Source organism: Pseudophryne corroboree, chromosome 3, assembly GCF_028390025.1.
Source record: "Pseudophryne corroboree isolate aPseCor3 chromosome 3, aPseCor3.hap2, whole genome shotgun sequence".
Classification (NCBI taxonomy): Eukaryota; Metazoa; Chordata; class Amphibia; order Anura; family Myobatrachidae; genus Pseudophryne; species Pseudophryne corroboree.
The window spans coordinates 773,305,944-773,445,686 of NC_086446.1; the positions used below are offsets into that span (position 1 = coordinate 773,305,944).

Genomic DNA, 139,743 nt, shown 5'->3' on the forward strand with positions numbered 1-139,743 from the left:
GAGCAGCAACCAAATACTATCCTTGCAGCTGCTGCAGCCAGTCATGATGACAATACTAGTCCGTCAACGTCATCTAAAGCCAATGCTCAAGGGCATAGAGGGTTTAAGTTAGGGCATCTGAATAGAAAAAAAAAAATATATATATATATATATATACAGGAATCAAACAAACGGCGGCACTCAGGAGACGAAGAGATGGTGAAATAAAACGGTGCTTTATCTACGTTTCGGGGTACATAGCCCCGTCATCATGACACACACAGTGAAACATCAAACAGTGTAAACTTAAATACCTTACCTGGCGCTTGTTCTAGCCGTCCATGCCACGCCTCTGCTCCGCTTCCGGGATCTATGCTTCCGTTCACAGGGATGGTCACCTGACCGGATGCCTGCTCACCGGGCTATCAATCAGAGGCGGGGAGGATTATTGCTAGGCAACGCCTGAAAACAATAACAACACACATATGAGAACATCGTGAATGAATAAAACTAAGACAGGCTATTACTCAATAGTGCCTGAATAACAGTGAAAACAACAATTCTGGTATAAAAGTGCTTACATTGTTACGTGCTAAAAAATCATGTGAAATTAAAAAGCAGTATAAAATTAAAAAGCCGTAAGCATCAATGGCACAGTGTGATGATAACTTAACCCAGATTGGGGGATATTGGTTATCTAAATATACTATACATATTAACAGCCTGACAAATATTAGATGGAGCTGTACTGTAACAAACTACTAAACTAATATGGCATCCTAAATTAATCGATCATTGCTGTGCCCTGGGCTACTCAACCAAATTACCTAAATCAAAATCAACAGAGATAGCCAGACAGAGTGACTTTAGATGAAATTACTCATACCCAGGGATTCATTCAATCCCTTGGGGCTGAGTGTATTAAGAGTTAGAATCCACCTAGTCTCAAGCTGTAATAGGCGTCTAGCCCTGTCTCCACCCCTTAATGAAAATGGAACCTGGTCTATAATGCGATAGCGTAGAGTGGCCAGGCTATGTTTAGCTAGAACAAAATGCCTGGCTACCGGTTGATCGCTGGAGCCTGTATTCAGAGCAGCTCTAATGGCTGATCTGTGTTGCGTCATTCTCACTTTGAAGCTGCATTCTGTTTTCCCTACATAGTGTTGTCCGCAGGGACACTTCAGTAGGTACACCACAAATTTTGAATTGCAATTAACCGCTACTCGGATGTTAATTTTTTTACCGGTATATGGATGCTGGAATGCATCTCCCGGTATAAGAAAATTGCAAGTGGTGCATCCACATTTATAGCAGCCCATCTTTTGTTTCAAAAAGTGTGTACTGGCATTAACTGTTTTTGATATATCTGTTTTTACTACAAGACTCCTAATATTCCTACTCCTGGTGTAACTGGGCATTAATCTGCTCTTATGTAACATCCACAGCTCAGGATCTGTTTGGATGATGGGCCAAAGTTCTTTAGCTTTTTTACTAGTATATGTACTCTGTGTGTTGTATTGGTTGACCCATGGAAAGATATTGCCACCTTGTTTATTCTCTTTAGTCTCCAGGAGTTGTCGACGGGGTTTACTCAAGGCTTTAGTACGAGCCTGTGATAACAATTCCATGGGATACCATCTTTCTCTAAATTTAAGAGTCATCTCGTCAAGTTGTTTATCACGCATCAGTGGATCACTATTAATTCTAAAACCCTTAGCATCTGCGAGTAAGGTAGACCATATATGGTGGATTTTGGGTGAAAGCTATCAAACCTGAGTATGGTATTGCGGTCAGTCTCCTTTTTGTACAAGGAAGTGCTGATCGTCCCATTACTTATAGAAATCTGTACATCAAGAAAATTAGTTTGATGGTTATCCATAACCATCGTGAGTTTGACTGGGCTAGATGACCTGTTCTGTGTAGCAATCAAGTCCTCAAGAATTTCTCTTGGACCAGACCACAAAATCAGAAGGTCGTCTATATATCTAGTATACAGAATCAGATGCTGTGAAATACTTGCTTGTGTGAGAAAGAGATCTTTATCTAACTCCCACATATTTCACCATCTCTTCGTCTCCTGAGTGCCGCCGTTTTTTTGATTCCTGTATGTGCACGGACCGCAGCGTCCGCGAGGAGGGCACCGGAGCAAATACACAGGTGACTGTTATCAGTGGGAGTGCCGGACATCAGTACATATATATATATATATATATATATATATATATTTTTTTTTTTTTTTCAGTGGTAAAGACAAAAACACCTCTATTAAAGGGAAAGTTTTGTGCATTAAAACAAAATTGGCAACATGCCATTCCCCACACACAGTGTCACACAGTGGGAAGGACAGGCTCAGTCCTTGACCTTGATTTATGAGTGGTGGTTCTGAAACTGTCAGTGAGGTGTCTTCTTCTGCCTCTCATGATGATGAATGACCTTTTGACTAGGTGTCAAAAAGACGAAAACCACTAAGGCAGTAGTGAGGAGAGTCTAGTGTTGTCCACATAAGCTATGTGCGAGTCTGACATTTCTTAGAGAAGCCTCTTTTACCTCCTTCCACCATTTCTGCACTATCTGCACATACTGTATGGGGAGCAGTACAAGTAAAGATGGTGATGAGGACATAATAGATATTGAGGATACTTGTGTGGAGGTGGAACGGGATGAGAGGGATATGTTAGTACTACTACTATCTGACACTGAGGATGAGGATGTTGTTGATATTTGTGCTACAGTTCTTGCCCGTGATAAAAGGAAACCCATTGTGATTCCTGGGCATAAGACTATAAAAGCCACCTCTTGGGTGTGGAATTATTTTTACACAAATCCTGACAATGTTTGTGAAGGCATCTGCTCCATTTGTGAGGCCAAAGTTAGTAGAGGTAAGCATATTAGCCATCTAGGCACCTACTCCATGTAACGACATTTGTGGCAAGTTCATCATCGTCAACCTCCTCATTAGTGATTGGAGGCAGTCCTTCCAAAAAATTGTTTTGTGGGGGCCCAAAAAAACCAAGTACTTCAGCCACAAAAGTGTCAGTTCCTGTCGCTGAAGTGTTTAGTTTGTTATGCTGTGCATGTCCTTTTTAATATCCAACATAAAGGTGGGTGGGAGAGCCCAAGTGACGCCACTAGGACTCGAGCAGCGAGAGCTGCAAAGACAACAATAGTGCGCCCAGTGGAAGCTCCAACACAAACTTTGCCTGGAACCTTGCTTAGTCCAACCCAGAACACCATCATCATTGGGGGAGAACTAATGTCTCTGGAACCCTTAAGGTAGGGTGAGATAGGGTTGTCTTACTATTTCCTGGAGCAATCTATCACACCAAAGACTGAGTACTCACACAACAAACTCTCCCCAAAGGAGCTGTAAACATTAAAGTTACAGTATTGTTTTTTTTTTTTATTTGATTTTTCATTACAGGTGCCACTAATAAACACACTTTATACTAGCACTCAAATATTATATTATTTATAATTATTTAGATTTTGAGCTGCTTTTACGTCTTCTCCTAAGTATGGAACTACTTTTGTGTTTCTAAACTGGAGGAAAACAATACTGTGTGCTGAGTTTGTCAAAATTGACTGGAAATTAATGTTATTGGGGCTAATAATACTGTAGGAACAAAAAAAGGCCCAAATTATCTGAATTTAGCTTTTTGTCATTTAAAAAAACAAAACCACAGCGTTTAGGCAAAACCAAAACCGGGTGATGAATTAGAACCAAAACCAGCAAAAATGGTCCAGTGCACATCTCTAATTGAAATGTAGAATTAGCTAGTTCAAAAGTAGCTGCGGAGAGTGGACTGCCAGCTCCTCGGACGGCTCCAGAGTAGTGCTTGGTGGCCTGGATAGGATCAATAGGTTGACCACTAAAGGTCGACATGCATTAGGCCGACATGATCAAACGGTCAACATGACTATGGTCAACACAGCATATGGTCGACATGAGTTTTTTTTGTATATTTTTATTTTAATTTTTCAACTTTTTCATGCTTTGCCATCCACGTGGACTACGATTGGGAATAGCAACCTCTGCTGAGTGCAGCAGTAGTGGAGCCAGGCACCTTGCCCTCAGCAAGACGAGGGGATGCGGTGCACTAATCAGGGTTCCCAGTCATTTTACGAAGTAAATCACCCCCCCCAAAAAAAAAACTCATGTCGACCTCTCCTATGTCAACCTTTTTCATGCCGACCTTTTATCCACGTCGACCTTTCCCACGTGTCAACCTTTTGGGGTTGACATAGACACTGTTGATCTTTTCAAGGTCGACCCAATGATCCACACTCGGCCTGGATGCCACCACAGAGAGCCTTGGTGTAGTTGGTGGTGGAGCTGAAGCTGAAGAAGCCCCTAAACAGAAATTTTCATACATTTAATACCTAAACAACATTTTACATTATTATTTTGAAAAACATTGCAACAATAATTACCAGCTGCCTCATCATCCTCCCCATGGCAGGAGGAGAAGTCCGAAGAGGAGTAGAAGGTAGGCAGTGATGGGGCCAGAGCAGGACCAGGCACAACATTATGCTCCGCCCCCTCACAAAAAAGTGCTGCAATTTGCATATGGGGCAGGGCTAAAATGACGCTATTGCAAATTTGCAATAGAATTGCATCATTAGGCTCCGCCCACTCTCCTGGGTATTTGAGTTATTTTTCTCCCTCATTCTGCCCACTCCAGTAGGAAGTGGGCAGGATGCGGGAGGAATGCCTACTCTTCCGGGGGTGCAGGGGACTACCCGAGAAAACAGGTGTCTCCGGCAGGTACCGGGGAGGGTAGGCAAGTACGGTTAAAAACACAAGGCCTAGTTCAGGACTTGACAACCTGTGGATCTTTAGGTGTTGTGGAACAAAATATACCAGCATGGCCTGATAGAGTTTTAGCATTCCGTAACAGCAATACTGTGACAGGGCATAGCAGGGTTTGTTGTTTCATATCTAAATTAGTGATGAGCGGGTTCGGTTCGTCGGAATCCGAACCCGCCCGAACTTCACCTTTTTTTGCACGGGTCAGAGCAACTCGGATCCTCCCGCCTTGCTCGGTTAACCTGAGAGCGCCCAAACGTCATCATCCCGCTGTCGGATTCTCGAAAGATTCGTATTCTATATAAGGAGCCGCGCGTCGCCGCCATTTTTCACTTGTGCATTGGAGATGATCGTGAGAGGACGTGGCTGGCGTCCTCTGAGTTTCTATGTTCAGGGGGCTGCAAATATCTGTGCTCAGTGTGCTGCAAATATCTGTGCTCAGTGTGCTGCAAATATCTACGTTCTCTGCCTGAAAAATGCTCCATATCTGTACTCAGTGTGCTGCAAATATCTGTGCTCACACTGCTTTATTGTGGGGACTGGGGACCACCAGTATTATATAGGAGGAGAACAGTGCAGAGTTTTGCTGACCAGTGACCAGTAACCACCAGTATTATACGTTCTCTGCCTGAAAAACGCTCCATATCTGTGCTCAGTGTGCTGCATATATCTGTGCTCACACTGCTTTATTGTGGGGACTGGGGACCACCAGTATTATATAGGAGTACAGTGCAGAGTTTTGCTGACCAGTGACCACTATTATATGTTCTCTGCCTGAAAAACGCTCCATATCTGTGCTGCATTGTAGTATATATAGTAGGAGTACAGTGCATAATTTTGCTGACCACCAGTATCTAATATATAGCAGTACGGTACAGTAGGCCACTGCTCTACCTACCTCTGTGTCGTCAAGTATACTATCCATTCATACCTGTGGTGCATTTCAGTTTTGCACAGTTTGCTGACCACCAGTATATAATATATAGCAGTACAGTACAGTAGGCCACTGCTCTACCTACCTCTGTGTCGTCAAGTGTACTATCCATCCATACCTGTGGTGAATTTCAGTTTTGCACCGTTTGCTGACCACCAGTATATAATATATAGCAGTACGGTACAGAAGGCCACTGCTCTACCTACCTCTGTGTCGTCAAGTATACTATCCATCCATACCTGTGGTGCATTTCAGTTTTGCACAGTTTGCTGACCACCAGTATATAATATATAGCAGTACGGTACAGTAGGCCACTGCTCTACCTACCTCTGTGTCGTCAAGTATACTATCCAGTATCCATCCATACCTGTGGTGCATTTAAGTTGTGCGCAGTATATATATAGTAGTAGGACAGTGCATAATTTTGCTGACCACCAGTATATAATATATAGCAGGACGGTACAGTAGGCCACTGCTCTACCTACCTGTGTCGTCAAGTATACTATCAATCCATACCTGTGGTGCATTTAAGTTTTTGTGCGCAGTATATATTAGTGATGAGCGGGTTCGGTTTCCGAGAAACCGAACCCACCCGAGCTTTACATTTTTTTTACACGGGTCCGAGCAGACTCGGATCCTCCCGCCTTGCTCGGCTAACCCGAACGCGCCCGAACGTCTTCATCCCGCTGTCGGATTCTCGCGAGATTCGGATTCTATATAAGCAGCCGCGTGTCGCCGCCATTTTCACACGTGCATTGAGATTGATAGGGAGAGGACGTGGCTGGCGTCCTCTCCGTTTATATAGTTAATTATTAATAGTATACTACACAGTTGATCTGATTGCTTAGCTTATTGTGGGGAGGATTGGGGACTGGGGAGCAGCTGTTAGGAGGAGTACAGTGCAGAGTTTTGCTAGTTTTTATCCGTTCTCTGCCTGAAAAAAACGCTCCATACCATATCTGTGCTCAGTGTGCTGCATGATATATATCTGTGCTGAGTGCTCACACTGCCTAATTGTGGGGACTGGGGAGCAGTTATAGCAGGAGTACAGTGCACAGTTTTGCTGACAGTGACCACCAGTATACGTTTGTCTGCCTGAAAAACACTCCTGTGGTGGCTTTTTTTTATACTAGTTTAGCAGTCTGCTGACAGTGTCCACCAGGTCCATTATACTGTATATAGCAGTACGGTAGGCCACTGCTGTACCTACCTCTGTGTCGTAACTCGTCGTCCATAAGTATACTATAGTATCCATCCATCTACATTGTATACCTGTGGTGTCTTTTTTTTAATACTATAAACGCAGTCTGCTGACAGTGTCCACCAGGTCCATTATACTGTATATAGCAGTACGGTAGGCCACTGCTGTACCTACCTCTGTGTCATCACTCGTCGTCCATAAGTATACTATAGTATCCATCCATCTACATTGTATACCTGTGGTGTCTTTTTTTTATACTATAAACGCAGTCTGCTGACAGTGTCCACCAGGTCCATTATACTGTATATAGCAGTACGGTAGGCCACTGCTGTACCTACCTCTGTGTCGTCACTCGTCGTCCATAAGTATACTATAGTATCCATCCATCTACATTGTATACCTGTGGTGTCTTTTTTTTTTATACTATAAACGCAGTCTGCTGACAGTGTCCACCAGGTCCATTATACTGTATATAGCAGTACGGTAGGCCACTGCTGTACCTACCTCTGTGTCGTCACTCGTCGTCCATAAGTATACTATAGTATCCATCCATCTACATTGTATACCTGTGGTGCCTTTTAGTTGTGCGCATTAAAATATGGAGAACAAAAATGTGGAGGTTAAAAAAATAGGGAAAGATCAAGATCCACTTCCACCTCGTGCTGAAGCTGCTGCCACTAGTCATGGCCGAGACGATGAAATGCCATCAACGTCGTCTGCCAAGGCCGATGCCCAATGTCATAGTACAGAACATGTAAAATCCAAAACACAAAAGATCAGTAAAATGACCCAAAAATCAAAATTAAAAGCGTCTGAGGAGAAGCGTAAACTTGCCAATATGCCATTTACGACACGGAGTGGCAAGGAATGGCTGAGGCCCTGGCCTATGTTCATGGCTAGTGGTTCAGCTTCACATGAGGATGGAAGCACTCATCCTCTCGCTAGAAAAAAGAAAAGACTTAAGCTGGCAAAAGCACAGCAAAGAACTGTGCGTTCTTCGAAATCACAAATCCCCAAGGAGAGTCCAATTGTGTCGGTTGCGATGCCTGACCTTCCCAACACTGGACGGGAAGAGCTTGCGCCTTCCACCATTTGCACGCCCCCTGCAAGTGCTGGAAGGAGCACCCGCAGTCCAGTTCCTGATAGTCAAATTGAAGATGTCAGTGTTGAAGTACACCAGGATGAGGATATGGGTGTTGCTGGCGCTGGGGAGGAAATTGACAAGGAGGATTCTGATGGTGAGGTGGTTTGTTTAAGTCAAGCACCCGGGGAGACACCTGTTGTCCGTGGGAGGAATATGGCCATTGACATGCCTGGTCAAAATACAAAAAAAATCAGCTCTTCGGTGTGGAATTATTTCAACACAAATGCGGACAACAGGTGTCAAGCCGTGTGTTGCCTTTGTCAAGCTGTAATAAGTAGGGGTAAGGACGTTAACCACCTCGGAACATCCTCCCTTATACGTCACCTGCAGCGCATTCATCATAAGTCAGTGACAAGTTCAAAAACTTTGGGCGACAGCGGAAGCAGTCCACTGACCAGTAAATCCCTTCCTCTTGTAACCAAGCTCCCGCAAACCACACCACCAACTCCCTTAGTGTAAATTTCCTCCTTACCCAGTAATGCCAATAGTCCAGCAGGCCATGTCACTGGCAAGTCTGACGAGTCCTCTCCTGCCTGGGATTCCTCCGATGCATCCTTGAGTGTAACGCCTACTGCTGCTGGCGCTGCTGTTGTTGCTGCTGGGAGTCGATCGTCATCCCAGAGGGGAAGTCGGAAGACCACTTGTACTACTTCCAGTAAGCAATTGACTGTCCAACAGTCCTTTGCGAGGAAGATGAAATATCACAGCAGTCATCCTGCTGCAAAGCGGATAACTGAGGCCTTGGCAGCCTGGGCGGTGAGAAACGTGGTTCCGGTATCCATCGTTACTTCAGAGCCAACTAGAGACTTGATTGAGGTACTGTGTCCCGGTACCAAATACCATCCAGGTTCCATTTCTCTAGGCAGGCGATACCGAAAATGTACACAGACCTCAGAAACAGAGTCACCAGTGTCCTAAAAAATGCAGTTGTACCCAATGTCCACTTAACCACGGACATGTGGACAAGTGGAGCAGGGCAGACTCAGGACTACATGACTGTGACAGCCCACTGGGTAGATGTATTGCCTCCCGCTGCAAGAACAGCAGCGGCGGCACCAGTAGCAGCATCTCGCAAACGCCAACTCGCTCCTAGGCAGGCTACGCTTTGTATCACCGCTTTCCAGAATACGCACACAGCTGAAAACCTCTTACGGCAACTGAGGAAGATCATCGCAGAATGGCTTACCCCAATTGGACTCTCCTGGGGATTTGTGGCATCGGACAACGCCAGCAATATTGTGCGTGCATTACATCTGGGCAAATTTCAGCACGTCCCATGTTTTGCACACACCTTGAATTTGGTGGTGCAGAATTATTTAAAAAACGACAGGGGCGTGCAAGAGATGCTGTCGGTGGCCAGAAGAATTGCGGGCCACTTTCGGCGTACAGGCACCGCGTACAAAAGACTGGAGCACCACCAAAAACACCTGAACCTGCCCTGCCATCATCTGAAGCAAGAGGTGGTAACGAGGTGGAATTCAACCCTCTATATGCTTCAGAGGATGGAGGAGCAGCAAAAGGCCATTCAAGCCTATACATCTGGCCACGATATAGGCAAAGGAGGTGGAATGCACCTGACTCAAGCGCAGTGGAGAGTGATTTCAACGATGTGCAAGGCTCTGCAACCTTTTGAACTTGCCACACGTGAAGTCAGTTCAGACACTGCCAGCCTGAGTCAGGTCATTCCCCTCATCAGGCTTTTGCAGAAGAAGCTGGAGACATTGAAGGAGGAGCTAAAACAGAGCGATTCCGCTAGGCATGTGGGACTTGTGGATGGAGCCCTTCATTCGCTTAACCAGGATTCACGGGTGGTCAATCTGTTGAAATCAGAGCACTACATTTTGGCCACCGTGCTCGATCCTAGATTTAAAACCTACGGTGTATCTCTCTTTCCGGCAGACACAAGTCTGCAGAGGTTCAAAGTAGAGATGAGCGGGTTCGGTTTCTCTGAATCCGAACCCGCCAGAACTTCATGTTTTTTTTCACGGGTCCGAGCGACTCGGATCTTCCCGCCTTGCTCGGTTAACCCGAGCGCGCCCGAACGTCATCATGACGCTGTCGGATTCTCGCGAGGCTCGGATTCTATCGCGAGACTCGGATTCTATATAAGGAGCCGCGCGTCGCCGCCATTTTCACACGTGCATTGAGATTGATAGGGAGAGGACGTGGCTGGCGTCCTCTCCGTTTAGAATTAGAATAGATTAGAGAGACACTTGATTTACTAATTTTGGGGAGCATTAGGAGTACTCAGTAGTGTACAGTGCAGAGTTTTGCTGATAGTGACCAGTGACCACCACTTTTATTTATAATCCGTTCTCTGCCTGAAAAAAGCGATACACAGCACACAGTGACTCAGTCACATACCATATCTGTGTGCACTGCTCAGGCTCAGGCCAGTGTGCTGCATCATCTATTATCTATATATAATATTATATATATATCTGTCTGACTGCTCAGCTCACACAGCTTATAATTGTGGGGGAGACTGGGGAGCACTACTGCAGTGCCAGTTATAGGTTATAGCAGGAGCCAGGAGTACATAATATAATCCGTTCTCTGCCTGAAAAAAGCGATACACAGCACACAGTGACTCAGTCACATACCATATCTGTGTGCACTGCTCAGGCTCAGGCCAGTGTGCTGCATCATCTATTATCTATATATAATATTATATATATCTGTCTGACTGCTCAGCTCACACAGCTTATAATTGTGGGGGAGACTGGGGAGCACTACTGCAGTGCCAGTTATAGGTTATAGCAGGAGCCAGGAGTACATAATATATTATATAGTGAGTGACCACCAGACACACAGTGCAGTTTATTTAATATATCCGTTCTCTGCCTGAAAAAAGCGATACACACAGTGACTCAGTCAGTCACATACCATATCTGTGTGCACTGCTCAGGCTCAGGCCAGTGTGCTGCATCATCTATATATATTATATATCTGTCTGACTGCTCAGCTCACACAGCTTATAATTGTGGGGGAGACTGGGGAGCACTACTGCAGTGCCAGTTATAGGTTATAGCAGGAGCCAGGAGTACATAATATTATATTAAAATTAAACAGTGCACACTTTTGCTGCAGGAGTGCCACTGCCAGTGTGACTAGTGACCAGTGACCTGACCACCAGTATATAATATTAGTAGTATACTATCTCTTTATCAACCAGTCTATATTAGCAGCAGACACAGTACAGTGCGGTAGTTCACGGCTGTGGCTACCTCTGTGTCGGCACTCGGCAGCCCGTCCATAATTGTATATACCAGTGACCTAACCGTGGTTTTTTTTTCTTTCTTTATACATACATACTAGTTACGAGTATACTATCTCTTTATCAACCAGTCTATATATTAGCAGCAGACACAGTACAGTGCGGTAGTTCACGGCTGTGGCTACCTCTGTGTCGGCACTCGGCAGCCCGTCCATAATTGTATATACCACCTAACCGTGGTTTTTTTTTCTTTCTTTATACATACATACTAGTTACGAGTATACTATCTCTTTATCAACCAGTCTATATATTAGCAGCAGACACAGTACAGTGCGGTAGTTCACGGCTGTGGCTACCTCTGTGTCGGCACTCGGCAGCCCGTCCATAATTGTATATACCACCTAACCGTGGTTTTTTTTTCTTTCTTTATACATACATACTAGTTACGAGTATACTATCTCTTTATCAACCAGTCTATATATTAGCAGCAGACACAGTACAGTGCGGTAGTTCACGGCTGTGGCTACCTCTGTGTCGGCACTCGGCAGCCCGTCCATAATTGTATATACCACCTAACCGTGGTTTTTTTTTCTTTCTTTATACATACATACTAGTTACGAGTATACTATCTCTTTATCAACCAGTCTATATATTAGCAGCAGACACAGTACAGTGCGGTAGTTCACGGCTGTGGCTACCTCTGTGTCGGCACTCGGCAGCCCGTCCATAATTGTATATACCACCTAACCGTGGTTTTTTTTTCTTTCTTTATACATACATACTAGTTACGAGTATACTATCTCTTTATCAACCAGTCTATATATTAGCAGCAGACACAGTACAGTGCGGTAGTTCACGGCTGTGGCTACCTCTGTGTCGGCACTCGGCAGCCCGTCCATAATTGTATATACCACCTAACCGTGGTTTTTTTTTCTTTCTTTATACATACATACTAGTTACGAGTATACTATCTCTTTATCAACCAGTCTATATATTAGCAGCAGACACAGTACAGTGCGGTAGTTCACGGCTGTGGCTACCTCTGTGTCGGCACTCGGCAGCCCGTCCATAATTGTATATACCACCTAACCGTGGTTTTTTTTTCTTTCTTTATACATACATACTAGTTACGAGTATACTATCTCTTTATCAACCAGTCTATATATTAGCAGCAGACACAGTACAGTGCGGTAGTTCACGGCTGTGGCTACCTCTGTGTCGGCACTCGGCAGCCCGTCCATAATTGTATATACCACCTAACCGTGGTTTTTTTTTCTTTCTTTATACATACATACTAGTTACGAGTATACTATCTCTTTATCAACCAGTCTATATATTAGCAGCAGACACAGTACAGTGCGGTAGTTCACGGCTGTGGCTACCTCTGTGTCGGCACTCGGCAGCCCGTCCATAATTGTATACTAGTATCCAATCCATCCATCTCCATTGTTTACCTGAGGTGCCTTTTAGTTGTGCCTATTAAAATATGGAGAACAAAAATGTTGAGTTTCCAAAATTAGGGAAAGATCAAGATCCACTTCCACCTCGTGCTGAAGCTGCTGCCACTAGTCATGGCCGAGACGATGAAATGCCAGCAACGTCGTCTGCCAAGGCCGATGCCCAATGGCATAGTACAGAGCATGTCAAAACCAAAACACCAAATATCAGTAAAAAAAGGACTCCAAAACCTAAAATAAAATTGTCGGAGGAGAAGCGTAAACTTGCCAATATGCCATTTACCACACGGAGTGGCAAGGAACGGCTGAGGCCCTGGCCTATGTTCATGGCTAGTGGTTCAGCTTCACATGAGGATGGAAGCACTCAGCCTCTCGCTAGAAAACTGAAAAGACTCAAGCTGGCAAAAGCACCGCAAAGAACTGTGCGTTCTTTGAAATCCCAAATCCACAAGGAGAGTCCAATTGTGTCGGTTGCGATGCCTGACCTTCCCAACACTGGACGTGAAGAGCATGCGCCTTCCACCATTTGCACGCCCCCTGCAAGTGCTGGAAGGAGCACCCGCAGTCCAGTTCCTGATAGTCAGATTGAAGATGTCAGTGTTGAAGTACACCAGGATGAGGAGGATATGGGTGTTGCTGGCGCTGGGGAGGAAATTGACCAGGAGGATTCTGATGGTGAGGTGGTTTGTTTAAGTCAGGCACCCGGGGAGACACCTGTTGTCCGTGGGAGGAATATGGCCGTTGACATGCCAGGTGAAAATACCAAAAAAATCAGCTCTTCGGTGTGGAGGTATTTCACCAGAAATGCGGACAACAGGTGTCAAGCCGTGTGTTCCCTTTGTCAAGCTGTAATAAGTAGGGGTAAGGACGTTAACCACCTCGGAACATCCTCCCTTATACGTCACCTGCAGCGCATTCATAATAAGTCAGTGACAAGTTCAAAAACTTTGGGTGACAGCGGAAGCAGTCCACTGACCAGTAAATCCCTTCCTCTTGTAACCAAGCTCACGCAAACCACCCCACCAACTCCCTCAGTGTCAATTTCCTCCTTCCCCAGGAATGCCAATAGTCCTGCAGGCCATGTCACTGGCAATTCTGACGAGTCCTCTCCTGCCTGGGATTCCTCCGATGCATCCTTGCGTGTAACGCCTACTGCTGCTGGCGCTGCTGTTGTTGCCGCTGGGAGTCGATGGTCATCCCAGAGGGGAAGTCGTAAGCCCACTTGTACTACTTCCAGTAAGCAATTGACTGTTCAACAGTCCTTTGCGAGGAAGATGAAATATCACAGCAGTCATCCTACTGCAAAGCGGATAACTGAGTCCTTGACAACTATGTTGGTGTTAGACGTGCGTCCGGTATCCGCCGTTAGTTCACAGGGAACTAGACAATTTATTGAGGCAGTGTGCCCCCGTTACCAAATACCATCTAGGTTCCACTTCTCTAGGCAGGCGATACCGAGAATGTACACGGACGTCAGAAAAAGACTCACCAGTGTCCTAAAAAATGCAGTTGTACCCAATGTCCACTTAACCACGGACATGTGGACAAGTGGAGCAGGGCAGGGTCAGGACTATATGACTGTGACAGCCCACTGGGTAGATGTATGGACTCCCGCCGCAAGAACAGCAGCGGCGGCACCAGTAGCAGCATCTCGCAAACGCCAACTCTTTCCTAGGCAGGCTACGCTTTGTATCACCGCTTTCCAGAATACGCACACAGCTGAAAACCTCTTACGGCAACTGAGGAAGATCATCGCGGAATGGCTTACCCCAATTGGACTCTCCTGTGGATTTGTGGCATCGGACAACGCCAGCAATATTGTGTGTGCATTAAATATGGGCAAATTCCAGCACGTCCCATGTTTTGCACATACCTTGAATTTGGTGGTGCAGAATTTTTAAAAAAACGACAGGGGCGTGCAAGAGATGCTGTCGGTGGCCAGAAAAATTGCGGGACACTTTCGGCGTACAGGCACCACGTACAGAAGACTGGAGCACCACCAAAAACTACTGAACCTGCCCTGCCATCATCTGAAGCAAGAAGTGGTAACGAGGTGGAATTCAACCCTCTATATGCTTCAGAGGTTGGAGGAGCAGCAAAAGGCCATTCAAGCCTATACAATTGAGCACGATATAGTAGGTGGAATGCACCTGTCTCAAGTGCAGTGGAGAATGATTTCAACGTTGTGCAAGGTTCTGATGCCCTTTGAACTTGCCACACGTGAAGTCAGTTCAGACACTGCCAGCCTGAGTCAGGTCATTCCCCTCATCAGGCTTTTGCAGAAGAAGCTGGAGGCATTGAAGAAGGAGCTAAAAGGGAGCGATTCCGCTAGGCATGTGGGACTTGTGGATGCAGCCCTTAATTCGCTTAACAAGGATTCACGGGTGGTCAATCTGTTGAAATCAGAGCACTACATTTTGGCCACCGTGCTCGATCCTAGATTTAAAGCCTACCTTGGATCTCTCTTTCCGGCAGACACAGGTCTGCTGGGGTTGAAAGACCTGCTGGTGACAAAATTGTCAAGTCAAGCGGAACGCGACCTGTCAACATCTCCTCCTTCACATTCTCCCGCAACTGGGGGTGCGAGGAAAAGGCTCAGAATTCCGAGCCCACCCGCTGGCGGTGATGCAGGGCAGTCTGGAGCGACTGCTGATGCTGACATCTGGTCCGGACTGAAGGACCTGACAACGATTACGGACATGTCGTCTACTGTCACTGCATATGATTCTCTCAACATTGATAGAATGGTGGAGGATTATATGAGTGACCGCATCTAAGTAGGCACGTCACACAGTCCGTACTTATACTGGCAGGAAAAAGAGGCAATTTGGAGGCCCTTGCACAAACTGGCTTTATTCTACCTAAGTTGCCCTCCCACAAGTGTGTACTCCGAAAGAGTGTTTAGTGCCGCCGCTCACCTTGTCAGCAATCGGCGTACGAGGTTACATCCAGAAAATGTGGAGAAGATGATGTTCATTAAAATGAATTATAATCAATTCCTCCGCGGAGACATTGACCAGCAGCAATTGCCTCCACAAAGTACACAGGGAGCTGAGATGGTGGATTCCAGTGGGGACGAATTGATAATCTGTGAGGAGGGGGATGTACACGGTGATATATCGGAGGGTGAAGATGAGGTGGACATCTTGCCTCTGTAGAGCCAGTTTGTGCAAGGAGAGATTAATTGCTTCTTTTTTGGGGGGGGTCCAAACCAACCCGTCATATCAGTCACAGTCGTGTGGCAGACCCTGTCACTGAAATGATGGGTTGGTTAAAGTGTGCATGTCCTGTTTTGTTTATACAACATAAGGGTGGGTGGGAGGGCCCAAGGACAATTCCATCTTGCACCTCTTTTTTCTTTTCTTTTTCTTTGCATCATGTGCTGATTGGGGAGGGTTTTTTGGAAGGGACATCCTGCGTGACACTGCAGTGCCACTCCTAGATGGGCCCGGTGTTTGTGTCGGCCACTAGGGTCGCTAATCTTACTCACACAGTCAGCTACCTCATTGCGCCTCTTTTTTTCTTTGCGTCATGTGCTGTTTGGGGAGGGTTTTTTGGAAGGGACATCCTGCGTGACACTGCAGTGCCACTCCTAGATGGGCCCGGTGTTTGTGTCGGCCACTAGGGTCGCTAATCTTACTCACACAGTCAGCTACCTCATTGCGCCTCTTTTTTTCTTTGCGTCATGTGCTGTTTGGGGAGGGTTTTTTGGAAGGGACATCCTGCGTGACACTGCAGTGCCACTCCTAGATGGGCCCGGTGTTTGTGTCGGCCACTAGGGTCGCTAATCTTACTCACACAGTCAGCTACCTCATTGCGCCTCTTTTTTTCTTTGCGTCATGTGCTGTTTGGGGAGGGTTTTTTGGAAGGGACATCCTGCGTGACACTGCAGTGCCACTCCTAGATGTGCCCGGTGTTTGTGTCGGCCACTAGGGTCGCTAATCTTACTCACACAGCTACCTCATTGCGCCTCTTTTTTTCTTTGCGTCATGTGCTGTTTGGGGAGGGTTTTTTGGAAGGGCCATCCTGCGTGACACTGCAGTGCCACTCCTAGATGGGCCCGGTGTTTGTGTCGGCCACTAGGGTCGCTAATCTTACTCACACAGCTACCTCATTGCGCCTCTTTTTTCTTTGCGTCATGTGCTGTTTGGGGAGGGTTTTTTGGAAGGGACATCCTGCGTGACACTGCAGTGCCACTCCTAGATGGGCCCGGTGTTTGTGTCGGCCACTAGGGTCGCTAATCTTACTCACACAGTCAGCTACCTCATTGCGCCTCTTTTTTTCTTTGCGTCATGTGCTGTTTGGGGAGGGTTTTTTGGAAGGGCCATCCTGCGTGACACTGCAGTGCCACTCCTAGATGGGCCCGGTGTTTGTGTCGGCCACTAGGGTCGCTAATCTTACTCACACAGCTACCTCATTGCACCTCTTTTTTTCTTTGCGTCATGTGCTGTTTGGGGAGGGTTTTTTGGAAGGGCCATCCTGCGTGACACTGCAGTGCCACTCCTAGATGGGCCCGGTGTTTGTGTCGGCCACTAGGGTCGCTAATCTTACTCACACAGCTACCTCATTGCGCCTCTTTTTTTCTTTGCGTCATGTGCTGTTTGGGGAGGGTTTTTTGGAAGTGACATCCTGCGTGACACTGCAGTGCCACTCCTAGATGGGCCCGGTGTTTGTGTCGGCCACTAGGGTCGCTTATCTTACTCACACAGCGACCTCGGTGCAAATTTTAGGACTAAAAATAATATTGTGAGGTGTGAGGTATTCAGAATAGACTGAAAATGAGTGTAAATTATGGTTTTTGAGGTTAATAATACTTTGGGATCAAAATGACCCCCAAATTCTATGATTTAAGCTGTTTTTTAGTGTTTTTGGAAAAAAACACCCGAATCCAAAACACACCCGAATCCGACAAAAAAAATTCGGTGAGGTTTTGCCAAAACGCGTTCGAACCCAAAACACGGCCGCGGAACCGAACCCAAAACCAAAACACAAAACCCGAAAAATTTCAGGCGCTCATCTCTAGTTCAAAGACCTGCTGGTGAGAAAATTGTCAAGTCAAGCGGAACGTGACCCGTCAACATCTCCTCCTTCACATTCTCCCGCAACTGGGGGTGCGAGGAAAAGGCTACGAATTCCGAGCCCACCCGCTGGCGGTGATGCAGGGCAGTCTGGAGCGAGTGCTGACATCTGGTCCGGACTGAAGGACCTGCCAACGATTACTGACATGTCGTCTACTATCACTGCATATGATTCTCTCACCATTGAAAGAATGGTGGAGGATTATATGAGTGACCGCATCCAAGTAGGCACGTCAGACTATACTGTACGTATACTGGCAGGAAAAAGAGGCAATTTGGAGGCCCTTGCAGAAACTGGCTTTATTCTACCTAAGTTGCCCTCCCTCCAGTGTGTACTCCGAAAGAGTGTTTAGTGCCGCCGCTCACCTTGTCAGCAATCGGCGTACGAGGTTACTTCCAGAAAATGTGGAGAAGATGATGTTCATTAAAATGAATTATAATCAATTCCTCCGTGGAGACATTCACCAGCAGCAATTGCCTCCAGAAAGTACACGGGGACCTGAGATGGTGGATTCCAGTGGGGACGAATTAATAATCTGTGAGGAGGGGGATGTACACAGTGAAAGGGGTGATGAATCGGACGATGATGATGAGGTGGACATCTTGCCTCTGTAGAGCCAGTTTGTGCAAGGAGAGATTGATTGCTTCTTTTTTGGTGGGGGCCCAAACCAACCAGTCATTTCAGTCACTGTCGTGTGGCAGACCCTGTCGCTGAAATGATGGGTTCGTTAAAGTGTGCATGTCCTGTTTATACAACATAAGGGTGGGTGGGAGGGCCCAAGGACAATTCCATCTTGCACCTCTTTTTTCTTTCATTTTTCTTTGCGTCATGTGCTGTTTGGGGAGTATTTTTTTGAAGGGCCATCCTGCGTGACACTGCAGTGCCACTCCTAGATGGGCCAGGTGTTTGTGTCGGCCACTTGGGTCGCTTATCTTAGTCACACAGCTACCTCATTGCACCTCTTTTTTTCTTTGCATCATGTGCTGTTTGGGGACTATTTTTTTGAAGTGCCATCCTGTCTGACACTGCAGTGCCACTCCTAGATGGGCCAGATGTTTGTGTTGGCCACTTTGGTTGCTTAGCTTAGCCATCCAGCGACCTTGGTGCACCTCTTTTTTTCTTTGCATCATGTGCTGTTTGGGGACTATTTTTTGAAGTGCCATCCTGTCTGACACTGCAGTGCCACTCCTAGATGGGCCAGGTGTTTGTGTCGGCCACTTGGGTCGCTTAGCTTAGCCATCCAGCGTCCTTGGTGCACCTCTTTTTTTCTTTGCATCATGTGCTGTTTGGGGACTATTTTTTAAATCTGCCATCCTGTCTGACACTGCAGTGCCACTCCTAGATGGGCCAGGTGTTTGTGTCGGCCACTTGGGTCGCTTAGCTTGGTCACACAGCTACCTCATTGCACCTCTTTTTTTCTTTGCATCATGTGCTGTTTGGGGACTATTTTTTTGAAGTGCCATCCTGTCTGACACTGCAGTGCCACTCCTAGATGGGCCAGGTGTTTGTGTCGGCCACTTGGGTCGCTTAGCTTAGCCATCCAGCGACCTTGGTGTACCTCTTTTTTTCTTTGCATCATGTGCTGTTTGGGGACTATTTTTTGAAGTGCCATCCTGTCTGACACTGCAGTGCCACTCCTAGATGGGCCAGGTGTTTGTGTCGGCCACTAGGGTCGCTTAGCTTAGTCACACAGCGACCTCGGTGCAAATTTTAGGACTAAAAATAATATTGTGAGGTGTGAGGTGTTCAGAATAGACTGTAAATGAGTGGAAATTATGGTTATTGAGGTTAATACTACTATGGGATCAAAATGACCCCCAAATTCTATGATTTAAGCGGTTTTTGAGGGGTTTTTGTAAAAAAACACCCGAATCCAAAACACACCCGAATCCGACAAAAAATTTTCAGGGAGGTTTTGCCAAAACGCGTCCGAATCCAAAACACGGCCGCGGAACCGACTCCAAAACCAAAACACAAAAGCCGAAAAATGTCCGGTGCACATCACTAATCTAAATCACATCTAAAGACCCACAGGTTGTCACGGCCTGGGCAAAAACATTTGTTAAGTAATTTTCCAGCATCTCACCTGTAATAAGTACCAAAATAAATGTTTTTTTTTTACATTTACTTTTCCAAAAACATGTTTTCAAAAATTTAAATGTGGTATTGTTAAGGCCACCAAAATAACATCAGTATGTAAGGAAGTCCGAGTTGGCTGGAGGTGCGGATTCCCGGCTGAACTCGCACTTTTTTTTAAAGCGGCAATCATTTACAAGACATGGTTTTGCAGAGCACATGACCGATGCTTTAAATAAAACATCCGAATTCGGCTGGGACCTCGCACCTCCGGCCACCTTGGACTTCATTACACCCAGCCCCAGAAGTGTACTTTGAAGAACATTTTTGCAATGTGCACACACTTTGAGGCTGCATACCTGTTGTTGTGTCACAATAGTGTGATTTAATGATATATTCATATTGTGTCCCCCATATTCTACACACTCATCAGTCACTTTACAAATGTTAATTATATTGTTATAACCTTATGCATCAGGGTATGGGTCATTGGGCAGACTGCACTTACGTCGACAGTCATTAGGTCAACCACTATTGGACGACATGCAGTAGGTCGACAGGGTTGCTAGGTCGACATATGGTAGGTCGACGTGAAAAATGTCGACATGAGGTTTTTTTGTGGGGGGGGGGGTTTGTGTCGTTTTCTTTGTAGAGTGACCGGAAACCCCAGTTAGTGCACCCTGTCCCCTGCGCTCGGCACAGGTTACCGTTCCCAATTGTAGTCAACGTGGATCGTAAAAGTATGAAAAAGTTGAAAAAATTTATTTTTCATGTCGACCTATCACATGTCAACCTACTGCATGTCGACCAATAGTGGTCGGCCCAATGACTGTCAACCTAACGACCGTATCCCATGCATTATTATCAATACAAGGCCAATGCAAACTACAAACATACCTTTGTGTCAGGTGAGTTCTTTTCACTCCAAATCATGTTTTTTATTTATACAGAATTTTGGTCTTAATTACAAACACACAATTTTTCTCCACAGTACAGAAGAATAGACCTGTGGACACTGGACACACAGCGGAATGGGGAGGGTGATGAGGCTGCTGGTAATTGTCTTTACAATGTTAACAAAATAATACTCAAACATGTTGTTTAAGTATTAAATGTATGAATATTAGTTGTAGGGTCTTCTTCACCATCACTGCCACCAACACCCAGGCTCTCTGTAGTGGCATCCAGACCACCAAGCGCTATCCTGGAGCCGTCCAAGGAGATGACAGCCCACTCTCCGCAGCTACTTGGTGAGTAAAATGTTGATAAATACAAAACACACTTTTTAACATTGCACCACACACACTTGCACATAAAAGTAAGCACCGTAGTGAATGGTTTCGCACAAACTTTGTCCAATAATACATGGTCACACTTTATATAACCCAATTTAAAACATGCAAATGTGCATACATGTGCAAAACATGTTTGAGCACATTGGATTTTAGAGCCTGCTGGCCCAAATTGTAACAAACACAACAACAATGTGTAAATACAAAGTATTTTTAAAAACATTTAGTGAAGTACTTCTTAACAAACAAACAAAAAAATACACACCAAATAAAATGGTCGCCGACAATTTTGACATTTAAATGAGAATGTGTGCGTGTTACGGAGTACAGTATAGCAGCACTTGTTAAAGGCATACACAAAACAACAAGTGTACTTTAATCAAGATGCAGCTTACTTAAAATTGAAAAACAACACAAAATATGCTTCTCAAGGCCCATACACAATAGAAAATATTGTGAACTATGGGGGTAATTCAGACCTGATTGCTAGGCTGCGTTTTCAGACAGCGGGCGATCAGGTCTAAACTGCGCATGCATATGCACCGCAATGCGCAGGAGCGTCGCACGGGTACAAAGGGGATTGCTGCTCAGCGATGGCTTTGTGCAAAGAATGCATTCGCACGGGCGATCGCAAGGAGATTGACAAGAAGAGGGCGTTTGTGGGTGGAAACTGACTGTTTTCTGGGAGTGGTTGGAAAAACACAGGTGTGTCCAAGCGTTTGCAGGGAGGGTTCCTGACGTCAGTTCCGGTCCCGGACAGGCTGAAGTGATCGCAGCGGCTGAGTAAGTCCTGGGCTGCGCAGACACTGCACAAGATCAGTGTGTACAGCTCTGCTACACATGCGTTCGCCCACTTGCACAGCTAAAATACACTCCCCCTGTAGGCGGCGACTATCTGATCGTAGCCGTGCAAAAATCGCTGCCCAGCGATCAGGTCTGAATTAGGCCCTATATCGCTCATTTTGGGCTTTATGAGTGATATTGTTCACAATATAGTCCATTGTGCATGCAACGAACGTTGTACGATGTGTGCCCCCACCAATCGTCAGCTGGGGTTTTTTATCTTCTGAACGTGCAGCTCAATTTTGCCTGTATGTAAAAGTGTATATCGTTCAGTGTGTACGCAGTGAACGATGAACGATGGACGATATGAACGATATTCATCATAACAGCCACTCTGTAATCTCAGCCCATTATTTCAATTAGCCACCATTAGTGTCCCAGACGATGCTAGCAATATCGGTCATATCGTTTAAAAAATTATTCAGTGTGTATGTACAATATCTTTCATCAAGTATGCCTGTAAGCTCAAGGGAAATCGTTCACCAATATCGTTCATCTTTCATATCGTTTAGTGTAAATGGGGCTTTATGCTCAGTCTCAGAGGAGGGCACCCCGACGGAGCAGCAGCCAACCCAAGTGGAGGCTTCTTGATTAGAAGAGGAGACATTTACCCTTAATTTGATACCTATCACTCAACCAGCCCAAACACCAGCACAACTCAGCACAAAATACTGAACAAATTATTCTGGTCAACCTGGTCCCAACATCAGTCCCAGTAGTTGGATTGTCACAAGTACAAGTTAGACCAGTGGTTCCCAAACTCGGTCCTCAGGGACACCCAACAGTTCGCATTTTCCAGGTCACCTCACAGAATCACAAGTGAAATAATGAGCTCCACCTCTGGATCTTTTAAAATGAGTCAGTGAGTAATGAATACACCTGTGTACCTACTAGGTGACCTGGAACACATGAAGTGTTGGTGGTCCTTGAGGAACAAGTTTAGAAACCACTGAATTAGACAATTAGCTGCACGAACCTGAAACATACAACATATTAACTGCAATGTGAGCCATTTGACAGCTAAAGTGACCAGAGTGGTAAATACATTGGAGTAAATGAGGAGCGACAACATTAGTTTCCATGGGCAATATTTACTAATATTCGTGTTTGAGTCGGTTTGTGTAGTGTTTAAACCCGTTTTGTATCGGGTGCATTTTCATGCAACTTTTTGAATCCATATACGCACAGTTACGAAGCCGTCGACTTTATGGTTGTCGTATTTTCCGATGTCGATGCCAGTCGGGTTTTTTTTGCACATTTACGGCCGTCATTGTCGTTTGCGTACGTGTTTTTGTAGTATTTGTTGGTTTTTTTCCTAAGTTAAACGCGGCAGGGTTTTTCTTTTCCCGCGGCCGCATTTTCACTTTCAGTTTCGATTTTCTTCCCCGTCCGTGATTGGTTGTGTTTCAGATGGTAGGAGTGTCTGTGCGCAACCATATAAATACGCCCCAAACCGTCCGCACCTCGTGGGTTTAGTTAGTGGTGAGGAGGAGGGAGGTTGTGCTATGGAGGTAGGTGAATTTGTGGTTTGGTGAGGAGTGTTGGTAGCGATTTCTGAGTGTGGTATTGTGTTTGGAAGTCGTCTTGTCATTCTTGTTGTCTTGTATTTTGTGGTTTTGTCTCATTTTTAGTCCAAGTTATTTTTCTTTATAGTCCCTTGTCAGTGTTTGTGTGTGTGTGTGTGGGTGTGTGTGTGAGTTGTGTAGTGGTAGTGGAGGAGTGTGTTGTTTGTCTATTGTTTTTTCTGTGTTAACTGTTTAGACACACAATTATGTGTGACTCAGAGGTGGGTGAGGTGGAGGGTGTGAGTGAGGGGGAGGAGGTTGGTCAGGTGGAGGAGGTGAGTGTTAGTGAGGTGGAGGAGGTGGGTGAGGTTGCTGCAGCAGCCTCAAGTGATAGTGACAGTCAGAGTGCTCCGCAGCCACGCACCACTACTAAGACTGGGCGGAATGTAAAGTTTAGTTTTGCTGAAAATGTGGCATTGGTGCGTGAGCTGATGAAGTATCAGAGGCAGCTATTTGGCCCTGAGTCCGCCAAGGTGCCAACACGGAGGAAGACGGTGTTGTGGGCGAAAGTTGTTGCTGCTGTCAATAGTGAGGGGGTGGTCAAGCGGACGGAGGACACGTGCCGCAAACGGTACTATGACATAAATGGCCAAGGAGGCCAAGTCTGCTCGGAAAACCGGTGGTGGCCAGCCCTATATTGCAAGTTATCTGGAGTATGAGGAGCCCATGCGGAGTGTAATCCCTCCAGAAGTTGTCTCTGCAACCCATGTCCGGGATTCAGATAGGCCCAGGAAGAATGGTGAGCATGTGTATTTGCAATTACATTCTATGTTTTTTTTTTTTTTTTTTAAATGTGTGTCATGTGACGTGGCATATTACTCCCATCTTCAAGTGCGTGTCAGCAAATACATTGTTTTGGTTAATGTTTTATACAAAAGCCAATGTAACATCTTACTTTATTGTATGTCATGTGTTTTTCAGACAGATATTTTGCATGTGTAGTTTGGACTTGGTGTGTCTCTGAATTGTCCTGCAATAATGTTTTCCTTTTGTGCGTTTTTTGAAAAAAAATTGTGACTATGTTTTATATTTAAGTGATCCATGTGCAATGTTTTAAAAACAGTGGTTGCCATGTTAGAGGCTGGAGTACTGGAAAGTGGTTTGGAAACCACTTACATGTGTAATGTCATCTTTAGATAATGTTAATTATTTATTTTAAAAAACTATACACTGCAGTGTAATTTTTTAAAAAAATTGCTGCATTTTGTTTTTGCTCATATAGTGGTAATGTGTCTTTGGAGTGCAACATCACAGAGCAATTTATATATTGCATCTGTAATATTTTTCCTTTCAATACAAAATGAAGTTTTGTGTTGTTGTTTTTCTTGAACTTGTGGCCTATGTCAGTGTCTTGTACATGTTTTCCTGTGTTGATGTTGCCATAGTGCATATGTGTTTTTGTCAATTTTTTATTTTTTTTATTTTTTTATTTCTGGTCCTTATGTTTGTTTAAAATAAAAACCAAGCATTTCAAAAAGAATAAATGTTTATAAGCATAATGGGTGGATGTATACACAATAGCATGAATTTTTTTTAACATTTATTTTATACAGTGTTTGAAAAAAGCAGTACTGCTCGTCGGCCAGTAACTCCTATCACATCTGATGATGATGACGCTGTGGAAGCAGGTAAAGTGTCCATTGTAGTATAGGGTATGCTTGTAAAGGAATGGCCATAACAAAATTGCACTTTCATTAAAAGGTCCATCAAAAGAAGTATGGAGCAGCAGAAGTGGCACTTCTGTAAGACATCACCACAAAAAACCTGTGTCCGAAAAGAAAGCAAGGTCGTATGTCCCGGCACAAACACAGCAGGCTACCCCGCCACGAAGATTATCGTCTGTATGTTCTGTACCCCCACTCCAAATTTTGGACACACCTCCAAGATGTCATACACACTCCCCTCATCTTGATTGTGGGTATCACACTGAAAAAAAAATGTGTAAAATGTCAGAACATAAACAAAATCATTCATAACCGCATTAAGTCAAAACACATCAAAAATTAAAATACTTACCGCAGTAAGTAAAAGCTGAAATGGAATCTAAGCTAAATGGCCTTGTCCACATCCAGTAAATATATGTATGTCCACTTGATCCATACAGTATGACATTGTGTGTAAGATGCTTCAACAAAAAAGCATGTTGGTTTGTTTGCAAAAAGTAAGGTTGTTTTTCCATATTTCACATGTGTGCTTGAGGTAACATTGCAAAATACATATAAATACATTACTATGTTTGTTTGAACAAAGCTATAAGGTAACACATTATGTATTCCAATGTTTTTTTTATGGTGGAGTATGTGTGAGCTACAATAAAACTAAAGTGTTTGCTTTCACAATTAAGTAACCAGACACATTTGCCACAAACAGGCATATGTATGTATTTAAGCTATGAGTGATGATGTTGCTAGGCAGAATAGTTGAAAGCAACAGTGAATGACATGTGGTCCATGTGTAGTGATTTGTTTACATTTCTCAAACATATGGATAGCTAACGGAGATTTGTTTAACATTTCAGCTTCGAGTCCTAGGAACAGCATCCCTCCGCAACAACACCAACACAGTGACATGGAGGAGACAAACATCTTAGAAATTCAGCCATTAATGCAAGGAATGAGCCCCCCAGCACCTGTGAGTACACCACCACAGCAAAGCACACCACCACCACAACACAGCCCCAAAACACCAGGAACACAAGGCTCTGATCAGGTGTTTTGGACTATTTGGGCTAGACAGCAGGCCACTAATGAAGATTGCCTGCGTAAGCAGACACAAATGTTTGCAAGCCTACCATCTCACCTCAGAAGAATATCAAGAAATCTGAGTAGACAAAATGAACAAACAACCAGAATAGGCAATACCATGGAACTCATGCGTACAGACATTACACAGGTCATGGGCAACTTACAGCGCATAATGGAAGAACAGCACAGACAACAGCAAAGTTATATGAGCATTTTTCAAAACAATCAAAAGATTAATGAAAGTTTATTCCGAATAGTAGACAATCAAAATGCTGCTACACGTGAACTCAATGCAACCCTCACTAACCTGAATGAAACACTCAGATGCATGCACCAGCAGCAAACAAGCAGCAGTTCTGGTGTGACTACTCCAAATATCACGCCAGTCTCATCACCACCAAGACGATCCACCAGAGCATGACAACTAGAGATGAGCGGGTTCGGTTTCTTTGAATCCGAACCCGCACGAACTTCACTTTTTTTTTCACGGGTCCGAGCGACTCGGATCTTCCCGCCTTGCTCGGTTAACCCGAGCGCGCCCGAACGTCATCATGACGCTGTCGGATTCTCGCGAGACTCGGATTCTATATAAGGAGCCGCGCGTCGCCGCCATTTTCACACGTGCATTGAGATTGATAGGGAGAGGACGTGGCTGGCGTCCTCTCCATTAGAATAGATTAGAAGAGAGAGAGAGAGAGAGAGATTGTGCAGACAGAGTTTACCACAGTGACCAGTGCAGTTGTTGTTAAGTTAACTTTTATTTAATATATCCGTTCTCTGCTATATCCGTTCTCTGCCTGAAAAAAACGATACACAGCAGTCACACAGTGTGACTCAGTCTGTGTGCACTCAGCTCAGCCCAGTGTGCTGCACATCAATGTATAAAAGCTTATAATAATTGTGGGGGAGACTGGGGAGCACTGCAGGTTGTTATAGCAGGAGCCAGGAGTACATAATATTATATTAATTTAAAATTAAACAGTGCACACTTTTGCTGCAGGAGTGCCACTGCCAGTGTGACTAGTGGTGACCAGTGCCTGACCACCAGTATAGTAGTATATTGTTGTATACTATCTCTTTATCAACCAGTCTATATTAGCAGCAGACACAGTACAGTGCGGTAGTTCACGGCTGTGGCTACCTCTGTGTCGGCAGTCGGCACTCGGCAGGCAGTCCGTCCATCCATAATTGTATAATTATATACCACCTAACCGTGGTATTTTTTTTTCTTTCTTTATACCGTCGTCATAGTCATACTAGTTGTTACGAGTATACTACTATCTCTTTATCAACCAGTGTACAGTGCGGTAGTTCACGGCTGTGGCTACCTCTGTGTCGGCAGTCGTCAGGCAGTCCGTCCATCCATAATTGTATTATTATAATATATACCACCTAACCGTGGTTTTTTTTTCATTCTTTATACCGTCATAGTGTCATACTAGTTGTTACGAGTATACTACTATCTCTTTATCAACCAGTGTACAGTGCGGTAGTTCACGGCTGTGGCTACCTCTGTGTCGGCAGTCGGCAGGCAGTCCGTCCATCCATAATTGTATTATAATATATACCACCTAACCGTGGTTTTTTTTTCATTCTTTATACCGTCATAGTGTCATACTAGTTGTTACGAGTATACTACTATCTCTTTATCAACCAGTGTACAGTGCGGTAGTTCACGGCTGTGGCTACCTCTGTGTCGGCAGTCGGCAGGCAGTCCGTCCATCCATAATTGTATTATAATATATACCACCTAACCGTGGTTTTTTTTTCATTCTTTATACCGTCATAGTCAGTCATACTAGTTGTTACGAGTATACTACTATCTCTTTATCAACCAGTGTACAGTGCGGTAGTTCACGGCTGTGGCTACCTCTGTGTCGGCACTCGGCAGGCAGTCCGTCCATCCATAATTGTATTATAATATATACCACCTAACCGTGGTTTTTTTTTCATTCTTTATACCGTCATAGTCAGTCATACTAGTTGTTACGAGTATACTACTATCTCTTTATCAACCAGTGTACAGTGCGGTAGTTCACGGCTGTGGCTACCTCTGTGTCGGCACTCGGCAGCCCGTCCATAATTGTATATACCAGTGACCTAACCGTGGTTTTTTTTTCTTTCTTTATACATACATACTAGTTACGAGTATACTATCTCTTTATCAACCAGTCTATATATTAGCAGCAGACACAGTACAGTGCGGTAGTTCACGGCTGTGGCTACCTCTGTGTCGGCACTCGGCAGCCCGTCCATAATTGTATATACCACCTAACCGTGGTTTTTTTTTCTTTCTTTATACATACATACTAGTTACGAGTATACTATCTCTTTATCAACCAGTCTATATATTAGCAGCAGACACAGTACAGTGCGGTAGTTCACGGCTGTGGCTACCTCTGTGTCGGCACTCGGCAGCCCGTCCATAATTGTATACTAGTATCCAATCCATCCATCTCCATTGTTTACCTGAGGTGCCTTTTAGTTGTGCCTATTAAAATATGGAGAACAAAAATGCCACTCCTAGATGGGCCCGGTGTTTGTGTCGGCCACTAGGGTCGCTAATCTTACTCACACAGCTACCTCATTGCGCCTCTTTTTTTCTTTGCGTCATGTGCTGTTTGGGGAGGGTTTTTTGGAAGGGACATCCTGCGTGACACTGCAGTGCCACTCCTAGATGGGCCCGGTGTTTGTGTCGGCCACTAGGGTCGCTTATCTTACTCACACAGCGACCTCGGTGCAAATTTTAGGACTAAAAATAATATTGTGAGGTGTGAGGTATTCAGAATAGACTGAAAATGAGTGTAAATTATGGTTTTTGAGGTTAATAATACTTTGGGATCAAAATGACCCCCAAATTCTATGATTTAAGCTGTTTTTTAGTGTTTTTGGAAAAAAACACCCGAATCCAAAACACACCCGAATCCGACAAAAATAATTCGGTGAGGTTTTGCCAAAACGCGTTCGAACCCAAAACACGGCCGCGGAACCGAACCCAAAACCAAAACACAAAACCCGAAAAATTTCAGGCGCTCATCTCTAATGACAACATGACAGTGCTAAAGGCAAAGGGCAGGACAAGCAGCCACCCAAAAAAATGTGAAAAAAAAGCAAGTTAGACATTTGTGATAAGTAACTCAAAATAGTTAGTAAGTGTTTTTTTTTCAAAAAAAAAATATAACACTTAACTCCTTGACACTTTTTTCAACATCATTAATTAAAAGTGGTACAAACAAAAACATACATTTTGTACACACATTTATTCATTACCATTTTTTTTGTATTGGAGGAGGGAAATGTTGAAGGAGCCACACATACATGTTAGCAGGAAGTAAACTGACCACTTGATTTTTTTCTAATCATTACTCTTTCTAGATTCCAATCATTCTCTTTCCCTGCAGATACAATAATTGCCAGCCAGGCAGAATGTCTTTAGCAGGAAGTAAACTGACCACTTGATTTTTTTTCTAATCATTACTCTTTCTAGATTCCAATCATTCTCTTTTCCTGCAGACAATCCAAATTAAAATGTTATTGATACATATCTTAGCTTTCTTATCTATACAACATTACAAGAAGAACACAATTGAGTTGTGTAAAAAGCTTGTAATATGTTGGCTTTGTTTTGTTTGAAAAACATTGTCCAAATGAATGTCAGTATTGTTGGGACATGTTTGTGTGTGTTAAAAATTAGTAAGAATGTTTTTACACATGATGCTGAAACAAACAAATATGTACTTTTACACAAAAAAAACAAACAAAAAAAGTGAATAATAATGTATATGTGTGGCAAACTGTGTATTTACTTACACATCATCAAGTTTACAGCATCAAACATTAGGAAATAAATTATTCCTGATTACAGTAACTTTGTGTGTCTTAAATATGATGGTGCATCACACATAGGGACACATGTATTCCTCAAGGCTAACATATTATATGTTGAGGAGTGTTTTTTGGGAACACAGGTTCTCAAACTCGGCCCTCAGGAACCCACACAGTGCATGTTTTGAAGGTCTCCTCACAGAATCACAAGTGACATAATTAGCTCCACCTGTGAACCTTTTAACATATGTCTGTGAGTAATTCATACACCTGTGCTTCTACTGGGTTACGTGAAAAATATGCACTGTGTGTGGTCCTGAGGGCCGAGTTTGTGAACCTGTGCATTAGGACGTTACACACAATGATAAAGTGAAATACTAAATGGATGATGTGGGCTTGTAAGAAATTAGCACTGCAAGTTTACGATCACTTATCCAGACTTAATGCATGCCACTCATAATCTGTTGTTTTGTGAATATAAATACACACAATACACATGCGACATTTGTTTTTCATACAGCGAGGGTATGTTTGTATGTGTTAAGGAGACAGACACATTCTGAGTAATGGTTTTTTGAAAATAAGTCAAAACATCTATTTATGATTACACAACAAATGAAATAAGCAAACCAAGCTTACCTTAGAAATAGCGATTGATGATCTCTTGCCTAACCTGCCTCCCTACATCAGTTCTCCAAGTATCACCAGATGTCTCTAATTCCTCTGCTTGCTGGCTGCTTTCTTCCTCCTCCTCCTCCTCCTCAACATGTGGCAGATGTTGTTGCAAACACATGTTATGAAGAAAGCAGCAGCAGAACACAATTTGAGTAACCTTGGAGGGACTATACAACAAAAGGCCACCAGACTTATCCAGACACCGAAACCTAGATTTCAGCACACCAAAACATCTTTCTATCACATTCCACGTGGACTTATGTGCATGATTGTAATTGTGTTCAGCAGGGGTATCAGGTCGGGACAATGGAGTTAGAAGCCAAGAGAAACAGCCATATCCTCCATCACCTAAAAGACTGATATAGTAACGTGATTCATGTTAAGATACAGCAAAACATAAGTAACACACTGTGGGGCAGATGTATTAACCTGAAGAAGGCATAACGAAGTGAAAAACCAGTGGTATGTGCAAGGTAATAGAGGCAGCAGATGTTCATTTACATATTGGAGCTGATTGGCTGGTGCCTTTATCACCTTGCACAGATCACTGGTTTCTCACTTCCTTATGCCTTCTACAGGTTAATACATCTGCCCCTGTATTTGGACAAAGTATACGCAGGCCTACACATATCAAATTACATACCCAGCAGCCATCCATCTGGCATTTGTCCATCCTCAAACTTATCAAAGAGGGATGACTGACTGAGGATGAAGGAGTCATGGCAGCCCCCAGGGTAACCAGCAACAACACTCATTATTTTGAGATTTGCATCACAAACCACCTGCACATTTGTGGAGTGTTCGAAATCGCAGTTTGTATATATGTGCTGCCTGCCCCTAGGTGGTCTCAGCTGAATGTGTGTGCAATCTATGGCTCCAAGCACATTGGGCATGCCAGCCAGCTCATAGAAATCTACCCTGACGGCATGCCACTGAGACTCCTGGGTAGGGAAGCAGATTGAGGCCTCGATGTGGGGCTGCAAAACAGCCAACACCTGTGTGTATATTTTAAAGAACAATAAACATGAGATTTTAGGACAGAAGTGGCCACCGAGAAATTAAAGCAAACACAAAACAGAAGAGGTCGTTAGGTATACATCACCTGTGTTAAGATTCTGGAAAATGTGGGCTGTGAGATTCCTATGACATCCCCAGACACAGCCTGAAAGCTGCCAGTAGCCATAAAGTGCAACACAGCCAGGAGTTTGTGCAGGCCTGAGATAGGGCGAGAGCGTGCTGTCTCAGGGTCTAGGCCCAGTTTGACAAGGTCATACAGACGGAAAATGTTGTTACGATTTAGATGGAACATCTGTATGACCTTATCATCGGACAATGCGTTCAAGTTTAAACGCCCCCTAAAAAAACGAGGCCTGCGCAGCCTCCGCGGAACCTGTACAACCTGCTGACCATGTTCAGTTTCTTGGCCCTGGGTACTTACAGGCTGATGTCTGAGTCTGAGGAATCCCACAGCACACAAAAGATCACTGGCCCACAGTCCTGCTGCCATTTCTGAGTGTAGGTGTATTGAAATGGGCCTAACATCCTTTTATAGGCATCCTAATTCAGGTGTGAGTGATTTTTTTATTTGCAACACATGTAAACACGACTGAAAAAAGCAGGTCTATTTTTTTGCCGCTTTTTTTTACGCAAAAAAATACGACCGCATTTGAGCACTCAGAGACTAACACCCAAATACGAATGAATAGTGAATTCCCGTATTCTATGAAATAACAGCCGCGTTTGACCGATGGTCTATTCATTTGTATTTCGGAAACGTTGTCATTCAAACCATTACGAATAGACCAGACACTGCCGAGATTGGTGCTTAGTGAATTCCCGGATTGGGACTTAGAAAAAAAAACACAAATCGGCCAAACTCGGATTTTTAGTAAATACTGGCCCATGACTCTCTATGATTAATGGAGGACATCCAAAGATTCCACCAAGACTATATCCACCTACTGGAATCTAGCACACTTCATCAGCAGACTGTAGTTAGGCTGATGGAGTCACAGATCATTTCTACCCAGGGCTTAAACTCCACCATTGCCAACTTAGGGTCACAAATTATTGGACGGTTACCAGAGGCAGCTTCCAGCATTTCAGGGAGTACCATCCCACATACCACACCCATACAATTCCCAGAAAGGCATACATTATGCATTCGGGAACCAAGTGGATCACAATCCAAGGGGTCACCAGGCAGGGCTGTCTTTTTGTGTGGGCTCAAAGGCAATTGCTTAAGGGCCACTGGAGTATAAGGGCCATAGGCTTATAGCTGAGGGTCCCCTTTTTCCACAGGTACCAGCTTTTTGAAAATCGGCCCTGGGGAACCAGAGATATCCAACTTTAAAGCAGTGGTCCCTATACAAGCCTGTTAATTGCTATTCCCAGCCAGATATCTGACTTAGAGTTTTTCTGAGGGTATACTCCAAAAGCGGGGACTCTCCCCTTTCTGTGGACACTGGCAGCTTGTCTCTACTATGCCCAGAACCAGAGATATCAGTCTTCCATCAGCTGGTCCCTGCTCCAGCTCCACACTCCTGATATGCAGTTTTATATTTCCATCGGTGTATTGCTCTGGCTCCTGACCTCTGATCCCCAAGTCCCCAGCACCTCCTGAAAGGTGGGACTTTCTAGTGTTTTATCCCATTCAAAGCTAAGAGATCTATTTCCAGGAACTGGAGATATCTGCAGTCAACAAGCTGCCCTCCCACAGGAAAATTATGAATATTAAGCCGACTCCACTATCCATCCCTCCCCTGCATATTAAAACACCCCCTAGCACCCTGGAAGTCATGTACCAGGCCCCCTTCATTCAGCCTAATGCATACTTGCCTACTCTCCCGGAAGCTGTGGGAGGCTCCCGTTTTTTGGGGTAGCCCCCCGCACCCCCCGGAAGAGTAGGCAGGTCTCCCGCATTCTGCTCACACCCTAGTGATGCAGGCAGGATGAAGAGATACTCTCCCGTATTTGAGAGTCCGTGGGGGTGGGGAAGGGATTAAATTGACGCAAATAGCATCATATTAGCCCCGCCCCCTTCCCGCAGACCCGCGAATCGCTGCATTTTCCTGATGTGGGGGCGGGGCTTAATGATGTCACAGCCCGCCCCCCAAAGTCTCATGCAGTGTCTCCTCTCCGAGCTTCTCCCGGAGAGGAGATATTTGAAGTAGGCAAGTATGGCCTAATGCCCCCTTCTACAGTTTAGGGTTCTCTCTCCCACCCCATCTCCCACCATCTTTGCGGTAAAGGAGTAATTATCAGAAATTACTACTCCAGGTCCTACATGCTGAGCAGAAGATAGAACACCCCCTACCGCCTGCAGGACATCAAAGCTGCTGATGATACTGTAGCACCCCCAACCCTACCTCGGGAATATGCGCAGGGGCCTCGAGCCTACACTTCTGTTAAGACGGCCCTGTCACCAGGGTAGATTAGAATAAGGAGTCCTTTTTCATTTTACAAAAATGTTAAAATAAATTCAGCTAAGCTTTTTTTTTGTGTGTGTTATTTATGTAAAGTGTGTGATGGGAAAAATGTTTAGCAGCTATGTTATTTATGACCTATACATACACAGTGTTAAGTAATTTAAACACACTTTAAGGCACATAGACAGGAGGATACAGTATGTATGCATTTGTAGAAGGGTAAACTGATACTTGTATTTATGTTTTTTTTCCAGTAACACACACATGGAACTTATGGGGTCATTTATCAATGTGTGATAAATTTCACTGTGAGTGATAAATTGCACAAGCCAATCAGCTCCTAACTTTTATTTTTCAAACACAGCGTGTAACATTGCAGTTAGGAGCTAATTGGCTGGTGCAATTTATCACTCTCAGTGAAATGTATCACTCATTGATAAATGAGCCCATAAGTTCAGCAAACACAAATGAAAAAGGGTAAAATTTGCTTGCAAATTTTTTTAATGGTCTATAAAAACACGACACGATCCACATTTAACTTTACACATTGTACCGATGTAAATTTTTTTGAAGGTTAGCCTACATTTATTTTAATAGAACAAAAATGATGTTTAAGTTGATACACATGACAAACACTCTGGGGAAAGGTGCTGAATTGAAACTTCTGGGCTGAGTATAAGTAATATATACTCCCGTGTTAGGCCCTTGTTTGGAAATACGATTTTAGGTAAATTCCCGTGTTTGACTGTTTTCTATGGAAAGTGCTTTCACGTTTGGCTGATGGTGTATTTGTAGGTATTAGCATGTGCACCCGTGGTTTGAACTTCTATTTGAGCCAAGACTCCCATGTTTTGCCTTTGGTATATTCCCGTGTTTGTAAAAATGGCCAAACACTCCTGTGTTTGCAAACTCGGATAAACACCGAGCCTAGAAAATCTACCCCTTGATGTCTCCTCTTCATGTTTTAGATAAGACACCACATTGAAGATGTTCTCCCAAGGTCTGTGTTACTGTGTTGGCGGCTTTGGATGGATGGAGGAAGAAGTCAGTACAGACTTACTGCAACAAAAAAGGTATAATCTTTTCATCTTCTAACATTTATGATGTAGGGTCAACATTTTTTTTTCTTTTATCCATTATAATAGCATAAGAGTTCATACATGCAAGTGTTTATGTTTTTCTACAACATTGACGTTCCGTCTATCTATCTATCTATCTATCTATCTATCTATCTATCTATCTATCTATCTATCTATCTATCTATCTATCTATGTAATATTTTTTTTAATTCAATACTTATAAACCTACGGGGAACCCTCTGGTCTCCTAAAAGAGCAGTATTTATATAATATTTTTTAAAAACAAGAACTCAGTGCCCTGTAATCTTACTTTTAGATCACAGTTATAGCAGTTTTACTATATTTCCATCAGTCGTTTTAGATGCAAGCAACCAATCAGACAGCCTACGAGGCTAATTCAGGTTGGATCGCAAATTGCCATCCAACCGGATTTTTGTGATCACCCAGCGGGCGCCTACGCAGGGCCCATCCTGGGGATGCGCCCGCATTTAATGCGAGTGACCTGCAATAATTCTGAACGCCTATGCTTGATTGACAGGCAGAGGCATTCGCAGGGTGGCAACCAGGGGCGTCTTAAGAGAGGAGGGGGCCCATGTGCACACTCCGGGTGGGCCCCCTCCTCTCCACGGCGCCGTAGGCTCTGGCAATATGCTGGAGTCTACTGCGCATGCGCAGGTCTCCCGAAACATGGCGCCCACCATGTTTTGGAGACAAAAAGTTAACTGCACATGTGCGGCGGCCATTGTTGATGTGTTCTTTGGCCGCTACAGCTGCCGCTGCAGCGCCCGACGGTGGACTTTGGACAGGTGAGTATGAAATATGGGTGCAATGTGTGCGGTGTGGGCCCCCCCCTGGACTCAGGGGCCCGTGTGCACCGCACACATTGCATCCATGATAGAAACGCCCGTGGCGGCAACACTCCTTTTCCAAGGCAGAGACGAAGTGTTGCGGGGGCGGCGGCTTCCGAATGGGGGCATGGCGGCGATGATGTCGAGGCAGCTGCTTGATGTCACATGCAGCCGCTCCGATCAAAAAGATGGCACCCGCAGGAGGCTACCCTAATTTTTGTGAGCGTGCACCAATTGCACCGTGCGTGGTTGCAGGGGGGTGGGGGAGGCGGTAGATGGCAGTTAGCATGCTGGGTGGCCTTGCCCTGCAATGGGCAGCCCCCAGCATGCGAGTCAAAGGATTGCAAATTCAGATTTTTAGCAGAATTTGCAATCCTTACTGAATAGGGTCCTTCGTCTGTAATAATCATCAGCTTGTACCTTTCACGAGGGTTTGAATACCCACAAGTCATGTCCATCCAAACAGGCACACCTAAGCTTTATTTCCATCCACTCCCTTACTGTACTTTGGTTCCCATCCCAGCTCTCTTGGCATACAGGGCCATAAGTGCAAATGGTCCGGGGAGAAAAAGCTGCAGAAAGTTGCCCATGCATGCTTAAAAAAGAGCAAGTTGTGCCCAGTAAAATCCACAAATTGCATTTATGTCCGACTCTGAATGAATTATGGAATGAGACATTAGAAAATGCTCTGATGCTTTTGTTGTTGCCTGAGTTTCGCTTTGACTTGCAGATTAAAATACAGTAGTACTTGTGTGACAAGAACTAGTATCAATGGCCCTCATTCCGAGTTGTTCTCTCGCTAGCTGCTTTTAGCAGAATTGCACACGCTAGGCCACCGCCCTCTGGGAGTGTATCTTAGCTTAGCAGAATAGCGAATGAAAGATTAGCAGAACTGCTACTAAATAATTTCCTGCAGTTTCTGAGTAGCTCCAGACCTACTCCTACACTGCGATCACCTCAGTCCGTTTAGTTCCTGGTTTGACGCCACAAACACGCCCTGCGTTCGGCCAGCCACTCCCCCGTTTCTCCAGACACTCCCGCGTTTTTACCTGGCACGCCTGCGTTTTTTAGCACACTCCCTGAAAATGGCCAGTCTCCGCCCAGAAACACCCACTTCCTGTCAATCACACTACAATCACTCAAACGATGAAAAACCGTAGTTCGACCGTGAGTAAATCTACTAAGTTTTGTGCTAAAATACTTAGCGCATGCGCGATGCGTACCATGCGCATTTTAGCACTAATCGCTCCATTGCGAAAATCGGCGACGAGCGAACAACTCAGAATGACCACCAATGACCCTTATGCCTGTTGTAAGTACTAGGCCTTTTTCCTGTATCTCCTTCCACATAGTGCTTGATGTGGGGAAATGCTCAAAAAAGGCTCCGTATTTTTTTAATATTTTCTTTACACGTGGAGTAAAAAGCCCTTGCTACTGTACTGTCACATCTTGAATGCACATAAAGATCTTTAATCCCTGTGGAAAACCTTCTTGTCTGCAACAGGGAAAATGTGGTACAATCAGTGGCAAACGCAGAGGATTTTTAGAGGGGGGTTTCCAAATGTCAGTCCACAATCTCCCACTCTACAGAATGTTGAGCAAGTGCGGGAATCTGGGGAGCGGCAGAAGAACCTAGTACTGACCCTGGACATTAATGTGAACAGTGGTCTTTTTATACACTGGATACTATATGGAATACATTATTATTTATCACTATAGATGGTCTCTAGTATAGACTGTATCAAACAAAGTGGTCAGGAAAAGGTTAAACATATCATAATAAATTAATGAGTTAATACACAAACATAATAGAACCAGTACTGCAATTTCTAAGCACACATTCTCCCACCTCGTGGTAAGGCTCCTGTCTCTTCTTCCTGGTAGCTACTCTCTGGTCCAGAGCACTGATGGAGGACTCAGATCCACACACACAGAAAACTTGGTAGAAGAAGCTACTACCACTGGGCACGTGCAGTGGTAAACGGGTGATGTGGCGCTAGCTCTAGTAATCATATTATATACCATTGCTATTGTTGCCATAATGTGAGCCACTTGCCAAGAGGAGGGGGGTTTCCGTGCAACCGGAAGCCCCCCCTGCGTTTGCCTATGGGTACAATCGATCTGTGCTGGAGATCTCTCGGCGGTACTGAATTGGTTTTGCAAAATGATCATTTCAAAAGTTGTCTCCAGCAGATCTAAAGGGGCATGTTTTTGGATTTCAGGATCCAGGAGATGCCCATCCTCAAGGCAGCCAAAGAAAACGATGTGGATCTGCTGAGGGAGATCTTTGCATCAGAAAAATGCGATCCTTTCCAGAGAGGCAAGTACAAAAGCTTAGTGAGGAGGACTCATGGTATGTTGCAGAAGGTAACTGGAAAAAAGAATAAAAAAGAAAAATATTGTTACCGATTTCAACCAGTCAGATTCTAGTTTCATGGTTCTATTACAGCAGAGCCGGCCCTAACCAATATGATGCCCTAGGCAAGATTTTGGCTGGTGCCCCCTAGCACCACCGCTAGTTCTGCAGGAGATGCCTGGCATGAGTCAGCTGGCAGCTCTGCTAACGTCGGTCGCCTTTTGTTTATGAAAATGCATCATAATATTTGCATTACTATGTGGCTAGGATGCACAAGCAGCTTCTGCTGATTAAAATGATATGCAGCATGCCTATATTCTGTGTGCGACTGCGGCTGTATCTGCATACGAAATGCTACATTACAGTGATTTACAGGACTACACTGCAACGTAGCATTTCGTATGCAGATACAGCTGCAGTCACACACAGAATATAGGCATGCCTCATATCATTTTAATCAGCAGAAGCTGCTGGTGTCCCTAGGCATTTGCCTAGTTTGCATATGCCTAAGGCCGGCTCTGTATTACAGAATAAAATGTTGATTGCCGACATGTAGTCCAAGTTGATATTCCACTTGCCCAAATATGGTCCCTATATTCTGTTTATCTATGTTGTCAATGCCGACATACAGATGGAGCCCTGCTCATCTATCCTTTTAGTAGGATTACAGAGCAGTCTGATGTAATGATTTAATCCCCTGCTGCATTGTTCTCTCTGTATTGTATTGCAGCTGAGAACAATAGATGAAAGGGTTATGCTAATAAGCCTTGGTGCACCCAGACGCAACACAGAAGGCAAGATGAGAGAGGCTCCATCTGTAATATGCCACACCCCAGGGTTAGCTGCCTTCAGCTGCCAGAAGCAGGGAGAAAGAGATAACGTACAAGGATAAATTGTGAATGTGGGTCTTGTTCCTGTTGGCATTGGCTCATGGGTCCAGGCTAGGGATGAAGGAAGAAGTGAGGTAGAAACAATGAAATGAAGGGAGCGAGAAGAGAGGATTATAGAGAAAGCAAAATGAAATGGTCTCGTTTATGGTTGCACGCAGCTCGTTATTGTCAATGGATTTAGACATTTTTAGCAATGTGCATACTCTGTGATTGAGCGTATGCAACTACTGTACATGCAATTCCGAGCCCTGAAATACTGTACCTACAATCAAAATAGTGACGGTCAAGATCCCGACAACTATTGACCGACATTTAAAATACCGACAAGGTCAAAATACCGAAATTTAAAATGTCGATAAGTCAAAAAGTCGACACAAGTTTTTCATTGTTTTTGTGTGTGTATGTTGACATATGTCAACATGGACACCATATAAGTGTACCACGTCCCCTCGCATCGCTCGCTGCGCTCGCCATGCTTCGGGCATGGTGCCTCACTGCGCTCGACACACTACTATATTCCCCCTCCAGGTCCACTGGGATGGTAAAGCATGAACAAGTCGGTTTCAACGGAAAAAATCATGAAAAACTCTTGTCAACTTTTTGACCTGTCAACATTTTAAATGTTGGTATTTTGACCTTGTCTGTGTTTTAAATGTCGGTATTTTGACCTTGTCGGGATTTTGACCATCGGGAATTTGATTGTAGGTAAATTGACCGCATCCCCCTACACAACTGAACTGCATCTGCATTTGGTGCTTGGTAACAGGGTGTTTGCACAGGTTAGGTGTTCTGAGGGCATATGATGGCCATGTAGGAGTAATTGTGGGCTATGGTGAGATTGTAGAGTGGCAGTACATCCAGATAGTGCAGGAGAGTGCAGTTTGCAGCTTCTGCAACTTGTACACATGGTCCAGGGCTCTGACAGTGTCAGCGGGTCCAGCAGCAGAACAGAGATGATTCTCACTAGTGCTTAAAGTGGGCCTAGAGAGGTGGTGGAACTACCCCCCCTTCCCCCAGCGCCCATGCAAAAGGTTTCAAAAAGAAAGGGGCGTGGTCACACAATAGTAATAATGCCCACAGTAGTAGTACACATAATACACATAATGCCCACAGTAGTAGCACCCCATAATACACATGGGGGGTCATTCCGAGTTGTTCGCTCGCAAGCTGCTTTTAGCAGCTTTGCACACACTAAGCCGCCGCCTACTGGGAGTGAATCTTAGCTTATCAAAATTGCGAACGAAAGATTAGCAGAATTGCGAATAGACACTTCTTAGCAGTTTCTGAGTAGCTCCAGACTTACTCGGCATCTGCGATCAGTTCAGTCAGTGTGGTTCCTGGTTTGACGTCACAAACACACCCAGCGTTCGCCCAGACACTCCTCCGTTTCTCCAGCCACTCCCGCGTTTTTCCCAGAAACGGTAGCGTTTTTTCACACACACCCATAAAATGGCCAGTTTCCGCCCAGAAAAAACCCACTTCCTGTCAATCACATTACGATCACCAGAACGAAGAAAAAACCTTGTAATGCAGTGAGTAAAATACCTAACTGCACAGCAAATTTACTTGGCGCAGTCGCACTGTGGACATTGCGCATGCGCATTAGCGACTAATCGCTCCATTGCGAGAAAAATATAACGAGCGACCAACTCGGAATGACCCCCATAATGCCCACAGCAGTAGCGCCCCTTATACAATGCCCAAAGTAGTAGTGCTCCTTATCCAATGTCCACTGTACTGGTAGTGCCCCTTATATAGAGCCCATTGTAGTGGTGCCCCTTATGCAATGCCCCCAGCAGTAGTGCCCCTTATGTCCCCAGGAGTGATGCCCCTTATGAAGTGCCCCCTTTACAATGCCCTCATTAGTAGAGCCCCCATTAGTAATGCCCTTAATGGTAATGCCCCTGTGTAGTATTTCCCCCAGTAGTAATGCTCCCAGTAGTTTAGCCCCCAGTGGTAATACCCCTGCAGTTATGACCCCAGTAGTTAACCCCCCTTTAGTTTAGCCTCCCAGTGGTAATGCCCTCAGTAGTTTAGACCCTGTAGTTTTGCCCCCCCCCCCTGTAGTTTAGCCCCCAGTGGTAATGCCCCCTGTAGTTTAGCCCATGCAGTTATGCACCGCAGTAGTTTAGCCCCCATGTAGTTTGCCCCCAGTAGTTAGCCCCCATTAGTAATGCCCCCAGTAGTTTAGCGCCCCTGTAGTAATGCCCCCAGTAGTTTAGCCCCCTTGTAGTTTAGCACCTGTAGTTATGCCCCCAGTTTAGCCCCTGTAGTTATGCCCCCAGTAGTAATGCCCCCTGTAGTTTGTCCCCTTGTAGTTTGCACCTTGTAGTTAAGCCCCCAAGTAGTAATGCCCCAGTAGTTTAGCCCCTAGTAGTTTACCCCCCCTGTAGTTTGCCCCCTTGTAGTTTAGCACCCTTGTAGTTTAGCCCCAAGTAGTAATGCCCCTGTAGTTATGCCCGCAGTAGTAATGCCCCCCTGTTGTTTGCCCACAGTAGTTTGTCCCCTTGTAGTTTGTCCCCAGTAGTTTGCCCTCTTCTACTGTAGTTTGCCCCAGTAGTTTGCCCCCTTGTAGTTTGCCCCCAGTAGTTTGCCCTCGTGTAGTTTGCCCCCAGTAGCGTGGCCCCTTGTAGTTAGCCACCAGTAGAAGCACGGCTAATACACTCACACATATGTAAAAAAAAACAAAAAACATAATCACCAAGCCCCGCTCCCGTGTCCGACCGCTGCAGTCCTCCTGGCGTCCGCTCCTCGGCACTATGGGAGAGACGTCATGATGTCTCTCCCATAGCGCACACAGACAGAGCCGGAAGCTGGAGCTCAGTAGTGAGCTCCTGCCGCCGGCTTCCGCTGTGGAGAGGGAGCCGGGCGCCCACTGGTAACACAATCTCAGCGGGCGCCCGGCATCTCCCTGCGGCGCCGGGCACAAATCGGGTTAGCGGGTTAGGTGAGCCGGAGGAGGCGGAACTGTGTTCCGTCTCCAAGTGGAGCTGACGGAACACCAGTTTCGCCCCATTCCGGCTCACTTTAACCCGATTTCCACAAAGGACACACAATGGAGGATAGATGAGCATGACCACATCTGTATTTTGATGAAACCTCTCTGTGCTACGGTGTCATTTACAATAAATACTATAGATTGTTCACTGCAGAATAAGACTCAATTGTTTATCTAAGTCATTCATTGACACTGGAGTTATGGAATTAAGAGGACACCTATATTAAGGTCTCTCTGGTGATATTCTGTATAATGTAGTCTTGTCTCCCTGATAATAGGTTGAGAACAGGACTACTGGCCAACTGACAAAGTCCCGACAGATGGGACACACTAAACTAACCCTCCCCTTAACCCTCCCTCTTCGCAGCCTAATCCTAACCCTCACCCCAAACAGCCTAACCCTAACCCTCCCCTCCAGCAGTCTAACACTGCCCCCCACAGCCTAACTCTAACCTTCCTTTCCTACAGCCTAACCCTCCCCTCCACCACGGTCTAACACTGCCCCCACAGCCTAACCCTCCTTTCCTACAGCCTAACTCTAACCCTCCCCCCGCAGTCTAACACTGCCCCCGCCCCACAGCCTAACCCTAACCCTGCTTTCCTACAGCCTAACCCTAACCCTCCTCTCCAGCAGTCTAACACTGCCCCCCCCCCACAGCCTAACTCTAACCTTCCTTTCCTACAGCCTAACCCTCCCCTCCACCACAGTCTAACACTGCCCCCACAGCCTAACCCTCCTTTCCTACAGCCTAACTCTAACCCTCCCCCCGCAGTCTAACACTGCCCCCGCCCCACAGCCTAACCCTAACCCTGCTTTCCTACAGCCTAACCCTAACCCTCCCCTCCAGCAGTCTAACACTGCCCCCCCCCACAGCCTAACTCTAACCTTCCTTTCCTACAGCCTAACCCTCCCCTCCACCACAGTCTAACACTGCCCCCACAGCCTAACCCTCCTTTTCTACAACCTAACTCTAACCCTCCCCCCGCAGTCTAACACTGCCCCCGCCCCACAGCCTAACCCTAACCCTGCTTTCCTACAGCCTAACCCTAACCCTCCCCCCGCAGTCTAACACTGCCCTGCCACCACAGTCTAACCCTAACCCTGCTTTCCTACAGACTAACCCTAACCCTCCCCCCCACAGTCTAACACTGCCCCCACAGCCTAACCATCCTTTCCTACAGCCTAACCCTAACCCTCCCCTCGCAGTCTAACACTGCCCCCGCCCCACAGCCTAACCCTAACCCTGCTTTCCTACAGCCTAACCCTAACCCTCCCCCCGCAGTCTAACACTGCCCCCGCCCCACAGCCTAACCCTAACCCTGCTTTCCTACAGCCTAACACTAACCCTCCCTCCCCGTGGTCTAACCCCCCCCCCCCCCTTCCGCAACCTTACCCCGACCCTCCCTGGCATACTTACATTCGGGATTCCGGCTTTTGTGATTCTGGCGTCATCATTCTGACAGGTGTTAGGATTCTGACCACCAGGACCCCTTCCGCCGGGATACCCACTACATCCCCTGATTTTATATCTATGTTTCTTTTTCTTCCACCAGGAGTATTAGGGGAAACAGCCCTTCATTTGGCAGCCATGTATGACAACCTGGAGGCGGCAGACATCCTGTTAACAGAAGCTCCGTTCCTGCTCAACCTCCCCATGACCTCTGATATCTACCAAGGTTAATTTAATCAATGAATTTCTAAAAACTTCATTAGTCTGCTAGGCCGTCATAGATGTTTAGGTTAAAGAGACATTGATATATACAGTATAGATGAGCGGGTTCGGTTTCTCTGAATCCGAACCCGCCAGAACTTCATGTTTTTTTTCACGGGTCCGAGCGACTCGGATCTTCCCGCCTTGCTCGGTTAACCCGAGCGCGCCCGAACGTCATCATGACGCTGTCGGATTCTCGCGAGGCTCGGATTCTATCGCGAGACTCGGATTCTATATAAGGAGCCGCGCGTCGCCGCCATTTTCACACGTGCATTGAGATTGATAGGGAGAGGACGTGGCTGGCGTCCTCTCCGTTTAGAATTAGAATAGATTAGAGAGACACTTGATTTACTAATTTTGGGGAGCATTAGGAGTACTCAGTAGTGTACAGTGCAGAGTTTTGCTGATAGTGACCAGTGACCACCACTTTTATTTATAATCCGTTCTCTGCCTGAAAAAAGCGATACACAGCACACAGTGACTCAGTCACATACCATATCTGTGTGCACTGCTCAGGCTCAGGCCAGTGTGCTGCATCATCTATTATCTATATATAATATTATATATATCTGTCTGACTGCTCAGCTCACACAGCTTATAATTGTGGGGGAGACTGGGGAGCACTACTGCAGTGCCAGTTATAGGTTATAGCAGGAGCCAGGAGTACATAATATAATCCGTTCTCTGCCTGAAAAAAGCGATACACAGCACACAGTGACTCAGTCACATACCATATCTGTGTGCACTGCTCAGGCTCAGGCCAGTGTGCTGCATCATCTATTATCTATATATAATATTATATATATCTGTCTGACTGCTCAGCTCACACAGCTTATAATTGTGGGGGAGACTGGGGAGCACTACTGCAGTGCCAGTTATAGGTTATAGCAGGAGCCAGGAGTACATAATATATTATATAGTGAGTGACCACCAGACACACAGTGCAGTTTATTTAATATATCCGTTCTCTGCCTGAAAAAAGCGATACACACAGTGACTCAGTCAGTCACATACCATATCTGTGTGCACTGCTCAGGCTCAGGCCAGTGTGCTGCATCATCTATATATATTATATATCTGTCTGACTGCTCAGCTCACACAGCTTATAATTGTGGGGGAGACTGGGGAGCACTACTGCAGTGCCAGTTATAGGTTATAGCAGGAGCCAGGAGTACATAATATTATATTAAAATTAAACAGTGCACACTTTTGCTGCAGGAGTGCCACTGCCAGTGTGACTAGTGACCAGTGACCTGACCACCAGTATATAATATTAGTAGTATACTATCTCTTTATCAACCAGTCTATATTAGCAGCAGACACAGTACAGTGCGGTAGTTCACGGCTGTGGCTACCTCTGTGTCGGCACTCGGCAGCCCGTCCATAATTGTATAAACCAGTGACCTAACCGTGGTTTTTTTTTCTTTCTTTATACATACATACTAGTTACGAGTATACTATCTCTTTATCAACCAGTCTATATATTAGCAGCAGACACAGTACAGTGCGGTAGTTCACGGCTGTGGCTACCTCTGTGTCGGCACTCGGCAGCCCGTCCATAATTGTATATACCACCTAACCGTGGTTTTTTTTTCTTTCTTTATACATACATACTAGTTACGAGTATACTATCTCTTTATCAACCAGTCTATATATTAGCAGCAGACACAGTACAGTGCGGTAGTTCACGGCTGTGGCTACCTCTGTGTCGGCACTCGGCAGCCCGTCCATAATTGTATATACCACCTAACCGTGGTTTTTTTTTCTTTCTTTATACATACATACTAGTTACGAGTATACTATCTCTTTATCAACCAGTCTATATATTAGCAGCAGACACAGTACAGTGCGGTAGTTCACGGCTGTGGCTACCTCTGTGTCGGCACTCGGCAGCCCGTCCATAATTGTATATACCACCTAACCGTGGTTTTTTTTTCTTTCTTTATACATACATACTAGTTACGAGTATACTATCTCTTTATCAACCAGTCTATATATTAGCAGCAGACACAGTACAGTGCGGTAGTTTACGGCTGTGGCTACCTCTGTGTCGGCACTCGGCAGCCCGTCCATAATTGTATATACCACCTAACCGTGGTTTTTTTTTCTTTCTTTATACATACATACTAGTTACGAGTATACTATCTCTTTATCAACCAGTCTATATATTAGCAGCAGACACAGTACAGTGCGGTAGTTCACGGCTGTGGCTACCTCTGTGTCGGCACTCGGCAGCCCGTCCATAATTGTATATACCACCTAACCGTGGTTTTTTTTTCTTTCTTTATACATACATACTAGTTACGAGTATACTATCTCTTTATCAACCAGTCTATATATTAGCAGCAGACACAGTACAGTGCGGTAGTTCACGGCTGTGGCTACCTCTGTGTCGGCACTCGGCAGCCCGTCCATAATTGTATATACCACCTAACCGTGGTTTTTTTTTCTTTCTTTATACATACATACTAGTTACGAGTATACTATCTCTTTATCAACCAGTCTATATATTAGCAGCAGACACAGTACAGTAGTTCACGGCTGTGGCTACCTCTGTGTCGGCACTCGGCAGCCCGTCCATAATTGTATATACCACCTAACCGTGGTTTTTTTTTCTTTCTTTATACATACATACTAGTTACGAGTATACTATCTCTTTATCAACCAGTCTATATATTAGCAGCAGACACAGTACAGTAGTTCACGGCTGTGGCTACCTCTGTGTCGGCACTCGGCAGCCCGTCCATAATTGTATATACCACCTAACCGTGGTTTTTTTTTCTTTCTTTATACATACATACTAGTTACGAGTATACTATCTCTTTATCAACCAGTCTATATATTAGCAGCAGACACAGTACAGTGCGGTAGTTCACGGCTGTGGCTACCTCTGTGTCGGCACTCGGCAGCCCGTCCATAATTGTATATACCACCTAACCGTGGTTTTTTTTTCTTTCTTTATACATACATACTAGTTACGAGTATACTATCTCTTTATCAACCAGTCTATATATTAGCAGCAGACACAGTACAGTGCGGTAGTTCACGGCTGTGGCTACCTCTGTGTCGGCACTCGGCAGCCCGTCCATAATTGTATATACCACCTAACCGTGGTTTTTTTTTCTTTCTTTATACATACATACTAGTTACGAGTATACTATCTCTTTATCAACCAGTCTATATATTAGCAGCAGACACAGTACAGTGCGGTAGTTCACGGCTGTGGCTACCTCTGTGTCGGCACTCGGCAGCCCGTCCATAATTGTATATACCACCTAACCGTGGTTTTTTTTTCTTTCTTTATACATACATACTAGTTACGAGTATACTATCTCTTTATCAACCAGTCTATATATTAGCAGCAGACACAGTACAGTGCGGTAGTTCACGGCTGTGGCTACCTCTGTGTCGGCACTCGGCAGCCCGTCCATAATTGTATATACCACCTAACCGTGGTTTTTTTTTCTTTCTTTATACATACATACTAGTTACGAGTATACTATCTCTTTATCAACCAGTCTATATATTAGCAGCAGACACAGTACAGTAGTTCACGGCTGTGGCTACGTCTGTGTCGGCACTCGGCAGCCCGTCCATAATTGTATATACCACCTAACCGTGGTTTTTTTTTCTTTCTTTATACATACATACTAGTTACGAGTATACTATCTCTTTATCAACCAGTCTATATATTAGCAGCAGACACAGTACAGTAGTTCACGGCTGTGGCTACCTCTGTGTCGGCACTCGGCAGCCCGTCCATAATTGTATATACCACCTAACCGTGGTTTTTTTTTCTTTCTTTATACATACATACTAGTTACGAGTATACTATCTCTTTATCAACCAGTCTATATATTAGCAGCAGACACAGTACAGTGCGGTAGTTCACGGCTGTGGCCTCCTCTGTGTCGGCACTCGGCAGCCCGTCCATAATTGTATATACCACCTAACCGTGGTTTTTTTTTTCTTTCTTTATACATACATACTAGTTACGAGTATACTATCTCTTTATCAACCAGTCTATATATTAGCAGCAGACACAGTACAGTGCGGTAGTTCACGGCTGTGGCTACCTCTGTGTCAGCACTCGGCAGCCCGTCCATAATTGTATATACCACCTAACCGTGGTTTTTTTTTCTTTCTTTATACATACATACTAGTTACGAGTATACTATCTCTTTATCAACCAGTCTATATATTAGCAGCAGACACAGTACAGTGCGGTAGTTCACTGCTGTGGCTACCTCTGTGTCGGCACTCGGCAGCCCGTCCATAATTGTATATACCACCTAACCGTGGTTTTTTTTTCTTTCTTTATACATACATACTAGTTACGAGTATACTATCTCTTTATCAACCAGTCTATATATTAGCAGCAGACACAGTACAGTGCGGTAGTTCACGGCTGTGGCTACCTCTGTGTCGGCACTCGGCAGCCCGTCCATAATTGTATACTAGTATCCAATCCATCCATCTCCATTGTTTACCTGAGGTGCCTTTTAGTTGTGCCTATTAAAATATGGAGAACAAAAATGTTGAGGTTCCAAAATTAGGGAAAGATCAAGATCCACTTCCACCTCGTGCTGAAGCTGCTGCCACTAGTCATGGCCGAGACGATGAAATGCCAGCAACGTCGTCTGCCAAGGCCGATGCCCAATGGCATAGTACAGAGCATGTCAAAACCAAAACACCAAATATCAGTAAAAAAAGGACTCCAAAACCTAAAATAAAATTGTCGGAGGAGAAGCGTAAACTTGCCAATATGCCATTTACCACACGGAGTGGCAAGGAACGGCTGAGGCCCTGGCCTATGTTCATGGCTAGTGGTTCAGCTTCACATGAGGATGGAAGCACTCAGCCTCTCGCTAGAAAACTGAAAAGACTCAAGCTGGCAAAAGCACCGCAAAGAACTGTGCGTTCTTTGAAATCCCAAATCCACAAGGAGAGTCCAATTGTGTCGGTTGCGATGCCTGACCTTCCCAACACTGGACGTGAAGAGCATGCGCCTTCCACCATTTGCACGCCCCCTGCAAGTGCTGGAAGGAGCCCCCGCAGTCCAGTTCCTGATAGTCAGATTGAAGATGTCAGTGTTGAAGTACACCAGGATGAGGAGGATATGGGTGTTGCTGGCGCTGGGGAGGAAATTGACCAGGAGGATTCTGATGGTGAGGTGGTTTGTTTAAGTCAGGCACCCGGGGAGGAGACACCTGTTGTCCGTGGGAGGAATATGGCCGTTGATATGCCAGGTGAAAATACCAAAAAAATCAGCTCTTCGGTGTGGAGGTATTTCACCAGAAATGCGGACAACAGGTGTCAAGCCGTGTGTTCCCTTTGTCAAGCTGTAATAAGTAGGGGTAAGGACGTTAACCACCTCGGAACATCCTCCCTTATACGTCACCTGCAGCGCATTCATAATAAGTCAGTGACAAGTTCAAAAACTTTGGGTGACAGCGGAAGCAGTCCACTGACCAGTAAATCCCTTCCTCTTGTAACCAAGCTCACGCAAACCACCCCACCAACTCCCTCAGTGTCAATTTCCTCCTTCCCCAGGAATGCCAATAGTCCTGCAGGCCATGTCACTGGCAATTCTGACGAGTCCTCTCCTGCCTGGGATTCCTCCGATGCATCCTTGCGTGTAACGCCTACTGCTGCTGGCGCTGCTGTTGTTGCCGCTGGGAGTCGATGGTCATCCCAGAGGGGAAGTCGTAAGCCCACTTGTACTACTTCCAGTAAGCAATTGACTGTTCAACAGTCCTTTGCGAGGAAGATGAAATATCACAGCAGTCATCCTACTGCAAAGCGGATAACTGAGTCCTTGACAACTATGTTGGTGTTAGACGTGCGTCCGGTATCCGCCGTTAGTTCACAGGGAACTAGACAATTTATTGAGGCAGTGTGCCCCCGTTACCAAATACCATCTAGGTTCCACTTCTCTAGGCAGGCGATACCGAGAATGTACACGGACGTCAGAAAAAGACTCACCAGTGTCCTAAAAAATGCAGTTGTACCCAATGTCCACTTAACCACGGACATGTGGACAAGTGGAGCAGGGCAGGGTCAGGACTATATGACTGTGACAGCCCACTGGGTAGATGTATGGACTCCCGCCGCAAGAACAGCAGCGGCGGCACCAGTAGCAGCATCTCGCAAACGCCAACTCTTTCCTAGGCAGGCTACGCTTTGTATCACCGCTTTCCAGAATACGCACACAGCTGAAAACCTCTTACGGCAACTGAGGAAGATCATCGCGGAATGGCTTACCCCAATTGGACTCTCCTGTGGATTTGTGGCATCGGACAACGCCAGCAATATTGTGTGTGCATTAAATATGGGCAAATTCCAGCACGTCCCATGTTTTGCACATACCTTGAATTTGGTGGTGCAGAATTTTTTAAAAAACGACAGGGGCGTGCAAGAGATGCTGTCGGTGGCCAGAAAAATTGCGGGACACTTTCGGCGTACAGGCACCACGTACAGAAGACTGGAGCACCACCAAAAACTACTGAACCTGCCCTGCCATCATCTGAAGCAAGAAGTGGTAACGAGGTGGAATTCAACCCTCTATATGCTTCAGAGGTTGGAGGAGCAGCAAAAGGCCATTCAAGCCTATACAATTGAGCACGATATAGTAGGTGGAATGCACCTGTCTCAAGTGCAGTGGAGAATGATTTCAACGTTGTGCAAGGTTCTGATGCCCTTTGAACTTGCCACACGTGAAGTCAGTTCAGACACTGCCAGCCTGAGTCAGGTCATTCCCCTCATCAGGCTTTTGCAGAAGAAGCTGGAGGCATTGAAGAAGGAGCTAAAAGGGAGCGATTCCGCTAGGCATGTGGGACTTGTGGATGCAGCCCTTAATTCGCTTAACAAGGATTCATGGGTGGTCAATCTGTTGAAATCAGAGCACTACATTTTGGCCACCGTGCTCGATCCTAGATTTAAAGCCTACCTTGGATCTCTCTTTCCGGCAGACACAGGTCTGCTGGGGTTGAAAGACCTGCTGGTGACAAAATTGTCAAGTCAAGCGGAACGCGACCTGTCAACATCTCCTCCTTCACATTCTCCCGCAACTGGGGGTGCGAGGAAAAGGCTCAGAATTCCGAGCCCACCCGCTGGCGGTGATGCAGGGCAGTCTGGAGCGACTGCTGATGCTGACATCTGGTCCGGACTGAAGGACCTGACAACGATTACGGACATGTCGTCTACTGTCACTGCATATGATTCTCTCAACATTGATAGAATGGTGGAGGATTATATGAGTGACCGCATCCAAGTAGGCACGTCACACAGTCCGTACTTATACTGGCAGGAAAAAGAGGCAATTTGGAGGCCCTTGCACAAACTGGCTTTATTCTACCTAAGTTGCCCTCCCACAAGTGTGTACTCCGAAAGAGTGTTTAGTGCCGCCGCTCACCTTGTCAGCAATCGGCGTACGAGGTTACATCCAGAAAATGTGGAGAAGATGATGTTCATTAAAATGAATTATAATCAATTCCTCCGCGGAGACATTGACCAGCAGCAATTGCCTCCACAAAGTACACAGGGAGCTGAGATGGTGGATTCCAGTGGGGACGAATTGATAATCTGTGAGGAGGGGGATGTACACGGTGATATATCGGAGGGTGAAGATGAGGTGGACATCTTGCCTCTGTAGAGCCAGTTTGTGCAAGGAGAGATTAATTGCTTCTTTTTTGGGGGGGGTCCAAACCAACCCGTCATATCAGTCACAGTCGTGTGGCAGACCCTGTCACTGAAATGATGGGTTGGTTAAAGTGTGCATGTCCTGTTTTGTTTATACAACATAAGGGTGGGTGGGAGGGCCCAAGGACAATTCCATCTTGCACCTCTTTTTTCTTTTCTTTTTCTTTGCATCATGTGCTGATTGGGGAGGGTTTTTTGGAAGGGACATCCTGCGTGACACTGCAGTGCCACTCCTAGATGGGCCCGGTGTTTGTGTCGGCCACTAGGGTCGCTAATCTTACTCACACAGTCAGCTACCTCATTGCGCCTCTTTTTTTCTTTGCGTCATGTGCTGTTTGGGGAGGGTTTTTTGGAAGGGACATCCTGCGTGACACTGCAGTGCCACTCCTAGATGGGCCCGGTGTTTGTGTCGGCCACTAGGGTCGCTAATCTTACTCACACAGTCAGCTACCTCATTGCGCCTCTTTTTTTCTTTGCGTCATGTGCTGTTTGGGGAGGGTTTTTTGGAAGGGACATCCTGCGTGACACTGCAGTGCCACTCCTAGATGGGCCCGGTGTTTGTGTCGGCCACTAGGGTCGCTAATCTTACTCACACAGTCAGCTACCTCATTGCGCCTCTTTTTTTCTTTGCGTCATGTGCTGTTTGGGGAGGGTTTTTTGGAAGGGACATCCTGCGTGACACTGCAGTGCCACTCCTAGATGTGCCCGGTGTTTGTGTCGGCCACTAGGGTCGCTAATCTTACTCACACAGCTACCTCATTGCGCCTCTTTTTTTCTTTGCGTCATGTGCTGTTTGGGGAGGGTTTTTTGGAAGGGCCATCCTGCGTGACACTGCAGTGCCACTCCTAGATGGGCCCGGTGTTTGTGTCGGCCACTAGGGTCGCTAATCTTACTCACACAGCTACCTCATTGCGCCTCTTTTTTTCTTTGCGTCATGTGCTGTTTGGGGAGGGTTTTTTGAAAGGGACATCCTGCGTGACACTGCAGTGCCACTCCTAGATGGGCCCGGTGTTTGTGTCGGCCACTAGGGTCGCTAATCTTACTCACACAGTCAGCTACCTCATTGCGCCTCTTTTTTTCTTTGCGTCATGTGCTGTTTGGGGAGGGTTTTTTGGAAGGGCCATCCTGCGTGACACTGCAGTGCCACTCCTAGATGGGCCCGGTGTTTGTGTCGGCCACTAGGGTCGCTAATCTTACTCACACAGCTACCTCATTGCGCCTCTTTTTTTCTTTGCGTCATGTGCTGTTTGGGGAGGGTTTTTTGGAAGGGCCATCCTGCGTGACACTGCAGTGCCACTCCTAGATGGGCCCGGTGTTTGTGTCGGCCACTAGGGTCGCTAATCTTACTCACACAGCTACCTCATTGCGCCTCTTTTTTTCTTTGCGTCATGTGCTGTTTGGGGAGGGTTTTTTGGAAGGGACATCCTGCGTGACACTGCAGTGCCACTCCTAGATGGGCCCGGTGTTTGTGTCGGCCACTAGGGTCGCTTATCTTACTCACACAGCGACCTCGGTGCAAATTTTAGGACTAAAAATAATATTGTGAGGTGTGAGGTATTCAGAATAGACTGAAAATGAGTGTAAATTATGGTTTTTGAGGTTAATAATACTTTGGGATCAAAATGACCCCCAAATTCTATGATTTAAGCTGTTTTTTAGTGTTTTTGGAAAAAAACACCCGAATCCAAAACACACCCGAATCCGACAAAAAAAATTCGGTGAGGTTTTGCCAAAACGCGTTCGAACCCAAAACACGGCCGCGGAACCAAAACCAAAACACAAAACCCGAAAAATTTCAGGCGCTCATCTCTAATATACAGTGCATCCAGAAAGTATTCACAGCGCTTCACTTTTTCCACATTTTGTTATGTTACAGCCTTATTCCAAAATGGAATAAATTAATTTTTCCCCACAAAATTCTACACACAATATCCCATAATGACACAGTGAAAAAAGTTTTTTTGTGATTTTTGCAAATTTATAAAAAATTAAAAACTAAGAAATCACATGTGCATAAGTATTCACAGCCTTTGCCATGAAGCTCAAAATTGAGCTCAGGTGCATCCTGTTTCCACTGATCATCCTTGAGATGTTCCTGCAGCTTAATTGGAGTCCACCTGTGGTAAATTCAGTTGATTGGACATGATTTGGAAAGGCACACACCTGTCTATAAGGTCCCATGCTTAACAGTGCATGTCTGAGCACAAACCAAGCATGAATTGTCTGTAGAACTCTGAGACAGGATTGTCTCGAAGCACAAATCTGGGGAAGGGTACAAAAAAATATATGCTGCTTTGAAGGTCCCAATGAGCACAGTGGCCTCTATCATCCGTAAATGGTAGAAGTTCGGAACCACCAGGACTCTTCCTAGAGCTGGCCGTCAGTCTAAACTGAGTGACCAGGGGAGAAGGGTCCTAGTCAGGGAGGGGACCAAGAACCCGATGGTCACTCTGTCAGAGCTACAGCATTCCTCTGTGGAGAGAGGAGAACTTTCCAGAAGGACAACCATCTTTGCAGCAAACCACCAATCAGGCCTGTATGGTAGAGTGGCCAGATGGAAGCCACTCCTTAGTAAAAAGCACATGGCAGCCTGCCTGGAGTTTGCCAAAATGCACCTGAATGACTCTCAGACCATGAGAAACAAAAATCTCTATAGTCTGATGAGACAAAGATTGAACTCTTTGGCGTGAATGTCAGACATCATGTTTGGAGGAAGCCAGGCACCGCTCATCACCAGGCCAATACCATCCCTACAGTGAAGCATGGTGGTGGCAGCAACATGCTGTGGGGATATTTTTCAGCGGCAGGAACTGGGAGGCTAGTCAGGATAGAGGGAAAGATGAATGTAGCAATGTACAGAGACATCCTGGATGAAAACCTGCTCCAGCGCGCTCTTGACCTCAGACTGGAGTGACGGTTCATCTTTCAGCAGGACAACGACCTTAAACACACAGTCAAGATATCAAAGGAGTGGCTTCAGGACAACTCTGTGAATGTCCTTAAGTGGCCCAGCAAGAGCCCAGACTTGAATCCGACTGAACATCTCTGGAGAGATCTGAAAATGGCTGTGCACCGACGCTTCCCATCCAACCTGATGGAGCTTGAGAGGTGCTGCAAAGAGGAATGGGCGAAACTGCTCAAAGATAGGCGTGCCAAGCTTGCGGCATCATTTTCAAAAAGATTTGCAGCTGTAATTGCTGCCAAAGGTGCATCAACAAAGTATTGAGCAAAGGCTATGAACACTTATGTACATGTGATTTCTTAGTTTTTTATTTTTAATAGATTTGCAAAATCTAAAAAAAAATGTTCACGTTGTCATTATGCGGTATTGTGTGTAGAATTTTGAGGGGAAAAATGTATTCATTCCATTTTGGAATAGGGGTGTAACATAACAAAATGTGGAAAAAGTGAAGCGCTGTAAATACTTTCCGGATGCACTGTACAGCTCTTCACTCCCATATTAATTAGTGCACTTAGGCCATACTTGCCTACCTGACCCTCTCCATGAGGGAGAAAATTCTCTGTTCCTGGACTTTCCTGGTAATATATGATTGCCATCACCTGTGGTGAAACACCTTTCTTATCAATTAACTAGCTCACCAGAGGTGATGGCAATCATACATTACCAGGAAAGTCCAGGAACAGAGCATTTTCTCCCTCATGGAGAGGGTCAGGTAGGCAAGTATGACTTAGGCCCTCATTCCGAGTTGATCGCTCGCTGCCGATTTTCTCAGCGCAGCGATCAGGTGAAAAAACGGCATTTATGCGCATGCGCATAGTACGCAGCGCGCATGCGCTAAGTACTTTCACACAAAACTTTGTAGTTTAACACAAGCTTGAGCAACGCTTTTCAGTCGCTCGAGTGATCGTAGAGTGATTGACAGGAAATAAGTGTTTCTGGGCGGCAACTCAGCGTTTTCGGGGAGTGTGCTGAAAAACGCAGGCGTCACGGATAAAAACGCAGGCGTGCCTGGGGAAACGGGGGAGTGGCTGGCCGAACGCAGGGCGTGTTTGTGACATCAAAGCAGGAACTAAACTGACTGAGGTGATCACAATCTAGGAGTAGGTCTGGAGCTACTCAGAAACTGCAGGAAAATTTTTGCGCGCAATTCTGCTAACCTTTCGTTCGCACTTCTGCTAAGCTAAGATACACTCCCAGAGGGCGGCGGCTTAGCGTTTGCACTGCTGCTAAAAGCAGCTAGCGAGCGATCAACTCGGAATGAGGGCCATAGTAACCCCACATGATCATTAGTACACAGTCACCGTGTACCTGATAGTTTATAAGTGCACAGAATTACTCAGTCGTTGTAATGAGCACTTGCAGTAGTGTTGGGCGGGCATAGAGAAGCTATAAGCTTCTTGTTTATCACTTCCCAGACTTTGTCAATATCGCATGTCCTATCCCTTCACTGGCAAACGCAGGATTTCTAGAGGGGGGTTTCCAAATGCAGCCCATAATATCCCACTCTGTAGAACACTGGAGCAAGTACGGGAGTCTGGGGGAGAAGTATAAGAACCCAGTAATGACCCTGTACATTAATGTAAACATTGGTCTTTTTATACACTGTATACTGTATGGAAAATAGTAATATTTAACACTATATATGCAGAATACTGCACTTTCTAAGCACACATTCTCCCACCTCATGGTAAGGCTCCTGTTTCTTCTTCCTGGTAGCTACTCTCTGGTCTAGTGCACTGATTGAGGACTCAGATCCACACAAACAGCACACTTGGTAGAAGAAGCTTCTACCACTGGTCATGTCTCTTAAACTGCATGATATGGTGGCAGCTCTAGTAATTGTATTATATATTATTGCTACTGTCATAATTTGAGCCACTTGCCAAAAGAAGGAGGGGTTTCCGGGCAACTGGAAACCCCCCCTGCGTTTGCCTATGCCCTTCCTGCCAACTAATTTTCTTCTTGTTGCCCCGAATTCTCCTTTGTTACAGGACAGACAGCGCTGCACATTGCCTCTGTCAATCAAAACATGAATCTGGTGAAGATGATGATACAGAGAGGAGCCGACGTTTCTACTCCCAGGGCCACTGGCAAATTTTTCACTTTGAAGCCTAAGAATCTCTTCTATTTTGGTATATAGTGAGCAAATCATTTCCAAACTGTCCAATAATAACATTGTGGGCCCGATTCTGAGTCGGTCGCATCGCCAGTGCCGGGCGCAGTGGAGCGATGTTGCATATTGTGGGAGTGTCGGAGGCATGTCGCCACTAGTGGTTGCATTCACCGCTGAGAATGGCTCACACAGGAGTCCAGACGGAGAATCTGCATCTGAACAAGGCCGGGGCAAGGTTCAATGGTGCGACTGATTGTGGTGTCTGTAGTTGCGCCAAGCGGTATTAAAGCATCTGCAGACACATTCATACTCACCGATGTACATCAGATATGAAGTCACAGATGACGCATGGACACGGCTGCATCCGATTCAGAATCAAGCCCTGTATCTTTATTTATACCTATGATATGTACGAACAGCATTGCAATGCCTTTGGGGGTGATATACATAGATCTACAGTGTCTAGGAAGACAGTCATTAGGTCCACCCCATATGGTTGACATGCATAAGGTTGACAGGGACAAACAGAAGACAGGTAAAAGGTAGACAGAGGGTAAGGTCGACAGGGTCAAACGGTCGACATGGCAATGATCGACAAAAATGGTCGACGACAATTTTTATTTTTTGCGTTTTTTTGAATGTCATCATACGTGACTACCATCAGTACAAATGTGTACCCTAGCGGGCTCACTTCATTCACCACGGGCAAGGTGTCTCACTCTGCTACCGCTTGTAAAATTTGTGTGTCTACCACTGGGATGTCGACTTTTTGAACCTGTCGACCTCAATGTGTGTCGCTCTTTCATCTGTTGGCCTTTTGTACCTAATGCATGTCAACCACATGGCGTCGACCTATTGACCGTTGACCTAGACACTGTCGACTTATCATCATGACACCATGCCTCTATCTGCCAACAGAAATTTTGTTTACATCTTGGTCTCCTCAATAATATCTCGCACACTAAGCAGGGGCCTAGCTAGACCTACGGGGCCTGATAGCAAAACTTCCACAGGCCCCCTCTCCCCCCCTACCATGCAGTATTTAATGTGGGGCAGGCATTCACCAGTGGCAGCATCGATGGCAATTGCCCCTCCCCCTAATACACAGTCACGCAGCATTGGGCACAGGGTGAGCCTCAGCCAGCCATATACAGCCTTTATTTGCATAAAGATAGCAAATAACATAAACATTACATGTGCAACTGTGTTGCAACACAGCTATAACAGAATACACCACAAAACAATCATTCATACATTATAGCACATTAAGGGGTCTATTCAAAAAGCAGTGAAAAGTGTGGAGAAGTGAGCCAGTGGAGAAGTTGCCCATGGCAACCAATCAGCATTGAAGTAACATTTATCATTTGCATACTATACAATTGCACGAAACAGCTGATTGGTTGCCATGGGCAACTTCTCCACGGGCTCACTTCTCCATTCTGTTGCACAGCTTCATGAATAGACCCCTAAAAAACATATGGCATAAGATATCCTAGTACACTATGCCTCATTCACTGTACTATACACTCATTACTTAATCAAGACAAAAGTCAACAAGGTCAGTGGGTGTGGCGGAGGAAAAGGGTGAGGGAGTGAATCACATGCCCAAAGCTTTATTGAAGGACAGACATATAAGGGAAGGGTTCATACAGTAAATAGAAGAACATGAACAAAACATGAGACAATATAAAAGAAAGGGGGGTGGGAGTCACAGGCCCAAACCTTATTTGAACAGTCACACTTGGGGAGAAGGGTGTTTAATCCTGTCCATGATGGAATAGTTTCTTAGCAGGCTGTGGATCAGCCGGCAACAGTCCTGGATAGACATTGTCACATTGCTGTTCTCCAACCCCGCTTACCTCACCCAGGGCTGTAGCTATTCCTCATGGGATGTCCCCGCTGTTTAGATTCCAAACATGGATTCCAGATGGCAGCGTTTCCAGAGAAACAGCACCGGCATACAGAAGGTGCTGCCATGTTGTCTTTCATAATATAATAATTCTGCTCCTATCCTGGACTTCATTATTACATATTACCCCTACAGCCAATCTGCTCCCTGAGTGTCCTATTTCAGTTCCCCAAGTTCACTAGCACATTGCCAGAACAACTTATCTCACCACTAGTTCCTGGTTCTTGGTCAGTAGCACCATCTGCTGACTTCATCTGCCTGTCAGCTGGCAATAACATATGTGATATAACCACAGCCAGGATTGCGTCACCTGGCCAGTGATGTCTGACCACTGACATCGTTCCAGAACTCAAATCCAAGAACGGTTTGCAAGCGGAATTCCGGGGTGCATGTGCTGGAACTAAATTTGCAAGGAGGACAGACTGCTTCCCCTTCCAATTATACAAGATTATGATCATTCCCTCCCTCAGTGAAGTAGGCATCTTGCCATCCACCACCATCTCCTCATAAAGCTCTAACAGGTCCGGGTCAATGAGATTCTACAGAGCTATATAGAGCTCCACTGGGAGACTATGCCTGCCTTGCCTAAAGGATCTAGAGGCTCAGTGCACCTCCTCCAACACCAAGAGGGGACCCAGGGCTGCTTTACCGGCAGGATCAATAGTGTTAGCGATACCTGACAGGAACTTAGCTGCATCATTGTCACTTGTCTTAGGGGAGTAGAGGTCACTGTAGTAGTCTCTGATTACTCTCAAGATGCCCTCTTTCTACTGTCTAGGAATACTGGTCTCATCTCGCATATGGCCAGAATGGAGTTTCCTGAAAAAGAGTTACATTTTTCACCTTTCTCCAGCTTATTCACCTTGAAACAGAAGATGACATGTCTGGATTTCTCGTCAAAGTACCTCTTGGCCTCCTCTAGATCATTTTTCATGTCCCAGCCACTCCAGTTGAGGTCCTGCATGGACTGCAGTTGTCTTTGCAGCCTTCTAAAGTTCCTATTTCTGTCATACACCTGTTGTCTACCTTTAGACTGAAAGAAACTGTGAATGTTGACCTTAACATATTCCCACCAGTCACTCAGTCAAAATAACATTTTTAAATTTCCATGTGATGTAGGCATCCTTCATCTCCACTAGCATATCCTACTTTTCCAACAAAGCACCTGGTCCAGGATGAAAACTATTGCCCAGGACTCCCTGGAAGAGAATGACACTGTGCTCAGAGTAGAAGCAGGGAACCATTGCATGTCTATTCTTCTTCACTGCCCATGAAGTCAATGCAGGAACGCACTGAGCCATTGGGGTGGCTCTAAGTGTAATTTACGGAGCCCATAGTATCTCACAATGATGCTTTGGTTACCATTTGTTTGAGCAGGTTAGATCTGACATCTATCCTAGCAGTGCTGCTTGTGCTTCGTCCATCCTTCTCTATGTCGACATTGAGATCTCCTACCATCACTACCGCCCAAGTAGCTGTAGCTGCAGCTGCAGGGTCTCTAAAAGCTCCAAATGCTCATTCTTTCCAAGGGGTGCGTACATGCAAATTAGCCTGCCCAGGAGCAGTCTATAATAGCAATCTGCTGCAAACACCTGAACAGAATCTAGCATGAAGAGGCTCCTCCTAATAAGAATGGTGACCCCTGCAGACTTACACTCACTCCCACCAGACCAATAGGAGGGCCCATCAGACCACGGCATGTGCAGATGTCTGTGGGACCTAGAGAAAGGAAGAGAGCATCCGCACTACATATACACAACACATTTCTGACTATCCAAAAAGCTGAACATTGATGGTATCCTAAACATGTCTTTAATACTCCTCACTTTATTAGTAAACAGGGGAAAAAACACCATTAGTCGTGGGAAAAAGAGGTTGGGTTATCAGTACAACATTCAGTTACACTCATGATGGGAGTGGCTTCTACTGGCTTGGCTGCTGGGTCACCGTGTTGGGGTGGCATCATGTTGTTCTCTTCTAGTTGGCCAATGAGGCACATGGTTGGCAGTCTTTAGGAACTCATCTACAGTACCTCGATCTCTTCAGTGTCATAATCCATCTCTGCCACAATGCTCTCCAGCAATGCTTCCAGATCCTGTGGGAGTAGGTACTGGGCAGGCTTGATCGCCTGTTTCTTGGAATGGTTGGGGGTCAGCATCAGGACTGTCTAATTCCTTCCTCTTCCACTTTGATTGTTCTTTACTAGCAGTGGGCACAAGGGTGGGAAACTCTTTCAGGGAGAGGGGGTGGGGATGGGGGTAGGAGAGAGATGGGGATGGAACAGAGAGGGGGGTTGTGCCAGCAGTGGGGAGGGCGGTTCCTATCTAAGTGGGTGGAAGAGGGGAGGGAAGGGTGGGGGTGGAAGAGCTCTCATGAACCTAGTGGGAAATTCGTCACTGAATCAGGCTCACTGTCTTCAAAACTAATGTCAAACTTGGAAATTGTTGGCAACAGTGGTTCATTTGCCCCTAATAAGCGCTGTTTCTAGACATCCCATCATGATTGAAAAACTGGCGTCTCTTGGAGAGTAATAGCTAAGCTCTGATTAGCATGTCCTGTTATTTAACCATGGTGAATACAGTATGCTTAGTTTCCATCCGTCCATTATAATGGTCTATCCGGCGACAATAATATATTGATACACTGTCATTTTTGTTCTTCAGGGGAACACATTTTAAGTTTTGCTGCTTGCGTGGGAAATTTCAACATTGTCAAGAAGCTTGTGGAGAATGGGGCCAACCTTCGTGCTCAGGACTGTTGGGGTGAGAGATAATGAAGTGATATTACATCCTTCATACAACAATGAAGTTTGTGTTGTCATTCTCAGACTGACCGCTCCCTACTTGCAGGAAACACCGTTCTGCATATTCTGACCCTGCAGCCCAATAAGTCGGTGTCCTGCCAGATGTACGATCTCCTCCTGTCTCTAGACTCAGAGCAGAAGTACCCTCGCCTGGACAAGGTTCAGAATAACCAGGGTCTCACACCGCTCAAGATGGCTGCGGCTGAAGGCAACGTCACTGTGAGGGCTTTTTCTACACTTCTTCTAGGTGGACAGTAGGGGGCAATTACATCAAACAAACAAGCAAACCCCCAGTCAGGCTTAACTAATAAAAGACCATGAAAGATAGATGCATCAAACCTTCGAGACAGAAAAGTCTAGCTATTATTTATCTAACACAGGGGTCTATGTACTAAGCATTGGAGAGAGATAAAGTGGAGAGAGATAAAGTACCAGCCAATCAGCTCCTAACTGTCATATTATAAGCAGGGTTTGAAAAATGACAGTAAGGAGCTGGTTGGCTGGTACTTTATCTCCATTCACTTTATCTCTCTCCCCAAGGCTTAGTACATAGACCCCAATAGCTATAAAATGAGACTTAAAAGCTGTTTTGTTGCTATGAGCAACTTCTCAACCTTATCTCTCTTGAAGGTTTGATACATCTCCCTCTGTGGGAGATGTATGGCTATCAAATGCATTTTTGCATATGATAACATAATTACATAAATTTGCAAAAATACTTAGGATGACCATAATTACGATTATAAAACAAAAAGCAGTGTGTGTGTGTGTGTGTGTGTGTGTGTAAGTGTGTGTGCAGAGGGTGGGTAGTAGAGTACAGGCTGGGTAAGAGAGACTCGCTAAGGGGGGTATCCTATTAGCTGCAACAACGCAGTTTCATGATAAAAACAGGGACTTTTATAACAATTGTAAAAACTTGGTATCCAATTAGCTGTGAAAATTTATCAACGAAAAGTCTCCATAGGTTTTATCGCAAATTTGCTTTCACCATCTCTGAATAGGTGATAAGTACAGTAGTGCAAAATCCCTATTTTAAGGTTAAAAAAAATATGGGGATTTGGTTCAGAACCCCTGGGACACCCCCCTGAATAACTAATTAGGCACTCAAGAGTTTTTAATTCTTTTTAATTGGCTAATAATTATGTCATTTTTGGAGTCAAACAGATGGAAATTGGGGTACTGTACATAAAATATATGGGACAGGTATATTGGGGTGCTTTATGATTGGGACAAGTGTTAGGCTTGCAGATTGGAGTAGTCGTTTTGTTAATAAATGTTTTTTAAAGTGTCTATAAATGGGATTAGTATGATTTACCTACAATCAAAATTCCGACGGTCAAAATACCGACAGCAATTGACCGATGGTCAAAATACCGACAAGGTCAAAATACCGACATGGGCAAAGTACCGACATTTAAAATGTCGACATGGTCAAAATACCGGCATTTAAAATGTCGACAAATCAGAAGTCGACACAAGCTTTACAAAAAATGGGTGTGTGTGTCAACATAGGTTGACATGGACACCATATAAGTGTACCGCGTCCTGTCGCATGGCGAGCGATTCAGGCACTATTATATTCCCCCTCCAGGTCCACTGGGATTAAAAAAAAAAATGCATATAACAGCCATTTGATACAATTTAAGTACACAAAATAGTCTTATTATGACCATTAATAAACTTCTATAATGTTTTTCTATTTTGGTTTGGCTTTTTTCCCCATTTTCTACTATATATATCTCTGGTTTTGCCGGCTAGGATTATTGCGCAAATCTTGTTTTCAGGATTCTGGAAAAGGATAGGTAGAAAAATGGGAGTGTGCATACCCCAATAAGCTGGTTTAGCTGCAACTTTTGTGCGATAGGTGCAAAAAGTTGACCTGGGATAAATTGACGCATTTTCACAGCTAATAGGAAACTCCCCTAAGGCTTGAAGAAGCCAGCAATGATCAGGAGTAGTGAGCCTGTAACCACTAAGTGACGAGCATACAGGATTAGAGTAAACGGTTGGAAAAAATAAGATTTTACTTACAGGTAAATCTATTTCTCGTAGTCCGTAGTGGATGCTGGGGACTCCGTAAGGACCATGGGGATAGACGGGCTCCGCAGGAGACATGGGCACTTTAAGAAAGAATTTAGATTCTGGTGTGCACTGGCTCCTCCCTCTATGCCCCTCCTCCAGACCTCAGTTAGATAAACTGTGCCCAGAAGAGCTGACAGTACAAGGAAAGGATTTTGTTAATCCAGGGCAAGATTCATACCAGCCACACCAATCACACCGTATAACATGTGATAACAACCCAGTCAACAGTATGATTATTAACAGAGCATCAGGTCATGCCTGATGCAACAATAACTTAACCCTTATTGAGGCAATAACTATATACAAGTATTGCAGAAGAAGTCCGCACTTGGGACGGGCGCCCAGCATCCACTACGGACTACGAGAAATAGATTTACCGGTAAGTAAACTCTTATTTTCTCTAACGTTCTAGTGGATGCTGGGGACTCCGTAAGGACCATGGGGATTATAACAAAGCTCCCAAATGGGCGGGAGAGTGCGGATGACTCTGCAGCACCGATTGAGCAAACAATAGGTCCTCCTCAGCCAGAGTATCAAACTTATAGAATTTTGCAAAAGTGTTTGAACCTGACCAAGTAGCAGCTCGGCAAAGTTGTAATGCCGAGACTCCTCGGGCAGCCGCCCAAGAAGAGCCCACCTTCATAGTGGAATGGGCCTTAACTGATTTTGGCAGCGGCAATCCAGCCGCAGAATGAGCCTGCTGAATCGTGTTACAGATCCAGCGACCAATAGTTTGCTTTGAAGCAGGAGCACCAAGCTTGTTGGATGCATACAGGATAAACAACGACTCCGTTTTCCTGACTCTAGCCGTTCTGGCTACATAAACCTTCAAAGCCCTGACCACATCAAGCAACTCGGAATCTTCCAAGTCACGAGTAGCCACAGGCACCACAATAGGTTGGTTCATATGAACGGATGACACCACTTTTGGCAGAAATTGTGGACAGGTCCGCAATTCTGCTCTATCCATATGGAAAACCAGATAGGGGCTTTTATGTGACAAAGCCGCTAATTCTGACACGCGCCTAGCCGAAGCCAAGGCTAAAAGCATGACTACCTTCCACGTGAGATATTTTAACTCCACCGTTTTAAGTGGTTCAAAGTAAACCAGTGTGATTTCAGGAAACTTAACACCACGTTAAGATCCCAAGGTGCCACTGGAGGCACAAAAGGAGGCTGGATATGTAGCACTCCCTTTACAAACGTCTGAACTTCTGGTAGAGAAGCCAACTCTTTTTGAAAGAAAATGGATAGGGCCGAAATCTGGACCTTAATGGAGCCCAATTTTAGGCCCAAATTCTCTCCTGACTGTAGGAAGTGAAGGAAACGGCCCAGCTGGAATTCCTCTGTTGGAGCATTTCTGGCCTCACACCAAGAAACATATTTTCGCCATATATGGTGATAATGTTTAGATGTTACGTCCTTCCTAGCCATTATCAGCGTAGGAATGACCTCGTCCGGAATTCCCTTTTCTACTAGGATCCGGCGTTCAACCGCCATGCCGTCAGCCATGGTAAGTCTTGGAACAGACAGGGCCCCTGTTGCAACAGGTCCTGTCTTAGAGGAAGAGGCCACGGGTCCTCTGTGAGCATTTCTTGCAGATTTGGATACCAGGTCCTTCGTGGCCAATCTGGAACAATGAGGATTGTTCTCACTCCTCTTTTTCTTATTATCCTCAGCACCTTGGGTATGAGAGGAAGAGGAGGAAATACATAGACCGACTGGAACACCCACGGTGTCACCAGGGCGTCTACAGCTATTGCTTGAGGGTCTCTTGACCTGGCGCAATACCTCTGTAGCTTTTTGTTGAGGCGGGATGCCATCATGTCCACCTGTGGCAGTTCCCACCGACTTGTGATCTGTGTGAAGACTTCCTGATGAAGTCCCCACTCTCCCGGGTGTAGGTCGTGTCTGCTGAGGAAGTCTGCTTCCCAGTTGTCCACTCCCGGAATGAACACTGCTGACAGTGCGCTTACATGATTCTCCGCCCAGCGAAGAATTTTGTCGGCTTCCGCCATCGCCACTCTGCTCCTTGTACCGCCTTGGCGGTTTACATGAGCCACTGCGGTGATGTTGTCTGACCGGATCAGAACCGGTTGGTCGCGAAGCAAGTTTTCCGCTTGACGCAGGGCGTTGTATATGGCCCTTAGTTCCAGGATGTTGATGTGAAGGCAAGTCTATTGACTTGACCACAGACCTTGGAAATTTCTTCCCTGTGTGACTGCTCCCCAACCTCGGAGGCTTGCGTCCGTGGTCACCAGGACCCAGTCCTGAATTCCGAATCTGCGGCCCTCGAGAAGGTGAGCACCCTGCAGCCACCACAGGAGTGACACCCTGGCCCTGGGGGACAGGGTGATTAACTGATGCATCTGAAGATGTTATGGTTTTAATAGGTTCCTGACCAGGGTCAGGAGTTCCTGAGCTTTTTCTATCGGGAGATAAACCCTTTTCTGGTCTGTGTCCAGAATCATGCCCAGGAAAGGCAGACAAGTCGTAGGAACCAACTGCGACTTTGGAATATTGAGAATCCAGTCGTGTTGCCGTAACACTTCCAGAGAAAGTGATACGCTGTTCCAGGGGTGTATCTAGGGGTCCGAGCGCCCCTGGCAAAGTCAGGGGCAGGCCCCCCCCCCCCCCCCACACACACACATATTTGAAATAAGGGAGGTGTGTCAAAAAAGGAATGTGGCCTTGTGGGGAAGGGGCATGGCCACACAATCGTACTTCCAATTCAAATTACGCCACACAGTATCACATTACACCGCACAGTAGTGTCCATTACTCACATTACACCGCACATTAGTGTCCATTACTCACATTACAATGCACAGTAGTGTCTCTTATTCACGTTACGCCACACAGTCATACCCAAATAGAAAACACAGTCTATAAAGGGCATATAGGGAATGCAAAGAGAACATGGAAATGTGGACCAGTGCTAATAAATATATTCCTAATTTTATATGGGCAATGCGGTCAAACCATATTTGCCATTAGTATATCTGATTCTGCCCATAGGCACACACATATACACTTACATACATAGGGGTATATTCAATTGAAGTTGGATCCATTCCGACATTCATTTGTTGGAATGGATCCGACCTGGGCTATTCAATGCAAACTCAATTCAACTTTAAAAAAAGTCGAACTGAGATGCGGGAGCTGAGATGGGGGAGAGCCACGGGCAGACGGGGGAGAGCAACGCTATAGCAGCGCTGCTCTCCCCCGTCTCCTCCTTTCCCCCATCTCTGCTCCCGCATCACAGCCGCCGCTCACGGCAGCGTCCACCCGGCTCCAGCAAGCGAGGTCTCACTTGCTGGAGCCGGGTGGACGCTGCTGTGAGCGGCGGCTGTGACACATCCCCTGGCACTGCTCTCCCCCATCTGCCCATGGCCCTCCCCGTCTCTGCTCCCGCATCTCAATTCAACTTTTTGTAAAGTCGAATTGAGATGGTCCAAAAGGGGGCCGGAACATGTCGGTTTTGACCCCGTTTTAGACTCAAGCATGTGGATCGGCAGCTATTCCGCCGATCCATGTGCTTTTCGACAAGTCGAATTCCTCGACTTGTCGAATAATTTGGGGTTAGATTAAATAGGTTGAAACCCCTTCAACCTAAAAAAAGTCACAAACTGACGTCTTTTCGACAGACGGCAGCTTTCAACTTCAATTGAATATACCCCATAGTCACACACAAAACACATACATATGATATACAGTACAGTCACAAATGCAGTATATACAAATACAGTCACATACATACTGTACATTGGCCCTCATTCCGAGTTGTTCGCTCGGTAAAAATCTTCGCATCGCAGCGATTTTCCGCTTAATGCGCATGCGCAATGTTCGCACTGCGACTGCGCCAAGTAAATTTGCTATGCAGTTAGGAATTTTACTCACGGCTTTTTCATCGTTCTGGCGATCGTAATGTGATTGACAGGAAATGGGTGTTACTGGGCGGAAACAGGCCGTTTTATGGGCGTGTGTAAAAAAACGCTACCGTTTCCGGAAAAAACGCAGGAGTGGCCGGAGAAACGGAGGAGTGTCTGGGCGAACGCTGGGTGTGTTTGTGACGTCAAACCAGGAACGACAAGCACTGAACTGATCGCAGATGCCGAGTAAGTCTGAAGCTACTCAGAAACTGCTACGAGGTGTGTAATCGCAATATTGCGAATATATCGTTCGCAATTTTAAGATGCTAAGATTCACTCCCAGTAGGCGGCGGCTTAGCGTGAGCAAATCTGCTAAAATCCGCTTGCGAGCGAACAACTCGGAATGAGGGCCATAGTTACACACTTATTCACATACATAGTCACACACTAAGGGGGACATTTACTAAGCAGTGATAAGAGCGGAGAAGTGAGCCAGTGGAGAAGAGGCCCCATCAGCCAATCAGCAGCTCTGTATCATTTTATAGTATGCAAATTATAGATGTTACTTCAGTGCTGATTGGTTGCCATGGGCAAATTCTCCATTGCAACGGCAGATCTATGTAGTGTGCAGCAACACACTATATAGATCTGCTCAGTCACTCACAATGCTGCTTATTTCTCTGGCAATTATTTTACAAGTGCCATACCCAGTATTAGAACCCACAACCTATTACACTGGAAATAGTACCTCACACTTTCCATACTGCTGGGCTGCCTGACAGTGAGGGTCATGTAGTCCCACACCCGTGCTTCTACTCCGTCCACGGCCCTAGCCCAATGCAGGGCAGTGCAGTCCTGTGCCTTGACCCCCACCCTCTCCGTAATCCGGCTCTGACTGTACCTGGTGACTGTCTGTCACTGTCGACGTCAGTGTCCAGCAGCACAGCTCAGCACTAGTGATCAATCAGACTGAAAGTAAACTACAGCTCCTAGCAGCCTTTGGCGCCAGGAGCTCTCAGCAACAAAGGCTGCTGGGAGCTGTAGTTTATGTTGAGTCTGATTACAAGCGAGGTGTAGTGCGCTGCTGCCCCCTGCCATGGATGGCACAGTTGGATGGCGCCCCCTCCTTGCCTGGCGCCCCTGGCGAGTGCCATCCTGGCCAATAGGTAGATACACCCCTGCGCTGTTCAGCAACTGCTCTCTTGATCTCGCTTCTATGAGGAGATCGTCCAAGTACGGGATAATTGGTAATGACAATCCTGTACTACAAATCTGAGGTACGCCTGATGAGGAGGATAAATGGGGACATGAAGGTATGCATCCTTTTATGTCCAGAGACACCATAAAATCCCCCCCTTCCAGGCTTGCGATGACCGCTCTTAGCGATTCCATCTTGAACTTGAACCTTTTCAGGTATAGGTACAGGGATTTTAAATTTAATATGGGTGTGACCGAACCGTCCGGTTTCGGGACTACAAACATGGTCGAATAATAACCCCCTTCGCTGTTGAAGGAGGGGAACCTTGACCACCACCTGTTGAAGATACAATTTGTGAATTGCATTTAACACTATTTCCCTCTCTTGGGGGGAAGCTGGTAGGGCCGATTTGAAATAACGGTGAGGGGGCATCTCCTCGAATTCCCGCTTGTATCCCTGAGACACAATTTCTATTGCCCAGGGATCCACCTGGGAGTGAACCCACATGTGGCTGAAATTTCGAAGACGTGCCCCCACCGGGCCTAGCTCCGCCAGTGGAGCCCCAGCGTCATGCGGTGGATTTTGTAGAGGCCGGGGAGGACTTCTGTTCCTGGGAACTATCTGTGTTGTGCAGCTTCTTTCCTCTGCCCCTACCTCTGGCAAGAAAGGACGCACCTCGCACTTTCTTGTTTCTTTGTGATCGAAAGGACTGCATCTGATAGTGCGGTGCTCTCTTAGGCTGTGAGGGAATATAAGGCAAAAGATCAGAATTACCAGCTCTAGCTGTGGAGACCAGGTCCGAGAGCCCTTCTCCACACAATTCCTCAGCCTTGTAAGGTAAACCCTCCATATGCCTCTTTTAGTCGGCATCACATGTCCATTGTATGTTCCACAGGACACGTCTAGCAGAAATTGACATAGCGTTGACTCTAGAACCCAGTAGACTAATGTCTCTTTGGGCATGTCTTATATATATATATATAAGACAGCATCTTTTATATATATATACTAGGTTCAATAACATGGTATCCTTATCTAGGGTTTCAATCTCCGCTGATAAGGTATCTGTCCACGCTGCCACAGCGCTAGTATAAACCCATGCCGACACAATCGCCGGTTTGAGTAGTGTACCAGAATGTGTGTAAATGGACTTCAAAGTACTTTTACTGCATGCTATCTGCAGGATCCCTGAGGATAGCTGTTAAGTCAGCGCTACCTTTTGGTAAACGTGACAATGCCTTGTCCACCCTAGGGGAAGATTCCCATCGTATCCTGGCCCTAGTAGGGAAAGGATACTACCTGAGAAGTCTTTTTTTGAGAATCTGCAGTTTCTTGTCTGGAGATTCCCGCTCTTTTTTATCTCAGCTTTCTTCCCCTTAAACATATGTACCCTTGTGTCAGGGACAGATGAGTGATCAGTGATATGCAAAACATCTTTTATTACAATAATAAATATTGAATACTTCTCTGCCAGTTCTGGCTGTACTTTGCATTATCGTAGTCGACACTGGAGTCAGACCCCGTGTTGATATCAGTGTCTATTATTTCGGATAGTGAGCGTTGTGAGACTCTGAAGGTCTCTGCGACATAGGGACAGACATGGGTAGATTCCCTGTCTGTTCTCTAATCTTTTGTGCAATAAATTTACCTTAGCACTTAATTTCACATATCCAATCAGGTGTCGGCGTTGTCGACGGAGACACCCCACACACACACATATGCTCCATCTCCTCCTTAGGAGAGCCTTTTACCTCAGACATGTCGACACACACGTACCGACACACCACACACTCAGGGAATGCTCATCTGAAGACAATTTCCCCACAAGGCCCTTTGGAGAGACAGAGAGAGAGTATGCCAGCACACACCCCAGCGCTATAAATCCCAGGAATAACACAGTAACTTAATGTTAACCCAGTAGCTGCTGTTTATATCATTTTTGCGCCTAATTATGTGCCCCCCCTCTCTTTTTAACCCTCTATCTGCAGGGGAGAGCCTGGGGAGCTTTCTCTCAGCGGTGCTGTGGAGAAAAAATGGCGCTGGTGAGTGCTGAGGGAGAAGCCCCGCCCCCTCGGCGGCGGGCTTCTGTCCCGCTTAAAATGCAATTTCTTGGCGGGGGCTCATACATATATACAGTGCCCAACTGTATATATGTTTATTTTTGCCATATGAGGTCCCAAATGCTGCCCAGGGCGCCCCCCCCCCCCCCGCCGCCCTGCACCCTAACAGTGACCGGAGTATGTGTAGGTGTGTGGAGCAATGGCGCACAGCTGCCGTGCTGTGCATTACCTCAGTGAAGATCACGGAGTCTTCTGCCGCCTTTGAAGTCTTCTTTGCTTCTCATACTCACCCGGCTTCTGTCTTCCGGCTCTGCGAGGGGGACGGTGGCGCGGCTCTGGGACCGGACGGCGAGGGTGAGATCCTGCGTACCGATCCCTCTGGAGCTAATGGTGTCCAGTAGCCTAAGAAGCAGGACCTAGCTTCAGAGAGTAGGGCTGCTTCTCTCCCCTCTGTCCCATGATGCAGGTAGTCTGTTGCCAGCAGAGCTCCCTGAAAATAAAAAACCTAACTAAATACTAATAGGAGAGCTCACTGAAAGCACCCAGCTCGTCTGGCCACAATATCAAACTGAGGTCTGGAGGAGGGGCATAGAGGGAGGAGCCAGTGCACACCAGAATCTAAATTCTTTCTTAAAGTGCCCATGTCTCCTGCGGAGCCCGTCTATCCCCATGGTCCTTACGGAGTCACCAGCATCCACTAGGACGTTAGAGAAATGGAGAAGGGCAACATGTACACACTAGTGACAGGGATAGTGATATGAAATTAGAATGAAGGAAGCGGGCCTGGTCAAGACTTCCAGCCTAAGGGAGAGGAGATGAACAGCAGGGTCAACTGGGAGAGAAGGTAGATGGTTCGTCAGAGGTGCTGAGTAGAGAATCTTGAAGGCTTATATGCTTGTATGAAGAAGGCATGGAGACTGACAGTAAATCTTGCAGAAGGAGGGAGAGTTACAGAGCAGAGGGGCAGCACAGGAGAAATCTTAGATGCAGGACTGAGAGAAGATAAGCGGAGCGGAGATGAGGCAGCAATTCGTGGAGAAGCAGAGGCCGTTAGAGAAAGTCGACAACTTAATTTTTGCCACCCTTCATGTCTGTAGATGTTCCAGCACATCCTGAAGAAGGGCATCAAAACCCTGCATTCTATGGGTCCAAAATCTTACACTCTATATGACTTGACTGAGATCGATTCCTGGGGGTCTCCATGTTCTGTGCTCCATCTGCTCGTTACCTCTAAGAAGGCTGAGGTACACAGTGGTTAATATATTACATTCCTTTCATAAATATTTATTGTGACAAAGAAGCTGTGTAGTTGAAGCACACACTGACTCAGGACTTACTACGGTTTATTTAATCAGGATGACCACAGACCAGTAACCATCATATAGTAAATGTTCACGGCCCTCTGTCTTGGAGTTATCCTTCACTCCTCCCTCTCCTTCAAACCACACACTCAGCACCTCTCACAAACCTGTCGTTTTCATCTCAAAAATATTTCAAGGATCAGACCCCTTATTCACAGTGGATACCACTAAGGGGGACATGTACTAAGCAATGATAAAAGTGGAGAAGTGAGCAAGTGGAGAAGCTGCCCATGGCACCCAATCAGCTGCTCCATACAATTGTATGCAAATTAGAAATGTTACATCAATGCTGATTGGTTGCCATGGGCAACTTCTCCACTGGCTCACTTCTCCACTTTTATCACTGCTTAGTACATGTCCCCCTAAAACCCTTATCCACTCACTGGTCATCTCCAGACTGGACTACTGTAATCTTCTCCTATCTGGGACTCTGACAAATGCCTCTCTACACTCTAATCTATCCTCCACGCTGCTGCCCGGCTCATCTTCCTCACCAAATGCCCTACATCCATCTCCCCTCTCTTACAAGCCCTTCACTGGCTCCCCTTCCCCTTCAGAATCCATTTCAAGCTTCTCACACTCACCTACAAAGTCCTCACCCACTCCTCTCCCATTTACATCTCTGACCTTATCTCCCTTTATACTCCTGCCCGTCCTCTTCGCTCTGCTAATGCACGCTGCCTCTCCTGTCTTCTGATTACTTCCTCTTACTCCTACCTCCAAGATTTTGCACGTGCTGCTCCCTTTCTCTGGAATTCTCTACCTCTCCCCCTCAGACTCTCCACCTCTCTATAAAACTTCAAAAGGGCTCTCAAGACCCGCTTCTTCACCAAACCCAGTTGTCTCTCATCCTAAGCCCTCTGTCCCATACTCACTTTCGACCCCATTTGTGTCACCCCTGTCATGTGCTCCTCCCCTTCAGAATGTAAGCTTTCACAAGCCCTCTTCCCTCATGTGCTTTTCCATCTCTGACTTAACCTACAGTATATTCTTTTCAATATTCCCTTCGATGGCGCCAAATCCCCCCATTTTCTGCCACTCTAATATTTATGTCAGTGTCGTCTGCTAATGCAGCTATGTTTATATACCCTGTACTTGTCCTATATTGTCTTGAACTGTAAGTCTCTGTTTTCTTGTGTTGCCTATTTGTTTATGTACTCTGTAATTGGGCGCTGCAGATCCCATGTGGTGCCATATAAGTAAAGGATAATAATAATAAAAATAATTATAATTGCCACTATCACTGTGAGGTAATTCTTATCTTACAGTGGGCGGGATGTACTAAAGGGAAAATGCGATAAAACCCCCGTTTTCGGGGGTTTTATCGCATTTTCGTATGTACTATCACCCGACAGCCGTGTCTTCGCCGATGAGGGTATCGCCATCTCTGGATGGTGATACCCTATAGAAGCCTATGGGCTTCTTTTCGCCGGCCGCCGCAACCCACCGCAGACGCCGCCCCCCACCGCAGATGCCGACACTCCTCCCCCCCCGGCATACCTTCCTCCAGGAAGCCTGGACCCAGAAGGTAATCTCCTCCTCCCCCTAGCAACGTAGTTGGAGGTCCTTCCGGCTGCAGGGTAGAGGAGGAGGCACCGGGAACAGCGTGCTGCCTGTTTCCTGGCAGGGGAGCAGGAGAAGAGCCCGGGGAGGTGGCGGAGACCACCACCTCACAGGTATCGCGGAGGGCCTCTGTCACCGCATTGCGAGTTAGTACATAGTAGTAGTATTAGTATATAGTATATTAGTATATAGTATAGTATAGTATATAGTATAGTATAGTATATAGTATAGTATAGTATATTAGTATATAGTATATTAGTATATATTAGCATTGTTAGTACATATGTGATCAACATCGCTGCGATAGGCGGCGAGGGCGGCGATGTATGTTGATACATCCCGCCCAGTGGGAGAGATGTAGCAAGCCTTCTAAAGAACGGAGAATGGGACAAGTGGAGAAGTTCCGAAAATATCAACCAATTAGCTTCTACTTATCATTTTATAGAATGTACATGATAAATGTTAGCTAGAAGCTGATATGGCAACTTCTCCACTCTTTAGGAGGCTTCATTTATCTCCCCCACTAGTACAGATGTAGCTATGCTAAATATGCTATATAATTCAATTCAGAGCAATGTTGGTCATGATATGTGACTGTGCACATCACCAATACTTCCAGTATCTCTATGGGGGGGTACTAAACACCTGTTCCCACGACATTCTGATGGCACAATGCCAGCTTCGCTCTAAAGCAAAAGTCTTATATGGCAGAAGGTGTAACACTATTTTAGTGAAAAAGCAAAATGCTCATAGATATGATATGGAAATTAAATTTTTGATTCAAATTAAAAAAAATATGGGTGTTTGAAGTGCAAAAGTTAAGTCATTTATTTAGCTGTCAAATTGATACATCATGCGGCATGAGAAGAACTGATCCCTAATGTTATTACATAGAAACATAGAAACATAGAATTTGTCAGCAGATAAGAACCACTTGGCCCATCTAGTCTGCCCCTTTTTTTTTTTTTTATATTATGTTTATCTCTAACCTTATTTGATCCTTATTTCTTTGTAAGGATATCCTTATGTCTATCCCATGCATGTTTAAATTGCTCTACTGTCTTAGCCTCTACCACCTCTACACTCCTTCATACATGCCTCCCAACTGTTTATGGTGGGTGGTTGGGACAAGCAGTGCCGAGGCGTGGTTGTGGGCAAATAGAGGGCTTCGGGAGGAGAGGCGTGGCCTAGTGCCGCGACACCCATTTTTGTCATTTTGGGGGCATGCTCAGCGCTCCCTGCACTGATAGATCCCATGCACATGAGCACGCCATTTATTAAGCGATCACCGGCTGCTGTGCAGAACAGAGCAGCTGGTGATCACTGGCTCTCCCAATCTGAGGCCCATTTATCAACGAGTGATAAAACTCTTTGTGATTGATAAAACTTGTGGCATATGATAAATGGTACTCCAGCCAATCAGCTCCCAACTGTCATGTGTTCAGCTCCCAACTGTCATGTGTTCCTCTCCCAACTGTCATGTGTTCAGCTCCCAACTGTCATGTGTTCAGCTCCCAACTGTCATGTGTTCCTCTCCCAACTGTCATGTGTTCAGCTCCCAACTGTCATGTGTTCAGCTCCCAACTGTCATGTGTTCCGCTCCCAACTGTCATGTGTTCAGCTCCTAACTGTCAGGTGTTTAAAAAAATAACAGTTAGGATTGGCTGGAGCACGGTTTATCATATGCAACGAGTTTCATCATCCACAAGTTTTAGCACTCGTTGAAAATGGGCCCCCTTGTGCATAGAACATCTCAGTACATTCTGTATAGACTATATGATAAAAGATTCCGCACGGAGAACAGCTTGATACACTGTCTAAAGATTATACACATATAACCACGTTCATTGTGCCTACGACCAGGGACGTAGCGAGGGCGGCACCAGTGGAGCTCACGTTCCAGGTGCCTGTCTCTGGCAAGGGCGCCGCATTCCTGCCAGAGTAGCTACACACTGCATCGCCACTGCACATGTCACTAAGCTCGGCGGCTGCGCTGCGGGAGGGCAGGGATTTATGATCTCCCCGGAGCACCCAGAAGTGATCCAAGATGAGAGCAGGACAGGTAAGTCTAGCTACTGGAGAGACACAGAGGTGGAGAATGCCATGCGGAGATGCAAGGAGGGCTGGGAACCTCCGGAGACGAGACACTGGGGGGGGGGGGGGGGGGGAGTCAGCGATGGGGAGACTGGGAGGGGGGGAGGCAGCCATGCGGAGACACGGGGTGTCATGTCCCACGATATATGTGTTTCATGTTTTATTGCAGAGCTTTGCATTTTGTTAAAAATTGTCCCTCTTGATTTCCTGTAGCCAGGTTCTGATGTCATTAGACCTGCCCTCATCCTGTGCTCAGCTCTGTGTGTGTGTCGGCCTTTTTAGATTCCAACCAGCTCTGGTAATACATCATCTTTTCACTATTCTGACTCAGTAACTGTCTGCAGATAAAACTCCTCGTTTGGTGAAAGGTTTGTCATAGCCTGATACCTGGAATGTAAATATGTCTTGTTTAATGTCCCAGAGCAAGCCTAGGCTGCGCTGTATGGGAGGAATATCAGAACCAAGATCAAGATCTTTCAAGTTGGTAGCATGATCATCAGAAGGAAATGCTTCCATTACTTTCTGGCTGTTGGAGATAATCTTGTGGAGCCTAAGGTTTGCTACAGAAAGCATTTCTTGTGTTCTGGTGAGGAGATCGATTGCCTCTTCACTTGTGGGTAGGGATTTAAGTCCGTCATCAACGTAGAAGTTCTTTTCAACAAAATGACGAGCGTCAGATCCATAGTCCTTCTCACCTTCCTGGGCTGTTCTTCTGAGTCCATAGATTGCTACAGCAGGAGAAGGGCTGTTGCCAAATACGTGTACCTTCATCCGGTAATCTATGACTTCATTATTGACGTTGTTGTCTTTGTGCCACAGGAACCTCAGGTAGTTCCGATTGTCTTCCCTGACTATGAAGCAATGGAACATTTGCTGGATATCAGCTACTACTGCCACAGGCTCTTCTCTAAAGCGAATTAGCACTCCTATGAGGCTGTTGTTTAGGTTTGGCCCAGTAAGGAGCAGATTGTTGAGGGAGACGTCATCATACTGAGCGCTGGAATCAAAAACCACTCTAATTTGATTGGGTTTCCGTGGGTGATACACGCCAAAGGATGGAAGGTACCAGCATTCTTCTCCTTCCTTTACTGGTGGTGCAGGTTCAGCGTGATCTCTGTCGAATATGTTTTGCATGAAAGCCACAAAATGTTTTTCCATCTCTGGTTTCCTCTTTAGAGTTCGTTTTAAAGATGAAAATCTAGCAACTGCTTGCTGTAGATTGTTTGGTAGTTTAACTCTTGGAAAGCGGAAGGGTAAAGGTGCTACCCAACAAGTTAGCATCTGCGAGAGAAGATAGAGAATTTCTCAAGATAATGGACAAAGACTTCACTCAAGACGATTCCAACAGCTGGGTAGCACCTTTACCCTTCCGCTTTCCAAGAGTTAAACTACCAAACAATCTACAGCAAGCAGTTGCTAGATTTTCATCTTTAAAACGAACTCTAAAGAGGAAACCAGAGATGGAAAAACATTTTGTGGCTTTCATGCAAAACATATTCGACAGAGATCACGCTGAACCTGCACCACCAGTAAAGGAAGGAGAAGAATGCTGGTACCTTCCATCCTTTGGCGTGTATCACCCACGGAAACCCAATCAAATTAGAGTGGTTTTTGATTCCAGCGCTCAGTATGATGACGTCTCCCTCAACAATCTGCTCCTTACTGGGCCAAACCTAAACAACAGCCTCATAGGAGTGCTAATTCGCTTTAGAGAAGAGCCTGTGGCAGTAGTAGCTGATATCCAGCAAATGTTCCATTGCTTCATAGTCAGGGAAGACAATCGGAACTACCTGAGGTTCCTGTGGCACAAAGACAACAACGTCAATAATGAAGTCATAGATTACCGGATGAAGGTACACGTATTTGGCAACAGCCCTTCTCCTGCTGTAGCAATCTATGGACTCAGAAGAACAGCCCAGGAAGGTGAGAAGGACTATGGATCTGACGCTCGTCATTTTGTTGAAAAGAACTTCTACGTTGATGACGGACTTAAATCCCTACCCACAAGTGAAGAGGCAATCGATCTCCTCACCAGAACACAAGAAATGCTTTCTGTAGCAAACCTTAGGCTCCACAAGATTATCTCCAACAGCCAGAAAGTAATGGAAGCATTTCCTTCTGATGATCATGCTACCAACTTGAAAGATCTTGATCTTGGTTCTGATATTCCTCCCATACAGCGCAGCCTAGGCTTGCTCTGGGACATTAAACAAGACATATTTACATTCCAGGTATCAGGCTATGACAAACCTTTCACCAAACGAGGAGTTTTATCTGTCATAAACAGTATCTATGATCCTCTTGGATTTGTAGCTCCAGTCACCATTCATGGCAAGATGTTGCTGAGACAGTTAACCAAGGTGAACTTAGACTGGGACACTCCATTACCTATCGAGCAACAACAAAGGTGGGAGACGTGGAAGAAGTCATTGAAGATATTGGAACAACTCCAAATACCACGTTGTTACACTCCCAGCTCCCTTTCAGCTGCTACCAGGAGAGAAATCCACATTTTCTCAGATGCATCGATGGAAGCCATAGCCGCAGTAGCCTACCTGAGGATCTTTGAAACCACCAACAAACTACACTGTGGATTTGTCCTGGGTAAAGCCAAATTAACTCCAAAACCTGCACACTCTGTACCAAGACTCGAGCTTTGTGCAGCTGTGCTAGCAGTAGAAATTGCTGAAGTTATAAAGGATGAACTGGACGTTCCAATTGATTCATTTGCATTCTACACAGATAGCAAAGTCGTGCTTGGTTATATACACAACCAAACAAAACAATTCTATGTATACGTCAGCAACAGAGTAGAACGCATCAGAAGTTTCTCCACTTCTGAGCACTGGCATCACATTACCACTAGCCTTAATCCAGCTCATCGTGGAACAAGACCTTCACCAAAACCCAACCTCCAGATCGGTGACCTTGTTTTTTTAAAGGATAAAGAGGCCCATCGCAATGAATGGCCAATGGGACTTATCACCAAGGTTGTTCCCAGCGACGATGGAAAGATTCGTAAGGTAGAGGTTAAAGTGACCAAAGGAGGCTCTGCCAAAGTTTTCTTCCATCCAATCACTGAACTAGTACTTCTTCCAAAGGAAGATATCACATAAAGAAGGACATGGCTACTAGATTCACCTCATCATCGGAAGTATTCTACCTCAAACTTCCAGCTATGATATACCATCGACACCTTATTATTTGGATCATACTGTGGGTTGGTGGAAGTGTTTGCAAGTTGCGGCTTCCCCAATCCGAAGATGGGTTATCACTTGGAACTTGATCCAACATTTTCCTACTTTTATGGATTACAAGCTTCAAGACTTCGACTGAACTTATTTCTTGTTATCGTTGTTTATTGTTACAGGTTATCTCTTTTGTCTTACAGGTTGCAAGATTAGTTCTGGACTTCATCTAAGGACATTACTATAATGTTCGATTTATCGTGAAATCTAAAGATTTCAGACGGGGAGTGTCATGTCCCACGATATATGTGTTTCATGTTTTATTGCAGAGCTTTGCATTTTGTTAAAAATTGTCCCTCTTGATTTCCTGTAGCCAGGTTCTGATGTCATTAGACCTGCCCTCATCCTGTGCTCAGCTCTGTGTGTGTGTCGGCCTTTTTAGATTCCAACCAGCTCTGGTAATACATCATCTTTTCACTATTCTGACTCAGTAACTGTCTGAAGAACACTATACTTACAGCCTAGTTATTGAGTCAGAATACGGGGGGGGAGACGGCCTTGGGAATACACAGGGGGGAGACGGCCTTGGGAATGCACAGGGGGGAGACAGCCTTGGGAATGCACAGGGGGGAGACGGCCTTGGGAATGCACAGGGGGGAGACAGCCTTGGGAATACACAGGGGGGAGACGGCCTTGGGAATACACAGGGGGAAGACAGCCTTGGGAATGCACAGGGGGAGACAGCCTTGGGAATGCACAGGGGGGAGACGGCCTTGGGAATGCACAAGGGGGAGACAGCCTTGGGAATGCACAGGGGGGAGACAGCCTTGGGAATGCACAGGGGGGAGACAGCCTTGGGAATGCACAGGGGAGACAGCCTTGGGAATGCACAGGGGGGAGACAGCCTTGGGAATGCACAGGGGGGAGGCAACCTTGGGGACATAAAGGGGGGGAGGCAGCCATGGGGAGACACCCCTTTAATTTAACCCCACATGCACACTTGGGGGGGGCGCCATAGCACACACATGCTCCTGGCGCTGTGGCTACACCTCTGCCTGTGACTAGTCACGAGTGTGATCCTTTTTTCACGGTCCTTGCACACGCCATAGTGCACATGCATATATTCACACCTGCGATGCATAGGCATTACATTGCCTAGTCGTGGGTGCAAACAGTCACAACCCGGTGCAGCTAGTTATTGCCGCAATGCGTATGCATGTGCGTGTGATGAACCTGCTACATCTGTATGCATGCATGGGATCACAGGTCCTAATAAATTGCTATAATACAGATGCTTCTGGCTGAAGTGAAGCCATTTTGTCACAACTTCTAACTAGTAAATATGCTTTCTCTTACGTCCTAGAGGATGCTGGGGACTCCGTAAGGACCATGGGGTATAGACGGGCTCCGCAGGAGATAGGGCACCTAAAAAGAACTTTGACTATGGGTGTGCACTGGCTCCTCCCTCTATGCCCCTCCTCCAGACCTCAGTTAGATCTTGTGCCCAGAGGAGAATGGGTGCACTGCAGAGAGCTCTCCAGAGTTTTCTGTTGAAGAAGAATTTTGTTAGGTTTTTTATTTTCAGGGAGTCCTGTTGGCAACAGGCTCCCTGCATCGTGGGATCGAGGAGAGAGAAGCAGAGCTGGCTTGTCAAGTTGGGCACTGCTTCTAAGGCTACTGGACACCATTAGCTCCAGAGGGAGTCGGAACACAGGTCTCACCTGGGGTTCATCCCGGAGCCGCGCCACCGTCCTCCTCACAGATGCCGAAGATAGAAGCCGGATAGAGAAGGCAGAAGACATCTTAGGCGGCAGAAGACATCAGATCTTCATGAGGTAAGGCGCGCAGCGGTAAGCTGCGCGCCATTGCTCCCAGTCACACACACACAGAGCAGCACTGAAGGGTGCAGGGCGCAGGAGGGGGCGCCCTGGGCAGCAATAAACCTCACATTTGGGCAAATACAGTTTGATTAGGCTGCGGAGGCAGTAAATCTATGATCCCCCGCCATTTTAATTGAAAAATCATTGGGACCGAAGCCCGCCGTCGGGTGGGCGGGGCTTGATCCTCAGCACTAACCAGCGCCATTTTCTCCACAGAAGCTGCATGAGGAAAACGCTGGCTCCCTGGTCTCTCCCCTGCTGAACCTTCACAGGCTGGAAAAAAGAGGAGGGGGGCACATTAGCGACGCAGTAAGTGGGAATTGGCATATTATATATAGAAAAGCGCTATCTGGTCATATTTTTTCCAGTGTTTTTAAGCGCTGGTGTGTGCTGGCATACTCTCTCTCTGTCTCTCCTTAGGGCCTGGTTGGGGTTTTGTCCCCTTATAGGTTAATCCCTGTGTGTGTGGGGTGTCGGTACGCGCGTGTCGACATGTCTGAGGCGGAAGGCTTCTCCAAGGAGGAGGTGGAGCAAATGAGTGGTGTGTCCCCGTCGGTTGTGCCGACTCCAGATTGGATGGACATGTGGCATATGTTGAATGCAAGTGTGGCATCTTTACATAAAAGGCTTGATAAGGCTGAATTAGGGGGGACATCAGGGGGTCAATCCTCGGATTGGACCGACTCACAGGGCCCGTCGGGGTCTCAAAAGCGTCCCTTAACACAAGACACTACTACCGACACGGATTCTGATTCCAGTGTCGACTACGACAAAGTAAAATTGCACCCTAGGGTGACTAAAACCATTCAGTGTATGATTGTGGCAATAAGGGATGTGTTGCATATTGTGGATGAACCCTCGGTCCCCGACACAAGGGTACACATGTTTAAGGAAAAGAAACAGATTATTAACTTTCCCACATCTCATGAATTAAATGAATTCTTTGGAAAAGCTTGGGAGACTCCGGAAAAGAGACCGCAGATCCCCAAAAGAATTTATCTGGCATACCCCTTCCCTAAGCAGGACAGGGAGATTTGGGAATCACCCCCCACTGTGGACAAGGCCCTGACGCGCCTGTCCAAGAAAGTGGCGCTACCGTCTCCTGACACAGCGGCCCTTAAGGACCCTGCAGATCGCAGGCAAGAAACTACCTTAAAGTGTATTTATTCTCATACAGGTGCTGTGCTAAGGCCGACAATTGTGTCGGCATGGGTGTGTAGCACAATTGCAGCTTGGACAGATGAGCTGACAGATCAATTTGATAATATGGATAAGGATACTATATTCTTAACTCTAGCCCATATAAAAGACGCAGTCTTATTTATGAGGGATGCTCAAAGGGACATTGGATTGCTAGCTTCTAGGGCCAATGCCATGTTTATCTCAGCGAGAAGATCCTTATGGACTCGCCAATGGACGGGTGATGCGGATTCCAAAAAACATATGGAAGTACTACCCTATAAGGATGATGTATTGTTTGGGGATGGGCTGATGGACCTGGTTTTCACAGCTACAGCAGGTAAATCAAATTTTTTACCATATATTCCCCAACAGCAAAAGAAAGTAACACCCTATCAGATGCAGTCCTTTCGGTCGCACAAGTCCAGGAGAGGTCGGGGATCCTCGTTCCTCGCCAGAGGTAAGGGCAGAGGCAAAAGAGCACCTGCTTCGGCAGGTGCCCAGGAACAAAAGTCCTCCCCGGCTGCTCCAAAACCCACAGCATGACGCTGGGGCTCCCCTGAGGGAGTCCGCACCGGCGGGGCACGTCTTCGACTCTTCAGTCAGGTCTGGGTCAGTTCAGACCTGAATCCCTGTGTGTTGGACATAGTTTCCCAGGGTTACAAATTGGAATTCGAGGAGGTGCCCCCGCGCTGATTTTTCAAATCGGCCCTACCAGCTTCCACATCGGAAAGGGATATAGTGTTAGCTGCAATTCAGACGCTGTGTATACAGCAAGTGATAATCAAGGTTCCCCTGCACCAGCAGGGAAGAGGTTACTACTCAACCCTATTTGTGGTCCCGAAACCGGACGGTTCGGTCAGACCTATTTTGAATCTGAAATCCCTAAACCTGTACATAAAAAAATTCAAATTCAAAATGGAATCTCTCAGAGCGATAATAGCCAACATGGAGGAAGGGGAGTTTATGGTGTCTCTGGACATAAAGGATGCGTACCTTCATGTCCCCATATATGCCCCCCATCAGGAATACCTGAGATTCGCTGTACAGGATTGTCATTACCAATTTCAGACGTTGCCGTTTGGACTCTCCACGGCCCCGAGGATTTTCACCAAGATAATGGCGGAAATGATGGTGGTCCTGCGCAAGCATGGAGTCACAATTATCCCATACTTGGACGATCTCCTGATAAAAGCGAGATCAAGGGGGAAATTGCTGAGCAGTGTGGCGCTCTTTCTGAGAGTGCTCCAGCAACACGGTTGGATTCTAAATCTATCGAAGTCACAGTTGTTTCCGACAACTCGACTACCGTTCCTAGGTATGATACTGGATACGGAACAAATGAAGGTCTTCCTCCCAATAGAGAAAGCCCAGGACATCCAGAACATGGTCAGAGACCTGCTAAAACCGAAAAGGGTGTCAGTTCACCAATGCACTCGAGTTCTGGGAAAAATGGTGGCGGCCTACGAGGCCATTCCCTTCGGAAGGTTCCATGCAAGGACTTTTCAATGGGACCTTCTGGACAAGTGGTCCGGGTCCCATCTGCACTTACATCGGAAAATAACTCTGTCCCCAGGGGCCAGAGTGTCCCTCCTGTGGTGGTTGCAAAGTGCTCACCTCCTGGAGGGTCGCAGGTTCGGAATTCAGGACTGGATCCTGGTTACCACGGATGCGAGCCTCCGAGGATGGGGAGCGGTCACACAGGGAAAACATTTTCAGGGTCTTTGGTCAGACCAGGAGTCCTGTCTACACATCAATGTGTGGGAACTCAGGGCCATTTACAACGGCCTTCGACAAGCGGAGAGTCTTCTTCGAAACCTACCGGTTCTGATTCAATCAGACAATGTCACAGCAGTGGCTCATGTGACCCGCCAAGGCGGGACAAGAAGCAGAGTCGCGATGGCGGAAGCCACAAGGATCCTTCGCTGGGCGGAAAATCATGTAAGCGCTCTGTCGGCTGTCTTCATTCCGGGAGTGGACAACTGGGAAGCAGACTTCCTCAACAGACACGATCTCCATCCAGGAGAGTGGGGACTTCATCAAGAAGTCTTTGCAGACGTAACGCGTCTTTGGGGAATTCCTCAAATAGACATGATGGCGTCACGCCTCAACAAAAAGCTTCGGAGGTATTGTGCCAGGTCTCGGGACCCTCAGGCAGTAGCAGTAGACGCTCTGGTAACACCGTGGGTGTTCAAATTGGTCTACGTGTTTCCTCCTCTTCCTCTCATCACAAAAGTGTTGAGGATCATAAGACGAAGAAGAGTACAGACGATACTCGTTGTCCCAGACTGGCCTCGAAGGGCCTGGTACTCGGATCTATAAGAGATGCTCACAGGAGATCCCTGGCCTCTTCCTCTCAGGGAAGACCTGTTGCAACAGGGGCCCTGTATATTTCAAGACTTACCGCGGTTACGTTTGACGGCATGGCGGTTGAACGCCGAATCCTAGCGAAAAAGGGGATTCCGGAAGAGGTCATCCCTACTTTAATAAAGGCTAGGAAGGAGGTGACGGTAAAACATTATCACCGTATCTGGCGAAAGTATGTGTCTTGGTGTGAGTCCAAGAATGCGCCTACGGAAGATTTTCATCTGGGTCGTTTTCTCCACTTCCTACAGACAGGAGTGGATATGGGCCTGAAATTAGGCTCTGTTAAGGTACAGATTTCGGCCCTCTCGATTTTGTTTCAGAAGGAATTGGATTCTCTTCCAGAAGTCCAGTCGTTTGTAAAGGGAGTGATGCACATCCAGCCCCCTTTTGTGCCTCCAGTGGCACCATGGGACTTGAACGTTGTGTTGCAGTTCTTAAAATCACACTGGTTTGAACCGCTTACCAAGGTTGAGTTGAAATTTCTTACCTGGAGGGTGGTCATGCTGTTGGCCTTGGCATCAGCAAGGCGAGTGTCTGAATTGGCGGCTTTGTCACACAAAAGCCCCTACTTGATTTTTCATGTGGATCGAGCTGAATTGAGGACACGTCCGCAATTTTTGCCTAAAGTGGTTTCTTCATTCCATATGAATCAACCTATTGTGGTGCCTGTGGCTACAAGTGACCTGGAGGATTCCAGATACCTGGATGTAGTCAGGGCCTTAAAGATTTATGTAGCCAGAACGGCTAAAATTAGGAAAACAGAGGCTCTGTTTGTCCTGTATGCTGCTAATAAGATTGGCGCACCTGCTTCGAAACAGACTATTGCTCGCTGGATCTGTAATACAATTTAGCAGGCTCATTCTACGGCTGAATTGCCGGTACCAAATTCGGTTAAAGCCCATTCCACTAGGAAGGTAGGCTCTTCTTGGGCGGCTGCCCGAGGCGTCTCGGCATTACAGCTTTGCCGAGCGGCGACTTGGTCGGGGTCAAACACTTTTGCTAAATTCTACAAGTTTGATACCCTGGCTGATGAGGACCTAGCGTTTGCTCAGTCGGTGCTGCAGAGTCATACGCACTCTCCCGCCCGATTGGATGCTTTGGTATAAACCCCATGGTCCTTACGGAGTCCCCAGCATCCTCTAGGACGTAAGAGAAAATAAGATTTTAAACCTACCGGTAAATCTATTTCTCCTAGTCCGTAGAGGATGCTGGGCGCCCGTCCCAGTGCGGAAACTCTGCAAGACTTGTATATAGTGGTTGCTTACATAAGGGTTATGTTACAGTTGGAATAGGTCTTGGACCGTTACTGTCGTTTTGTTCATACTGTTAACTGGTTATGTATGTTCCAGGTTACATGGTATGATTGGTGTGGGCTGGTATGAATCTTGCCCTTGGATTGCTAAATCCTGCCTTGTATTGTCCATCTCCTCTGGGCACAGTTCTCTAACTGAGGTCTGGAGGAGGGGCATAGAGGGAGGAGCCAGTGCACACCCATAGTCAAAGTTCTTTTTAGGTGCCCTATCTCCTGCGGAGCCCGTCTATACCCCATGGTCCTTACGGAGTCCCCAGCATCCTCTACGGACTAGGAGAAATAGATTTACCGGTAGGTTTAAAATCTTATTTTTCCCTACCTATCAACTCTCCTGAACCCTTATTTTCCTTCCACATCAGATATAAGAATCCTCTGATCACTGTTCTCTCTCCCTCCCAGGCACGACGGATCCTGGACATCTCCCCAGTAAAAGAGTTGGTGCACGAGAAGTGGCAGAGGTTCGGACGCCCCTACTTCTGGTTACTGGCTGCTGTCTACGTGCTGTATATGATTTGTGTGTCTTTGTGCTGTGCTAACCGACCTCTCAAACCTCTAGCGACCCTCCCAACCAATCCCCGGGATATAACAGTGCTACAACAAAAGGACCTTCTGGTAGGACATTCTCAGGGCCATGTGTATACAGAGAAAATAGCTTAAAAGCCAGGAGCTGAAGGCATCTTTTAGGGCTATCAACCATTAAAGATACATTTTCTTTACTGACTATTTCAGCAAAGTTTTCTCATGGCTAGCATTTGATTAGAATAGCAATGATTAGAATAATACAAAGAAGATATTTGTATTTATATTTTCTTTATATTTTTCATGTCATTTTGTAGTCAAAACTCTGGAGTATACTGGAGTATGACAGGTGAGGCAGTGCCTCCCCTGCCTACCTTGTCCACATATCTCTGATTAAAACGCACCAAATTTCCTCCTCACCTGCCTCATCTGACTGCATGTCACAGCCTGGCTCAGCTCTCCAGGTATCTGCGGTAGGAGCCAAGGGTGGGCCCTGCTCTCTGTCTGGAATCGGGCACTCCAGTCCCGGCAGTCCTCCCAGTCCCCCCCTGATGGCAGCCGTGCTTACAGTCACTGTATTATTGTAGTCTCAGGGTCAGTATTGTTAACCACACATTTACATTCATGTTCAATTAGCCCCAGTGTTTATACCATATTACAGGGGCAACGTGGTTCAGTTAGCGGGGATTAACCCGCGCATGAATCCCTGAGTGTTTCCTTTTCCTCACAGCTTTAGGTGCAAGAGGAAATGTCCGTGAGAAAAAAGCGCAATCAGGGGTTCACATGCAGGGGAAAATCATTAATTCTGCCTTTTACACAGAATCAATTATGTTCCGCGCGGTAATCCATGATTTCAATTCAGTGGTAATTAAACCCCGGGGCTAATTGAATATGGGCCCGATTCAGACCTGATCACTGCTGTGCGTTTTCGCACAGCGGGCGATTATCAAACTGTGCATGCGCCGCGATGCTCCGCCCAAATTTCATTACCACATTCTGGCACTGTCACAGGAGGGGGAGAGGACGCTGCAAGCTTCTATTGTAAACGTCCCTCCAAAAATGGCCGCTGCCTCAGAGGAGACAGTTATTAAAGATACTAGAGGAGGCTCCTCTAGTATCTTTAATAACTGTCTCCTCTGAGGCGGTGGCCATTTTGGCACTGACTTTTCAATAGAAGTTTTCAGCGTCCTCTCACACTCCTGTGACAGTGCCAGATCTCGGTCATGAAAAGGGGGCGGAGCTACACGGGACCAGGCTGCTACAGCTCCGGGCAGCCTGTGATAGTAGGTAAGTTGAGGGAGGGTGACTGGGAGAGAGAAAGTGTGTGTGAGTGTGAGTGAGTGTGTGTGTGTGTATATTAATTTTTTTATGTTTATATATATATATATATACAATATCAGGATAATCCAGCACTCCTAATAATGTTCAACCGCCTGTGTGCCCTTGTCCAAACATGTACACATAGTAGAGTCGGAACAAATGGATGTTCAGAAGAACGGACACGGCACTCTAGGGCTAAATGCCACTGAATTTTTAATGTCCAAGATGGATCAACAGCCTGCATACACACAGATCCTCCTGGGTACATAGGTGTGGCATCCCCTAATGTCTGGCACCCCGATCTCACATGCCTGATCGCCGAGCAGGCTGATTACTGTCCCCTCTGCGCTGCACCCTGTCAGGAATGCATTACTGACTGGACGCCTGGGTTAATCAAGGGTGCCACTGACACCGGCTTTCAAATTCCCTGCTCCACCTCCATGTACAAAAACAGTGTGATGTGACGTGATTACGTCATGCTGCTCGCATGCCCACAGAGCCGGATTAAGGGGGGTGCCAAGGGGGTCAGTACCCCGGGCCACCCTGGCATAAGGGGCCCCCCAGCCGAAACTGCTCTGCACCGCTCTGGTGCTGCTGTCCCCTCTGCCCTGTATCATACTTACCTACTCTCCCGGAAGCTGCGGGAGGCTCCCGTTTTTTGGGGTAGCCCCCCGCACCCCCGGAAGAGTGGGCAGGTCTCCCGCATCCTGCTCGCACCCTAGTGATGCGAGCAGGATGGAGAGATAACGCGGGTCCGTCGGGTGGAGAAGGGGTTAAAATGACGCAAATCGAGTCATTTTAGCCCCGCCCCCTTCCCGCGGACCCGCGAATCGCGGCATTTCCCGATGCGGGAGGTGGGGCTTAGTGATGTCACAGTCCGGCCCCGCCCCCCGAAGACACTGCAGCGTCTCCTCTATGGGCTTCTCCCGGAGAGGAGAAAGAAAATGTAGGTAAGTATGCCCTGTATCAGTCGCTGACGCTGACCCGTGAGGAGGGGGGAGGGAGCCACACGAACAGCCGCGAGCGGGACATCACATCCCCGCTGGCAGCGCGGAATCCTCCCTCCCCAGCAGCCGATAGTCTTCTCCTCCCTGCTGCAGCTTAGAGCCTTGACCCCGACTTCTCCTGTTGCCGGTGGCTGGCTTTGTGCTGGGCTGGGGGGAATAGGGGGGTGGCCCAAATGTTTTTTTATTTCAATGAACGCTGTCCGGTCTTACGGCAGGCATTCGGAGCCCTACCCCCTTGTGGCTGTATACCGCGATTCGGGGGTCGGCGCAGAGGGGGCGGAGCTAATATGAGATAATTGTTATAGAATCACGTCATATTGGCTCCGCCCCCTCCCCGCCGACCCGCGAATCGCGGCATTTTTTACGTGGGGGCGGGGCCTAATGGTGAACCGTGTCCCTGGCTCCCAGCAATATCTCCTGGCTGTGGCATCCTCACCCCTTTCCTTATGGCAGTATTCAATGTAAGTGTGTGCACAGTTTGTGCTTTATCTGTTTATACTGTATGTATGTGTTCTATTAGTGTATATGTATGTGTGTATATTTTCCATGTGTGTGTATGTGTTTTATGTGTATGTGGGTGTATGAGATCTATGTAACGTGTGTGTATGTATGTATATATATATATATATATATGTGTGAAAGAACAGAAAAAAGAAAGGCGCAATTGTGAGTAAAATAGGAAATCTTTACTGATTAAAAAGTATAAGCTCACGTACATCAAGGTAAAATAATACCGGCTCCCATCTCCAAGGCCCCGCAAGAATGCCTCCGACGCTCACACCTACTGCTAAACGAACAGCCGCATGCACTGTGATCTGGTGTTTGGACGTAAAAGCAGCTGAACGAGAGCCGCTGTGGTGTCCCTGTCTGAAGCGCTGCAGGTGCGATCTGGAAGCATTCTTGCGGGGCCTTGGAGATGGGAGCCGGTATTATTTTACCTTGATGTACGTGAGCTTATACTTTTTAATCAGTAAAGATTTCCTATTTTACTCACAATTGCGCCTTCCTTTTTTCTGTTCTTTCACATGTATCCAGCCGGTGGATCGGCCTTTTAGGAATTGGCAGCAATCACATCAATTTAAAAGGACTGATTATGCTACATCTGAATTGAACTGAGAGAAATATCCCATGCGCAGTTAAAAAATTCTGGTGAATATACACTGCTCAAAAAAATAAAGGGAACACTAAAATAACACATCCTAGATCTGAATGAATTAAATATTCTTATTAAATACTTTGTTCTTTACATAGTTGAATGTGCTGACAACAAAATCACACAAAAATTATCAATGGAAATCAAATTTATTAACCCATGGAGGTCTGGATTTGGAGTCACCCTCAAAATTAAAGTGGAAAAACACACTACAGGCTGATCCAAGTTTGATGTAATGTCCTTAAAACAAGTCAAAATGAGGCTCAGGAGTGTCTGTGGCCTCCTCGTGCCTGTATGACCTCCTTACAACGCCTGGGCATGCTCCTGATGAGGTGGCGGATGGTCTCCTGAGGGATCTCCTCCCAGACCTGGACTAAAACATCCGCCAACTCCTGGACAGTCTGTGGTGCAACGTGGCATTGGTGGATGGAGCGAGACATGATGTCCCAGATGTGCTTAATTGGATTCAGGTCTGGGGAACGGGCGGGCCAGTCCATAGCATCAATGCCTTCGTCTTGCAGTAACTGCTGACACACTCCAGCCACATGAGGTCTAGCATTGTCTTGCATTAGGAGGAACCCAGGGCCAACCGCACCAGCATATGGTCTCACAAGGGGTCTGAGGATCTCATCTCAGCACCTAATGGCAGTCAGGCTACCTCTGGCGAGCACATGGAGGACTGTGCGGCCCCCCAAAGAAATTCCACCCCACACCATTACTGACCCACTGCCAAACCGGTCATGCTGGAGGATGTTGCAGGCAGCAGAACGTTCTCCCTGGCGTCTCCAGACTCTGTCACGTCTGTCATATGTGCTCAGTGAGAACCTGCTTTCATCTGTGAAGAGCACAGGGCGCCAGTGGCGAATTTTCCAATCATGGTGTTCTCTGGCAAATGCCAAACGTCCTGCACGGTGTTGGGCTGTAAGCACAACCCCCACCTGTGGGCGTCGGGCCCTCATACCACCCTCATGGAGTCTGTTTCTGATCGTTTGAGTAGACACATGCACATTTGTGGCTTGCTGGAGGTCATTTTGCAGGGCTCTGGCAGTGCTCCTCCTGTTCCTCCTTGCACAAAGGCGGAGGTAGCGGTCCTGCTGCTGGGTTGTTGCCCTCCTACGGCCTCCTCCACGTCTCCTGATGTACTGGCCTGTCTCCTGGTAGCTCCTCCATGCTCTGGACACTACGCTGACAGACACAGCAAACCTTCTTGCCACAGCTCGCATTGATGTGCCATCCTGGATGAGCTGCACTACCTGAGCCACTTGTGTGGGTTGTAGGGAGGTCATACAGGCACGTGGAGGCCACCCACACTACTGAGCCTCATTTTGACTTGTTTTAAGGACATTACATCAAAGTTGGATCAGCATGTAGTGTGTTTTTCCACTTTACTTTTGAGGGTGACTCCAAATCCAGACCTCCATGGGTTAATAAATTTGATTTCCATTGATAATTTTTGTGTGATTTTGTTGTCAACACATTCAACTATGTAAAGAACAAAGTATTTAATAAGAATATTTCATTCATTCAGATCTAGGATGTGTTATTTTAGTGTTCCCTTTATTTTTTTGAGCAGTGTATATATATATATATATATATATATATATATATTTATATTTATTTTTTTTATTCTTATTTGTTTTTTTTGGGAAGGGGGGGCTGCCTATTTTGTGAGTTCCAGGTCCCAGAATTTCTGATGGCAGCCCTGCCTACCAGCATTAATAATGGGGGTAATTCCAGGTTGATCGCAGCAGGAAATTTTTTAGCAGTTGGGCAAAACCATGTGCACTGCAGGGGAGGCAGATATAACATTTGCAGAGATAATTAGATTTGGGTGGGTTATTTTGTTTCTGTGCAGGGTAAATATAAATACTGGCTGCTTTATTTTTACATTGCAATTTAGATTGCAGATTGAACTCACCACACCCAAATCTATCTCTCTCTGCACATGTTATATCTGCCTCCCCTGCAGTGCACATGGTTTTGCCCAACTGCTAAAAAATTTCCTGCTGCGATCAACTTGGAATTACCCCCAATGATGGTATGTACTTAGAAATGCGCAAAGGGTGGCGCATAAAGATGGCGTTGCCCACTGGGTCCTAGCTCCAGAATGTATCGCATTCCGGAGCTTGGTACATATGGGAAATGCGGTCAGATTGTGAAAACATCAGTTTCTCTGACGTCCTAGTGGATGCTGGGAACTCCGTAAGGACCATGGGGAATAGACGGGCTCCGCAGGAGACTGGGCACTCTAAAGAAAAGATTAGGTACTATCTGGTGTGCAGTGCACTGGCTCCTCCCTCTATGCCCCTCCTCCAGACCTCAGTTAGAATCTGTGGCCCTCATTCCGAGTTGATCGCTCGCAAGGCGAATGTAGCAGAGTTACACACGCTAAGCCGCCGCCTACTGGGAGTGAATCTTAGCTTCTTAAATGTGCGACCGATGTATGCGCAATATTGCGATTACAAACGAGTTAGCAGTTTTTGAGTAGCTTCAGACTTACTCTGCCTGTGCGATCAGTTCAGTGCTTTTCGGTCCTGGCTGACGTCATAAACACACCCAGCGTTCGCCCAGGCACACCCACCGTTTCCCCGGCCACTCCTGCGTTTTCTCCGGAAACGGTAGCGTTTCCAGCCACACGCCCCTAAAACGCCGTGCATCCGCCCAGTAACACCCATTTCCTGTCAATCACAATGCGAACGTCGGAGCGATGAAAAAGCCGTGAGTAAACTTACTTTCTTCATAGTAAAGTTACTTGGCGCAGTCGCAGTGCGAACATTGCGCATGCGTACTAAGAGAATTCTCACTGCGATGCGATGAAAATCTCCGAGCGAACAACTCGGAATGAGGGCCTGTGTCCGGCCAGAGCTGGGTGCTCCTAGTGGGCTCTCCTGAGCTTGCTAGTAAAGAAAGTATTTGTTAGGTTTTTTATTTTCAGTGAGCTTCTGCTGGCAACAGACTCACTGCTACGTGGGACTAAGGGGAGAGAAGCAAACCTACCTGCTTGCAGCTAGCTTGTGCTTCTTAGGCTACTGGACACCATTAGCTCCAGAGGGTTCGAACACAGGCACCTGTCCTCGATCGTCCGTTCCCGGAGCCGCGCCGCCGTCCCCCTCGCAGAGCCAGAAGAACAGAAGCTTGAAGACGACAAAATCGGCGGCTGAAGACTCCTGTCTTCATTAAGGTAGCGCACAGCACCGCAGCTGTGCGCCATTGCTCCCAGCACACTTACACACTCCGGTCACTGTAGGGTGCAGGGCGATGGGGGGGGGGGGGGGGGGGGGGGCGCCCTGGGCTGCAATTGTGGTACCTTTTGACATAAAAATACATATATACAGTCTGGCACTGTATATATGTAAAAACCCCCGCCATTTTTTTACACAGAAAGCGGGACAGAAGCCCGCCACTGAGGGGCAGGGCCTTCTTCCTCAGCACACCAGCGCCATTTTTTCTTCACAGCTCCGCTTGAAGCAGCTCCCCAGGCTCTCCCCTGCAGTATCCAGGTACAAGACGGGTTAAAAAGAGAGGGGGGGCACATAAATTTAGGCGCAAATAAGACTTATAAAGCAGCTATTGGGTAAATCACTTATTGTCAGTGAAAATCCCTGTGTTATATAGCGCTGTGGTGTGTGCTGGCATACTCTCTCTCTGTCTCCCCAAAGGATTTTGTGGGGTCCTGTCCTCAGTCTGAGCATTCCCTGTGTGTGTGCGGTGTGTCGGTACGGCTGTGTCGACATGTTTGATGAGGAGGGTTATGTGGAGGCAGAGCAAGGGCAGATAAGTGTGGGGTCGCCCCCGTCGGGGCCGACACCTGATTGGATGGATATGTGGAAGGTCTTAAACGACAATGTAAGCTCCTTACATAAAAGGTTTGATGACGCTGCAGCCTTGGGACAGCCGTGGTCTCAGCCCGCGCCTGCCCAGGCGACTCAGAAACCGTCAGGGGCTCAAAAACGCCCTATATCTCAGATGGTTGACACAGATGTCGACACGGAGTCCGACTCCAGCGTCGACGATGATGAGGCACATTTACAGTCTAAAATGACCAAAGCCATCCGATACATGATTGTTGCAATGAAAGATGTATTACACATTTCTGAGATTAACCCTGTTAATACCAAGAGGGTTTATATGTTTGGGGAGAAAAAGCAGCCAGTGACTTTTCCCCCATCTGATGAATTAAATGAATTATGTGAAGAAGCGTGGAGTTCCCCTGATAAGAAACTAGTGATTTCTAAGAGGTTACTAATGGCGTACCCTTTCCCGCCAACGGACAGGTTACGTTGGGAAATATCCCCTAGGGTGGACAAGGCGCTGACACGCTTATCTAAAAAGGTGGCCCTGCCGTCTCAGGATACGGCCGTCCTAAAGGAGCCTGCGGATAGAAAGCAGGAAGCTATCCTGAAGTCAGTGTATACACACTCTGGTACTCTACTGAGACCTGCTATTGCTTCAGCCTGGATGTGTAGTGCTGTAGCAGCGTGGACAGATACTCTGTTAGACGACATTGATTCCCTCGACAGAGATACTGTTTTGCTAACACTGGGCCATATCAAAGACGTCGTCTTATATATGCGGGATGCTCAGAGGGACATTTGCCTGCTGGGCTCTAGAATTAATGCTATGTCCATTTCTGCCAGGAGGGTCTTATGGACTCGGCAATGGACAGGAGATGCTGATTCTAAAAAACACATGGAGGTTTTGCCTTATAAGGGTGAGGAATTGTTTGGGGATGGTCTGTCGGACCTCGTGTCTACAGCGACAGCTGGAAAGTCGACTTTCTTGCCTCAGGTTTCCTCACAGCCTAAGAAAGCACCGTATTATCAAATGCAGTCCTTTCGTTCCCAGAAAGGCAAGAGAGTCAGGGGCGCATCCTTTCTTGCCAGAGGCAAGGGTAGAGGTAAGAAGCTGCACCATGCAGCCAGTTCCCAGGAACAAAAGTCCTCCCCTGCTTCCACTAAGTCCACCGCATGACGGGGCTCCACAGGCGGAGCCGGGTGCGGTGGGGGCGCGTCTCCGAAACTTCAGCAGCCAGTGGGTTCGCTCACAGGTAGATCTCTGGGCTATACAAATTGTATCTCAGGGATACAAGCTGGAATTCGAAGCGACCCCCCCCCCCCCCCGCCGTTACTTCAAATCAGCCTTGCCAGCTTCCCCCATGGAAAGGGAGGTAGTGCTGGCAGCAATTCACAAGCTGTACCTCCAGCAAGTGATTGTCAGGGTCCCCCTCCTTCAACAGGGAAGGGGTTACTATTCCACAATGTTTGTGGTACCGAAACCGGACGGTTCGGTGAGACCCATTCTGAATTTAAAATCCTTGAACACTTATATAAAGAAGTTCAAGTTCAAAATGGAATCGCTCAGAGCGGTTATTGCAAGCCTGGAAGAGGGGGATTTTATGGTGTCGCTGGACATCAAAGATGCTTACTTGCATGTCCCCATTTATCCACCTCACCAGGAGTACCTCAGATTTGTGGTACAGGACTGTCATTACCAATTCCAGACGTTTGGCCTGTCCACGGCACCGAGAATATTTACCAAGGTAATGGCCGAAATGATGATACTCCTTCGGCAGAAGGGAGTTATAATTATCCCGTACTTGGACGATCTCCTCATGAAGGCGAGGTCCAGGGAGCAGTTGTTGATCAGCGTAGCACTCTCTCAGGAAGTGTTGCAACAGCACGGCTGGATTCTGAATGTTCCAAAGTCGCAGCTGATTCCTACGACGCGTCTGCTTTTCCTGGGTATGATTCTGGACACAGAACAGAAGAAGGTGTTTCTCCCGGTGGAGAAGGCCCAGGAATTAGCATCTCTGGTCAGGGACCTCCTGAAACCAAAACAGGTATCGGTGCATCACTGCACGCGAGTCCTGGGAAAGATGGTGGCTTCATACGAAGCCATTCCCTTCGGCAGGTTCCATGCGAGGATCTTTCAGTGGGATCTGTTGGACAAGTGGTCCGGATCGCATCTTCAGATGCATCGGCTGATCACCCTGTCCCCAAGGGCCAGGGTGTCTCTTCTGTGGTGGCTGCAGAGTGCTCACCTTCTCGAGGGCCGCAGGTTCGGCATACAGGACTGGGTCCTGGTGACCACGGATGCAAGCCTCCGAGGGTGGGGGGCAGTCACTCAGGGAAGAAACTTCCAAGGGCTGTGGTCAAGTCTGGAGACTTCTCTACACATAAATATACTGGAACTAAGGGCCATTTACAACGCCCTGAGTCAAGCAGAGCCCCTGCTTCGAAACCGGCCAGTGCTGATTCAGTCAGACAACATCACGGCGGTCGCCCATGTAAACCGCCAGGGCGGCACAAGAAGCAGGATGGCAATGGCGGAAGCCACAAAGTTTCTTCGATGGGCGGAGAATCACGTGCAAGCACTGTCAGCAGTGTTCATTCCGGGAGTGGACAACTGGGAAGCAGACTTCCTCAGCAGACACGACCTCCACCCGGGAGAGTGGGGACTTCATCAAGAAGTCTTCCAACTGATTGCAAACCGATGGGAACTGCCACAGGTGGACATGATGGCGTCCCGCCTCAACAAAAAGCTAAAAAAAAAAAAAAATATTGTGCCAGGTCAAGGGACCCTCAGGCGATAGCTGTGGACGCCCTAGTGACACCGTGGGTGTACGAGTCGGTATATGTGTTTCCTCCTCTCATACCCAAGGTACTGAGAATAGTAAGAAAGAGAGGAATAAGAACAATACTCATTGTTCCGGATTGGCCAAGAAGGACTTGGTACGGAACTGCAAGAAATGCGCACAGAGGACCCATGGCCTCTGCCTCTCAGACAGGACCTGCTGCAACAAGGGCCCTGTCTGTTCCAAGACTTACCGCGGCTGCGTTTGACGGCATGGCGGTTGAACGCCGGATCTTAGCGGAAAAAGGCATTCCGGATGAAGTTATTCCTATGCTGATAAAGGCTAGGAAAGACGTGACAGCAAAGCATTATCACCGTATATGGCGAAAATATGTTGCTTGGTGTGAGGCCAGGAAGGCCCCTACAGAGGAATTCCAGCTGGGTCATTTCCTGCACTTCCTACAGTCAGGGGTGACTATGGGCCTAAAATTGGGGTCCATAAAGGTCCAGATTTCGGCCCTCTCCATTTATCTTTCAAAAAGAACTGGCTTCACTGCCTGAGGTTCAGACGTTTGTTAAGGGAGTGCTGCATATTCAGCCCCCTTTTGTGCCACCAGTGGCACCCTGGGATCTTAACATTGTGTTGGATTTCCTGAAATCCCACTGGTTTGAGCCACTTAGGACCGTGGAACTAAAGTATCTCACGTGGAAAGTGGTCATGCTGTTGGCCTTAGCTTCGGCTAGGCGTGTGTCGGAATTGGCGGCTTTGTCATGTAAAAGCCCATATCTGATCTTCCATATGGACAGGGCAGAATTGAGGGCTCGTCCCCAATTTCTCCCAAAGGTGGTATCATCGTTTCATTTGAACCAACCTATCGTGGTGCCTGCGGCTACTCGGGACTTGGAGGACTCCAAGTTACTGGACGTAGTCAGGGCTTTGAAAATATATGTTTCCAGAACGGCTGGAGTCAGGAAGACTGACTCGCTGTTTATCCTGCATGCACCCAACAAACTGGGTGCTCCTGCTTCAAAGCAAACTATTGCGCGCTGGATCTGTAGCACGATTCAGCTAGCTCATTCTGCGGCTGGATTGCCACATCCAAAATCAGTAAAAGCCCATTCCACAAGGAAGGTGGGCTCTTCTTGGGCGGCTGCCCGAGGGGTCTCGGCTTTACAGCTTTGCCAAGCGGCTACTTGGTCGGGTTCAAACACATTTGCAAAGTTCTACAAGTTTGATACCCTGGCTGAGGAGGACCTTGTGTTTGCTCATTCGGTGCTGCAGAGTCATCCGCACTCTCCCGCCCGTTTGGGAGCTTTGGTATGGGGGTATAATCCCCATGGTCCTTACGGAGTTCCCAGCATCCACTAGGACGTCAGAGAAAATAAGAATTTACTCACCGGTAATTCTATTTCTCGTAGTCCGTAGTGGATGCTGGGCGCCCGTCCCAAGTGCGGACTTTCTGCAATACGTGTATATAGTTATTGCTTAAATAAGGGTTATTGTTATGAGCCATCCGTTGAGTGAGGCTCAGTTGTTGTTCATACTGTTAACTGGGTATAGTTATCACGAGTTGTACGGTGTGATTGGTGTGGCTGGTATGAGTCTTACCCTGGATTCCAAAAATCCTTTCCTTGTAATGTCAGCTCTTCCGGGCACAGTTTCCCTAACTGAGGTCTGGAGGAGGGGCATAGAGGGAGGAGCCAGTGCACACCAGATAGTACCTAATCTTTTCTTTAGAGTGCCCAGTCTCCTGCGGAGCCCGTCTATTCCCCATGGTCCTTACGGAGTTCCCAGCATCCACTACGGACTACGAGAAATAGAATTACCGGTGAGTAAATTCTTATTTTTTGTATTTTTGGCTGCATTTTCCCGTTTAGTACACCCCACCCCAAATCAGACTGACCCACTGACCCAACACCATAGTCCCCAGCAGTCCTGATTGCTGAATCAACGATGAGTCCTCCAAACATTTTTTACATGACTTGTATTGGTGCTTCGAGAGAGTTTGTGAGAGTGTCCAATCACGTGTCAGTAAAGTTCTTTTGTGTTTTTACAGGAGTCTTACACCACACCTGCGGATGAGCTGCGATTAGTGGGAGAAATGATCTCCGTTATTGGGGCGCTGGCGATGTTGCTCTTGGAGGTAATTAAGGGAAAATGAAACCTGTAACTTGTTTGACTCGTCTGACTCATCTACTGTATACCGCAATACGATCCCCATTAGGTTCATCCTGTAAATGGACCTAAAAATCTGGAACTTAGAATAAAACGGTGCCTGGGGGCCTGATTAAGAGACAGGTGAAAATGCTGCCACAGTTGCAAATTTGTATGCAGCGACTGTGCGCAAATATGCAAATATTGCAGCAGCCAGGATTTATATTGAGACGCCCACTGTGTACGAAGGCACAACTATCGGACGCACATGAGTCATACAACAGCCTTCCGAATTACCCTGTGATCCTGCTGACTGGCCGATGGAACTGAGACGCCGGAGCCATTTTGACCGCGTACACGATCGCAGGCAGTGACACGCCCCCCAAATGGTCAGGACACGGCTGCCTTTCAGTTGTCACTCCCCCGTTACCTCCCACAAACAGTCCCTTACTGTCAATCACTTTGCAAATAAATCCTCACTGTAACCAAAATCGCAAGACCGTTGCGGCATGTGCGCAATGCAAATTAGATGTATGCGCATTGGCAAAAAATCGATCCACATTGAAATTGCATCCATCTCTGAATGAGAACCCGGGCTAAATGTAATAGCTACCGGAGGTGCGGGCACGGGCGTTTCTATATTGGCTGCAATGTCTGCAGCACACACGGGCCCCTGGGTCCAAGAGGGGCCCACACCACACACACTGCACCCATTTTTAATATTTACCTTTCGGAAGTCCAGCGTTGCAAAAATCGCCAACAAAATGGCGCAGTAGTGATTTTGGTCTCCGGAACATGGCGGCCGCCATGTTTCCGGGGTCCTGCACAATGCCGGAGTCTACTGCGACGTACAGAGGAGGGGTCCCACCCGCCTCTGTTAAAACGCTCCTGGGTGCACGACTTTGTGTGAGTCTGGCCGTATATTTAAAGCGGAAACCTTTTACAAGGAAAAAACAAGTCCCGCACCCAGGAGCATTTTCACAGAGGAGGGGGTCCGTGTGCACTTCCGAGTGTGCCCCCACGTCTGTGTGTCGCAGTAGTCCTGCATCTCAAATGTAATTGTTCATTATTGTATTCAATACCATTGCAGCATAACTAAATGTTCATTTTTGTGGAGGCAAAATGAATAGCCGTTCAGTATAAATGGAGCACTATAATATATGTATAAATGTCTACAAGTGATATCTGTCTGCAAGGGGAGATTTCTGAGGTCACCTCCCAGGTCTCCGGAAACATGTGTGTTATAAGGAATAACGCTTCTTAGCATAAATTATTACAGATACTACAAGTCACACAGAGGCCTATTCATGAAGCAGTGCAAAAAGTGGAGAAACAGACCAGTGGATAAGTTGCCCATAGCAGCCAATCAGCATCTCCCTTACATTATATAGAATGTACTTGATAAAGGCTTCCTTCAAAGCTGATTGGTTGCCATAGGCAACTTCTTCATTGGTGCTTTTCTCCACTCTTTTCACTGCTTCATAAATAGACCCCACAGTTCCTTATCATTTACAATGGTGCATTACATAGTGCAGAAGGAGAACCATACTAAACAATAACGCCAATTGCGGACAATCTAGGAAGGATTTACAAAGGGCTATTTTACCCGGGAGTTGTAAGAACGCTCATATTTTGTTGGCCAGGACTCCCGAAAAAGTAGACTAGCCTACCAGAGTTCAACTAGGGATGACCATTGATGCTTAGTCACCATTAATGGTTTTATCAATGGATTAGGGTCGATGGTTTTCCTCCCCGTTGCACTGATAGGCCCACTACTGTCACCTGACCAACAGTAGTGATGTCCATCGATGGACAATCTGATGGTAGCTCTACTCTTTAGGGGTGCAGTTGCTGCATGGTTTAAAGGTGGATGTGGTGGCACTCAGTGCTGATACATATTCACCCTGTGTTGCACATGTTCAGAAGAGGCAATGCCTTTGGTCTACAATTCTACAGTAGCATTGCTGCGCATCTACCCAAATGTTGCTATGGGGCCCAATAATGCAATGTTCTACTCATGTTCTGAAATGATTACTCTTACATTGATTATTCTGTTCCCCAGATCCCTGTACTGATGAGTACCCGAATTATCTCCTTGCCCCAGGACATGGTTTCAGGAGGATTATTTCACTTCATTCTGTGAGTAGTTTCACTCAATGCATTTACCCACTCTGACCATATGGGGTCTATTTACTAAGCCTGGGATGGAGAAAAAGTGGAGTGAGATAAAGGGGTCTATTCGTGAAGCAGTGAAAAAAGTGGAGAAGTGAGCCTGTGGAGAAGTTGACCATGGCAACCAATCACCTGCTCTATACAATTGTATAGTATGTAAATTATAAATGTTACTTCAACGCTGATTGGTTGCCATGGGCAACTTCTTCACTGGCTCACTTCTCCACACTTTTCACTGCTTCATGAATAGACCCCAAAGTATCAGCCAACCAGCACCTAACTGTCATGTTACAGGCTGTGTTTGAAAAATGACAGTTGGGAGCTGGTTGGTTGGTACTTTATCACGTCCAAGGCTTAGTATATAAACCCCTTTGTCTCCTATAGTACTGTATATTATATCATTGTTTACAGCAGTATCGTAGAGCGGTAATGTTTTCGTTGGGTTGTACATGAACAATGCTTCAATTTCTATAGTTTTGTTCTAAAATGAAACTTAATTTGCACATGGTGTGAAAGCAGCTATTTTGTGGACCATACCACTGTTGATGAGTATGCAGTTTATTACGATACAGAGACATCAATGGGGAAAACCCCCCACCAAATAATGGTTCCCTCCACAAATGAGAGCCTTCACAGTGTGTGGGAGGAAGGAATATTTTTGGAAGAGGAAGGAACTTCTGCAATAACTTTTTGTACCCAACGCTACACTTGCCGGGAACCCCCCCCCCAAAAAACAACAACAACAAAAAACCATGTTAGAGCGGTCACAGGGTTAGAACAAGCTGTGGTCAGTCCCTATTTGTGTTTGCATTGACTATATATCTTGTTAATCCCTCGGCCACTTTTACAGGGTCATCTTCTGCTGCTCAGTACTGCTTACACTTGCCATGAGGATCACCAACACTAATGGAGAAGTGATCCCTATGTCCGTGGCTCTGGTGTTTGGCTGGTGCTATACCATTTATTTTGCTCGTGGATTTGGGATGTTGGGACCTTTCACTGTCATGATTTACAAGGTTAGTGTCAGCAGGGCGGCAGAACCGTGATGATGGGAGAGAACCTGGGACTTTTGGGGAGCAGAGAGATAGCCTTGTAAGATCGGGACAAGATCAGCAGCATGTGTGTTCTGGGTTCAGCTCTGTGTGGGTAGTATTTAGGACTCATTTGGTCATTTTGCATTCCACATAAACATAGGAATTGAACTGCTTTCTACATTAAAATATTTCTCCTTATGTTATTGGTTGAACATGTGACCAACTCTAACTATGGTGTAGCACTTCTACTTGTATACCATTTAATGATGTTTGGTGTGGTAAACGACATGATACAAAGTGTCTTCTGCTTGGTTTTCTTGTGCTCTGCGGCACAGAAAACACACAACATATACACTTCTATGTAATTTTTAACTCCAGTCTCCTGGGGGCACCACCAACACCGTGAATGTAAATAATTTATAGCAAGGCATTATGCCTCTAATACATTCTCTTTTTGGTTTCATATACCATTATGTTCACATTATTCTCCTTAATTACCCGTGTTCTAAATTCCTGTGCGGGATCAATCCATCCTAGCTCGCAACCTATTTGGCGCATGCGCAGTGCAGTTTAGGAAAAGGGACATCTGGTGGACGGAAAGTAGTATTACACTCGCTGGCATCTCAGTGCATTATGCTGCAACTGAATATGTGTGATGCGTCGAGGTGCTACGTAATTTGGTGCTGTGGCCCGAACAGCAATGTCTGGCAGTTGATGTGGCCCCCCTGTCTGAATTTTGGACTGTGTTGCAATTGTCACTCGAGAAGAGATGTTTATCTCCATCTTCAGAAAACATAAATATCACATTTATCTGGGTTTCAGATGATGTTTGGAGACCTCCTGAGGTTTTTCTGGCTTATGGTGATGGTCATTGTAGGCTTCGGCACAGGTAAGAACAAAACACAGGTTGATTCCAAGCCTTGTGCTGACAATCTATTCCTTTTGTTTTGAATTGTTTGTGTTTTACTGTAATAGCTACCTCTACAGTTATCTAATAATAACTAGTTGATGTGCCCCGTTTCGACAGGGCACAGGATTGCTGGGTGGCTGAAAATAACTGTCACAGTTTCCAGACCACCCAACAGGTCTGTCACAGTTTCCAGACCACCCAACAGGTCTGTCACAGTTTCCAGATCACCCAACAGGTCTAACTGTCACAGTTTCCAGACCACCCAGGAGATCACATGTTCCAGGTTACCCAGCAGGTACCCAGGGAGAGTTCACCAACTGTTACATTTTCCAGAGCACAATCGTGATGCATTGTAAATGGCCAATGGACGTTTTGCCACATAACTCCAAAACGAAATAACCAATTACAGCACCAATATAATTCTGCAAGCTGTGGACCAAGAGCTTTCATATACGTTGTGCTCTGCTTGGACAAAGGCATCGTAGAAATAGGTCACCCATAAAAGTCTTCCTTTTGCTATTAATATGTAGATAGTATATCATTTTATATACTTCGGTATTAGGAGAGAATTCAATCACTGGTAATGTGCATGGATGCGGTGCTTGGCTGCGCACATATCGGTCAGTTACTGTACTGCTGACATTGAAAGTTTCCATATGAACCTCTATGGGGTGTGAGGCACACCTTGTGACATAAATGGATACGAGGTTCTGTTACAGAAAGGCACATTGCAACCATCGCCTTGATTTTAATCCCCCCCTCCCCCCTTGATTTTATAACCAACACAATTACTCTCTTTTGACAAAGTACTAACTAATTATTTTTTGATCCTGCGTTGGATGTACAATACACTCACGATCAGTGAAGAATGCACTAATCAGTTTCAGCGGTGAATCCGCCATCAGCCAATCAGAAGCGACTAGCTACTGGAAGGTGCTGTCATCCTCATTAGCATGTGTTTGCATTCATTATTAATATGGGGGGCGACAGATGTCTTAGCGTCTTCTTATGGCTCTGCGTAGGTTTGCACTGGTAGCGTGCTGCACACAGACCTTTTCCTGGTGTTAAAACGCCTCTGGGAAGATGCTGAATTCTGGCAAATGCAGCTCTTCCTCACGGATAAATAGACCCCACAGTGGGAATGAGCCCAACACAAGCCTGGATAGCGACGCTCTCACCACAGCCGTAATCACCTTTTCTCACCTTCATTTCAGCTTTATATATAGTGTTCCAGACTGAGGACCCCGCACATATGGGAATATTTTTCAGCTACGCCATGTCCCTCTACAGCACGTACCAACTCTTCGTCAACGTCATCAACTCCCCAGCCAACTACAGCGTCAACCTCCCGGTGATCTTCAGCTTTGTCTACTTCCCCTTTGCTATCATTGCAAACCTCTTAATGATGAACCTGCTAATTGCAATGATGGGAGACACCCACTGGCGGGTGGCCCAGGAGAGAGATGAGTTGTGGAGGGCTCAGGTAAGTAGCAATGAGTGATCCTGCTGCTCTCTGCTATGTAATATGAGGTTTAGAGAAACAGACATTATAGTACACACTTTATTATAGGTTGAGTCTCCCACATCCATAATTTCGATCTACGGAATATTCTGAAATACAGAATTTTGTAAGCGTGACTGAGATAATGACACCTTGGCTTTCAGATGGTTTGTGTACACAAACTTTGTTTCATGCACAAAATTATTAAAGATATTTTATAAAATGACCTTCAGGCTGTGTGTATAATGTGTATGTGACACATAAATGCATTCTGTGTTTAGACTTGGGTTCCAACTCCAAGATATCTCATTATGGTATGCAAATATTCCAAACTACGGAACATCCGATATCCAAAATATTTCTGGTCCCAACATTTTGGATATGGGAAACTCAACCTGTAATTGTTTCTAGATGATCATCTTTAGTGCAGACCTCTACAATCACAGCCAGCTATGTGTATAACAAGAGTTTGGCTGCTATCAGTGCAGCAGGAACTGCATTTTATTTTCTTCTTATATATATTTTTATTTGCATAATTGAAGGAACTCATTAGTGAAGCCGACTGTACATGGCTCAATGTTACTGTGAGATTCAGGTAATTGGCTAAATGTCCAATTTGGTCACATGTAAGATTGCCGTTCCTTGACCTAGACCATTTTTGTCGCTATTGGTGACCCGTTAGGGTGATTGGAAAATGACCACATGCACCGGCCTATCTGACCATCTCCAGTCATCTAGTTCCAACGTGTAAACCTGCTTGATAACGATTACATAGGATCTCTTCCCGTAGGATTTATAAAGCAAACGTTTTTCGGGGGTGGTGGTATGCATTGGGCAGGATATGCAGACACAGGCAAGGTAAATATACTTACCTTACCCCAATGCCCTCCTAATCTTAACCCTCCCTCCCAGCAGCCTAAACCTAATACTCCCCCCCCCCCCCCGCAGCCTAACTCTAACCCTCCCTGGTTGTGCCTAAACCTAACACCCCCACCCCACGGCCTATACCTAACCCCCCTCCCACAGCTTACCTGTCCGGTGGGCCGGTTAACGCTCGCTCGGCATCCTGGCCATCGGTATTCTGGCACCGGGATTGAAATCCTTGTCGGGATGCCGACCCTGGCATTCCAATCCATGTCGGGATTCTGCCGTTGGTATTTTGACTTCCGGGATCCTAACCCCAACCCGTTGGTATACCAATTCAATAAGTATAATGTCGACACCAGGCTGTCCACATGGTCTGAATGTTGACAGGGTTTACAAGTCAACATTTGACATGTTAACATTCATTATTTTGTTGACACTGGCATAATGTTGACATGTGCACATTGACGGTGTGAATCTCGATCATACTATCTCACCCTGACCTTAGCCTAACCCTAATGCAGCATGTTCATAATGTAGACCTGCATAGTATTCAAATTTTAAACAATGTCAACATTATCGATAAAGTTGTCAGCATTCTGAATGTAGATATTCACAACCGCTCAACATTACAGTGTCGACACGGCAAATGTTGACAAAGTGACAGCGCGCCATTTTGGGCACAGAAAAGCATCCTGAGACTGGCTACCGTAACACATATTGGGTTGAATTAGTAGTATGAAGTAGATCAATATTTCTGGGTAAACGATGCACCCAAGTAATGTTATGAATGGCTTTGAAGAACTGAAATTGTAGACTAAAAATAATGGTGTTGGTGGAGGAATATGAGCTCACTCATACACAACCAGCCTCTAGTATCTATGACAAACACACACACACACACACACGCACATCTTGTACTAGCATGGCGCTTCCCAGTCTACTTACAAACTAATAAACTCTTTTTATCCAACCAGCTTGCGGCCACCACCGTGATGTTGGAGAGCCGGATTCCACAATACTTCTGGCCTCGCCTCGGCATTTTTGGATCAGAATATGGCCTTGGAAATCACTGGTATTTATGGTGAGTACTGTATATTTCACTGTACTAACATTAGTTTGTGGAAGTACACAAATACACCAAGAGGAGCTCATTCCACTCTAGGGGATCAAAGGAGGAACAAAATGCAGTCGCTCACGAGAGTAAAGAACCACTTCAAAGTGCTTCCTACTAGAAGTTTTAGACAAACTTTGACACTTTTTTCCTACCGTAGAATGCGTCCTCCTACCAACAGTTTAATGAGGATGAGGGCAGTGTAGGGGGGAATAATAAAGGAGCTACGACAGCAACTTCTGAAATATGAGGAATCTAAATGAAGCGGTAATAAGCTTAAACTCCGGTGACAATGGGTCAGAAGTAATGAAGTCTGAGTTGGCCGGAGGTGCGGGTTCCCGGCTGAACTCGGACGTTTTTTAAAAGTGCCAATTATTTACAGGGCATGGTTTTGCTTTGTACATTTTTGCTGCTCAAAGAAATGCCCAAGTTCGGCGGGAACCCGCACCTCTGGCCAACTCAGACTTTATTACATCTGACCTCTGGCTGTATTTGACCGAGAAAGGCTGTCACCACTGCACAACCTTTATATAGAAGTGACTTAGTGTAACTTTGCGCTGCCCTTGTGACAATCCCTAGTTTTCAACTGTTTATCCGACTTTAATTTAGTCAGTATTTAAAAAATGTACTAATCTCCGCAGGAGAGTCAGAATACGCCCTACCCCTTCCTGCTCACTCATAGGCATGGTATACTCTGTTACTGTGTCAGAGACTACCGCGCATGCATATACCTCTGGGAAAATGGTCGCTGGCAACATCTTCCCTGTGATTTCTCCAATGTGTATGTCCATATGTCCAGAAAATGGCGCCATTGCCATTTTCCTGAAGTATATTTAATGGGTGCATACTATAGCAGAGACTCAGTGTCATATTGACACTGAGTCTCTGCTACAGCACCCCTTTCCTGAAACTAATGAGCATATTTTAGACTTGGGCTATAAAAAAAAAGTCATGTTAGTTTCTGAAAATGCAGGGTATGAAAAAAGTATGGTTTGTGCGGGTTCTGTACAAAGATGTTACTGGTGCGGAGGACAGAATGTGATTAGGTCATTAGCGGCAAAAATTGGCCCAGAACGCAGGTGAAAAAAATCCTCAGCAGCAGAATTAAAAATAGACACAAAAAAATGCAGCGCTAAGCTCTCCTCTGACATAATGGATCGGATGCACTTACTTTAAAAATGCAGTAAAACCTCCAAAAACTGAGCCTTCCGAGGTTTACCGCAATCCCCATATGCATAAAAGTGGTACGCAGTGGATAAAGGAAATAACCTCTGTATACTGTTGAAAGAAGAGTGTATTACTGTGCAGACTCCAGTCTTCCTGTTTTCCAGGGAGGTATCATGCCTTATCCCAAGATGGCCGTCGTGATCTCTACTGAGAATATGTGGAGCCATCTTGGAAATGTGTGAGAGACGGTTGTAGAGTGACATGGTGGGAGACAGAAGTCTACTGCTTAGTTCCTATGAAAGACCTGTATATTACCTGCAACAAAGCTGTTCCAGCATCCCTGCACCATTACCTACAGTAACTCCGCTCCATGGGGGTCATTTCGAGTTGATCGCTAGCAGCCGTTGTTCGCTGCGTAGCGATAATTGAAAAAAAATGGCTAATCTGCGCATGCGTGTGCACCGCAATGTGCACGCGCGTTGTACGGGTACAAAGTCCCTTGTGGTTTTGAACTGGTTCTAGCGACGATTCCATTCACACAGCCGAACGCAAGGATATTGACAGGAAAAGGGCGTTTATGGGTGTCAACTGACCGTTTTCTGGGAGTGTTTGGAAAAACGCAGGCGTGGCCGGGCGTTTGCTGGGCGGTAATCTGACGTCATTACCGTGTCACTCGTCGCAGCAATCATCGCACAGGATAAGTAACTACAGGGCTGGTCTTGTTTTGCACAAAATGTGTTTGCAGGCGCTCTGCAGCGCAGGCGTTCGCACTCCTGCAAAGCGAAAATACACTCCCTCGTGGGCGGCGACTATGCGTTTGTACGGCTGCTAGAAACTGCTAGCGAGCGATCAACTCCGAATGACCCCCCGTGTCCAGTGTACATGTAACAGTGAGTACGACTGTATTTGCTACCTATCAATAAAGCAACACCACTGGTTAAGTAACTGTGTTCATAGTTTGAGTCATCCTCTGGTGTGTGCCTATATAACTCTGCAATATCAACACCTGCACGCACTTTATTTCCAACATGGACTGCTGACACTGCAGTCCCGATAGATTGCTATGGGCTGCATTGTGCCGGCATGCACAGTTCCCAATAGGCAATGCTATACAGTATATAGAAGCCCTACTTCTTAACGCACAGTTCCCTAGAGCGTGACCCTCCCCTGCAGCTGGCACTTGTTGTTCTCTCCATACATGCACAATAGGACTCCTACGTCATAATCCCGGAAGTCCTCACAACGCAAAGAGACAGCTCTTATCGGACACAAAGGACAGCTCTAATAAGAAGGGCTGTCCTTTGTGTTTTAGTCACATTTATTCATGCATAAAAATTAACAAATGCAGATATGCATGCGATAAGTGGGGGTGATGTTGTATCGCATGCAACATGCGAGGTGTGATACATCCTGCCCAGTGACTGGCCTGTGTTACCCTAAGGAACACGGCGCTAAAGACCAACCTGTATTCTGCCCCTGGGATGTTGTTTTGTAACGGGACAGACAAAGCTGGCTGTGACTGGAAATGTTCTATATCGCATCATGAAAACTCATCGTAATTAGATAACTCAGGTGAGCAATTTACAGTATGTCTTCAACATCCAAACATGCCACACATTAGTCATATTACCATTTCTCATAGAAAAACAAGTGACAGCAACATATACTGTATGTGGCTCTCACAATGGACTCAACGCTCTGCCTTCATCATAAAGTACAGCTGCAGGTCTGCCCGTTAGGTGACTATGCGGCCAATATACTGTATCAGTTTGTCACCTTTAGCGGAAATAAGGTTCATTATAATATTGCCACAATAAATATCACTTATCACTGCAATTTATCAAACAGATCTTGCTATACTGGCGATACTGGTCCGAAGCGGTAATGGTTTAATGTCCACCCCAAGATAATGCAAGATTACATGGTTCATCTCAGCCTCCTCCAATTGCACCCAGTGGGGTTTGACTGCAAACCCTTCCCCCTTTACCATCTCTTGGTGGCATTGAAGAAAGTACATCTTGATTTTAAAATCCACACATTGATTGAACAAGTACTTTACTTGTTTACTTAATTTACTGTATGCTACATCTTTAAATTGCAATTCTTTTGCTTTAGCATTGAGAAAGAACGCCAGGATGACGAGGAGGCTGTATCGCCACAGACGTGCCAGGATACTCAGACTGTCAGCAAGGACTCCGCTGCTTCTGCAAGCAACGACAACAAGGATAAACTACTACCCAAAGCCCAGAGGAGGTCCAGCAGGGGGTGGCAGATCCTTCGCCAGGCAACCATTGACCAATTACAGGGCACTGCTACACTGCCTAGAGACATAGACCAAAAGGTCTATTATATCTAGTAATACGCATGCACTGGTCCCCTACACACAGCACTGACAGCCGTTTTATAGGTGAAATAGAATTTGTCATGATCAATCATGTTATCTTATCCCAAAATATGATACTGTTCATAAATGCATATTTTGTATGGAAAATTTTATTTTCAATCTGTATGGAAATTGCAATTCTATAATTAGCAATAAACCTCACACGTCAGATGCATCCACGCGCCACTCCAGCACACTTATCTTATAAAATAAAGACACAACAACTGTAATTGGCGTGAAAGGGGTCAGCTTTTATTTTTCTGACTGATAGGGAGGCCTATTAAATACTAAGACTAAAATGCAGACTTCCCTCTCTAACTAAGGTGGCGGGGAGAAGAACGGTTAAGCATGATAAACGTAACATGGGTGATCAATGTTATAATACAGAAAAACAAGCAATAAAAAACATATGTGTGAGGGAGCCTTCTGCCCCAGATGTTCCGGGATCGGCCTCCTGCCTCCATCCCAGACATCGAAAATCAAAAATCCAAGGACAGGGGTCGGCCTTCTGCCACTACCCCTGCCCCACCAACAGTTGCAGGGACGGAGGTACGCTCCGCCCCTACATGGTAAAAATTGGGCCACCGGCCCCGCCATCCACATATGTTTATACCAGTTATATGGACCCACTTGGTAAAGCGATGCCCGTAAACTAATAATAAAACTATAAAATTTACCTAAAAGTACACCCAAACTTACTAACCTTGAACTCATAATTAAAATTAAGTAACCGTTTAGAAACCGGCCACCAAAAGCCGACACAATGAACCCGACTGTAGAACAAAATAAAATAAAAACCAAAACCAAGTCCCCAGGGCGGGAGGGCGGGTCATGAGAAGAGCTGAAAAGAGGGAGGACGTACCATGTCAGCAGCCTATATGTATGACAGGCCAGCCCCTATACATGATCCAGCCAATCAGCCCCTCAGACCCTCTCTCCACGTTCCTCCCACCACAAAACATTAACCCCTTCCAAGCCAAGGTGATGCACTGAGTGACGCTGAGGAAGCCCCGACGGTTCGTTTATGCTGCTATGGTCACAGTATGTTCCCTACGCAGTCTTAAACCTCACACGTCAGATGCATCCACGCGCCACTCCAGCACACTTATCTTATAAAATAAAGACACAACAACTGTAATTGGCGTGAAAGGGGTCAGCTTTTATTTTTCTGACTGATAGGGAGGCCTATTAAATACTAAGACTAAAATGCAGACTTCCCTCTCTAACTAAGGTGGCGGGGAGAAGAACGGTTAAGCATGATAAACGTAACATGGGTGATCAATGTTATAATACAGAAAAACAAGCAATAAAAAACATATGTGTGAGGGAGCCTTCTGCCCCAGATGTTCCGGGATCGGCCTCCTGCCTCCATCCCAGACATCGAAAATCAAAAATCCAAGGACAGGGGTCGGCCTTCTGCCACTACCCCTGCCCCACCAACAGTTGCAGGGACGGAGGTACGCTCCGCCCCTACATGGTAAAAATTGGGCCACCGACCCCGCCATCCACATATGTTTATACCAGTTATATGGACCCACTTGGTAAAGCGATGCCCGTAAACTAATAATAAAACTATAAAATTTACCTAAAAGTACACCCAAACTTACTAACCTTGAACTCATAATTAAAATTAAGTAACCGTTCAGAAACCGGCCAACTGCCAGGTTACCAACCTGCCACCGCCACCTACTCCGAAAAGACCAACTAAAGGGACCTAAAAAGCAGAACAAAACTAACTAAAGAGACATAAAAGTAGAATACGGACTAATGCAACGAAACCCAAGAAAACTACCTAAAGGTACCTAAGAATGTGAACAAGGTCCCCCAAGAAGATCAGCATACCAGCCGGCCGCGGGTGCCGCTCGGAGCCAGTCCCGCAGGCCGTCCCCAGCGGAGGCCTCTACGCCCCCACCAGCGCACAGCCCGCAGCTTTGGCCAGGCCAGCCCAGACACGAACAGCCCGTAGATGTATGAATGGCCGTCAAATCATATAAAGTGCGAACCTAACCGCCGTCCTGCAAAAGGGTGTGACGCAGGTTAATAAGCAAAATAAATATAGTATGAGTAGTAGATGGGCAACCTAACTGCGTCCCTAACGGGGAGGGGGTTTTGGGGGGAAGGGTCGCCCAATTTGACTTGAGGCAAAAACACAAAACTTCGTTAGCCGGCAAAAGCCGTAATTAAAACCAACGATAAAACAAAAATTCCTCAAGGCCCCCGCAATCGCAAAGTGCAACTGCGACGAGCGGCTAGTCCTCAAAGGGGCGCACTGGGAGGAAAAAAGGCCTGATACAGCGTATGACTGCACCAGACCTCCACCTACCCAGTGCCCGGGTGTAGGACGCAGCGCCGATGCGGAAAGAGTGAGTCCCAGTGTCGGCCGGAGATAGACCCAGGTACAAAAAACAACGTTCCAAAACCGACCGGGATATTAGTGATATCTGGACAACGGGGAACCGTCACGATGGACGAGCTACCCGGTGGGCGTTGGAGGCCGAAGGGACGAATAAGCCGCGGGCACTGGACAAATGCCCCGCGCATGAGCCTGACCCATTCGAACCCACTGCCCCCTGCTGACTACGTCCGTCTTGGAGCGCTGAATTCGACACCACAAACCGTCGGGGCATACGACGACGCAGGTCGCCAGCACGGGCGAGGCTGAAGTCCGAGAGACGGACCCCAGCTCACCCACCCTGAGCGTACCGTGGAAAGGACATCGTAAAGGCCGCCACGAAGAGGCGAACTCGTATCCCCAATATCGTATCCCCGTATCGTGAGCGCTGAATCCTACACCCCAAACCTTCGGGGCGTGCGTCGACAGCCCTTATTGACTGAAAGGAAGGCCTATTAAATCTAAACTTGTATTAAAAAACTCCCTGTCTAACTAAGGGACGGTTGAAAATATTCATCACACATAGCAGAAAGCAGACAGCTCAGGAAAATAAAATATCCCAAAATCATAGTTGAAATAATAACCTAAATGTTGGAGGGCCTTCTGCCCCGATGTTCTGGGATCGGCCTTCTGCCACCATCCCTAAGGGCCTGCTACCCAGATGTTATGGGATCGGCCTTCTACCACCATCCCTGAGGGCCTGTTACCCAGATGTTATGGGCCACATAGCAGACAGCAGACATCTCAGGAAAATAAGATATCTCAAGATCATAATTGAAATAATAACCTAAATGTTGGAGGGCCATCTGCTCCGATGTTCTGGGATCGGCCTTCTGCCACCATCCCTAAGGGCCGGCTACCCCCGATGTACTGGGATCGGCCTTCTGCCACCATCCCCAAGGGTCTGCTACCCAGATGTTATGGGATCGGCCTTCTGCCACCATCCCTGAGGGCCTGCTACCCAGATGTTATGGGATCGGCCTTCTGCCACCATCCCAGACATCCCGAATCCAATGCAACTATGGGCCATCTGCCTTGTGAGGGGTCTTACCCACTATGGCCCCTCCCCAGAAGGTAGCGATTTGGCCAGATAGGCCGAAAAAGTTGCAGGAGCCAAAGACCTGTGGGCTAAATCCTCCAATCCGCACACAGAAGCAGGACAGAAGTCCCCTTGGATTAGAGCTGCAGGAGCTAACTGCCGAAACCACTGCCAGTCGCCGCGAGAAAGGGTATCATCAATTTAGTTGCGCTCGACCGGGACATGCTTGTCTCGCAACGTAATGTTGTTCACCCAGCATAGCAAGACTATCTGCGCGAAGACCCGCAGTCCAGCAAGGATGTGGAGTCCTGCCTAATGATGGCAAAAAACCCGGCCAAATTGTCGCACCAGAAGAACACCTGTCTGTTATGCAGGGCATAGCGCCAGAGCGCCACTGTGCCCAGTATGGGAAAAAACATCTAGCAACAGCAAGAATCGCAAACACCAGAGGCGTCCATGAAAAGCTCCAGGGAGGAGGTGAAACTAACTAGAAATCCGTCCAAATACGTAAATCCCCCGAGTGCTAAACTAAGAAAATGATGAGGGTGTCTAATCCAAACTGTCGCCCATTCCAATTTCCCACAGCAAAACTCTACCCATTGGGATAACGTTCCAAGCAAAAAGAAACAGGCCCAAGAAGGATTGCGCCTGGTGTAGAGTAAGCTTGTCCACGGTGAGCTCATAGAGGAAACCATCGGGAAGACGCAACACCGTGTCCCCAAGGAGCCTTCAGAGACCACCGACCGTATACCTCTGAATCCCGAGGTAAACGGAGGGAGCCTGCCAACGGCCACCGCAGAAAGACGACGCAGCGAACAGAGCCAGGTGGGCCGAGCAAAAGAAATCAGCTGCGGACCCCAGTGGAGGAAAGAACTGCACCTTGCAAAGTCAGCGCACAAGAGAGAAAAAAAAAATAAAAAAAAAAAACCCCACAGGGAGGCAGCGATGGATGTAGTAGCCATCATCCAGTTGAAAACCCATAAATCGAAAGGCGAAAGGGTGCAGCGGGAGGAGCGAAATGCTGACGCGATGTCCAATTCACACATATAGCCGCCCCCGGACCAAACGACCGAATGGCATCTATGGCCGAATCAAACGTACAGATAGGTAAACGACCCTATCTGATAATAGGGATAGCCTTATTAACCGATGACCCGAGAGGACAGGAAAGATGGATGAGAAAGCCTATCATCCCGGCCAACGACAATGCGGCCGCAACCTTCTGCCGGAGCACGCCCGGAAACTACCGAGCCGAATGCAAGTTCGAACTAGCCCCGGGATCCGCCAGTCCATGTATCGGCAAGAGGCAACCAGGTGCGAAAACCCGAGGTAAGAATAGGGCGTCCACCGGCCGCGTGAGCAGTCACAGCCAGGGTATGAGCGCTCGAAGTCTAATTGGGGAGGGGGCTGTGGCCAGCGCTTGGGGCCGCGGGAGCGCGGCTCTGCGGGACGGAATTACCCCTGTGCCGTGTACTGGGGCAGTCCTTGATCCCGTGGCCTACGCCACAGCTGCTGCAGGAGTGACGAATGCGACACCGCCGCCCCAAACCGCATTGGGCAGGATTGAAAACGAAGAATTAACCATGCCCCCGCGCGCCATGAACCCCCGCAAAAGCTGGCAGAATGAGAGGCCGGTCGTGGAACCCGTCGTTCCTGCTGTTCCGGCTGGCTCTGCGGCAGCTCCGAGCACAATCCCACATCCTTTTTACCAAAGGTATAGATCTGCCGCCCATGCTGTTTGCGCCGGAAGTCCCAGTAGTAACGCCGCCAAGTATGGTACAGCACGTGTATAAGGAATTGAAGGCGCACGATGTTCATGTGTTCGACCGGGCGCGACTCTGAGTAACACGTCGCCAAGATCAACATGCACCTAACTCAAGTCGGGTAGGAGCGCAAAGCGTCCTCGCTGTCCCGGCCCTTTTGCTTAGCCGAAAGCAAGGCTATACGAGCATCACTAGTAAGAGCAAAATATAAGCAGATAGGCCCTTACGGATCCGGTCCCAGACTGGGGCCGGAGACCACGGTGCACTGCCGTGTTGGCGCAGTGAACGGTGTACTACTCCCCCGACACTTGCGAGGCGGAAGAGGTTGAATGCCGTAGCTTGCGGGGTTTTTGACGCTGGACTCTGTGCAAACTGTCGCAGGAAGGGGGGCACACCCTCCGAGGACGTGGAGGCAAGGGAAGAGTCCGTGCCACTGCGCCTATCGCGCTTGCCGGTACCCCTATGCGCACTGTTGCCGCTGCGAGAGGAGCGGGACTGAGTACTAGATCCCCCCCCACACTACGGGGGTAACTGCGCTATCCCGTCGGACCAGTCAGGATCCGATGAAGACTCACCAGTACGAGGGGGAACTCTGTCCGTCCCAGCAGCCGCCGTACGACTTGTAGATGCGTCGACTGACTGCCATTCCTGGGCCGACGTCTGCGGCTGGGGAAACAAGAGCGACAATGTTCCCCCCGTTCCCCAATCGGACCCGCAGCCGCCGGGAGTGGGGCAGGCGGGGCGACCGTCACGCCAGAGGACAGGAGAGATTGCGCATTGTTATCCGCCAAAAAAGCGGCGGCCCATCCCGGTCTCCCGGGTACGGGGGATAACAAGGGAGCTACCGTCGACACGGCAGCAGCACAAATAGCGGACAAGGTGGTGGCGTTCACCACGGGTGCAGCCGCCGTGACAGGGGCTCTAAGATCAGACGCGGCACGCGAGTCGCACGCCCCACGGGAGGTACGCAAACCTCCCATCGGGAGAAAGGCCCCTGGAGGAGAAGCCAGAGAGTCGCCAGAACTAGAAAGAGGCGGCTCAACGTCGGCTGAGTGCTGTCCGCTGCAGCTACGGAAGCAGACATCTGGACGCGGGGAGGGATAGATCGCTCGCCTACTGCCGTCGCCCGCCGCCCCCGTATGAGACCGGTAGGGCTGCACGTTGACGGCTGGCGGCAGTACAAAGCGGGCCACTAGCCGCCTGGGAGGGGCCGGCATCACGGGTCCAACCACGGCAGGAGAGGCCAGGAGGGCTGCAGAACGCCCTCTTCTAACCGGCCCTGCCCTATCCGCAACTAACAACGGGGGGGGGGTGAAACCACAGAGCGGGGGTGACACCCCGCTCTGTCAGGAGAGGGCGCAGGCCGGACCTGACCGGCCGAAGGGGGAGGGGGCGGCCAGATGGGTCGGGCCCCCCAGCTGGCAGGATGAGAAGCCGCACGCAGGCGCTGCCCCAGACTGCATGTGTCTGGCAGCCGCGTGACCCCCCCGCCCAGTAACCCCAGTAGTGGAGGTTCGTAGGCGGCCTTTTTTTTTTTGAATTATTATTATTATTTATTTATTTTTTAGATTTTATTTATTTTTTATTTTATTTTATGTAAAATTAACATTTTGCCCACAGTAGCGCCCCCTGGTGGCAGCAAGCCGCCGATCCACGGGCCGGGAGCTCCGTCCCGGCCCCACGTGATCGGAGCCGCTGCTGGTGGCGCCTAGCGATGGGCTCAGGGACGGCAGAGCACCGTCCCTGGCAAGCCGCCGTGCGCGCCCTCTATCCCCCGCGCTCCGTCCCCCACCGCGGCTAGCAGCGGGGACGGAGAGCGCACTCGCGGGGGAGCGCGGGCGGGCAGCTGAGGCCAGCCGAGCGCGCCCAGAAACTCTCCGGCAGCCGCAGCAGGCACTCCCCGGGCTGGATGGACCTCAGGGCGTCCAGGAGCCGGGCGGGGAGGCCAGCGGTGCGGCTGAGGATTCCACAGAGACCGGATTCTGGCTGCCATGGAGGCCGGACCTAATTCAGGATCCTCCAATCCCGACACACAGAGACAAAGGATAGGAAAGGGAAATGTAGTAAAAAAGGTAGAGGGGATAGAGAAAGGCCAGGAACAGAGGAGAGGGAGTAAAAGAAGAAGAAAGGGATATGTTAGAAGTATGATAGAGAATAAAGGTATAGGATATATTAAATGGAGCAATACTTGCAGACCTCATGAGAAGAGAAGAGAAGAGCTGAAAAGAGGGAGGAAGTACCATGTCAGCAGCCTATATGTATGACAGGCCAGCCCCTATACATGATCCAGCCAATCAGCCCCTCAGACCCTCTCTCCACGTTCCTCCCACCACAAAACATTAACCCCTTCCAAGCCAAGGTGATGCACTGAGTGACGCTGAGGAAGCCCCGACGGTTCGTTTATGCTGCTATGGTCACAGTATGTTCCCTACGCAGTCTTTCAGTTAAATGATCTGAACAAAAAGACATTTGGTCGGGAAGTAAATAAATGCATGTTTACTATACACAGCAGGAGGTCATTTATTGAGGGCACTGTCTTCCTTACAATCCACTAAGTCCACAAAGGTGACAACATTTTTAAATGAAAGGAAGGTACCAATAAGAGGATCTAAGGATGTTTTACACCCTTCAGAGCAGACAGTAATACTGTATATCACTATGCTAGGGGTTATGGTACCAATTCTAACAGATATGTTGCAACTTCTATGCAGACCCTGCTAGTTTGATAAGGTTAAGCTGTTTGAAAAACCCAGGGGTCCCCTATTGATAAGAGACCCTACTGGTTTGGCATGGAAACCCAGTGTTAAAAGAAAAAAAGGGGCTATACATACATGCATCAATCAATCAATCAATCAATCAATCAATCAATCAATTAATTAATGTTGGTATTGAGGGAGTAAATCCCAAAGGTGGTGGCCAAGGAGCAGCCTACTGCAAGGATAAGAATGTTTGTAGAAATGAAGGATGGTATGCATTGTTTAGAGGACAGCTACGAGTTGAGAATGCTCCATACCTTTTTATTATTGTGAAACCCCCAACATCGAAAGTACCTGAGGTCCCAGTAGTAAGTCCTGGATTTCTGACTTTTCTAATCCTTTTTATTTTATTTCTGAAATTATAACTAGTATATCATTTATATTAAGTGTTTTGATAATTAAGCTTTGGAAATATTTTTGGTATTAAATAAAGATGGAGCCATGCTAGTCGTGGCTCCGTCTGTGCCTGGGCGCGCCTGCCCAGGTGCGCCCAGCAACTACAGCGTCTCCCTCGCCCATTCACTAGAATGGGAGAGCGTCTCTGTGCACTCCCGATGTGACTAGGTGGACGGATCGCCTAGTCATCGCCGGCTGCGATGGAGCCGCCTCAGATGAGCACGGCTCCATCTGTACATTTGATCTAGCATATTCTTTGTGATTCTTATTAAACCTGTGAGCCTGTGAGGCCCAATGCTATATACCAGTGGTGGAGGTACCAGAGACAATGAAATCAGTGCCAATTCTGAAGGGGGAACCCTGACCTCCTCCATTGCTTCTGGTCACAGTGCAATAAGCAGTACAGTCTGTGTACCAGTCACTTACATGAGCAGTTCTTGGGGCAGGCCACACAATTAGGAGGAGGGACAGGGGAGAGAGTGAGGGCAGGAGTCAGGAACAGGAAACGATTCTGCTATGAGTTAGATGAGTGAGCTTAGGGCTGATGGCTCGGGATAAAATAGGATGTCTCATTCTTCCAGCATGCAGAGATTAGAAAAGACTGCTAAATTTACTAATATCTAGGTAAACTGCATTGGGTGGAGAGCACACTGAGCTGGCTGTGGGGGTATGGGTTGCAGGTAGCGGATGCTTCTTGGTGCGGCCCTGCTTAGCAGCACTGGCTGTGGTGTGTGAGGGCAGCTGAATCCCGGCAATGTGTGCATGCAGACTGTCAGCCTGGGCTCCCCCAACTACCCCTCCCGCATCTCATCCTGCTGTGACACCCTGTTGGTTACTGCTCACCCCCACCCCATATGTGTGATGTCTGCCTTATCTGCTCTCACAGCCCCTCACCTGAAATACTAGCTGCTGCCTGGGGTTACCCAGTGTTATATTGTCAACCTGTGTCATTGTAGACAAGTATCTGTGTAGGCAATTCCATGTATTAACCATGATGGTCTCTAGCTGTGTGCCTAGGCAGAAATCATCCTCTTATACTTTTATGTATTTTTGTTTTTACCAATTTAAGTTTGGTTAGGTAGGGGAGCAGGCATAGGGTGGTTTAAGCCAATGTGTGGAACTACACATCCCATCATTATCATCTGTACGTGACTGATACCCCTATCCTCCCCAGACTTGTCACCATCTGTACTGGGCCGTGTCACTGAATGCCTCTCTGTTGTCTCATCTTGGATGACATTTCGTCACCTCAAACTTAATATTTCCAAAACAGAATTAATTATATTTCCACCGACCAATAATATTTAACAACCTTATAAATCTAATACTGTTGAGAACTCTACAATCATCCCTACCCTACAAGCTCGCTGCCTAGGTGTCATCCCTGACTCTGAACTGTCCTCTGTTCCCCACATTCAATGTCTCAAAATCATGTTGCATACTGTACATCTAAAAAACATATCCAAAATATGACCATACCTTACACAAGACACAGCAAAAACTCCAATCCATGCTCTCATTATCTCCCGCATTGATTATTGCAATAGTCTTCTTACTGGTCTCAACAAAAAGAGACTCTTGCCACTTGTAGATGTGCTGTAAATCAGGTAAGGCTCATGGACTCTGGCGTGCTGAATAACACATTTACTTGTTTTCACAGCAGAAACTGAACTGACTAACAAACAGCAAACTCCCTCCCATCATGCATATCCCCAGGTAGAGTCTCATCCTGCAGGGTCCTAGCAGGATACACATCTACATCCCTCCCTTCAAGAACATAGTAAAGGGTAACAAAGTGTAAGGAGAATAACGAAGAGGAAGAGAATGGATGAGGGGAATTCATGTAACATAGTCCTGGAACCGGGATTAGGTTTGCATAAACGCCCTGACTTGGTGGTAAACAGGTGCGTCATGGGTGGCTGTTCATTGAGAGTAATGGCTGGAGGTGCCATTGAGTCAGACGGTATTTCACTATCAACTGAGGAAGACATAGCTGACAACCCAGAATGTGGAGTGGTGTGTGGAGGGTCTCTGACATCCACTGTTACACTTGGCGCAGTAATAGTCTCCTCAGGTAGACTCAACAGGTGGCGATGATTACGCTCATACACAGTTCCATCTGCCTGAACAGCATAACTGTTGGGCTGGCTGGCTTCCTTTAAGACGGTGGCAGGCTTATCATATCCTCGAGTGGTCTGTATTCGAACAGCTTGTCCTGGAAGCAGCTGAGGGAGGTCATGCACTGTACGGTCATAATTTCTTTTATTAGACATGCACTTAGAGGCAAGCGCCATCTGCACTTGCGTCTGTAATTGAGGTTGTAATTGATGTTTAGTAAATAGAATTTGGGTTCTGGTGCGACGTAATAATAACCGTTGAGCAGGGGATGGTATTCCGTCCCGTGGTGTGTTGCGTAGGTTTAAGAACGCTAAAAAGATGTCAGTCTGGACTCGTATGCATTTCTCCAATAGATGTTTGGCTGAGCGGACAGCTCTCTCTGCAAACCCTTTGCATTGTGGATATAGTGGACTGCTGGTGATGTGTGTGAAATCACAAGTGCGAGCATATAGTACATCTTAAACTCATTGCTTGTGAACTGTGTGGCATTGTCTGTGATAGGTTTCTGAGGTTTTCCATGTGGAGCAAAGTGTCCTTTGAGCTTGGTAATAATGGTGGTGCTTGTAAGAGTGGGCAAATGATCAATCTCGAACCACCCCGCGTAAGAGTCTACAAGAACTAGGTACTCTTTACCCCTCCATACAATAACATCAGCTGCAGTGATGGACCACAGAAGATCTGGGATCTCATGTGGATGCAGAGGCTCATGTGGTTGGTGTATATGAAGAGCCGCAAATAGGCCACAAACAGAGACCTCCCTCTCAAGGTCATTGAACATGGTTGACCAATAGAGAAGTTCCCTGGCCCTGCGCTTGGTGGCCTCCAGGCCGGGGTGTCCTTGGTGCAATTGGTTGGTGTAGTACTTTTGTAAGGTGTAGGGTATAAAAAATCTCTGACCTCTCAAGATGATCCCATCTGACAGAGATAACTCATCTTGCATGGCAAAGAATGGGCGTAATTCTTCGGGAAGTTCCTTGGAGGACTGAGGCCAGCCTTGCAGGACAACATGAGATAGGCGTTGACACAAATCATCTGCCAGAGATTCTCTTTGCAGTTCCTCCAGGCGGGCAGAGGACAGGATTTGCATAGACATCACATCATAGTCATTATCAACCTGTAGAGGAGCAGGATGGGGAAGGAATGCTCTGGAGAGGGCATCAGCCACAAACATTTCTTTGCCACACCTGTAGACGATGTCTAGGTGGTACCTCTGTAATTTGAGCATCATCCTCTGGATATGGGCAGATGCATTGTGCAGAGGCTTTCTCATGATGGTGATGAGCGGTTGGTGGTCAGTTTCGACAGTGACTGGCCAGCCGTAGATGAAGTCATGGAATTCGTGGCAAGCAAAAACCAGCGCCAGCAGCTCTTTTTCGATCTACGCATAACGGGATTCTGTTTCCGTCAGTGCCCTGGAATGAAAAGCAATTGGTCTATTCTTTTGAAGGCAGACTGCACCCAATCCGTGCTGTGAGGCATCAGCTGAGATAACCACCAGCAAATGTACACTGAAGTACTGCAGTACAGGAGGGCTGGTGAGCATGCTCTTTAAACTCGACACCGCAGCATGGTGTGGTTCCAACCAACACCACTCTGTATCTTTGTGTAGCAGTTGTCATAGGGGTGCAGTGATCTTACTATAATTGGGGATGAATTTGGATAGGTAATTAGTCATCCCTAAGAAACGTTGAAGACTGAGTTTGTCCACCAGCAGAGGCATGTGCTGGATGACTGCCATTTTGTCAGGGTCCGGTTTAACACCTTGGTCTGTGAGGAGGTGACCGTGGCCCATGTACGGAACTACAACCACTCTGAATCTGCACTTATCTGGGTTGAGCTTTAAGTTGATTGCTCGTATTCTTTCCAATACCTGGCGGAGAAGCTCATCATGCTCTTGCGTGATGAGGCCCCAGATGAGGATGTCGTTGACTATAATCTGACAGGGGTATCCTGCAAACAATTGTTCCATACACCTTTGAAACATCTCACTGCCAGTAGTCAGGCCGTATGGCATGCACAAGAAGGCATATCTCCCAGCTGGTGTGAGAAAAGCAGTGAGAAGTGAGATTCTTTGTCCAATGGGATTTGCCAAAACCCACATTTGGCATCTAACGTGCTGAAGACCTTGGCTTCTGGCACGTCAGCAATGACTTGTTCTACATTTCTCAATGGGTGACGGGGTCTTAGTAATGCTTTATTGAGGTGCACGGGGTCTATGCACATCATTACAGTTCCATCGTTTTTTTACAGCAGCTACCATTGCAGATACCCACTGGGTTGCTTCTTCAATAAGGGGTTGTGACGCCAAGTGCGGTCAGCGCTCCAGCTCAGCTAGGACTTCATCTTTCATAGCGATTGGAACCCGCCGAGGTGCACACACTGTAGGGATAACAGATTCATCCAAGCGCATGTGGTAGATGGCAGGTAGTTTGCCAATGGTGTCACAAGTGAATAAGTCCTTAAAGTCACGGAACTCTGGGGTATCTTGCTGTATCAGGTGTACTTCCGGCCCCAGATGTATCAACCCAAGACAAACGCTGTCAAGTCCGAGCAGTGGTCTAACATCACTAGCTACTATGTGGAAAAGCAACGGTGCACACGTGTATCCGATAGTGGCAGCGCCTACGGTTTTGATAATTTGACCTCCATATGCCACTAAATTTACAGTGTCTGCGTGGTCTATTGTTGCCTGAGGGCTAGTTTGGTACGGCAGGGTCTGGACATTACTTTGCATTTGGCACCGTGTCAATTTTAATCTTCAAGGTATTGCCACTATTTTTATCACACAGGTCAGTAAAAATCTCTCCTTGTTTTGTAATTAGATCTATGCTTTCACAATATATGGTCGCAGCGGTGTGTGATGTGGACTCAGTGCCCACGTGATTGACTTTATGCATTCGTCTTTCTCCCTGCGTCACATGTGGCTCACTGTGTGTCAGGGTATGCTGGATCTGCAACACTTTGCAAAGTGGTTGAGCTTGCTGCAGTGGTTGCAGCGTTTGCTAAAAGCAGGGCAGGTCTCCCGTGCAAATTCATGGCGTCCCCCACAGTTATAGCATGGCCTGTGCTGCGTTTGTGTGTGCTGCAGACTGCATATTTCAGTCTCCATCTGTAACTCCTTTGTGCCCTGTTCTGAATAGCAGAATCTAAGGTCAGATCCTTTTCCTGTAGTAAGTGTGCACGGACTGAGCCACTATGGGTGCCACATAGAAATGCGGTCTCTGATCAGCTCATCGGTTATGGCTCCAAAATTGCATTTTTTTGCTAATAGTCTCAGAGTGGATACATATGATTGTATATTTTCCCCAGTTTTCTGATTCATAGAATTAAATGTGTGTCTGTCCATTATTAAGTTTCTAACAGGCATACAAATCTCTTCAAACTTTCCAAGCAATATATCTGGGTCTTCCTTGTCTTACCCCTGTGCATATGTAAATGTGACTGCTTCAGTAACTGCTTTTGCCCCTGCCAAGTTTAGCAGTGTGTAGACTTATACCTTATTTGATTTGTCAGACAGTCCTGCAATACGGTACACGGCCTATTCTCTCCTGAACTGCACCCATCTGTCAGCTATGTTTTCATCAAACACAAGCGGGTCAATGCGGCAAAGTCCTTGAGCCATGGTATCCCACTTCTGACACCATGTAGATGTGCTGTAAATCAGGTAAGACTCATGGGCTTATATTTACTAATAATCCGAGTTTGTCCGATTTGTGTTTTTTTTTCTAAGTCCCAACACGGGAATTCACTAAGCACAAATCTCGGCAGTGTTTGGGCTATTCGTAATGCTTTGAATGGCAAAGTTCAGAAATACGAATGAATAGACCATCGGTCAAACACGGCTGTTATTTCATACAACACGGGTATTCACTATTCATTTGTATTTGGGTGTTAGTCTCTGAGTGCTCAAGTGCGGGTGTATTTTTATGCGATTCGTTAAAAAAAGCAGCAAAAAAATAGACCTGCTTTTTCCAGTCGAGTTTGGATAACCATGTACGGATCAGTGAGATCTTTGCATGGTTATCTATGGGAAAGGGTCTGTTTACTGTAAAAACTGAAAATAAAATTGCGTGGGGGTCCCCCCTCCTAAGCACAACCAGCCTCGGGCTCTTTGAGCCGGTCCTGGTTGTATAAATATGGGGAAAAATTTGACAGGGGATCCCCCATATTTAAACAACCAGCACCGGGCTCTGCGCCTGGTCCTGGTGCCAAAAATACTGGGGACAAAAAGCGTAGGGGTCCCCCATATTTTTAACACCAGCACCGGGCTCCACTAGTCAGAGAGATAATGCCACAGCCGGGGGACACTTTTATATAGGTCCCTGCGGCCCTGGCATTAAATCACTAACTAGTCACCCCTGGCCAGGGTACCCTGGGGGAGTGGGGACCCCTTAAATCAAGGGGTCCCCCCCTCCAGCCACCCAAGGGCCAGGGGTGAAGCCGAGGCTGTCCCCCCCATCCAAGGGCGGCGGATGGGGGGCTGATAGCCAAGTGTAAAAATAAGAATATTGTTTTTTGTAGCAGCACTACAAGTCCCAGCAAGCCTTCCCCGCAAGCTGGTACTTGGAGAACCACAAGTACCAGCATGCGGGGGGGGAATGGGCCCGCTGGTACCTGTAGTACTACTACAAAAAAAATACCCAACAAATAACAGGACACACACACTGTGACAGTAAAACTTTATTACATACATGCACACCTACATACATACATGCTTACCTATGTTTACATGAGGCTCGGTCCACTTCTCCATGTAGACTCCACGGGGTACCTGTGAATAAAATTACACTCACACAATCCAGGGTAGCTTGTGTCCTCTTTATAATCCACGTACTTGGCAAAAAAACAAACCGGAAACCCGAACCACGCACTGAAAGGGGTCCCATGTTTACACATGGGATCCCTTTCTCCGACTGCCGGGACCCCCCGTGACTCCTGTCAAAGAGGGTCCCTTCAGCCAATCAGGGAGCGCCACGTCGTGGCACTCTCCTGATTGGCTGTGCGCTCCTGAGCTGTAAGTCAGGCTGCGCACTGAAGATACAATGTAGTGCATAGGCGCTCCATTGTATCCAATGGTGGGAACTTTGCGGTCAGCGGTTGACCGCGAGTACCCTCAACCACTGACCGCAAAGTTCCCACCATTGGATACAATGGAGCGCCTATGCGCTACATTGTATCTCCAGTGCGCAGCCTGACTTACAGTTCAGGAGCGCACAGCCAATCAGGAGAGTGCCACAACGTACCCCGGCCATGGGTGACTAGTTAGTGATTTAATGCCAGGGCCGCAGGGACCTATATAAAAGTGTCCCCCGGCTGTGGCATTATCTCTCTGACTAGTGGAGCCCGGTGCTGGTGTTAAAAATACGGGTGACCCCTACGCTTTTTGTCCCCCGTATGTTTGGCACCAGGACCAGGCGCAGAGCCCGGTGCTGGTTGTTTAAATATGGGGGATCCCCTGTCAAATTTTCCCCCATATTTTTACAACCAGGATCGGCTCAAAGAGCCCGAGGCTGGTTATGCTTAGGAGGGGGGACCCCACGCATTTTTTTTCTGCTTTTTTAACACTTTAAACACTTTTTTAAGGTACACAATGAAGCCCTGCACGGATCTCACAGATCCGGCCGGGATTCCTTGTGTTTTGTCAGGCAGTGTTTTACTTATCACTCCCGTAAAACACTGCCTGACATTACGAATCACATCGACATCGGAAAAAACGAATGTGCAAAACTCGGCAGCTTAGTAACTGACCGTATCAGGATTCAAAAAGTTGCAGTAAAATGCACCCGATACCATTCGAGTTCAAACACCCTTAAAAACGGCTAAAACACGATTATTAGTAAATATACCCCATGGACTCTGGAGTGCTGAATAACACATTTGCCTGGTTTGACATCAGAAACTGAACTGACTAATAGGGATGGCCATTGACCATCGATGATTCGAAATCATTGATGGTCTATGACCGATGGTAACTACTTTTACCATCAATGGGGAGAATCAGATGGTTTCCCACCATCGATGATAAAGAGCTATCAAACATTTTTTTTCTTTTTTCTCGAGGGTGTCAGGGACACGGAGCATAGCTCCGCCCCCCGACGTCCACGAAGCCATGACCCCGGGTCCTGATTGGTCCACGGCTAGCTTAATACTAAAGTAATGGTGACCATCGATGGGCAAAACCATTGATGGTTCCATTACAGATGGTTTCCCACCATCGAGGTTATCCCCTCCGTCATGCGTAGCCCCAGGTAGAGCCCCATCCTGCAGGGTCCTAGCAGGATACACATCTACACCACTACAATCCATTCTGAATGTATTCTACCATATTCAATATAAAATACCTTTACTCGAAATATCTCCCAATCCGACCTCTTTGCTCTTCACAAGATCTACGTCTCTCATCCACACTCATTACTCGCTCCCACTCACGAGTACAGGACTTTCTTCAGACTGCACCCACTCTGTGGAACATTCCTATTTAACTACATCCCCACTGTACAGTCCACACATATCCTCACGTTGTCTCTTTCTTCATTTTCCCATCCTGTGTGACAGTGAGTACACGTTACCACATCCATGCTTTGTATATGATATAATAGCGCTGCTGTGATAATCTGCCTTGTGGCAAGAAAAATAATTATATATATATATATGTGGCCGGAGACCCTGGTGGCCACAGGAACAATGGCGGCCATGGCACTTTTAAATGTACCCTGGCGTACGCGCCATCTTTAAATTGTATAGGCGCTAGGCGCTGAGTGTTTAATAATGTTTAAAAAACTGTAACTTTATTGTTGCACCGCGGTCCCGGACCTCTCCGGCGACCGCGTCAGTGAGTACAGCCCCCCGTGTGTGTGTGCCGGGAGAGAAGGGAGAGCCGGTGCACTGCCCGCCGGTGGGGACCAGGTTGTCCGTCCCGCTGTGCGGCGGGTGAAGGAGGTTGCTGGCTGCCCGGCGCGCTGGCTGGGAGTCCGGGACTTCCGGCTCCCATGTGCTGTGCCGGCGGCAAGAAGGGCTCTGGAGGTCGCGGCACCCCAGCATCAGCGCTGCCTGGAGTCAGGAAGCTGTGGGTGTCCCGAGCTGCCGGGCTTTAGGAGGGGGATGCGCCACAGCCCGGATCACTGCCGGACGCTGCGGCGAGTCCACAGAGTTAAACACCACACACAAGACACCAGACTAGCTGGATCCCTGTGCGGCTGGGGGGCCCAGAGTGCGCCGCTCACGGGAAACCGGGCTAGCCGGCTCCCTATGCGGCGAGGAGTATGGAGGTGGACTGCCCGCATGCTGGGAGGCCGGGATAGCCGGCTCCCAGTGCATCCATTAAACAGTTAAGTTGCCGCTGCAGCCAGGATGAGTTTCCTGGGCCGCAGGGCTAAGGGAGCCCAGCACTGAGCGCTGGGCATAAAGTAAAACAATGCTTTAAAGGTGTAATATATATTGTGTGGTAAGGCACTGCAGTGCCAGTTTATGTAGAGCCTAGTGCAGGGCACAGGCTCAGTGTATATTCAAAGAGAAATGTACAGTGTATTTAAATGTATTTTTAAGGTGAAATGCACTTACTTGGTTGTGTGTCCCAGGAGGGGGAAATCCATGGCTGTGCAGGCTGATGGATTCCCCCAGACCTTTTCCCCAAAAACGGAATGCCTTTTCCTCCAGCCTTCCCCGTGGAAGTATCATGGGAAGAGAGAGGAAAAGCTCAGCTTTCCAACAAGCTGAGTAGTTTTCTGGAGCTCCATAGAGATCACAGATCACCCTCAGTGAACAGAAAACCCTGACCGGGGATCTAGGCTGCCGAGCTCTGGAGCCCGAATTCAGGCTGCAGGAGGTGAGCTAGGTCCCGGGCAGATTTCTGGAAGTTAGTTTAGGCGGGAAAACTTCCCCTAGCCCAGACTGAACGTCATCGGGGCGGATACCGATCCACCAGGATAGGACGGTCAAAGGAGAGTGACCACACCTCACTGTCCATAGAGGACAATGGTAGCTGTGCATGGCACATGGGTAAACAGTGATTGGTTGTAAACCACAGGGTGGGCTTACCCTCTGTGGTACTATGTGGAAAATAGGATTTTAATACCTACCGGTAAATCCTTTTCTCCTAGTCTGTAGAGGATGCTGGGGACTCCAAAAGGACCATAGGGTATAGACGGGATCCGCAGGAGCTTGGGCACACTAAAAAGACTTTGACTGGGTGTGAACTGGCTCCTCCCTCTATGCCCCTCCCCCAGACCTCAGTTATAGGAACTGTGCCCAGGAGAGATGGACATTTCGAGGAAAGGATTTTTGTTAAACTAAAGGCGAGAAACATACCAGCCCACACCACAAACACACCGTACAACTGGATCAGCAGGAAACAGATAACAGTATGAACTAACAACAGCAACAAGCTGAATATAACTGATACACAACCCACGTGTAACCAAAAATAACCAGTATCAATACTAGTGATGTGCACTGGAAATTTTTCGCTTTTGTGTTTTGGTTTTGGGTTCGGTTCCGCGGCCGTGTTTTGGATTCGGACGCGTTTTGGCAAAGCCTCACCGAAAAAAATTTGTCGGATTCGGGTGTGTTTTGGATTCGGGTGTTTTTTTCAAAAAACCCTAAAAAACAGCTTAAATCATAGAATTTGGGGGTCATTTTGATCCCATAGTATTATTAACCTCAATAACCATAATTTCCACTCATTTCCAGTCTATTCTGAACACCTCACACCTCACAATATTATTTTTAGTCCTAAAATTTGCACCGAGGTCGCTGGATGGCTAAGCTAAGCGACACAAGTGGCCGACACAAACACCTGGCCCATCTAGGAGTGGCACTGCAGTGTCAGGCAGGATGGCCCTTCAAAAAAATAGTCCCCAAACAGCACATGATGCAAAGAAAAAAAGAGGCGCACCAAGGTGGCTGTGTGACTAAGCTAAGCGACACAAGTGGCCGACACAAACACCTGGCCCATCTAGGAGTGGCACTGCAGTGTCAGGCAGGATGGCCCTTCAAAAAAATAGTCCCCAAACAGCACATGATGCAAAGAAAAAAAGCGGCGCACCAAGGTGGCTGTGTGACTAAGCTAAGCGACACAAGTGGCCGACACAAACACCTGGCCCATCTAGGAGTGGCACTGCAGTGTCAATCAAGACAGGATGGCCCTTCCAAAAAATTGTCCCCAAACAGCACATGATGCAAAGAAAAAAAGAGGCGCGCCAAGGTGGCTGTGTGACTAAGCTAAGCGACACAAGTGGCCGACACAAACACCTGGCCCATCTAGGAGTGGCACTGCAGTGTCAATCAAGACAGGATGGCCCTTCCAAAAAATTGTCCCCAAACAGCACATGATGCAAAGAAAAAAAGAGACGCACCAAGGTGGCTGTGTGACTAAGCTAAGCGACACAAGTGGCCGACACAAACACCTGGCCCATCTAGGAGTGGCACTGCAGTGTCAGGCAGGATGGCCCTTCAAAAAAATTGTCCCCAAACAGCACATGATGCAAAGAAAAATGAAAGAAAAAAGAGGTGCAAGATGGAATTGTCCTTGGGCCCTCCCACCCACCCTTATGTTGCATAAACAGGACATGCACACTTTAACGAACCCATCATTTCAGTGACAGGGTCTGCCACACGACTGTGACTGAAATGACTGGTTGGTTTGGGCCCCCACCAAAAAAGAAGCAATCAATCTCTCCTTGCACAAACTGGCTCTACAGAGGCAAGATGTCCACCTCATCATCATCCTCCGATTCCTCACCCCTTTCACTGTGTACATCCCCCTCCTCACAGATTATTAATTCGTCCCCACTGGAATCCACCATCTCAGGTCCCCGTGTACTTTCTGGAGGCAATTGCTGCTGGTGAATGTCTCCACGGAGGAATTGATTATAATTCATTTTAATGAACATCATCTTCTCCACATTTTCTGGAAGTAACCTCGTACGCCGATTGCTGACAAGGTGAGCGGCTGCACTAAACACTCTTTCGGAGTACACACTTGTGGGAGGGCAACTTAGGTAGAATAAAGCCAGTTTCTGCAAGGGCCTCCAAATTGCCTCTTTTTCCTGCCAGTATACGTACGGACTGTGTGACGTGCCTACTTGGATGCGGTCACTCATATAATCCTCCACCATTTTTTCAATGGTGAGAGAATCATATGCAGTGACAGTAGACGACATGTCCGTAATCGTTGGCAGGTCCTTCAGTCCGGACCAGATGTCAGCACTTGCTCCAGACTGCCCTGCATCACCGCCAGCGGGTGGGCTCGGAATTCTGAGCCTTTTCCTCGCACCCCCAGTTGCGGGAGAATGTGAAGGAGGAGATGGTGACGGGTCACGTTCCGCTTGACCAGTGGCGTCACAAGGGGGGTGCGGGGGGTGCGGCCCGCTCCCGGGTGTCACCCGCCGAGGGGTGACACCAAAATGCCGGCTCCTGCAGGGTGACAGAAGCCGAGTGCTGCACTGTTATATTATGTGCAGCACTCGACTCCTGTCACTGTGTAGGAGCCAGCACTGCAGGGACAGCACCTCCCGGGAGTCAGCCCTCACCTCCCACACCCCCCAGTGGGAAAAAAAAACGGGTGTCGGGATGTGATGCCCCGCCCCTCCGGAAAACCCCGCCCCCCTTTGCGTGCCTGCAATGGTCTAAAAACGGGTTCCGCCCACGAAGCCCCGCCCCTCTATTTAAGCCACGCCCATTCCCGTGAAGCCCCACCCCCTTTATCCTCGCTGCCGCACCGGGTGTCACAGAGGTGAGTGACGCCTCTGCGCTTGACTTGACAATTTTCTCACCAGCAGGTCTTTGAACCTCTGCAGACTTGTGTCTGCCGGAAAGAGAGATACAACGTAGGTTTTAAATCTTGGATCGAGCACGGTGGCCAAAATGTAGTGCTCTGATTTCAACAGATTGACCACCCGTGAATCCTGGTTAAGCGAATTAAGGGCTCCATCCACAAGTCCCACATGCCTAGCGGAATCGCTCTGTTTTAGCTCCTCCTTCAATGTCTCCAGCTTCTTCTGCAAAAGCCTGATGAGGGGAATGACCTGACTCAGGCTGGCAGTGTCTGAAGGGTTGCAGAACCTTGCACAACGTTGAAATCATTCTCCACTGCGCTTGAGACAGGTGCATTCCACCTCCTTTGGCTATATCGTGGCCAGATGTATAGGCTTGAATGGCCTTTTGCTGCTCCTCCATCCTCTGAAGCATATAGCGGGTTGAATTCCACCTCGTTACCACCTCTTGCTTCAGATGATGGCAGGGCAGGTTCAGGAATGTTTGGTGGTGCTCCAGTCTTCTGTACGCGGTGCCTGAATGCCGAAAGTGGCCCGCAATTCTTCGGGCCACCGACAGCATCTCTTGCACGCCCCTGTCGTTTTTTAAATAATTCTGCACCACCAAATTCAAGGTATGTGCAAAACATGGGACGTGATGGAATTTGCCCAGATGTAATGCACGCACAATATTGCTGGCATTGTCCGATGTCACAAATCCCCAGGAGAGTCCAATTGGGGTAAGCCATTCTGCGATGATCTTCCTCAGTTGCCGTAAGAGGTTTTCAGCTGTGTGCCTATTCTGGAAAGCGGTGATACAAAGCGTAGCCTGCCTAGGAACGAGTTGGCGTTTGCGAGATGCTGCTACTGGTGCCGCTGCTGCTGTTCTTGCTGCGGGAGGCAATACATCTACCCAGTGGGCTGTCACAGTCATATAGTGCTGAGTCTGCCCTGCTCCACTTGTCCACATGTCCGTGGTTAAGTGGACATTGGGTACAACTGCATTTTTTAGGACACTGGTGACTCTTTTTCTGAGGTCTGTGTACATTTTCGGTATCGTCTGCCTAGAGAAATGGAACCTAGATGGTATTTGGTACCGGGGACACATACCTCAATCAAGTCTCTAGTTGGCTCTGAATTAACGATGGATACCGGAACCACGTTTCTCACCGCCCAGGCTGCCAAGGCCTCAGTTATCCGCTTTGCAGCAGGATGACTGCTGTGATATTTCATCTTCCTCGCAAAGGACTGTTGGACAGTCAATTGCTTACTGGAAGTAGTACAAGTGGTCTTCCGACTTCCCCTCTGGGATGACGATCGACTCCCAGCAGCAACAACAGCAGCGCCAGCAGCAGTAGGCGTTACACTCAAGGATGCATCGGAGGAATCCCAGACAGGAGAGGACTCGTCAGACTTGACAGTGACATGGCCTGCAGGACTATTGGCTTTCCTGGGTAAGGAGGAAATTGACACTGAGGGAGTTGGTGGTGTGGTTTGCAGGAGCTTGGTTACAAGAGGAAGGGATTTAGTGGTCAGTGGACTGCTTCCGCTGTCACCCAAAGTTTTTGAACTTGTCACTGACTTATGATGAATGCGCTGCAGGTGACGTATAAGGGAGGATGTTCCGAGGTGGTTAACGTCCTTACCCCTACTTATTACAGCTTGACAAAGGCAACACACGGCTTGACACCTGTTGTCCGCATTTGTGTTGAAATAATTCCACACCGAAGACCTGATTTTTTTTGTATTTTGACCAGGCATGTCAAGGGCCATATTCCTCCCATGGACAACAGGTGTCTCCCCGGGTGCCTGACTTAAACAAACCACCTCACCATCAGAATCCTCCTTGTCAATTTCCTCCCCAGCGCCAGCAACACCCATATCCTCATCCTGGTGTACTTCAACACTGACATCTTCAATTTGACTATCAGGAACTGGACTGCGGGTGCTCCTTCCAGCACTTGCAGGGGGCGTGCAAATGGTGGAAGGCGCAAGCTCTTCCCGTCCAGTGTTGGGAAGGTCAGGCATCGCAACCGACACAATTGGACTCTCCTTGGGGATTTGTGATTTTGAAGAACGCACAGTTCTTTGCTGTGCTTTTGCCAGGTTAAGTCTTTTCTTTTTTCTAGCGAGAGGATGAGTGCTTCCATCCTCATTTGAAGCTGAACCACTAGCCATGAACATAGGCCAGGGCCTCAGCCGTTCCTTGCCACTCCGTGTCGTAAATGGCATATTGGCAAGTTTACGCTTCTCCTCAGACGCTTTTAATTTTGATTTTTGGGTCATTTTACTGAACTTTTGTGTTTTGGATTTTACATGCTCTCTACTATGACATTGGGCATCGGCCTTGGCAGACGACGTTGCTGGCATTTCATCGTCTCGGCCATGACTAGTGGCAGCAGCTTCAGCACGAGGTGGAAGTGGATCTTGATCTTTCCCTTTAACCTCCACATTTTTGTTCTCCATTTTTTAATGTGTGGAATTATATGCCAGTATCAAAAGCAAAGGCCTACTACTATATTTACTGCGCAAAACTAAAATGCACCACAGGTATAGAATGTAGATGGATAGTATACTTAATGGATGACGAGTGACGACACAGAGGTAGGTACACAGCAGTGGCCTACCGTACTGCTATATATAGAATACTGGTGGACACTGTCTGCAAACTGCAAAACTAAAATGCACCACAGGTATACAATGTAGATGGATAGTATACTTAATGGATGACGAGTGACGACCAGTGCCAGATTAAGGTCCATATGGGCCTGGAGCTAAAATTAATGAAGGGCCTATTTTATGCCACCGCATGGGGATTTGAAAACACTATGGGGGAGTGTCTAGTAATGTTGGGGGGGTGGTAGATGTTGTGAGGGTGTGGTCTGCACAGGGGGTGTGACTAGCGCCTACCTTGAAAAATCTCAATCTCCCTCACTTATTCCATTATATCAACAGTGTAATGTGAGAATCTACAAACGAACAAAGGAAAACATCTCTTGTTAATGTGACTGTAATATGGAAAATGGCGCTTAGTGATGACATAAATATGAAACCTCTCAACAAAAGAGGCTACAGGTCGCTCAGGGATGTCATGAATGTGAAATCTTTCTATATGTAATAAAAGACTTTACCTTTGTAATAAGTAGTTATGCTGAAAAGATATATCAGGAATGGTGGCTAGAGGGGGTGGGGTTGGAGGGGAGGGTGTCGTCTGGACAGGGCAGAACAAGGAGAAGACTGAGGTGACCCAGCATATAGTAGTACGTGTACATACATACATTCACATAGATAGATAGATAGATAGATAGATAGATAGATAGATAGATAGATAGATAGTTGAACCAAGAGGGTTTGCAATGTCTAAAGAAGCTGAAAGTGGACATGTCACTGCTTGCATATGCACACGCTTGGCTGTACACCAAAGAAGGTCTTGTACCAATATTAGCATACAGCGGCAAAAGATGCACACACGGATGTGCCTGAGTTTGACTCAGAATCAAGCCCAATTTTTTGGTTATTATATATGTTTTAATGGGGTTAGTATCAGTATGGGATGCCAGCTGTCAAAATTCCAACAGCGGCATCCCGATGTTGAAAATATCGATATGCACTACATAACTAAGCTAACCCTGATCCTAACCCTCCCTAACCCACCTTTCCCATACCCTAAACCTGCCACCACCTCCACACACATACCCACCGCAGCCTAACCCTCCCTGGGGGTGCCTAACTTTCACTCTCCCTCCCTGCAGATTAACCCTAACTTCAATCCCTCCCCCCACAGCCTAAACCTAACTCCCAACCCCCCTTCCCCCCCGCCCCCCTTCGGCTTATCTCTGGTGCTCTGTGAAATCGTTCAGGATTACAGCGCCGAGATAGTGATCAATGTCGGTATTCCGAGTACTGTTGGGATTCTGGCGTTGGTATTTCGACTGCCAGGAACCCGACCACAGGGATCCTGACTGAATCCTGTTTTAATGTTGCTAAAATGTACAAAGCAAAATGAGAGGACAATCTGTATTATATTCTGGTGCTATACACACAAAATATTGGGGGACAGGGGAGCGGGTTTCGGTTTTTATTGAGGGTGAGTAACTCAAGTTACTCACCTTGACAAAGGGACGTGTCAGACCCGAAACGTTGGAACATGTAGTATTTTCAATACATCTCTTGATCACTGAAATGTCTCTGAGTGCCGCTGACTATTATTTACCACGTTATATATATATATATATATATATATATATATCATGAAAAATCAGCCCGACACTCATTTAAGTGTGAGTGATGATTGCCCAGGTGCCATCAGTGTTGGATTGGAATACGAGAGAATAAACCAGCGGCACTCAGGGTCTTGTAAAGAAGTAGTCTTTGTATTAAGACATCAATAAAGTGAACATCAACGTTTCGGGGAATTAAACCCCTTTGTCAAGATGTGAGGTAGTGTGTAAAAGAACAAGTGACTCACCTTATAAAGATAGAGACCCGCCAAACCAAGTGCACTTAGCCGCTCCGTGTCACGCTGTAGAAACTGAGGTGCGCCCGGTGATGACGTGTAGTCGCGTCTGGGCAGTGTCAGAGCCGGCTGGTTGCTATGCAACGCCGGGGAGAGAGAAAGCATCAGCGTTCGTGCGGCTAGGAGAAAAAAACAAGTGTAGAGTGCAGTAGAGCCAAAGCACCAACTAAAAGCAGTAGGCATGAGAGCTAAGCACTATCGGAGTGAAAAATGAAAACCTGTAGTGACATGGGCGTGCATTGCTATACTGCACGGCGTTGCATAGCAACCAGCCGGCTCTGACACTGCCCAGACGCGACTACTGTACACGTCATCACCGGGCGCACCTCAGTTTCTACAGCGTGACACGGAGCGGCTACGTGCACTTGGTTTGGCGGGTCTCTATCTTTATAAGGTGAGTCACTTGTTCTTTTACACACTACCTCACATCTTGACAAAGGGGTTTAATTCCCCGAAACGTTGATGTTCACTTTATTGATGTCTTAATACAAAGACTACTTCTTTACAAGACCCTGAGTGCCGCTGGTTTATTCTCTCGTATATATATATATATATATATATATAGTTATATAAAGCAATATGCACTCCTCCCGCAGTCTCATCAGTAAGGGTGCTACCTGTAATGTCACTGCATCCAACGGTAACCACACGTAGGCGGTTTTCCACTAACAGGGCACTCACCGATACACAAACGATATAACCACTTTTACATTTTTACATCACCTTGAGAAATCTCCAGTTATGGGAAAACAATTGACTTCATATTCATACCACTGAGCTGGTCATCATTCTTAAGACACATTGGCACCCGAAAGGAAAATTCAAACAAAAACATTGGCCCCTCCCTGTGCTCTATCACAGTCACACACTCCCTCCCCCAGTGCTTTATCAAACTCCCTCCCCCTGCGCTTTATCACACTCCCCCCTTCGCTGTATCACACTCCCTCCCCTTGCACTTTATCACACTCCCTCCCCCTGCGCTGTATCACGCTACCTTCTCCTGCGCCCTACGCTTTATCACACGCCCCCCCCCCGGCGCTTTATCAGATGCCCTCCCCTGCGCTTTATCAGATGCCCTCCCCTGCGCTTTATCACACTCCCTCCCCTTGCACTTTATCACACTACCTCCCACTTTATCACACTCCCTCCCCCTGCGCTGTATCACACTACCTTCTCCTGCGCCCTACACTTTATCACACTCCCTCCCCTGCGCTTTATCAGACGCCCTCCCCTACGCTTTGTCAAACTCCCTCCCCTGCGCTTTATCACACGCTCTCCCTTGCACTTTATCACACTCCCTCCCCTTGCCCTCTCACACTCCCCTTGCACTTTATCACTCTAAAAAAGAAGAAGGAGAGGCGCCCGTACCTTACAACCTTGGGGAACTTCCAGATGCCGCACAATATGGAAAAATGGGGAAGCTGTCAATCCCCAAAAAATAACAGTAACAAGAAAAAAGAACCAAAACGTGCGCAAAGGGAAGAGCCAAACAAAAAAATATAAAATCGGATTAATCAATTTTGTTTTTATTAAATATTAATTAATTGTAATTATTAGCAAATAATTTAATTGTAAATATGTTCCTTGGAGTGATCACAATAAAATATTGAAAATAATATTAAAAATGAATAAAATAACATAATCATGAAATATATAACCATCTAATTAATTACTCATATATATGGTTAGTATTCCAAAAGACCAATAATGGATACAAATATATAAAATCCTGAAGAACACTGGCTGGCCAGCCTTAATTAATACTAAATAAATTGTGCACAAACAGAATGTAACAAAAAGATCAATAGAATATACAGATGGAAGATAAATTGTCTATAGGATATCATATGATTGCATAGACAATAAGAGCTCAGAATTCTTCCAACAACGATCTTAAACTAATAGTGGTTAACCATTATACATGTATCCAAAAAGTCTCGTATAGCTCATTAGCTCCTAACCTCGTACAGCTGCTGATGTAAATGCTAAATGTTGGAGCAAATGAATAGACACCAATCCCGTCCTTTTGACCAAATACTATTAAAAAGTCTCGATAAAGGCACCTAGCCTTAGGCAGCCGTTAGTGTGGGCAGCCAATGCCGTAGTATTACTGTCCCGTAACAAGATGATTGATATGAATAAATAAAATTACTAATACTGAAACATAGTCCCGAATGGCTCAAATAGCCCCTAGCCTAATGAGGCCATAGATGTGGGTGGCTATAATGACGGGATAATGTATGAATGAATAAAACCCCGTCTTACTCGTAGCAATCTCACCCGTGCCAGTGAATGCAATAGCCGTCCGTCCGGCCGGATGTTCACCGGACCTCCGCCGTCTCCAATCCACAAGCCGTTCTGTGCTGCGCTGCCTGGGTGCTCCTCCGACAGTGCAGCTGGATAATCCTTTAGGCTGGGATGTAAAAGATGGAAATAGCTGTGGCGGTTTGAGGCGGGTTAGGGCTGTCGGTGATGTCCGTTCGTCTCCAAATAGCAGAGAGATGGTATATATCCGTGGATCACTCCAGAGCCGTTCAACCTAACGCGTTTCTCGACCGTAGGCACTGGTCGTTTCATCAGAGGAAGTGCAATAAAAGAGAATCCTCATCTGACTGTATTTAAAGCTCCCCGTTAATTGTCTAGACGGGGTTTTATTCATTCATACATTATCCCGTCATTATAGCCACCCACATCTATGGCCTCATTAGGCTAGGGGCTATTTGAGCCATTCGGGACTATGTTTCAGTATTAGTAATTTTATTTATTCATATCAATCATCTTGTTACGGGACAGTAATACTACGGCATTGGCTGCCCACACTAACGGCTGCCTAAGGCTAGGTGCCTTTATCGAGACTTTTTAATAGTATTTGGTCAAAAGGACGGGATTGGTGTCTATTCATTTGCTCCAACATTTAGCATTTACATCAGCAGCCGTACGAGGTTAGGAGCTAATGAGCTATACGAGACTTTTTGGATACATGTATAATGGTTAACCACTATTAGTTTAAGATCGTTGTTGGAAGAATTCTGAGCTCTTATTGTCTATGCAATCATATGATATCCTATAGACAATTTATCTTCCATCTGTATATTCTGTTGATCTTTTTGTTACATTCTGTTTGTGCACAATTTATTTAGTATTAATTAAGGCTGGCCAGCCAGTGTTCTTCAGGATTTTATATATTTGTATCCATTATTGGTCTTTTGGAATACTAACCATATATATGAGTAATTAATTAGATGGTTATATATTTCATGATTATGTTATTTTATTCATTTTTAATATTATTTTCAATATTTTATTGTGATCACTCCAAGGAACATATTTACAATTAAATTATTTGCTAATAATTACAATTAATTAATATTTAATAAAAACAAAATTGATTAATCCGATTTTATATTTTTTTGTTTGGCTCTTCCCTTTGCGCACTTTATCACTCTCCCTCCCCCTGCACTGTATCACGCTACCTTCCCCTGTGCTTTATCACACTCCCTCCCTTGCACTTTATTACACTCCCTCCCCCTGCACTGTATCATGCTACCTTCCCCTGTGCTATATCACACTCCCTCCCTTGCACTTTATCACACTCCCTCCCTTGCATTTTATCACACTCCCTGCCTTGCACTTTATTACACTCCGTCCCTTGCACTTTATTACACTCCCTCCCCCTGCACTGTTCCATGCTACCTTCCACTGTGCTTTATCACACTCCCTCCCTTGCACTTTATCACACTCCCTCCCCCATGCTTTATCACATTCCCTGCACTGTATCAAACACACACCCTCCCCCACGCTATATCACAGCCACAGCCAAGTTCACATGAAAGTCACACACACATACAAATTCCCTCTACATTATACACACTACAGCATAGAGCAGTCTCACTGGCTGGACCGCCCCTGGATGTGCAGCAGCTTCAACTCTCCCTCTCACAGCAGCAGCAGCCATGTGAGAAGCAGGCAGCCTCAGTAGAGATGGCTACTGACTCACTGTCTCAACACAGTGACTGGAATCATCAGGAAGTGTGAATGATTCGAGTCACTCACTGTTTAATGAGTGGAGACAGCTGCAGCAGCAGCCTCTCTCAGCCAGAGGGAGGAAACTCAGTGTCTTCTGCTGGGTGTCTTTAGCTGTGATTGGCCAGAGGCTATACCAGGTGACACCCAGTGGGAGGGGGAGGGAGCAGTCACGACTCACCAGTCAGTGAGTGCTGTGCTGCTGTGCCTGTCAGAGCTGGCCCTAACCAATATGATGCCCTAGGCAAGATTTTGGCTGGTGCCCCTAGCACCGCCGCTAGTTCTGCAGGAGATTCCTGGCATGAGTCAGCTGGCAGCTCT

General features: G+C 46.8%; 1 protein-coding gene across 1 annotated transcript; it reads left to right on the plus strand.

The window, feature by feature from the left end:
- Nucleotides 1-38,402: 38,402 nt before the first annotated feature.
- LOC135056860 (transient receptor potential cation channel subfamily V member 6-like) lies at nt 38,403-109,902 on the plus strand. The gene is made up of 14 exons (XM_063962534.1): nt 38,403-38,513; nt 43,992-44,114; nt 56,804-56,944; nt 61,498-61,596; nt 61,684-61,856; nt 71,950-72,096; nt 86,196-86,408; nt 98,426-98,512; nt 100,586-100,662; nt 101,546-101,711; nt 102,552-102,618; nt 103,854-104,122; nt 105,982-106,088; nt 109,401-109,902. Exons 1-14 carry the CDS (start codon nt 38,426-38,428, stop codon nt 109,639-109,641), a joined length of 1,998 nt encoding a protein of 665 aa, XP_063818604.1. The 5' UTR covers nt 38,403-38,425; the 3' UTR covers nt 109,642-109,902.
- Nucleotides 109,903-139,743: the final 29,841 nt, after the last annotated feature.

Coding starts and splice junctions, on each gene's coding strand:
- LOC135056860 (XM_063962534.1), top strand. CDS start 38,426: ATGCCCATCCTCAAGGCAGCCAAAGAAAACGATGTGGATCTGCTGAGG. Junction 86,409..98,425: donor TACAACAAAAGGACCTTCTG/GTAGGACATTCT, acceptor GTGTTTTTACAG/GAGTCTTACACCACACCTGC. Junction 106,089..109,400: donor GGAAATCACTGGTATTTATG/GTGAGTACTGTA, acceptor CTTTTGCTTTAG/CATTGAGAAAGAACGCCAGG.